General features: G+C 40.1%; 1 protein-coding gene across 5 annotated transcripts; it reads left to right on the top strand.

Annotated features, from left to right (window-relative positions):
* Window positions 1-43455: 43455 nt before the first annotated feature.
* On the top strand, window positions 43456-143522 carry LOC127569814 (collagen alpha-1(VIII) chain-like). 5 transcript variants are annotated; one of them, XM_052014744.1, is made up of 7 exons: window positions 43456-43529; window positions 95312-95447; window positions 115374-115486; window positions 124676-124780; window positions 126683-126753; window positions 133227-133536; window positions 140894-143522. In XM_052014744.1, exons 5-7 carry the CDS (start codon window positions 126736-126738, stop codon window positions 142825-142827), a joined length of 2262 nt encoding a protein of 753 aa, XP_051870704.1. In that variant the 5' UTR covers window positions 43456-43529; window positions 95312-95447; window positions 115374-115486; window positions 124676-124780; window positions 126683-126735; the 3' UTR covers window positions 142828-143522. The 5 variants fall into 5 exon arrangements, with proteins under 5 accessions (XP_051870704.1, XP_051870705.1, XP_051870708.1 ...); XM_052014745.1 differs by lacking the exon at window positions 115374-115486; XM_052014748.1 differs by lacking the exon at window positions 126683-126753 and having other exon boundaries at window positions 43496-43529; window positions 133329-133536.
* The last annotated feature ends 657 nt before the right edge of the window (window positions 143523-144179 follow it).

The raw sequence follows: 144179 nt of genomic DNA, 5'->3' as shown, positions 1-144179 counted from the left end.
CTCCTAATTTTTTCCAAGTTTAAACATGATAAAATTTGAGAGAACCATTGAAAAGTAGTAGGGGGTATTGGATCCTTCCATTTAAGCAAAATGGATTGTTTGGCCATTAATGTGACAAAGGCAATCATATGGTAAACGGAAGCAGATAAATGGCCAGACTCTATCATTGGTAGTCCAAAAATTGCAGTGATAGGGTGAGGTTGTAAATCAATATTCAATACAGTTGAGGTAATATTAAAAATGTCTTTCCAATATTTTTCCAAAAGAGGACAAGACAAAAACATATGTGTCAGAGAAGCCACATCCAATTTACATCTGTCACATATAGGATTTATATGGTGATAAAAACGGGCTAGCTTATCCTTTGACATATGGGTCCTGTGCAAACTGTATCAAAGAGTATCTGGCACACATTGAAGATGTATCAACTAATTGAAGAATTTTCTTCCATGTCTCTGTAGGTATAGATGTCTGGAGTTCACTTTCCCATTCATTCTTAATTTTGTCCAGTGATTCTGGACATATTTTCATAATTAAATCATAGATTATTGCTATCAAGCCCTTCTGATAAGGATTAAGACCTAAAATTTTTTCCGTAATTTCAGTTTTATATGGTGTTGGAAAAGAGGGTATAGTAGCTTTTAAAAAATTTCTAATCTGCAAATATCGAAAAAAGTGTGATCTAGACAAACTGTATATATTAGACAATTGTTCAAAAGATGAAAAACAGTTATCAATGAATAGATCACGAAACCATATTATTCCCTTCCTTTTCCATATAGAAAAAGCTGAGTCAATTCTGGATGGTTGAAAGAAAAAATTAGATTGAATAGGACTTGACAAGTTAAATTTATACAATCCAAAAAATTTACGAAATTGAAACCATATTCATATTGTATGTTTAACTATCGGGTTAATCATATGTTTACTTAATTTGGTAAATGCAAAAGGGAGTGAGGCTCCTAAAATAGAAACTAATGAAAATCCGTGTTCTGATTGATGCTCAAGATGTACCCATTTGGGACATTGAATTACATCTGAATCTTGTATCCAAAAAAATTAAATATCTGATATTAATTGCCCAATAGTATAATCTAAAGTTAGGGAGGGCCATACCCCCATCCTTTTTTAGTTTTTGTAAGTATTTTTGACTTAACCTTGGGTTTTTATTCTGCCAAATATATGAAAGAATTTTAGAATCAATAGTGTCAAAAAAAGATTCAGGACAAAAGTTGGAATCGCTTGAAATAAATATAAAAATTTTGGTAAAATATTCATCTTAACCGCATTAATTCGGCCTACCAATGATCAAGACAGTGGGGACCATTTAGTAAATAATTGTTTAATATGGTCAATTAAAGGCAGTAAATTAACTTTAAAAAGTCCTTATGTTTCTTAGTAATTTTAACATCTAAGTACATAAAATAGTCAGTTACTAATCTAAAAGGTAATTGCCTATAAATTGGGGTTTGCATACTTAATGGAAAAAGTTCACTCTTATTAAGACTTAATCTATAGCCAGAAAAAAGACTGAATTGATCTAGTAGTGATAGTGCTGCAGGGATAGATTCCTCCAGATTAGAAATATAATGTAACAGGTCATCTCTGTAAAGAGATATCTTATGAATCTTCTGTCTGCAAGTAATACCACATATATTTGAAGAATCCCAGAGTGCAATAGCCAAGGGTTCCAAAGTAATATTAAATAATAAAGGACTTAAAGGGCAACCTTGTCTAGTACCTCAAGAAAGCCTAAACAATGGGGATCTTTGATTATTAGTAAGTATTGAAGCCATAGGTGTATAATAGATCAGTTTGATCGCTGATATAAATTTAGGGCTAAAATTAAATTTTTGAAGTGTATTGAATAGATATTCCCATTCGACTCTGTCGAACGCCTTTTCAGCATCTAGTGAGACAACACATTCTGGAATTTGGGATGAAGGGGTATATATAACATTCATTAATCTCCTAATATTATAATGTAAATAACGATTCTGAATGAATCCTGTCTGGTCTTCAGAGATAATTTGTGGAAGAAGGACCTGGTGCCAATTTCTGTGCTGTACAACTCTATAGCACAATGAGAACTGAGAAAGAAAGAAAACAAATTAGTTTAAATATTCCCAGTTTTTAGCATCTGCAGTTTTTTGACTTCCAAGTTGGGCATTTCTGAATCAGAGTTCTTTCTTCAAGAACTTAGATTTATTAACACTATAATGCCTTTTGGCAAAATATTCCTTGTGTTCACTTCTTAATGGAGGAAGCAAAATCTTTTTAGTTAATTAAATAACCATTGGAAGAAGTTAGGTTTCTGAGTTAGCATGGTAACATAGAATTATGAAAGAAAACATATGTTTTCATTCCTTGTAATCAGATAGCTTTCAACTGTTATATAATTAAATACCTTACAATGTTGTATCATTGGAGCAAGCATTAACATGCACTGGATCAAGATACATGGTACAATCAGCACTAAGAAGCATCATTATATATCCTTATATATGGGGGATGTGTTACTGACAGAACTGTTCTGTCAGGAACTTGGCATGAACCCCTGCCCTTCCCGCTGGCACCCCCATAAAAATGAAAGTACTAAAGTCGCCTCATCACTATGTGGAGTGAGCCACCAAAGTAATGCACAATGGCTGTTTGCGAAGGCTGGTGTTGGGTGAACATAAGAAATAAGAGCAGGAGTAGACATCTGGCCCATCGAGCCTGGCCAACCTATCTGCCTTTTCCCCATAATTCCCCTACTATGCAAAAATCTATCTAATTGTGTCTTAAATATATTTAATGAGGTAGCCTCTGCTGCTTGACTGAGCAGAGAATTCCATAGATTCACTACTCTCTGGGATAAGCAGTTCCTCCTCATCTCCGACTTAAATCTACTCCCCCAAATCTTGAGGCTATGTCCCCTAGTTCTAGTCTCTCCTACCAGTGGAAACAACCTTCCTGCCTCTATCTTATCTCTTTCATAATTTTATGTGTTTCTATAAGATCCCCTCTCATTCTTCTGAATTCCAGAGAGTATAGTCCCAGGAGAGTATAGTCCCAGGAGACTCAATCTCTCCTCATAGGCTAACCCCCTCATCTCCAGAATCAACCTGGTGAACGTCCTCTGCACTACCTCCTAAGCCAATGCATCTTTCTTCAAGTAAGGAGACCAGAACTGCACGCAATACTCCACATCTGGCCTCACCAGTACCCTGTACAGTTGCAGCACAATCTTCCTGCCCTCAAGTTCAATCCCTCTAGCTATGAAGGCCAACATTCCATTTGCCTTCTTGATAACCTGTTGCACCTGCAAACCAGCCTTTTGTGATTCCCTCTGCACAGCAGCATGCTGCAATCTTTCACCATTTAAATAATAATCTGATCTATTTTTCCTTCCAAAGTGGATGACCTCGTATTTACCAACATTGTACTCATCTGCCAGACCCTTGCCCACTCATTTAACCTATCTATATCTCTCTGCAGACTCCCTGCATCTTCTGCACAATTTGCTTTTCCTCTCAGTTTAGTGTCATCAGAAAACCTAGATACACTGCACGCTGTAGCCTCTTCCAAATCATTCATGTATATGCTGAACAGTAGCGGGCCCAGCACTGACCCCTGTGGCACCCTGCTCATCACTGATTGCCAACCAGAGAAACATCCATTTATTAGTTAACCAATCCTCTATCTATGCTAATACATTACCCCCAACTCCATGCATCCTTATCTTGTGGATAAATCTTTTATGTGGCACCTTACCGAATGCCATCCAAGTATATAACATCCACCTGTTCCCCTCTATCCACTGCGCTCACTATATCCTGAAAGAACTCTAGTAAGTTTATCAAACACGACCTGCCCTTCCCAAATCCATGTTGTGTCTGCCTGATGGAACCACTTCTATCCAGATATCTAGCTATTTCTTCCTTAATGATAGCTTCAAGCATTTTCCCGACTACAGACGTTAAGCTAACTGCCTTTTGCCTACATCCTTTTTTAAACAGTGGCGTGACATTCACTGTCTTCCAAGAGTCCAGAGAATTTCGGTAAATTATCACAAACGCCTCTATTATAACTTCTGCCATAAACAAGGACCAGGGGACTTGTTTACCCTCAGGCCCACTAGTTTGCTCATCACTACCTCTTTAGTGACATCAATTGTATCGAGGTCCTCACCTCCCATTGCATCCATAACATCTCTCTTTGGCGCGTTAGACATGTCCTCCACGTGAAGACTGACACAAAATAGTCGTACAAGGCCTTGGCCATTTCCACGTTACCCGATGTTTACTCCCCCTTCTCATCTTCCAAGGGACTTACATTCATTTTAGCCACCCTTTTGCGCTTAATATAATTATAAAAACTTTTACTATCTGTTTTTATATCTTGTGCTAGTTTACTTTCATAATCTATCTTCCCTTTCCTTATTGTTTGCTCAGTGGTTCTTTGTTGCTTTTTAAAGTTTTCCCAATCTTCCAGCTTCCCACAACTCTTGGTGACTTTGTATGCATGAGTTTTAAGCTTGATGGTTTTATTTCCTTAGTTATCCAAGGCTGGCTCTCCCCACCCTTGCCATCCTTGCTTTTAACTGGAATATACTTTTGTTGAGCACCATGAAAAATGTCTTTGAAAGTCTTCCGCTGTTCCTTAACTGTCCCACCATATAGCCTGTGTTTCTAATCTATGCTAGCTAAGTCCTCCCTCATCCCATCGTAGTCTCCCTTGTTTAGGCATAATACACTGGTTTTAGATCAAACTATCACACCCTCCATTTGTATGAGAAAGGGCGGCTGGGCTGGGGCAAACTGTGTGGCCACTCAACATTGAGATGTGGGGCACAAGGTTGCATCCTGGCTAATACAATCAGTGGAGGCCATTGCTAGGGCCTAGCTTCAGCTGTTTCAATATATTGACAGATCACCTGCATCCTACATTCTCTCTCATCACCTGTTGGACTTGATGGCAGCTCTCTTTGTCTGCACTACTCTTGTTTTCATGGAGAATTCCCTGGGTGGGGTAAGCTGTGATTTTCATGTGCATCATCCAGATGCCTTTGCCTGAAATAATATTCCTACATAAAGATCAGCCACCCAGTGTAAGATATCTTTATTAGTCACATGTACAGCGAAACACACAGTGAAATGCACCTTTTGCGTAGACTGTTCTGGGGGCAGCCCGCAAGTGTCGCCATGCTTCCGATGTCAACATAGCATGCCCACAACTTCCTAACCCGTAAGTCTTTGGAATGTGGGAGGAGACCCATGCAGACACGGGGAGAACGTACAAACTCCTTACAGATAGCGGCTGCAATTGAACCCGGGTCGCTGGCACTGTAATGGTGTTACGCTAACCGCTACGCTACCGTGCCTGGGTGGATTGCAAACTGCTGGCCTCCAGTGAAAGAGACTGCCATGGCCTGGCAGATCAAATAGCTATTGGCTGAAAGGTTTAGCATTCCTGGGAACTCGCTGGAGTCCTCTATACCAGAGCCCCAGCACCTATGTGCAAGCTCACCATCAGGATGTTGTTGGTTGATCATCTTATGCCCAGTGATTTACTTTGTGCAGACCCCTACTTTTTGGTTTTACAATAAATGAAGTGACCGTAAGTAAGCTTGCAGTTGTGAGTGTCAGATACAATGATGGTCTGTCTTCATCTTTGTCATCTTGAGTTATTGTTTGACCTTCAAGTAGATTTGTTGGTTATCCAAAGGAGAGGACACAAGGACAGAATTATAGTGCGGGAAGTGGAAAGAGAAAATGAGAGGTGCAAGCTTGAGCTATCTGCAACATGTTATCAGAAATACTATAGAGGGAAGTGTGTTATTACAGAGGGGGTTTGAGCTTTGAACACACTGTCATCTTCAACTTCAATTGATGGCCACAGAATCTACAAGGACTGCTCCTGTTGTGGTCAGCACTCCCTCCTCCAGGGGAAAGGATTTTGTAGTCACTTATGTTACTTGGAGACACAAGAGACTGCAGATGCTGGAATCTGGAGCAACAGATAATCTGCTGGAAGAACTCAACCGGTCAAGCAGCATCTGTGGGAGGAAAGGAACAGTTGACGTTTCAGGTCAAAACCCTGCATCAGGACTGGGAGAGGAGGGGCAAGATGGCCAGCATAAAGAGACAAAGGGGAGCGGTGAGAAAGGATTCTGAGGCAATTGGTGGACTGAGGAGGGGTGTAAGGTGACAGGCAGGTAGTGCCAGGTAGGGGAGGTGAGCAGGGCTGGAGTTGGAAGAAAGTGAAGGTGAATAATAGATGGAGGCAGATAAAAAGAGAGGGGACAAAAACAGATGGAGCAAGGTGTGGGGAGGGGAGTGTGAAGAAAGGAGACAGCTGCCGGAGGGAGATAAGCAGCAACACAAAGCACTGCCAGTGCTCAATCCTGAAAGTAAAGGAGGTGAGAATGGGAGCCATTAGGGGAGAGGCGAACAACAGTTGGAACCAGATTGAGAAGGGGGGGGAGGTGTGTGGGGATGGGAGTGGTTTGAACCTGTCGCTGAAGTGGGTGGATAGAACCAGGAGGGGGAAGGAGACAAAGATAGACGAAGGGGGGCTCGGGGAGGGTGGGAAGGGGGACAAAAATGGGAGGACCAGAGGATCAGAAGGTGGGTGGGGTGAAAGAGGTTACCTAAAATTGGAAAACTCGATATTCATGCCATTGGAGGAACACTACCTTATATTCCATGTGGAATATAAGGTAGTGTTCCTCCAGTTTGCACTGGGTTTCATCCTGGCAGTTGAGAAGGCCAAGGGTGGACAGGTCATCGTGAGAATGGGAAGGGGAGTTGAAATGATCTGCAGCTGGGAGCTTGGGATGGCCATTGTGGACACTGTCTCTCAACTCCATCCCCTACTTGGCACTACCTGCCTGTCATCTTACTCCCTTCCTCAGTCCACCAATCGCCTTGGAATCCTTTCTTGCCACTCCCCTTCACCTCTTTATGCTGGCCATCTCACCTCTCCACTCTTGGTCCTGATGCAGGGTTTGAACCTAGAATGTTGAGAATTCCTTTCCTCCCACAGATGCTGCTTGAACCACTGAGTTCTTCCAGCAGATTGTTTGCTGCACTTGTGTTACTTGATGGGTTGTTGCTGCCAGCTCTGCTTTAGTGCACCTTTGCTTACTATTGTGTATCACACAATGCCATGCTTGAATAGCCAGCAGTGGGTACCAGTCATGAGATTTGTGTGTAAGGCTTTCAGTAGTGATAACTACCTCAAGTTAATGTGGTGGAGCATAAGAATGTCAGTTTCCAGCCCTGACAGAGTTTATTAGTGGGTGAGTGAATATCCATAATGCAGAAAGCAGTGTGCAAGTTGAGTGGTGCAATTGATGAGACATGACACATTCACTGACCTTAATCATTTATTGGGTAACTATATAATTGTCCTTGGGCTGTGCTCCTTTATTGGCCTCTCAATTGTCTTCTACTGACATTGAAGCATGTTCCAGGAGAGCCTCTTGGCCCCTAGAGGAAAAGGACCTCTCTTCTCCTCTCTCTCTCTTCTACGAGACCTCCATTCTTATTTGGATATCCAGCTTGTTTGTCCTAAAATGATATATATTACCATATCCAGCCATAGTGTACTTCCCTTTAAGGGTACAGTCAGGTTTTAATCAATGTTGGCTTATGTGACCTAATAATAGCTACTCAGCAAATTGAGCCTATGAAGATATGCGAAGGCAGAAGGTTACTGATCTGAAATGTTAATTGTGCTTCTCTTTCCACAGATGCTGCCTGAATTGCTGAGTGCTTCCAGCACTTTCTAGTTTTGTTTCAGTTTCCCAACGTCTACAGTATTTTACTTTTGAACTAATGTATATATCTTGGCAAGAGTATGATTTTTTTTCATATATTTGCCAACATACATGAAAAATAAATTTCAGAGAAATCTAAACTAAGTGAACAATGTTGTATTTTGAATTAACCTGAAGAGGGTGCTATTTCTGCTTTTATTGGTGAAGTTTTATTCGTACTGTGATGATCATCAAATTCAAGGCTAAGTTTCCATTCTGATTGATTGCATCTTCAGGTGTCATTCCTTCTGTGTTATTTCTGGCAAACTTATTAATATAATTTGTTCTAAATTTGTATTTGCTATTTATTTTGGTTGGAACACTAACTGATTTTAACCAATTGCCATCGATGTATAGCAAGAACATAAGAAACAGATGAAATAAGCTATTCGGCCCCCCATGCACGCTCCCTCACTCAATAAGATCAGAGCACTAAAAATAGATTATGGAGGCAAAAAGACTTCAATAGAAATCCATATCCTAAAAATTCAATCATGTTGTGCTTATTTTCCAGAAGATACATGGAGCATTAATAGCTTTACCTGAGTTGTTATTCCTCCTCTCAGTCCTAAACAACTTACCCCTTATTCTCAAACTGTGCCAACTGGTCTTAGATTCTGTAGGCAGGGGAAGTATCCTCCCTGCATCCATTTTGTCTGAGTCCTGTAAGAATTTTAAAAGTTTCAATGAAAACACCTTTCATTCTTTTAAACTCCAGAGATTTGAGGCCTTCATGTCTTTCATGCTCCACATGGTCATCTTCAAATCAACTGAAATAGTTCCATTCCTTTAGTGTTCAGCTGGTTTACAGTGATGAGCAGCACATTAGAAAGTTTTTTTTCCTAAGTTCCTGGCAAAAATCATGTTTCTTTCATATTGCAATTGTCTTCTGTATTAGCTTCCTTCTAACCAGCATATCAAGATAGAGACAAGCCATTGTGTGTTGAGTACGTAAACCATGGGACCACCAGAAATGCCGTCAACAAATAAATGATCAGGGCCATCCCTGAGTGGGTATCCAGACCCATGGTTACCTGGTGCATATTTCATATCTTGGCCACACTTGCTGCTCTGGATAAGAACAGAGTGCAGAATGTAGGAAGTAAGGAAGGTGCAAGAGAGCAGCATTCTTACCTTGCAAATCTGATAATGCCATTGAACTGAGCTCTGAATTTTCCCACAAAATTTGGAGGTATTTCCTGGAGGATATGTTATCCCCTGGAAGAAACAGAATCACTGTCCTTCTTTACATTGCTTGGCTCAGGAGGTTCTGAATGCCCAGGGAAAATCTAACAGGCACTTCTTTCTTGACAAGTATTTAGAGTCATAGAGTCATACAGCATGGCCCAACTTGTCTATGCCAACGGTATTGCCCAGCCAGCTAGTCCCATCTGCCTGCTTTTGGCCCACAGCCCTTTAAACCTCTCCTATCCATTTACTTAGCTACATGGCTTTTAAATGTTGCTAATGTGCCCACCTCAACCACTGTTTCTGGCAGCTGTGTTGCCATTCCTCATGCTCCAGATTTCAGCATTTGCATTCTCTTGTGTCTCTGCTGTACATTCATAACTGGTACCGTGGAATGTGTACACTATTTCACAGTGACTAACTGCAGCAGATTAGCAAAAGGTCAAAATCAGGTGCCACAAAGCATTTACATATTTCATGGGCACATATCTCATATTTTGTAGCTTGAATTTACACTATACATTTCTAGTATATTACATTATTATTGTGTTTACATTTTAATCTAAAAGAAAATAATATTAAGTTGCATTAAATGTTGATCTGCTAATGTGGCATAGAACAGTACAGCACAGGAACAGGCCCTTCACCTATGATATTGTGCTGAACTAATTAAGGTAATAACACTTAATCCCTTCTGCCTGCACATGATCCATATTCCTCCATTCTTTGCATATTTATGTGCCTTTCTAAGAGCTTCTTAAACACCTCCATTGTATCTGCCTCCACCACCATCCCTGGCAGTGCATTCCAGGCACCCACTACGCTCTGTGTAAAATAAAACCTGACTTATACATCTCCTTTGAATTTTCCTCCTCTCACCTTAAATGCACGCCCTCTCATACTTGACCCTGGGAAAAATATACTGGGTGTCTATCTATGCCCCTCATAAATTTATAAACTTCTATCAGGTCTCCCCTCAGCCTCCACCACCCCAGAGAAAACAACCCAAGTTTGTCCAACCTCTCCCTATAGCACATACCCTCTAATTCAGGCAGTATCCTGCTAAAGCCCTTCTGCACCCTCCCCACAGCCTCCACATCTTTCCTATAACGGGGCGACCAGAAATGAATGCAATACTCCAGATGCAGTCTAAGCAGAGTTTTAGAAAGATGCAACATAACTTCTTGACTCTTGAACTCAGTGCCTCGACTAATAAAAGGAAGCATGCCATATGCCTTCTTTCCCATCCTATGACTTGTGCAGCCACTTTCAGGGAGAAACCAAGGATCCTCCTTTTCTGATGTCTGTCCTTTTTTTGAAATTGCGATGTGGCGGAAGAAGCTTAAAACGAACTTAGTTTTCATATCCAGATGATGCTAACTGAGCCAAGGACCAGGTATACTTTGTGTCTGGCTCCACAGCCTTACAACAGCCATAACTAGCATATCTAACATGATTTATTAAAACCTCTGCTGAGTGAGAGAAACATATAATTAGCCCTGTAATGAATGGTACTGTTAGATATGCCAGTTATAGCCATTGTAAATCTATACAATTGATATATGAAATACTTTTTTCAATATCTCTTCCTTAGATATTGTTTGTTTTATGAGATCCAACCGTGGTCCTTCTGTGGTGGACTGAACCATCAACTCACGCTGAACACCAGGACAAAGAAGAAGTCAGCATATGATCTTTGAAATTTAGTGAAGCAGTGAATTATAGCACTTCTGACATCAAAATAAAAATTAGAAAGAATAATTCTACCTTGGATTTATATTTGAGAGAGAAATTGCATGCTCATTCCCCTAAAATTCAAGATATTCCTTGGGTAAAAGGCAGGTGTCTAAGGGTTTGGTATGGTGGATGGTGTATCCTTGCCCAGCAGTTGAACTGAGTTACCTCACACTTCTTTATTGAATGGGTTTAGATAAGATATCTTTATTAGTCACATGTACATTGAAACACACAGTGAAATGCATCTTTTGCGCAGAGTGTTCTGGGGGCAGCCCACAAGTGTCGCCATGCTTCTGGTGCCAACATAGCATGCACACAACTTCCTAACCTGTACGTCTTTGAAATGTGGGAGGAAACTGAAGCACCCAGAGGAAACCCATGCAGACACGGGGGGAAGGTACAAACTCCTTACAGACAGTGGAATTGAAGGTTGCCGGCGCTTTATTCCATTAACATTCATAATCTTGCAGGATCTATTTACAGTTTGAAATGAAGGACAGAGTATGTCTTTGCTTAAAATGCAGGCCTTCAAAGGGAGGAGAATAGGAGCCATACACACTTACATTGCAGGCACAAGAGTTTACAGATGCTGGAATCTGGAGCAAAAAACAAGCTGCTGAAGGAACTCAGTGAGTCAGGCAGCATCTGTGGAGGGAAATGGACAACGACATTTTGGGTTAAGACCCTTCATCTGGACTGGTTCCAGCTAGCAACTGATGACTAGCTAGCAACAACATAAAGAACTTCTGGCCAGCTGCAATGTACAGGTCACTGCATTCCATCTGTTGGCATCTGTGCATTGCAATGCAGAAGAACAGAACCTGCCTGAGATCAGATGTGAATACCACTGACCTTTTGCTCTGCTCTGATACTCACTATTATGCCTGGGAGCATTCCATAACTTACTGAGCTAAGGGACTGGATAGAATTTGTATCTGGCCCCACTGCTTTACACCAGCCATAATTGGCATATCTAGCACTGTCCCACACATTAACAGGGTAAATAAAGGCATTTGGTTTGCATTTCTTATTTTATTTAATATTAATATTTTAATTAACATCAGTTAAATATGTTATTAAGGGAATTTTTTATTTTTTGACATTTTTTAGGAATAATTTAGAACATAGAACAGTACAGCACAGGAACAGGCCCTTTGGCCCATGATATTGTGCCAAACTAATTAAGCTAATGACACTGAATCCCTTCTGCCTGTACGTGGTCCATATCCCTCCATTCTCTGCTTATACAAGTACCAATCTAAGAGCTTAAATGTGTCTATCATATGTGCCTCCAGCACCACCCCTCACAGCGGATTCCAGACACCCACCATTCTCTGTGCAAAAAAACTTGCCCCACATCTCCTTAGAACTTTTCCCCTCACCTTAAATGCATGCTTTCTAGTATTGGATATTTCAACCCTGGGAAAAAGATACTGACTGTCTACTCTATCTGTGCCCCTCATAAATTTATAAACTTCTATCAGGTCACCCCTCAGCCTCTGCTGCTCCAAAACAACCCTAGTTTGTCCAACCTCTCCTTATAGCACATGCCCTCTAATCGAGGTAGCATCCTGGTAAACCTCTTCTGAACCCTCTCCATGGCCTCCACATCCTTCCTATAATGGGGTGACCAGAGTTGAATGTAATACTCCAGATGTGGCCTAAGCAGAGTGTTATATTGCTGCAACATAACTTCCTGACTTTTGAACTCAGTTCCTCAACTAATAAAGGCAAGCATGCCGTACACTTTTTTTAACACACTATCAACTTATGCAGCCACTTTCAGGGAACTTTGGACTCGAACCCCAAGATCCCTCTGTACATCAGCATTGTTAAGCGTCCTGCCATTAACTGTGTATTTTCCCTTTACATTTGATCTCCCAAAGTGCAATACCTCACACTTGACCAGATTAAACTCCATCTGCCATTTCTCTGCCATATCTGCAACTGATCTATATCCTGTTGTATCCTTTGGCAACCATCTACACTATCCACAATACCACCAACATTTGTGTCATCTGCAAACTTACTAACCCACCATGTCTACATCCAAGTCACTTATATGCAGTATATCACAAACAGCAGAAGTCCCAGTATGGATCCCTGTGGAACTACTCATGGACCTCCAGCCAAAATAAGACGCATCAACCACTACCCTCTGTCTTCTATGGACAAGACAATTCTGAATCCAAATGGCCAAGTCACCGTAGATCCCATGCATCTTAATTTTCTGGATTTTTAAAGTACTTATATTTTTTTGAAAGTAACCTTTAGGATCGAGGATAACTTGCTTACACTCAGTTCTGTATATTCTGAGGTGTTACAGATTAGGTTACTATTGGTGAATGTCCCTTTAAGATAGTTTAAGATAGAGCACAGTGGTGTGTGTGTGTGTGTGTGTGTGTGTGTGTGTGTGTGTGTGTGTGTGTGTGTGTGTGTGTGTGTGTGTGTGTGTGTGTGTGTGTGTGTGGGGCGTGATGACAACAACAGAAGATAAGGACGTAATGACGTTTTTGGAGCAGACAGTTGGAGTCAGTCGAAGAGAGAGAGAGAGAGAGAGAGAGAGAGAGAGAGAGGGAGAGAGGGAGAGAGGGAGAGAGGGAGAGAGAGAGAGAGAGAGATCGAGAGAGACCAGCCTGCTGGTCTCTGTATCGATGAATGAAAAACCATAACTGTATCTGTCACTACAATCCATTTATGGATTTTTGGAATAATCCAGTGGAGTCCACTTTGTCGTTAACCTGTAGAAGGAAACAGGTATTTGTGTGGACGGCCACGTCTCGAATGCCTTTCGGGGTGGCAGATGCTTCGGAAGAAAGCAGTGGAGTAGTCACTGCTGAGTAGAAACTGAGGTGTCATATGGGTTCCATCGTGGAACATTTGGATTTTGTAATGTCTCTATTTTCTCTCTACGTTTTGTCTTCAGTCAATGGCGGTTGTTGAAGAAACCTTTGCTCACAATTCACCTTACGGTCTGCTGAACTGAACTTTGAGAACTATTCCTGGACTTGGAGTTTGGGAATTTGCCACACACACACTTCGAGTTTAGTTTTTGGGGTTAATGTTTAAGATCTAACATTTTTGCTTCTAACATACTAACATTTTTACTTTTATTTTTCTTATTATCATAAGTAGTTATTAATAAAATAGTTTTTAACACTTATACATGACTCAGTGTGTTTCTTTTGTTGCTGGTATGTAACAGAGGTGACGGATGATGCCAAAGCAGGATCTGCTGTTCTTGCTTCATCTGGTGTGAGAGGTGATTGAGAGACAGGTCAGTACCTAATATCGTGGGTGGTTCACTCTTTCCGCCATTTTCGCTTGGCTTCTGTGGTCCCATCAAAGAGGCTGGAAGTTCTTAGAGCCTTCCTGGATGCTCCTCCATTCTGAATGGTCACAAGCCTGGGATATCCATGAATCAATGAGGACGTTGCATTTTCCCCCTACCATTGGAAGTATCTTTCCATAACAGAGCTCAGAATAGAGCACCTGTTTAGGAATTTGATGTTTGGCATGCTAAAGATGTGGTTTGCCCATTGGAGTTAGCTGAGTGTATTAGAGCCTTGATAATGGGTATGTTGGCATAGTGGAGGATGCAAGTGTTAGTTCATGTATTCTGCCAGTTAATCTTGAGGATTTCACAGAGACATCATTGGTGAAACCTCTTCAATGCTTTGAAGTGCCTGCTCTAGGTAGCCCATAACTCCAAAGCATACAGGATAGTAGGTGATAGATGTTTTGATTGTAACTACCACAGAGGAGGAAAATTTCTGAATTCTCAGAGATATTTTGGAGGCTGTATACTGTTAACCTACAGAAGGGAAGAAAGAAGTAGCTTTTCTGGACTTGTAAGTGATGCAAACAATCTACCACCATTCAGGGACAAGGATGAGACCAGTGTTCAGGCTAGAAAACCTGATAATGTCTCTGAACTTTGGTCCTTCAGGCATGGTCCAATATTTTCGATCTTCTTGTTGGACCTCTGCTGGATACCATTCCATCCACTGTTGAAGAAGCATAAAGCAATGTGGTGAAAAAGGGAACAACAGAATGTGTAAAATCTCTGCAAGAGGAATCTCTTGGTGAGCCCCTCTTGATGCACTACAACACCACTCATCACTGATAGTTCTGTTTGATGCCTCCATTTATGGAGCTGAAGAAGTGAAAAGCCACATTATGGACGATGGCTAAGAAAGGCTCATTTATTTTGTATTTGCCACACTAACAAAGAGTGAGAAGGACAAGGCTTAGATTGGAAATGAGGCATTGATGATTGTACTTTAGGTTACAAAATTCCTTCAGATTCTATCACAGATGGTCCAAATTGTCCACAAATTAGGGCTGTATCACATGGGGTCATAGTGTGGTTACACCCAAAGGACTACAAGACAAAATAATGGAGGAACCTTCAGAACATCTGGGCATTGTTAATATGAAGACACTAACTCATAGTTTTGTTGGTTGGCTTGATATAAAACAAGTTTCTGAGAGAGGCAGCCAACAAGTGCACAGTCTGCCAAAAATGCAGATCACAGCCACTAAGGCACCTTTCCATGTGGATGTGGCTTACAAGCCTATTCCAGCATGTTCCTGTTGCTTTTTGTGAGGGTGGTATGGATAACTTCCTGGTGTTAGTGGACAGCCGTTCAAAATAGATTGAGGTAAAGCATTCAAGGTCATGCAATACCACTGAAAGACACTCTAATCCACTTTCATGATACATAGCCTTCCCAAGGAGACTGTTTCAGCTAATACCCTGCAATTGCAGTCACTTCAATTTGAACATTTTGTAAATTAAATGAGGCCAATTGCTTCACTTCTCATTATCATCCGCCCTCAAATGGAGAAGTTGAAAGATGAATGGATACACTGTGAGAGGCATTGTAAGGCTGTTCAAGTATCACTATGAAGGATTGACCCAGGAATGTTCTCATTTGGCCACAGAACTGCTGATGCAGAGAGGGCTTAGGAAAAATCTCAGCCTTGTTTATCTGAATCTGAAGGGAACAAATAAGAAAGGCAGTTGAACAAAACAAACATTACACAACATACTAGAAATAAATTCAAATTACACGATAGGATTGTGTGCTGAGATGTCCAAGCATGTTGGAGATGAGAAAGTAGGATATTGGAGAAATTGTGTGGACAGGTGGTTCCAAAATTTATCTCGTAAGAGTTCATAAGAGGTTCAGCAAGTTTCATTTGGACTGTTTAATCTCAGTGTAAGATCGCAATAGTGAGGAAGATTGTGCATTTTAATATACCCCTGAGGTGAGTTTCACAATAGTTGAATAAAAGTAAGCACAGAACATGGCTGAAGAAAGTCAAGATGTGATATCTTCAGTAAATCAAGAGATGAATGCTACACCAACATTGGTTGAATTTACAAGCAACATCAAAACAGTCAAAGAGAATTCAAACCCCAATAAACTTGTAAGTCTGTAAATGTTGTTAAACTAGTTTGCTGGATTTTTCATTTAGAAGACAGAAGTAATCAGTTTGACAGCGCTATGTAGCTTATTTGGTCATGAGGGCATTGTTATGTACAGGTGTGCAGTTCAAGAAGAACCTGGAATAAATCAGATGCAACCTCTTGAGCTCTAGAGCAACACACACAAAATGCTGGAGGAACTCAGCAGATCAGGCAGCATCTATGGAGGGAAATGAATAATTGATGTTTCGGGCCAAGACCCTTCATCAGGACTGGAAAGAAAGAGGGCAGAAGCCAGAATAAAAGGGTGGGGGAGGGGGAGGAGCGCGAGCTAGTGGGTGATAGGTGAATCCAGGTAAGGGGGGAAGTAGGTAGGTAGGGGAGGGGGGAAAGTGGGAATGATGTGAGAAGCTGGGAGGTGATAGGTGGAAGAGGAGAGGACAGTGGACCATGGAATAAAACAAAGGAGGTGGGGAACCAGAGAGAGGAAGGTGTGAGTGATGGGCAGGTCATGAGGGCAGGGAAGGGAAAGAGAAGGGGTAAAGGGGCCAAAGGGAAAACAAAGGTGGGGGGGAGGGGAACAGAGGGGAGTCGTTACCAGAAGTTTGAGAAATCGATGTTGATGCCGTCAGGTTAGAGACTCCCAAGACGGAATATGAGGTGTTGTTCCTCGAATCTGCATCTTGCCTCAACTTGGCAGTAGAGTATGCCATTCCCATTCCCACACTGATATGTCTATCCATGGCCTCCTCTATTCCCACAACCCCCTGTTCCCCCCTCCCCTTGTTTTCCTTTATCCCTCTGGCCCCTTTACCCCTTCTCTTCCCCCCCCCCCCCGACTCTCATGACCTGCCCATCAGCCACAACTTCCTCCCTCTGGTTCCCCATCTCCTTCCCTTTATTCCACGGTCCACTGTCCTCTCCTATCAGATTCCATCTTCTTCAGCCTGTTACCTCTTCCACCTATCACCTCCCAGCTTCTCACGTCATTCCCACTTTCCCCCTCCCCCACCTACCTACCATCTCCCTCTCACCTGGATTCACCTATCACCTGCCAGCTCGTGCTCCTCCCCCCTTCCCCCCACCACACACACCTTTTTATTCTCCGGTCCTCTTTCTTTCCAGTCTTGAAGAAGGGTCTCAGCTCGAAATGTCAACTGTTTGTTTCCCTCAGTAGATGCTGCCTGATCTGCTGAGTTCCTCCAGCATTTTGTGTGCGTTTGCTCCAGATTTCCAGCATCTCAGTTACTCTTGTGTCTTCTTGAGCTCTAGTGCAGTTTTCTCTCAAGGCTAATATGCAGTTACAACAAGTAATCAAGAAAACTGAAAGAATCTTATTGCTTAAAGAAGGGGAATTAAGTATAAAAGTAGGCATGTTATGCCTTGGTTACATATAGCTGAGACCACATCTGGAATACTGTGTACAGTTTTGGTCTCCTTATGTAAGGAGGGATGTAATTGCCTTGGAAGCAGTTCAGGGCATATTAAAGGGGTTTGGACAAGCTGGGCTGCATCAGCTGGAGTTTTGAAGAGTGATAGGAGATTTGATCGAAGTGTTATAAGGTCCTGAAGGATCTTGCTATGATGTAGATGGAGAGGATGTTTCCTCCTGTGGGAGAATCTAGAATTAGTGGTAACTGTTTAAAAATAGGGGGTCATCCATTTCAGACAGAGAGGAGGCAATTTTATTCTCTCAGGGTATTGTGTCTTCCACAAAAGATGGTGGAAGCAGAGTCTTTGAATATTTTTAAAGCAGTGGCATGTAGATTCTTGAAGAGGTTGCTGAGGGTATTTGGGAATGTGCAGCTGAGTTTATAGTCAGATCAGTCATGATCTTATTGAATGGTGGAGCAGGTTAGAGTGTGTTTGTATGTATGTATAATCTCTGTGCTTTCCTTGTATGGCACTGCACAGTCTGCATATTCCTGTACCAGTAAACTACAATTATACAACATAATAGTAGATGGTTCCAGGATATTGACCCATCAATGATGAAAGCTTGGCTTAAATTGTCAGGCAGCATTATGTATGATTTGGAAGGGAACTTGTAGGTGGAGGTTTTCTTGCACCTGTTGCCCTTATGCTTTCAAGTGGTGGAGATTTGTGGGTTTAGAAGGTACAAAGTGCATTATTTAAAAAAAAATGCACTCCAACTACTTGCCAACCACAGCTGTTACACAGCACCTTCCAAACCCACAACCACTTTCATCAAGAAGGAGATGTATGGGAACACCACTGCTTTCAAGTGTCTCTCCAAGTTACATACTTGGTATATAGTCAAACTCACTGTACACAAACATTCCCACAGCATGCAGAATATACTTTATCTGATTATCTGATCATCACCATTCCTTTAGTGTCACCAGGTCAATTTATATCTTTGAATTCCCTTGTTACCTTCACTAGAAATTGTTCAGTGGTTCAAGAAGTTGTCTCATCACCACCCCTCAAGGTCATTGGGGATGAGCAATAATTGGTGACTTTGCCAATTATGTGCGCGAGCCTTAAAGGGGAAAAAAAGTGCTGTTGAGGAAGTCTTCCAAGTTGCTGTGGTGCGAATGTAGATGACACACAAAACAACCACATTGTTCCGGTGGTGGATTGAATTAATATTTGCCAGGGCATCAAGCAAGCAGGCCATTTTATCTTTAATGACGTTGAACTTCATAACTGTTGTTGGAGCTGCACTTACCCTGGCCAGTAGAGAGCATTCCATCACAGCCCAGACTTGTACCTTCTTTTGGGTAGTCAGGAGGTGAGTCACTTGCTACCAGATACCCACAATCTGACTGACTCTTGTAGCCACAGTATTTTTCTGACTGTTGCAGTTGAGTATCTAATCAATGGTAATCCCCGGGGTACTGACGGTAGGGTGTTTGGTGATGGTATTATAATTGGAATGATGCTGTCTCTTCAGAAAGGTTCCTCTGCTCTTCCTGCTTTGGCAAAGACTTAACATTTTCAGCATATCCCACCTTGTGTGTTGCTGCCAATCCCATGTGCATTGTCTGGTTGCTGACAACAGAATATAGGTATTATACATGCAGGGGCACAAGTTTATTTTCACAATCAACAGTCTGTTCATGTGCACTCTAACATGGAAGATTATTCCTTTCTCAGTAATGATCAGATAAAGTATGTTTTGTGTGCTATGGGAATGTTTGCATGCAGTGGCTTTGACTACATTGTAGATTATTTGCCTTTTTTAGAATCAAGGCATTGAAAATCTGGTTTTAGTAACATTTTTTTCTCAGGTCTCGGACAGCAGAAAAGTAAATATTACAAAGAAAACAATGAGTTTTCTGTTGATGGAGACCGGAACTAATGCAGAACAGAACCCATGGCACCTTCCCTCCCGAACCTCCTCACTCCTTGTGCCTCCCCCTCTTGCAAGAATTGGCTGGTTGACAAGGCAAGTGCATTACACTGGATTAAGCAAAGCGGTAATCAAAGAATAGGTTTCAGCAAAGCAGAATACAATAGGAAATCTTTCCTCACAATTGTCAACGTGTTAGATTCAGTGATGGAGAGTTAGTTAACCAAGGTTCTCCATAAAAGAGAGCACTCAAGTTTAAATATCATTGCCATCTTTAAGGTAAATAACACTGCTGACCATCAGTCTATTTGTCAAAGCCAAGAGCAGTGTAAATTTGTGAACTATTTTGGCAAAATAGCTTGACATTATTTGAAAATATGCAGGAAATCTGTGAGACATTGCCCTGGTTTCCATAAGTATTCAATTTTTATTAACAATAAAAGAACATAAGGAGACAATAAAGTGCATATTTGGGAACATTAATAAGAATAAACAATTTTATTAGGTACAATAATGACCTACTTTATACTAGATCATCCTCCATACAGATATGAGATGGCATAATACTCCATCAATGTATCTAGACAGTGAGTTAGCATTACAAACCTTTTATGGACAGGCCAGCACCTATCTTGAGTGGTGCTGATGGCTTAATTGAAATACAGTTTGGCTTCACATATGTATGAATATGCCTATCTAGTTCTATTCTGTCATCTACATTAATATATCAACAGTTTTATTTCCGAAATATTATTGGACACAAGAGTTATTAGATCTTACATGTAATAACTCTAATTACTTCGTGAGCTCTTCTGCAAACCCACCTCTAAATGGAATTAATGAATTAGTAAACAGATTGATTTTAATTGAAAGTAAGAATCAATGGGAAGGATGGGCCAAGCAATCACCTCCCTTTTGCACTTGTATAAAACTTTGGTTTGGCCACATTTGGGGAATTGTATGCAGTTCTAGTTGCCACATTATAGGAAGGTATAGGGAGGTTTTGGTGAGGCTGCAAAAGAGATCCACTAGGATTTTGCCTGATTACAGAGGATTAGCTATAAGGAGACATTGGACAAGCTTGGATTGTTTTCTCTAGAGCTTCGGAGGCTGAGGGGCAAATTGATAGAAGTACATAAAATTATGAGAGGCATAGATAGGGTAGCTAGCCAGAGTCATTTCCTAGGGTGGAAATGTCAAGTACTAGAGGGCATAAATTTATGTTAGAGGCAGAAAGTTTAAAGGACATGTGCAAGGGAATTTTATCTTACACAGAGAGTGGTAGATGCCTGTAACGCACTTCCAGGGGAGGTGGTGAAAGCAGATATGATAGCAACATATAAGAGGCATTTAGATAGGCACATGAACAGGCAAGGAATGGAGATCACAAGGTCACAAGATCACAAGACGAGGGAGCAGAAGCAGGCCATTCGGCCCATCGAGTCTGCTCCAAGGAAAAGGGAAAAAAAGAAATGGGGCATTTGGGGGGGGGGAAGAGAAAAAAAACCTATTCTAATCCCAATTTCTGGCCATATCCCCATATCCCTTGATACCCCTACTATTTAGATATCTATGGAGAGATAAAGAACATGAGTAGGCAGATGGGATTCATTTAAATTGGTATCATGGTCAGCACAAACATTGTGGGCCAAAGGGCCTGTCCTGAGCTGTACCATTCTATATTCTATGTTCTATTTGTATGTCATCAAATAACTGTCAATCCAAAAACGGACAAGCTGTCTTTTGTCATGGCATAATCTCTGGGAGGTCCCCTGAACCCTGTTCAATCCAGGAATGCGGAGGTCTTTCTTTCTGCCTGATTTTTTTTTTGACTTTGCAAGAAGTAATAGTATAAGTTGGCAAACTGTACCAGGAAGTTTGCCATGGGAGGTTAGGGGTCAGGATAGAGCTACTGGTCATCAGCACCTGTAGATAAATGAATATCCAGCTGGATAGGTTAGAGACGGCTGGAAGGACCAGTGCTCACTACATACCTTCAGGTCTGAGTAATAAAGTCACCTTCTTCACAAGAGCAGGAAGGCAACTTTTTCTCTTCATCTCTCTCAATACCTACCAGGAAACACTCATTTCACCCCCTCTTCCATTTCTCATCCCTCCTTTCTATTACATATCCCAAATATAAGATGGTGCTGCAATATCTTCTCATCCTAAGCATACTGATCTCTTCCATATTCATCACTCCACTTCTACCATATTCCATTTTTCAAAATCTCAGCTTCACATTCATTACCTCTTGAATTCAATTCATTATTGCTTCCAGTCATTCTCAATGGATGCATACAGAGAAGCATTACATATCATGAGAGTATAAAGTAATAAGAATATAATCTCCCCTTGGAGTGAATAAGCAATTCCCACCTTCTCTTCCTGCAGAAAGAAATAGTGCTGTGAAAAAGGGCGAGTCCTCCATATTATAGTCCTCACTCAATTGGAGCAAGAAGCCATGAAATTAATGATCCAGTTGAATCCATTGTTGAGGCAGAGGAAGCCACCTTTCTGAATCAGGTGTCTGCATATTATTGATAACCTTCATTCACCTCAGTGAATCCCATATTGAACCAATATGACAACTTCAAGCTGTATTCTGAAACATAGTTGACAATTCTCAGGTTGTTGGTGCTATACAACCCCTTCTTTTTCTATTTCCTCCACTCTCTTCTCAGAGATTAGACATTTGTGCATTAACAGTAAGTATTGGAAACACTCGGCAGGTCAGGCAGAATCTGCAGTTTTCTTTTTATTTCTATTTATTGTTGTGCATTACGTAGTCTCAAACAGCAACACACAGAATGGCATACTGGATGGATTACTCAAGTGAGTTAGAGGAATGAGTAAACTGCAGCAAGCCCTGAAAGCTGACCACACCTCAAGAGATAACTCCTTGCAGGACAGGCTGCTCTCCCATTTCGGCAGAGCAGGGAAGAGATGAAATTTTGTATGTTATCATTTGTATTGTAGAGAGCCCCCAAACCTACAAGATATCTGAACCATTGTTTGAAGAGCCACATAGTATATCGGATTATGATCCTGGTGGTACTAAGGTCTTATTATATCTGTGGATTAGAAGAGTATGTATCAGACTTGGTAGATAACACCCATGCCGCTGAATCAAATAGTTGTGGGTTCAAGTCAGACTCCAGAGGCTTGAGCACAAAAATTGTGGTAGACATGTGAATGCAGTATTGGGAATTGCTTCACTGCTGATGTTGGTGTCTTTAGGGTGAAACATTAAAATTGGTCTTAGAGGGGTGGATGTAAAAGATCCTAAGCTAATATTTTATAATAAAGAGGGGAATGATCCTCACTGTCCTGGGCAATATTTATCTCTCACTCACTATTACTAAACCAAATTACTAATCCAATTTTGCATTGGGATCTTCCTGTGTGCAAAATAGCTGCAGCATTTTCTCAACTAAAACAGTGATCAAAAATGCTTTGTTGGTTGGCTGCATAGCATCCTGATATATCCTAAAAGGTGTTGCACAAATGTTAGTCTTTAATTTTTCATGTCAGCAGCCATGGATCTAAGAGATGAACATCAAGAGATGAACATCAAGAAATTGCAGATGCTGAAAATCTGAAATAAAAAATGCTGTAAACACTCAGCAACTCAGAAAATGCTGAAAACACGAGAGGAACATATTTTACATTTAAGGTTAAAGACCCTTTGTCAGAACCTTGGAAGAGAGAAAACATGTTGCCTCAGCAACAAGACAGGGGGCAGTGTACATGCACCTGTTTAGATCAATGGTGCTGAGGTTGAGAGGGTTCAGAGCTTCAAGTTCCTGGGAGTGAACATCACCAACAGCCTGTCCTGGTCAAATCACATAGATGCCACGGCCAAGAAAGCTCACCAGCACCTCTACTTCCTCAGGAGGCTAAAGAAATTTGGTTTGACCCCTTTGACTCTCACCAACTTTTACCGATGCACCATAGAAAACATCCTATCTGGATGCATCACGGCTTGGTAGGGCAACTGCTCTGCCCAAGACCACAAGAAGCTGCAGAGAGTTGTGGACACCGCCCAGCGCATCACAGACACCACCCTCCCCTCTTTGGACTCTGTCTTTACCTCTCGTTATCTTAGTGAAGCAGCCAGCATAATCAAAGACACCACCCACCCGGGACATTCTCTCTTCTCTCCTCTTCCATCGGGTAGAAGATACAGGAGCCTGCGGGCACGTACCACCAGACTTAAGGACAGCTACTACCCCACTGTGATAAGACTATTGAACGGTTCCCTTATACAATGAGATGGACTTTGACCTCACGATCTACCTTGTTGTGACCTTACACCTTATTGGACTGCACTTTCCCTGTAGCTGTGACACTTTGCTCTACTGTTATTGTTTTTACCTGTACTACCTCAATGGACTCTGTACTAATTCAATGTAACTGCACTGTGTAATGAATTGACCTGCACGATCGGTTTGTAAGACAAGCTTTTCACTGTACCTCGGTACAAGTGATGATAATGAACCAATACCAATACCAATACAAATACAGGTCTCCCACATAAATTCCAGGAGGTTGGGTAGGAGTGTGGCAGTGGGGTGCAGTGGAGGAAGAATGGGGAACAAAACAGCAACAGGCAGAATGATTGCACTTCCTGTGCAGTCTGGAGAAGAATTCCAACATGGCCAATAAACACTTCGCCTGAATTGTTGCATGTGGCCGCTCAGATATTCTGAAAGAGCATTGTTGACATAAAATCAGGGATGAGAAAAGAAGCCTTTGAAAAAATCGCTGAAAATGGGAAAACATGATTTTAAGAAAATTATCCAATAAAATAAAGAAAAAAGTGAGGTAAAAGGGAGATAGAAAATTAATAACAAGTGATAAGTTAATTCATTCTAATTTTGCAAGTTTACATAAGAATGAGATCTTTACAATATCCATGTTTCTTCTCAAATATGGTAGGATTCTGTTCAGCAGACTTAGCAAAGGACAGAAACAAGATTGTATAGAGAAGATGCAGTGGATTAATTTCAGGGCTTAATTTTTAAAAAAATTTTATTTACAGTGTGGTAACAGGCCCTTCCGGCCCAACGAGTCTGCGCCGCCCATTTTAAACCCCCAAATTAACCTACCCGTACGTCTTTAGAATGTGGGAGGAAACCGGAGCACCTGGAGGAAACCCACGCAGACACGGGAGAACGCACAAACTCCTTACAGACAGTGACGGGAATCGAACCCCGATCGCTAGCGCTGTAATAGCGTTGTGCTAACTGCTATGCTACTGTGCCGCCCCCAAAATAGTGGTTGGACCAATGCAAAAGGTCTATAAATTGGAACACCTGGAGGTTTAGTTAGTTGAAGATGCAGTGCATTAGCTCTTTGATCTCTATTGCTGAGAGAGGAGTGCATTTTGATTGGGAAAATACATTATGAGTAGAGGATTGGTTAGACAGAAAAGAGAGTAGGAATAAAATGGTCTTTTTTTCAGGTTGCTATAGTGTCATATGGATCACTTGGGGACCCTTTGCGATTTACAGGATTAAAGCATACAGTGTACCAAGTCCAAAAATGCTGATGCTATGCAGAAGAGTGTGCGTGCAGAGGATGCAAAAGACTGTAGAGCGGTTACATTGGTGGAAGCTTACATTGTGGATATTTACTGCCATATTTTCCATATTGCAATAGTGACTACACTTCAAAGGGCTGTTAAGAGCTTGAGGGCATTCAGTGGTTATGCATCAGTACTATAAAATTGCAAGTCTATTAATATTTATTAACTGACAAATTATTGGGTGTGATTGTCATAGGCTGGTACTCTGTATGAATCCAAACCTGCTTGCTTTTTTATTAGCTGCCATTGGCTCACGTTGGAAAGTATAATTCTTTATCATGACTAGATGAAAAGAGGGAGCATGTACTGTATTTGAAGCTTCTTTTTGCTGGTGGCTTTGGTCCTCCTCCCACATCCGCTTAGAATTTCTGAGTTGCTTTTGATTTCATTCCTCTGCTAATTTCTTATATTTTCTGTTCCTGACACTGATTTTGTTAATATTTTGTGCCTTTAAGAATTCATTTTTACAATCAATATATGTGGAAGACTATTTATTGGTCATTAAAACACCATGAACATTGCTTGCCCCCCACCCAGTCCAACGTCCAAATGTCTCATTTTCAATTACAATATTTCTGTTGTTTGCAGGAAAGGATACAAGTTAATTTGTGATGAGTTTATACCTTCGGGTTAAACCTAGAATTTTTATTTTAGCAGTAGGAACCATACTCAAGGATTCTACGTAGCTACAAACTGGCTGATCCTCCAACTTGAGCTTATTCACTTCAGATGACACAACAACTAATCATATCAGGAGTAATGTAATTGCCACTGAAGTTAAGAGTTGAGGTTACTGCAAGAAGGACCATTTTATTTGTAGGATGTACATTTATTCAATGCCCTTCATTGATTGAAACTATCCTAAAGAAAGTGTCTTTATGCCATCTGCTTATTAAGTGAGTAAGAATTTAAAATAATTGAAGTTTTCTTATTTAATATTACAAAAACTCCACAATTATACTTTAAAGGAATTATACTTTTCACCAGTTTGCATACACTGGCCTTTTTTTTCACACTTGCAGAAAACTATATTAGAAGGACTTCTTCGTGGAGCCTGGAAGATTTCCATTTCCTGTGCAAAGTTATACTCTGTCGATGTCAGCCAACACAGCTCTTCCAAAGCACGTCTGCTAACCAGCTCTGAAGACAGACTACTTAGTCTGTTTTCACAGCAACTAAGGGCTGTCTTTCATTTTTTATTGAAGAAGTTCCAGGCGAGTTGTTGGTATATCTAAGTTAATTTTTTTGCATATGTTGGGTGATGTAGCAACAGGATGCAGTTAGAGGTGACAGTAGTCAGGGCAGATGTCTCAGGAGGTTGATCCCATTGGATACTGAGAACATAAATGGGCCAGCAAATTATGAAAGAAGTCTTCCAAGTAATGATATTAAATAAATAAAAATCTTACAACATGGAAAACATCTATATTTTCTCACTTAGCATTCAAAGTACTTGCATATGGAGTTCCCCTTTCCTTTAAGGCCATTGTTGTCTGCTTATTGAGGTTTAAATTATGTGTATTGAGAAATATTGCCCTTGATTTCTAGTGACACTATTAATGTAATGAAAATAAGGTTGCATATGAATCAAGTGAAAATAATCCTGTAAAAAAAACAGATTACTACCTTTTAATCTATTTTTTAATCAAGCTCCTGAGAATAAGAAACTCTTCTCAACACCATGTGAATCAGTGAGTAATGCTGATTTGGCACTAGGACCACCATCTTGAGCTTCCAGTGCAGAATACACATCAACAAGCATGGATGACCCTACCACAGTACTATTAAAAGAGATTATTGATTGCTGGATTATTCATTTTGATCTCTGCTGCAAATGTTTTTTTTGCATTTTGAGTTATCAATAGTTCCCATATGCACTTCCTTGGATTCTTTTAGGTCTACAGTGTTTGTGAAATTCTGGATCTGTTCAGGATACATCCACTCCTCCTCTGTAGAATCATCCACTTAGAAAACTATCCTTCAATTGTCAGAGGAATTTGTAATATGAGAGATGCGTATGAATTATTTGCAAAGTTATGGCACGTGACACACGCAGTTCATATGAAAATCATTTTCTCTTTCATCTTTTAGATCACCTGGCGTGTCTAATTGGTGGCAGACTCACTTCGGGTTAATGTGACTTCAAGATAGGTCTGAAGACTTAAATTCAAGAAGCAATTGAACTTTCTGTGGAGAACTGTCTTGGTGTCTGAGCTAGGTAAGTGTTTGCTGTTGATGATTCCTTTGGCTCAGCACTATAAGACGAATAGATAGGCATACCACTGGAAGCTGGGAATCTTCTGACCTGTCTGCCAACAACTGTGCAAGCCAATGTTGTGAAGTGTAGGTTGGCCAGATAGCATAAAACTTACCATGATTGGTATCTGAGTACATTCAACATTACTTCCTGTGCAGACTGATTCTTCTATCTGATGGCCTGAAGAAATTAAACATCTGCAAAACAGCTAGTGGAACAAGTCAAGGACAGTGGACTAGTAGACACAACAAATGTCTTTGTTTTTGCCATGTGGTGGAAGAAGTGGAGGCTGTCATTTTGTGAGACTATTCTTGTGACTACCATTTTGTGAACTGGCTTCCTGAACTAACTTTTGCTGGATTAAAGTAATCGAAAGTAGATATAACAAGGCCGTACCAATGATCTGCTAAATCACAGATCATTTCCAAATAAGAAGTTATTTGTAGGATGCTCTTTGATAAGGTAGAAAAATCAATGCAGGCTTATCAGACAAATAGTCTGTGTCCATGAACTGAAATAACCTGAGCCCAGTGTCTGACCTGAACTGGTTGTAACTGGCTTGAAATAGCCTGATTCAGGGAAAAGCAAAGGAATGACATCAGAGGCATGTCCTTATTTGGGAGAAGAGCAATGAGGTAATGCTACCTCTTGGGCCAGAGCCAATGAAAAGTGGATCCAAGCTAGCCCAATAAGTCAGAACCAATGGAATCAAAGTATAATGGTTTAGAACTGGTAAGGAAAGAGAATAATAATGAAGGTTTTTGGATGTGTAACGAGCGAGAACTCTGAAGGCTAACTATGACAAAGAAGACCTCCATGCCTGGTACAGGGAGAAGAAGGATTGATTGTTTGACCAATGGGAGATTCCCTATTTTGGTGTTGTAAGTGGGAGAAACAGTTTGGGTGAGCACTGGTACTAAAGGAACAATAGCATTTAGGAATTGTTGACCTAGGGTCAACATAACTTATGTGGAAATTTATATCGATACAGTAAAGTTGATCCAATAAAGTTGTGAGTAGTTTGACTTAATTAGGATTTGTCTGTTCATTTACCAAACCTAAGTTGTCAACCAAGGTAAGGGTCATTATATCATAGAAACATAGAATGGTTATGACACAGAAGGAGGCCTATGGTGTCCACACAAGCTGTCTACCAAAGCAACTCACTAATTCCACACCGGCCACCCTCCATCCCCCTCTCAGTAGCTTGGCAAATTATTTCTCACTTTATTTTTATCCATTTCCTTCTTAAAGGCCACAATGGAACCTGTCTCGACCACATCTGCAAGCAGTGAAGTTCAAATTCCAACCACATGGTGCATAAAAGATATTTTCTCTGTACTTCATACTTAATTCTCTTCCTCTCTCTCCCATTGTTTTATACCTGTGACCTCAAGTCCTTGATGCCCCCAACAATAGGAACAGTCTTCCACTATCCACTCTGTTCACACCCCATATTGTTTTGTATTCTTCCACGTATCTCCTCTCATTCTGCTCTTCTATAAGAAAACAGATCTAGTCTCTCTAATCTATCCTCATAACAATACTTCCCTCGATCCAGGAACCATTCTTGTAAATCTTTCCTGAACCCTTTCTGATCTCTTCACGTCTTCCTATTATGTAGCAAGCAGAATTGAACACAATACTCCAGGTGTGCTTTGAGATCAGTTCTAATCTGCTTTAAATTCTTTGGAAGTAGGATATATTGGTTTGGTGGAGAACTATCACTGGGCAGTTAATGGGCAATGATGAATGTGACCAATATGGCTTTATAAGTAGCTTAGATTGGAGAAGCTTCAGAAGTACTAATGTGTAACATAACATTGTGAGTCAGGTGAGTGAAAGATAAACAATGACACTCCATGATCTTTAACAACTGAATATCATGCATTTTTTTATTTAACAACACACTAGATAATGATACACAATATAATAGTTCCTAACTATTCAAATGTAGAACAAAATAAATCAATGTGCTGTCCTATAAAAAAAAGAAGGCTCTGATTTTGCTATCTCTGGAATGGATTTATTCTTAACTCCTCATGAAAGGAAAGAAGGATATTTCTCCAAATTTATTCACTCATCTAAAAGACATGCTTCTTTTCAGGTTAAATGCATCTGGCCACTTTCCCTACATGGTCTATCCTAAGTAAAGAAAAAGCACTTAAAGATTCCAGAGGAGCCCTGCAGTGATATATTTTACTTTGTTCCCATGTGTGGCCTGCAACTAGTGATTTATGTGTGCTTGTCAATAGTGATTTCTGGGATGTCATGTGACCCCAGATCATCGCTTGGCGATCTCTCTAAAGTCAATTGTAAGCAATGAGTTGCTACATTTATGCAGTTTTGTAAGAAGGAATGGTGTGCATTTACATAGCATTTTCACAATCTCAGGGAGTTCCATGGCACAGAATGGATCAATACTTGGACCAAATACAGTCATCAGTTTTCTTTATGTGCCACCCTTCCCCCAGCTATGTACATAAGCACAAATCCATCATGAGGTGTCAAAGATCAGAACTTTCCCTTCAGCTAAATCTTTGGATCACCATTGTTCAGGATAAATGAAAGTAAACCTCCTGTAGATGCTGTTAAGTTCTTATCATGAATACATGATGCCCGTTATTACAGAAATCGCCTGTGCCGAAATGGTTGTATCTCATCAACCATATGGCAGCAGAAGGACATGTGATCACATTAATTACTAATTAATAATAACAAACCATGATTGGGACAATAAATTCTTCACATGCCCAAAGCGAATTCAGTTGCTCTGTTTTCACCTCTTTTGATTTAAGTAGATTGTCGGGTGTTATCTGCGATTTTGATTTTTCTGATACTTCAGTCAAATTGAGTTTTGTTTGCTTCCTTCTGGATTTCTACACATACCTAACCATATAAAAATAAATCTTGTGCACTTGGAAATCCATGACAAATCATAAGGGAAACGTTTGACTCTGCAGTTCACTCTCTTTGTTTATGTATGGCTTTCCAATCTGGGGGAAAGGTTCCTCCCTGGAAATTGGATGGAGTAGTGCCATGTTTCTAATTGCTACATGGTTCAATTTTAGTGAGAAAACATTTGCAATATAAAATCATGGACTTACTGCAAGTTCTATGAAGTCTGTGATTTTTGTTCTGCATTCTCTGAGTGTCTGACAGACTCATACATGAATGAGCCTGGATATATGGAATAGTATCCAGCTGCATGTAACACACACCTGGATACCACCTTTGGATCTTGGATCATGCATGTATGACCAATGGATAGAACCAGTCATATCTAAAAGCAGACTTTAACACTGTTTCTGAAGTTATTTACAGAGGGTTTGCATGAGCAGATCTGGCGCTGGGAACTCAGTGTAAGTAGGGCCCCTTTAAGTAACATCCTCATCTGTAGTGATGGCTCTCCCTTGCGTTCCTTCACCATCTCTGGGCATGATCATCATCCATCCCAACTCTCACTCCTTACCTACACTACCTCCCGTCAATCACCATTCTGCTGCATAACAACCATCCCTCCACAACACACAAGATGCTGGAGGAACTCAGCAGATCAGGTGGCATTTATGGAGAGAAATGGCCAATCGACATTTCGGGTTGAAACCCTTCATCTGGACTGAAAGAGAGAGGGGAGATAGCCAGTATGAAAAGCTGAAGAGAAGGGGTGGAACAAGAACTAGCAAGCAATAGGTGGATCCAGGTGAGGAGGGGTGATAGGCAGATGGAGGATCAGAGAGTGGAAGTAGCAACAGAAGTTGGGAAATGATAGGTGGAGGTGAAAAAGTGCTGAAAATCTAATAGGAGAGGAAGGTGGAGCATGGAATCAAGTGAGGGAGGAGGGGAGGGCAGATGGGCACAGTGGGGGAGGGGAATCAGTGGGAGGAGTGTGTGGGTTATGGGCAGATGCATTGCATGGAGGAGGAGAAAGAAACAGGATGATAGGGGCTGGGCTAAATGTGGAAAGAACTGGGTAGATTAGGAGGAGAGAGAAAAGGGACGGAGGAGGAGCAGTTTACCAGAAGTTGGAGAGTTCAATTTTTATGCTGTCAGGTTATAGACTACCCAGGCAGAACACGAGATGCTCTAACCATCCCTCCACTCACTATCCAACTGCCAACCTATTGCCTGATAGCCATGTCCCTCCCCACAGCTAGCTTACTGGTGATTTTCCCATCACCGATCTCCAACAACCAATCCGATCATCCGCAATGTTCCTTTCCGATCTTCCAATTCCCAGTGCCTGACCCTCTTGCCAATAGCCTCTTGACCCTTTCTCCACCGCCAGTTTCCTCCATGCTGTAACCCAGACCTAGAAGCATGTTACCGTGTGTTACTGAAATTTTGAGAGCTGATCTTTTGAACAAAATGTTTGTTGGCCTGTAAGTACTCTCCTAATAACAAACCTTTTACGTGTCCCTCACTTTCTGGGTTTCTAGATGGTTAAATGTGTAGGATTGGATAACATAAAAATATCAAAGAGGACACTTTCTCTGTGGCTCTTGGCCATAAAGTGAGCATTATAACTGTCCTCGTTACTAGTTAAAGAGTATAATGGGGAAAAGAATCAGTGCTGTTCCCAATTCCTATTTGCTGTCTATTGAGACCTGCAGCACATCATGACGGTACAGCGTTGAGCTCTATTATGAAGCTGCTGTTAGTTCATCAGCTGATTACTATTCATTGTCTACGATAAGTAATTGGAAGTTATTACTTAGGCAAGATTTATTAACTGTGGAGCTCTGACTTGCAACAATCAGTTTTTTCAGGAAAGGAAGAGGAAAAAAAGGAACAAAGTCAACTTCAATTCATAAAGGCTTTTTGATTTGCTTTAGGGCTAGATCTATAATCATTTCACTGTCCTTCATCCAAGAATGACCTGAAGGTGTACACAAGGTTGAGAATGTCTCAATATGTGGTGACATGGAGACTTTAGGGATAGTTAATCATTAGCTCCCTCATTTTTTTTTATATCACAGGAGAGTGAGAAAGCTGCTTTCCTACACGTTGGTTACTTTATATGGAGTGGATCCTGAGGAATGCATCCTTGGAGTAAACACACCAGTTTGCACAAGGCGACTGCCCTCCAGACACTTTCTTCTTTTACAGTGCCTAGTACTTTAACACACCCAATCCTGCAAGTGACCACCCAAATCAGCATTGACTACTTGAAAACATTGTCAGGAACAGAAGAGACTTATTGTCACATTCCTTTCCTGTTACTTTTAAAACTGTCTGTTGCTGCTCCCCATTCAATGTGGGGAATTTTCTGCTTCAGGGACCATAGACTTCAGGATCTTCCAAGAGTACTTTATGTTGAATTTACATCTGTTTATTATTAGTGTTGTGCATGTAAAGTTTCCACTGTCCATCCAATATGAGCTCCATAATGTAGGGACAATTCTGCATGACTGAATCAATATAAATGCTCAAATAATCCGTGCCAAAAGTGTTCATTGAGGGATAGATATTGACAAGTTTAACCATCTCTCCTGCTCTACTTCAGTAGGAAAATGAGACATTCAACCTGAACAGGCAGACAGATTCATGATTTAACGTCAAATTGAACCTTCAACATTGCAGCCATGACTCCCTCAAGAAGTTCACAAATTATTTGCTCAAGTGTTTTGAGCAGTGCTTCTGATGCATCAAAAAAATGCTATCACCAGGCCAAACCAACAAACCATCTCACATAAATTCTGAACCCATTTATTTTTGCACTTGTGTACTAATTTGCAGGAGCTTGATAGCTTGGGGTCACAAATGCCAACACTTAGATCAGAAAATCTTCGATCTACACATGTAGCAAGATATTCCAGAAACTGGATAAAATAGTGCTCTACTGAAGTCAACTATGCTTATTGATCCAACAATGAACATGTGGTTAATTTTCCTATACCTCCTACACCAGAGGAAGTGTGGAAAATGTGGCCTTGGTGGAGGCCTATTCCCTACCACAGTTTTGCTCTTGCAAATTGGAGCAGAAATACATTTCCAAGTATTGCACCAGTAGAAATGCCTGCAGTTTTGATGTCTCCTTGTTGGGGGTTTAAGGAACTTTATTATGGAAGATTCAAAATACCATAAAACAAAGCAAAATCCTGTTTACTCTTTTACAGGTTATATGAATTTATTAAACTCTTGCAATAGTTGACTACTGATAATTTATTTATGGTCCACAGTGATGAATCGAACAAAAGTGTAAGTTGACCAAACCTGACACTGTCCTTGTGTCAGATTCACAAATAGTAAGACCTTCAGGAATCTAATTTTAAAACAAGAGTTACTAAAAACTGCAAATTATACAAAGTTACTTGATCTCATTGGAGAAAAGAGTAAAAACTACAAATAAATAATTGAAAGAGGTTAATTTGTTTATGTGACTGAATATGCAGAATAATTTTTGATGCTTGGCAGTGTAGAATTGATCACTGGTCATACTTTGGCTTCAAAATAATTGGATTTTCGTAAACTAATATTATGCTTAATCAAAACCCCCACTATCAGAATTAATTATGCACCTTCCCAACAATTCTGCAGAAACTTTGCATAAGGAATCACACCGTAGCACAGCCCATTAACACCAATCTGGCATAAATCAACCTCACAGTCTGAGAAATTTCTGGTTATTTGTTTTGTACTTGTCTTCATTCCTGTGCTGTATGGTACACATCAAGCCAGACATTTGACAACTGTCAATTATCTGCCATTATGCACCAGAGGAGCTCCCATCCTCTATGGTGCATGCAAAGAGTTTCACTGTGTAATCTTATTTTCTATCTGTGCAGAGATTATGTGTAGGACCACTGCCACTTCTCCATGAGTGAGGCTGGAAGAGCCTGTTTAATTTACATAAACTTTAACAAATAGATAAGATAAAATTGTTCCATAGAATGTTGCAGCTTTCATTTAACCACCACAAAGACCGCAGGCAGAGAGAAAGAACACTTAACTCTTGATTCTTTCTTTAATCTTTTTAAACTTTTCTGAATTATGAATAGAACTAGAGTTGATGGGGACACATCTAAAGAAGAATATTTAGAAGAGGAAGAATTGCATGAAGATAAGGGGGAAGCAGAATGACCAGGAATCTAGGAGCAGCTGATAAAGTAGCATTTTCAGCAGCCTCCTCGATCTCCCTACCAGCAATACTGGTTCTTGCTACACTTTCACCATTGTCATGGCCTCCACAATTTAGAAATCTGAAGCCATTCAGGCAACCTCTCTATCAATGACTTCCTGCCAATGCAGATTCAGAATCTACCATGATCCACACTGATTGCGGTGGTTAATGTGGTGGCTCATCACCATCTTCTCAAGGTGCAATTAGAGGTGGGCAATAAATGCTGGCCTTACCAGCTCCACGTGTATCCCAAAAATGAATAAAAAGAATCATAATATTACAAACAAAAGTTTAAAATTTATTTAAAGTTTGATTTGAGCTTTATAACTCATATCTTTGTGCACATTTTGTCATTCAAAAAGTCAGCACATGCAGAATAATTTACTATTTTTAAGATCTGCTTTTCCAATCAGTTCTTCCCAGCTTGTGGAAGGCTGCTGTTATGTATGAAGAGACCTTCAAGGAGCTTTTTACTCATGACTCCTGAATGCACAAGCCTCTTTAGGGTCCTGAAACATATCTGTCATACATAATATTGTATTGTTCCTTTAATTCTGTCACACTTTAGGGATTGTTCATGCTTCAAAAGATGCAACACTATTTGGCGACAGAAAGTGTTAGGAGGCTGTTGGAACTGAAGCAACTATTAGGATGCCTGCTGGCTCAGAAAACTGTCTCATAAAAAGTGTACTTCTGTTGATAATTTATGCTACTGGCTATTTTCAGTTTCCTAGCAAGTCATTAAGGGAGTCAGAGAGTCAGAAGTACTGGTTAGTTAAATGTTGAAGCTTAGATGGCATGCCTAAATTGGAATATCAAATGCCAGACGTGATCCCTCATAGCTGAGAAAGTAAGTGGGCAAGCGCTGAGAAACTGCAATGGTACAACAAGGTAGAACAAATAAAGCTGCCCAAGCCACTGGATTTCCTGCCAAAAGAGTGGAGATAGTGGAAGGAAGATGTTCATCACATAAATTGAGCTGGTTATGGCAGATCTATCAGAGCAGATGAAAGTAAATATGTTCTTGTATCTCATTGGACACAAGTGAAGAGAGCTGTACCACACCCTGAAGTCTCCAAATGGGACTTTGGGGAATGTATTGGGTACATTAAAGGCACAGTGCAACCTCCTGAGCAATGTAACTGCTAACATTTACTGCTTCTTTACATACAACTATAACATCCGTTGTAACATTCTTAACGGAACTAAGATTGTAAGCAGAAGATGGTATTTTCACAGATATGGCCATTTGCTCATTAGAGATCAGATCGTTTGTTGGATCTGAGAGCCAGTGGGAGGGAACAGCTACTATGAGAGACAGAGTTAACTCTAAGAACGTACATACAGATACTCAAAGCTGCAGAGCTAGCCACAGATAACTAGAAATGATGGATGGCCAACAGAAAAAAAGTGTATGCAAAAAAAGACAAAAGGCACTAGAGAGTGAGAACTGCCAAGATTGCTTTGCTTTTGCGAGAATCATGGATGCAACATGAGTGGCTAAGAAAGAAATTCCCTGCACTTGGAAAGACTGCACATAATGTAGATTGGAAAACTATTTTTATAAATAGCGCATAAGGTAGAGGACATTACATGTCAGTGGAGTGGAAGAGGTGAACTGTGAACAGGGACAAAAGGAGGGTCGAATTCAGAGTGGTGACAGAAAACAATGTACCCGATGCCAAACAAAGTGAATTTTGTGAAAGCGCCACCCATTGTGTGTCTCTAGTCCAAGATGTTGGTGCAACTTGACTCTGGAGCAGCACGTAACATCTCCCCCCCCAAATCAATACAGTTGAAATCAACTAGTCATGTACCAGTGATGTACAAGAACATTACACCCGAAGAATCAAAGAGAAATTATGTGGATTTCATTGTGCTACTCCAGAAAGTTATCACATCTATACCTTGAAGCAGCACTGTGCAACACATAATTAATAAATGTTCCCAGGAGAAGGTTGTGAAGATTGACTCAAAATAAACACTTCAGCCACACAACTCACAGATCAATATGGAGATGAATTTTGTAGAACAAGGAAATTAGAAGGCAAATGTTATCTATTCCTGTAAGAGAGGAAGCAGCCAGTTGTACACCTTCCAAGGCATGTTCCAGTGTCTCTCAAAGTGAAGGTGCCCCAGTAGATGCACCTAGTCTATGGATACTGTTTGGGATGTGTCAAGAAATCCAGAAGCAAGCTGAAAATCAGCTAAAACTCAAGGGTCTTTTAATGGAACATTGAAGAGCAGACAGTACCCTATTAAGAGCATAGAAGATGTTTTGCCATATCTGAGTAGAGCTAAACTTTGAGTGTGTTGGATACTAAAAAAAAGTTTATGATAAGAAGAGCTCATACGTAACTCATTTCAATACTGGAGAGGGTGCAGAGGAGATTTACCAGGGTGTGGGCTGGGATGAATTGTTTCACTTATAAGGAGGCACTGGGGAGGCTGGGTTTATTTTCCTTGGAATGGGAGGCTGGAGTTGGGGGGGAGGTAGAGGGAGGCAGGGACCTGATAGAGATGAGGGACATAGACAGGGTAGATTGTAGGAAACTTTTTCCCTCAGCAGAAATATCTAAAACTAGTGGGCATAGGTTTAGGGAAGGGGTAAGCAATTTGGAAGGAATTTGAAGAATTTTTTTCACCCACGGAATGTTTGGAATGTGGAACGTGCTGCCTGAATGGGTTACGGAAGCAATTACTCTCACAACATCTAGGAAGTATTTAGACAAGCTCTCAAATCATCGAGGCATAAAAGGTTACAGACCAGATGCTGATAAATGGGATTAGTATGGTATTTGCTTTATTATTGTCACATGTACTGAGATACAGTGGAAAAACTTTGTTTTGCATGCCGTCATACAGATCATAAGTGCATTGAGATAATACAAGGGAAAAGCAATAACAGAAGGGAGGAATATGGCGTTATAGTTACAGATACAAAGAAAGTGCAGCACAGGTAGACAATAAGGTGCAAGGGCCATGATGAAGTAGATTGTGAGGTCAAGATTTCATCTTTTTCACACAAGAGGTCGGTTCAATAGTCCATGGAGGGGAGGCTGGTTTTTGTGATGGACTGAGATGTGTCCGCAACTCTCTGCAATTTCTTATAGTCTTGTATCCGGATAGGATGTTTTCTATCGTGCATCTATAGAAATTGCAGAGTGTCAACAGGGATATTCTGAATTTTCTTGGCTTTCTGAGGACATGGAGGCACTGGTGTGCTTTCTGGTCATAGCATCCACGCGGGTGGACCAGGTCAAGCTACTGGTGATGTTTACTCCTAGGAACTTGAAGTTCTCAACCATCTTCACCTCAGCATCATTGATACTATATATGCAGGGGTGTGTGCTTTGCCCTACTTCTTGAAGTCAATGACCAGCTCTTTTGTTTTACTGACATTGAGGAAGAAGTTGTTCTCATGACGCCATGCCACTAGGCTCTCTATCTCCTTCTCGTTGTTATCCAGCCCACTACGGTGGTGTCATCTGTGAACTTGTAGATGGAATTAGAACAGAATCTGGGCACACGTTTGATACCATGACTCAGTTAGAACCAGTTCAAAAAGTACATACAAACAGGCAGCTGTTTGAATGTTTTTTTGTTTTTCCTTTCATCTTTAAGTATTAAGGGAGGATATGACATTTGTATCAAATTTAATATTCTGTGGACATTATTCTTTTCATACCTCACCCCTTTATGGATTTTGTGATTAACTGCTTAGAGTGTTGCATGTATGGTATTGATATTTTCCCCCTTAATATTATTGTCATTTCTTTTTTCCTATTCATCCACATGAAGTTTTGATTTAAAATGAGATATTCAGATCAGGCTGTTGTATGGTCTTTAGCAGTTCCTAGTGGATGACAATTATTATGCCTTCTCCCATTGAATTTAAATCAATTCAAAACTCTGATAAAAATATAAAAACTCTCCTTAAACTTAATAAAACAAGTTTTTGATAATCCCAGCAATTTGCATCTTGGCAGAACTTTAGTCATTTGTAATGTTTGGCTCTCAGGACTGCTTCCAAATCCGGTGGAGAATGTATTCTATTTCAGAAAAATTAATATTTAAATCCAAGTATTGAAACAATTGTAAAGGAAGCGTTCTTGCACACAGAGAAGTTGCATAAGCCATACAATAATGTTTTGACGCCTTCACATAAAATATGCAGGCTGGAGCACTTCCACAGGCATGTGGGGATAAAATAGCTGGAGGCAGTAGGATATTCAGCAAAATTCTGATAATCCATCATCTATTTCCAAATCCTAATTTCAACTTTGTTGTGTCAATATCAGTTCCAATTCATTCTCAATCACGCTCTTCATGTGGTTAGGCATCTGGCTCACCTGATGATATTTCCCAAGGTCTCAGGTTCCCACACTTCCCTGTATCTAATCAGGGCCCCCATTCCCCACACATCGTTTAACCTCACCGGGCCCTTTGTTCCCATGCTTCCTTTCACTGGGGCCCCGATTTTTCGTGCACCCTTTAAACTCACTGGGTTCACTGGAAAATGTATTTTACTTTTAACATAATTAAATATACTTTAATATATCTTCCATTTAACATAAAATAAAATGAATGAAAATTGTGTTGGGGTATTAATAGGAATAACATTGAACAGTCTGAAAAATATGCTAGTGTGGTACCATCAAAGTCTGGAGAGTCTGGATTATCGGAGTTTTACTGTGCAGAGTTTGGTTAAGAGGTTTTTAAGGAGCATGAGACGAAATAATTGAAGGAGCTGATGGAAAGTTAGGTGGCCCAGGTAGCTGAATGCAACAGGAAGGTTAAGAAATGAAAAACAGAAAATGTTACAAATGGAATTATAACCTGGAGGAGGTTACAGAAATATGTAAAGCCATGAAGAGAGTTAAAAGTGCAGATGAGAATTTTAAATTAGAGGGGCCCTATGTAGCTAGGTGAAGATGGTAGTGAAGGGTGAAAGGGATATTGTATGGATAGGATATGAAGAGCATAGTTTAAAATAAGCTAGAATTGATATTGACACAATAAAGTCAAATTCAGGAGAGATTTTAACAATTCAAAACCATCTGCTTCATGCAACCATTTCAAGTTTGAATTATTCCTTTGGGCTCGTAAGTGTGATTTGTAATTTTATCATAATTTCATCACCAATTTCAATGCAAGTCCCAATATTTTGTTGTGCAGCAATCAAAAAGGGTCATCAGTCCTTAGAGGCTCATTTCCCACACAACTACACATTGCAGCTGCCATAACGGAGACAGAGGCTGGCAGAGAGAAGGAGGCAGATCTCTCTGATCCTGTGGTGAGCAGCATATTAGGAAGCACAACAGAGATCTACCACAGTGCATGAAAAGATCAATTGATGAGGAAATTAAGAGTCAACGTGACCTTTACCTCCATGGATAGAGCAGCCAGACGTGAGAGCTTGTCTAAAGTTCTTTCCGCAGAATGTCACGAATCTCAGTGATGACAGGCTTGGAAAACTTAAGCTCATGAATGCATTGTTCATCAGAGAGATTAAGACAGGATGTGACGTCTCTGAAGATTTTCTGGGAGTGAACTTTTTGGTCATGGGCATGTCTTTGCGTCCTGCTGCAAAGCTCCTGGCCCACCCAAAGTGACCCATTGTAATGGCGCTGGCAGTAATGGACATTTGCCAGCAGTGTCACTAATGAGGCACTCGCCAAATGTTTAACTCCAGCTAAATGCTGGAGAAAACGTGCTGTTATTTTGAGCATATGCTGTGCACTTTGGAAGGTCCTAGAGCAGCTTCCAAAGTTCTGAATTTGCTCAGTCTGGTCCCCCGATGTCAACAGAGTGTCCCTTTAAAGAATGAGAGAAACAACAAGCTGGCATCATTAGCCACTTGTTGCAGGAGACTGTTCCATGACAATTATTGTTTGGAATTTTGAGCTCCAATTCATGTCAGTGTGGGTGGAAATGTATGGAGTGGGACTAATGGCACCATTAGGTGAACAACTGACGATGAGAAAAGATCAGGTGTGCTAACATAGATCACATAGTGCGCTGCCCAGTTCAATTTCGTGATTGCCGCATTTTCACTGGGAATTTACCTCCAGTATGATATGTTCCAGGTAAAATTTAGTTTTACATAGTTAGTCTCCAAACAACAGGTACTACATGATTCTTCTTCTTGACTTAGGTGTTACTAGTCACCTCAGTAACTCCCTGCCAATGTTTAGATCCACTTCAGTGAAGGGTCAGCCAAAATCAAAATGAAAGTTGAGTTTATTGTCATATGCATAAGTACATGTATGCACAAGTGCAATGAAAAACTTCCTTGCAGCAGCATCACAGGAACATAGCACCAGATAAGCAACATTCACAAGAAAAATATAAATACAATTCCACATATTTCAATGTATACAAAAATAAGGGAAAAATCTGTTTTTATGCTGAATAAAATTTTATAGAACTTATGAATTTGAATTCTATTAGGGTTTGATTACAAATGTCTGCAACACCATAGGAATAACAGTATTGCATTGCAACATTTCTTTAAACTAAAATTGTTTCTTCTTAAAGCTTCTTGACTGATTAGCAGGCCTCTAAGTCAGAGCTACAGAGGGGGTTTGTGGATGCACTCAAATTTATTCCTCCCACTGGATGGGTTGTGCCGGAATGACTTGGCTCTCCTCTGCTGCTGGAGATTAACCTGGCTTCAGGTACTGTCTAGCATGCGTCAATGCAGGTTGTTAGACTAGGTTAGAGGACAATTAAGAGTTAAACGCATTGATGTCAGATTGGAGCTACAATGAGACCAGATCAAATATAGAGAGCATGTTTCCTTCCCAAATGAAACAACTTGGATTTTGCTGACACCAGCTTTTTAGTTCCAGTTTTTTGGAAATGAATTTGAATTTGAATCTTCAAACTGCCACAATGGGATTTCAACTTACCTTCTCTGGATCATTTGGGTTGCTATTCCAGTGCTATCATCACTGGACTATTAGATGTATAGTTTCTGAGTTTTTCTCTTCATGATGATCTGAATCACAGAAATTTTCTCTGTAACTGGGTGTGGATTTTACATGCAACAGGATGGAAATGTCAAGATGGAGTAATTGAGCTCTCTGTGCATCTAACTTATATCTTCTAAATCAAAGTTGTTTCAAATTGCTGGAAGATCATCAACTCAATAGGAGAAAAAAACAAACTGCTGGAGGACTTCTGTGGACCAAAGTTCAAAGTAGAGTTTATTGTCATGTGCACAAGTACACGTATGCACAAGTGCAATGAAAAGCTTACTTGCGGCATCTGTGGAGGCAGTCCTGATGCAGGGTCTTGTCCTAAAACGTCGATTGTCCCTCTGCCTCCACAGATGCTGTCTGATCTGTTGAGTTCCTCCAGCAGTCTGTTTTTTGATCCAGATTACAACATCTGCAGCTTCTCGACATGAACACTACTTCATTATTCCTTTTTTTTTTGCACTATATTTATTTTGTAATTTATAGTAATCTTATGTCTTTGCACTGTACTGCTGCCGCAAAACAACACATTTCATGTTGTATAAGTCAGTGATAATAAACCTGATTCTGATTCTGTATCTCTATCAACTCAGTGGAAGTTGGTATTCCCAAATGGTGCCTGTCTTGCAACTGAATGCTGCAGACAGGTACACTCCAAAGTGCAGGGCTTATTGCTTACAATATGTCAACATGCATGGCCACACTGAAACTTGATGCAGCCACCACAAATGGTCTTTAAGGAAAGACCACAGTCTTGGGACCTCCTACACTGGACATTCAGGGGCTTGGCCCTGTGTAATAATCTCTCAAATTTGTTATTAACAGAATTTTTGCAACTGAAAAATTTATGATATGTTGACATTTTGTAAGCAAATATTATATGCTTTATATATATCCCATTTTCATAACTACATTTTTGTATAAAAAGGAAAGAAATTAGACTGGTTAACTAACCTTGGACTGCTCTTAGGATTGTTATTCCAAGTCAGCCATATGAAAGAAGACATGTGTTCCCTTACATACTCACATACATACAGGCATACATGTCCATACACACACGTATATTCAAGTGCATGTTTTATCCACACTTCCAATACACTCCTACACATTCACATGGCTTCTCTCAAATATATGCATATATATGCATATTCATCTTAAAGGGTAGCTTGCTCTGGTTTCATTGGTTGGCAAGAAAAAAAATCATCTCCAGTTATATCTGAAGATGTTAGACAATATAAACAAATTGTGTGGTTTAAAAACCTGTAAAAGGAATTAAATGAATTAAGAACTAATCGTCAAGTGGTTTCATAACCTTAGATATTCTTAGGTAATGAATTGTACTGAATTTGGAAATAATTAACCTTGTAACCTGAAGGACATTAAAATATATATTTAGCATTAGTTGTCGATATCTAGTTGAAGTATGTTTTGTCCGTCATATGTTACATGCAATTAAATTAACTAGTTACTTCAGTGACAGATTGTTGTACAAGTGCATCAAGCATTGTTGCAAATTCAATTTTCAGCCCACGAGCTTAACATACTCTCTATGCTTTCGTTTTTTTCTCAGTCGCATTTTATTTCCATCATTTTTTTTCAAAACACTGTGCTTTTCTTTTTGACCTACAACTTATGCAAGCAAGCAGAAGTTGCAGCTGCTTCCTGAAATGAGAGTTGTCAAGAGGGAAAAAAGCGGCTGCTTTGAATTGGCTGCGGCAAATGGTAGGAGGGCGCAGAAAGAAATCGACTGAATTAGAAGTAAAGTGTTTCTAAACCAATCATCAACTTGAATGATTTAATGTGGCGTTAAGTAGAAACGTTGCTTTTCAGCGTTTGCTACTTTCCTAAGTAACACCCCGCCCCCATACATTCCCTTTACTCCTTTCATCCCTTGGAAAGGCACAAGTCCTGTCTCCAGTCTGCCTGTCAGACTACCCGCCTGCCTTGTCGATTGCCCACCTCCCGATGGCGAGCAGCTCCTCCCATTTACACATATAAGCCAAGTACGTTGCTGGCAGGGGCCGTGCAGAGCATTTTCTCAGTCCGGTGTCGTAGTGAGCCAGTGAACATCTTTCCTCGCATCACGCATAGCCCAAGGTAAGAGTTCTGCTGCAACCAAACACTGCTGTTTAAGTTGCTAAGTATGTGGCCGCCAGCTATTCAAACCACGTCGGTTTTATTCAAAGTCTCTGTGACTCTCGTGGTTTTATTTGCTGCTTTAGCTGACAAATATGAAAAGGTGGGTGAACCAAGGGCAGCAGGTACAATCATTTACTTACAGTTGTGCCTTCTGCTTGCAGTGGAAGACTTCACACTCAGGAAATCAGGGGGAAATAAAACTATATAGTAGTACACTCTAGTCAAACTACTCACCATTGAAGGACTTGTTTTGTGAAAATTACTCTTTCTTAAAAATCATTAGTCCAATTGGGATCATAGTCTTCTGGGACACTAATGCCCTGACAAGTCAGGGTGCAGAGATATAGGAGTGAAGGTGAGAAATTCTGACAACAAGTATTACTACTAGTGACAAAATAATAAACAAGGAAACTGGAATTTACCCTCCTTTTGGAAGCAAGTTACTAACAGAAAAGCAAATGTTAATATTATGCACCTGAAAACTTTTCAAAATTGCATTTTGAAGTAGATTTCTGCTATAGTCAGTGAATTCCCATGCATAACAGTATTTTTCAGTTAGATGTGGATACCTCAATCAGATGTTTGAGTGTCTTCTTACCGTCTGCTAGGTTTAGCTTTATTTAATCGTCATGCTTACCTGGCACAGGCTCTGGCCAAAAGAGATGCAGCTACTCAAACTGGATATTTAGTACTTGAGCGAAAGGCTAAAGAGTCCAGCCAGTGCGGTGCCTTGCATTCTTCAATTAACCTTATGATGTTCATTCCTAAAACCTCCTTTCCCCACCCCCTTCCTTTCTTCATGAGTGCTTCAACAAAGGCCTTTTATGAAGGTGCAGAATTTGAAACTTTGGTGTGGTCTCCCTTCTGCTGCATTTCTTTGGGGAAAAATCAATTTCCTCAGGAATTTTGCAGCTAAGTCATAACATCTGCAATGTGTGAACTCATTCTTTCACATGTGAAATTAGAGATCACAGAAACAAGGTGAAAAACTGAAACATAGATTAAGTTTAAAGTCTTCACTTCGCTTGCCAACCCTCCAGGATTGTTTCAAGCAGTCTCCAGGAATTGAAGATTAATTTAAGGGATACTTGTCCTGGCAACCCTAAAGAAAAATCTTCCTGTTCTTGGAAGGAAAGGTTCTTTTCTTGTTTCATTTACTTTTAACACATACATTTCTTGAGTATATAAACACTGAGATGTAAAAAGTAGCTTCTATATATTCAAGAATCACCCAATCAGGTTAAAAAAAAAAGTATCCTCCAAATGGTGTGCTTCTATACATTCAAGAATCACCGAATCAGGTTAAAAAAAAAAGTCTATCCTCCAAATGGTGTGCAAAACCAATGTTCTGAGAAGGTGGTTATGTTGGATAATCAGGATATAAGTGGTGGGATCCTTAGAAGCTGGAGGGTTAAATTATGTTACTTTTCATCCAACCTGATGATCCTAGGCTTTCTTGAGGTATTTGAATCTGCCAGTGACCAAATATAGATTCTTCTTTTGGTTCCTACTAACCTGGGTATACCTGTAGGATGTGTTGTATACAAAAACAAAATACTTCAGAACTGTCAGAAATCTGAAATGGAACCAGAAACAACTAAGGATGCTTAGGCAGCACTGGTGGAGATAGAAAATGTTAACATTTCAGATCAATAAACTTTCATTGGAACTGGTCATCAACCTTAAGTATTAACAATGTTTCTTTCTCCACAGAAGATATTGTGAAATATGTTTCCTACTAACCTAACATTACCCAGGCTAGATGTTTCCTCACTTGCTGCCACAGGTACTCTTCTGACTTAGCCTGATCATTTCAATGTAACCACTGTTAGTGCCATTCCATGGCAGGCACTGCACTGTAGTGAGGTTGGATTTGTCCCAGGCACATTTTTGATCTCCATTTAGAGGACTGTGTTATGGGAAATAAACCCTCTATTGATTTGAATGAGAACTGATGAATATTACATTAACTTTTCTGTCTGGACACCTGAAATCAAAAGCTTGGTCCAGTGAAAGCTCTTTATAAAAAGAAAATTGTAATTGATATAACTTGTTTCACTATGAACTTAATTTACACTATTCTTTAAAATGCAAAGCATAACACAGTCATCTTGTTTGGATAGCATAAATTCTTGCTTGGAAAGTGTGATAGTCCATGAGTAGTTCCAGCAATTTCATTTATAATTTTTTTATAAACTGATGATTCAAAGTGAATGGCGGCATCCAGTGACAGATTTTCTTCACACATTCTTCTTGTAGTTAAAGTGATTCAAGAACAGGTAATAAATACTAATCTATCCTGTTTGCACTCAAATGGTTGTTAAAAAAATTATGCGACACGGGTTGTACAAAAAGTAGTGCACAATTGCTACAGAAAATGGTGATTGTGACCATGCTGCAGTCTTTTCTTCCCCACAATGTAAAAGGCATTTTATTTTAAAAGGCAAGTTTGGTTGTTGGCCACCAGAGGGATGGAGGGAGCTGGTTAGCTGCCCATTCTGGTGGTAAAAAGCCACGAATTTGAGGCTGCGGCCTTGTTTAAGTTTGCCAGGTAAATTACAGTGCCGCATGCAGTCAGCTAGAGCACTGAAACTGCGGCTCCAAGTTTGTGGTGCATGACATCTTGACTTGCATTTCTTTGGAGCCTATGGAAATGGCAGAGCATTAAATTCTGGAGGTCCCTTCATGAATCATGTAGGCTCTGAGCAGTGACTACATAAGAAGGCAAGCAGGATCCAATTTACAGAATTGGAGCATAATTTCTGTATAAAGAGTTGGCCTAGTTCCTAGAGTAGGCAGACGCTATGCATTCCCTCTGGTAAGCCCCTGTTAAAATGGAGCTAGCTGCATTACCACAGTTCATGGAGTGGCAAAGCCAACATCCCCATATTGAGGTGGTTATCACTCCATTAATGCCAAATGAGAACACTCAAAATGGACCCCATAAAGCCACTGCAATGTAATAAACAGTGAGTCATTTTTTTTTACAAAGATGTAATTGACAGTATACTGCTTTCAGAAATATATAGGAAAGAACCCAATGATTCAAATAGATTATCATTATGATTAAGTGATCTGAGAAACATTAAAAAAATCAATGAATTACAATAATTAAGACATTCTGATTTACTCCCCTGACACACCTTGCATTACCATGCACAGGGCAGGCACGGTATTGTAGTGGTTAGTGTAAAGCTTTACAGTGCCAGAGACCAGGGTTCAATTCTGGCCACTGTCTGTAAGGAATTTGTATGTTCTCCCCATGTCTGCGTGGGTTTCCTCCGGGTGCTCTGGTTTCCTCCCACATTCCAAAAGACATACAGGTTAGGAAGTTGGCGCTGGAAGCGTGGTGACACTTGCGGGCTGCCCCCAGAACACTACACAAAAGATGCATTTCACTGTGTTTCAATGTATCAGTGACTAATAAAGATACCTTAATCTTATTGTATGTGTGTATTTAGGGTCAAGTTTAGAAAGAATAGTGCTAAATAAATTTACAAGATAAGACAATTTCTTAACACGTCTGAGAATATTCATGAGAATGTGTTGCTTCTGCCAGGAATATACAGATTTTGTAATGCAAAACCAAATTCATCTGAGCCAGGCTAACTTCAATTTTACTTTGGAATTATTCTAATTTAGTTTGATTCAGTACAATCAATATCCGCCCTGATGCAGGGTTTAGACCCAAAATATCAACAATTCCTTTCTTCCTGCAGATGCTGCTTGACCTATTGCTCCAAATTCCAGTATCTGCAGTCTCTTGTGTGTCTGCAGTCATTAAGTATATATGCTTTTATTGGTCAGGTGCAGAAGAAGTACACTTGATCCCTTGGAGGTATAGTGAAAACAGAGCACATCAAAATCCACAGTGATTCTGAGAAGGCTGCAATACCTTTTTGTATTAAAAGAAATCTTCATACTGAGGGACAGCATTTTGCCAGAATCCTTGTGGTTTAGTCTTCTGTAGCATGAAAAATGTCTCTCAAGACACTGTTTATCTCTGCCTCGGAGGGATTGCTGTTGCATTGTTGAGTTTTAGCTGTAATTTACTTGATGTGAAAGGATCTTGCATCTTTTTTAAAGTGGTGCTCTGTCTTTTAGCCATTTTAGAGAAAAGAGCTTAATGGTCGTGTTACCATTCTTACTGATAATCCATGGACAGAACAGAATGTTCATTTGAGTTTTCATTATGGTATGTTTAGTTGGGGGGGGGGAGTAGGTGGTGGAACAAAAGTATCCAGTAAGGTGGTCTGATGCAGGAGGTACATATTATATCCTTGGTGGAGTACTGAAAACAGTGCTCCACACATCTGAATCCCTGGTGGCCCAGGATGATCCTGCCTACCATCCACACATCAGCCTCAATTCAACTTTAGTGCAAGCAATTCAAATATTTGGACTTTAGATTTATTCACACAAGCATTCAAATGCTCATCCCAAGGCTTGAGTATACACTGACCACTATTGCTCCTTTCTGTAGTCCCATCTTGTTTCAGCATGTTTCCTGCTCTCACTATTCCTTTGGCTCCTTCATTTGGCATGATTCATTTTTTTCCTATTGAGACTGTTGTTGAGGAATGCTAGATGTTTTTATTTTCTTCATTTTACATCACTTGGCAGACTCGGCACTTTTCACTTGCATTCACTAGCTAGTCACTGGATTAGTATTGAGTTAACGCTCCAGCTACTGTGTCCAGACTAATTAACAAATTGCCTGTCTAAGGCATAAAAACTGTCCAAAATTATTGTCTTACACTCTGACAAAGTAGATGCAACCTCACATGCATGAGTAGTTGTTAATGATTTATGAAAAGTATGAGCATTGCTGGTACATTCTTTTCTCTGTTACGGAAGGATATTCCCTCAGCTCGCACTCAAACTGTACAATTGCTGGAGGCTAACACTTCACGCACATGTGTGCTAAACAGTAAGAGCAGTATGCAATAGACAGAGCAAAGCAATCCCACATTGAACGGATATATCAAGGCTCTGCATTCCTGCCATATCGTGAATGGTGGTTGGCAATTGAACAGCTAATGAGATAGGGAATGCTTCAAGAAGATTTCTATTCTCAAGCCTGGCACATGATTGACAAAGAAAAGATTCTAACATTTGCAGCCATGTTCAGCCAAAAAAGCCATATACAAATAAATGATTTGGGAGCAGGAGTGGACCACTCAGCCCTTCAAGCCAGCTCTGCCATTTAACTAGATATGGTTGATCTGACTAGAATCTATGCTCCATCCATCCACAGTAACCTTTCATTCCCTTGCTTTTATTAAGAACCTATCTATCTCTGCCTTAAAATATTTAGAGATTCATTGCACTTTGAGGAAGAGAGTTCCAAAGCCTCTCAACCCCCTGAGTGGAGTCATCTCATCTTGTCTCAACCCCTAGTTCAAAATCGTTTCCATGTGAGAAAACATCCACCCCATCAAGATTCCTCAGGATCTTGTATCAGTTAAATCATCACCTTTGATTCTTCTAAACTCCACTGGATGCAAGCTTAGCCTATCCAACCTTTACTCATGAGACAGTCCATCCATTCTGGCTATCAATCCTCTTTGAATTTTTTTCCAATGCATTGACATCCCTTCCTTAAATAAGGAGACCGACTGGTACACAGTATTCCAGATGTGGTCTCACCATAACTAAAGTATAACCACCCTAATTTTGTATCAAGTTTCCCTAGCAATATACAATAACACACTGAGCCTGCTCAGGTTGCTCCTGAGATCACTTTCACCTCCTCCTCCCCCAACTCCCCACCGATCAACTTTCAGCCAATTTTATTCACTCCATGTGATATCAATAAGTGGTTGAAAGATTGGATACAGCACAGGCTTTGGGATTAGACAACACTCTGATTGTATTGCTTAAGACCCATCCTCGAGCTAGAACTGAAAAGTAGAAAATTGCCCAAGGATGTTCTTTTCATGAGACTATCCAAGCAGTATATTCTCATTGTCAGCACAATGCTACAAGTGCCATTTAATCATCCATAATCTGCTCATCAATGCCCAGGTTGTGATTCATCAAGATCACTTGGCTCCAAACTCCTTTATAACTCTGGTCCAAAATGGGGGGGGGGGGGGAGAGTTAAATTCCAGAGATGAGGTAAGAGTGACCTCCCTGGGTGTACATGCAGCATCTAATTGTGTGGCATCAGGTGTCCTGGTTCTCCACTGCCTGATAACATATCTTGTACAAAAGAAGACTCTTATAGTTCTTGGGGTTTGATCATCCCAGACTCCGGGCATCATTATAGGAGTTCCTCCTGGCCCCAACCATCTTCAGCTGTCTTGCCAATGATTTCATCATCTGCAGCTCTTTGTTGCCTTTGGTATTATTTTTACCCTTCTGTCTGCCACTCAATCATCCCTCCTCACTTGGATCCATCTATTGCTTGCCAGCTCTTGCCACACCCCTCATCTTCATCTCTTTATACTAGCCATCACCCCTCTACTCTTCAAGTCCAGATGAAGGGTCTTAACGGAAATGTTGACTGTCCATTTCCCTAATGCTGCTTGACCTGCTGAGTTCCTCCAGCAGTTTGTTCTTTGCTCCAGATTCCAGCGTCTGCATTCTCTTGTGTCTTCTTGAATAAAGATCTTGCATTCAGCAAGGTCCAGATAAAATTCAAACATGGGCTGACGTAAGAAATTTTCATGCCACACTATCACCAGGAACTGACTATCTTCTACATGACAGGGACTGACTATTTGTCCTTAACATTCAATAGCAAAACCATCATCAACATCCTGAGTGTTAGAAACTTAACTGAATTAATCACATAAAGACTCTGACCACTAAAGCAAGTAGAGATTGTGTATCTAGTGGTGAATAGCTCCTTTCCTAATTCTCCAAGTCTTCCTACCATCTCCAAGTCTTGAGAGCATAGAAGACTCTCCATCTGCCTGGATGAGTGCAACTTCAACAAGACTCAAAACTATGAAGTCAGCTGACTTCAATCATACTACATCCACCACAAACATTCATTCCCTTCACAGTGACTGCAGTGTATGCCATATACAAAATGCAATGCAGTTACTCACTGTGGCTATTCCAACAGCACCACGCCCTTCCACACTCCCCCCCCCCCCCCCCCCCCCCCAAATCTACAAGCTCTTATTGTCAAGGAGGACAAGGTGCATGGGATAGGCACTACCTGTAGGTTCCCTTCTAAATTGCACATTATCCTGATTTGGAACTATATCACCATTCCTCCTTCCTTTTTGGATCTAAATCCTCTAAGTTCCTACCCAACAACAGTAGGGCCAAGAAAGCAGCTGTTGAAGAATGTGGCTTACCACCACCTTCTCAAGGGCACTTGGGGATGGACAATAAATGTTGGCTTTGCCAGCAGTGCCATATCCTGAACCCTTGGCACTGAAATGTTCAAAACTAGACTTTTGCCCCTCTGTTTGACTATAGTACACTATGCTGAAATACCGAAGTTTCACATCAGATGATTGAAGATTGTGTTAGGCACGTCAAGAATAAACATTTGAAGTTTTAATACATGTCTCTTGGGACTATTAGAAATTTTAAGTTCTCTACAACTGAGTTAGAACATAAACTAGAATCAATGATGCATGTGCTATCTATGGAAGTGGATACCACTTCAAAGACCTGCCTTCCATCTTAAAATCAGAAATGGAAATATTCACTGATAATTATACAATATTTAGTTCCACTTGCAACTCCTGGAATAATGATCTGGCATTCTTGAAAGGGCAGAAATAAACTTTGTTTAAAAGGAATTATTCATAAAGGAAAATGAATCAAGAGAGGGTAGGAATTATGTTAAATCTTATTAAAAGGCGAATCAATTGGGCTTCTGTTTTTATATTTACTTCATTTAAAACATATTAATAACAAGCATAAAACATGTAATACACACAGCTTATCTTGAGTAACTACAATGATTTCATCGAATACAATGGGAAATATTTCTTGACTTCAGTCAGTATAAGATGCATAGCAATGTTCAGTAAATCTGTTTTAATGAAATTATTCACTCTATGAAACCAACAATTTCATTAGAAATAGCAGGTGAACTATTTACAAAGGTAGGTGCAAATATTGGAGTATAAACCAATGTTGGCAGGAAATAAAATGTTTTTATCATTAGTATTTAAGTTTTAAAATACTTTAAAAATTGCTGGTGTGTGTAGTCACTTTGACAACACAACTCAAAAAAATCTGAATGCAGATTTTGCCAAGTTTGACATACTGTAACCTCTAGGGAAGATTATTTAACCATCCATGTTATTTTTCTTTTAATCTTGTTACTTTATTGAGCAGTGCTTTCAGGAATCTCTGGATTTAAATATTTTTGATATGAAAACGTAGAGATATCCAGCATGGAATCTGAATACTATCTTATTGCCATGTTTTTAATAATTCTGGTCTGTTAAGTATTTAAACTGGCAGTTCCAAAAGTAGGTCAAACTGACTAAATTCTTACTAAAATTGGCCAATAAAAGATGGTAGTGGATTGGAAATTGGCATTGGAGTAGATACCATTGTCACTCTTGCTAACGGTTCATGCTAAGAATTACTATTAAATCAAATCCCAAATCTTAATTGTATACGGCCATTTTAGATTTATCTGCAAGTTCCTTAAATTGGATAATTTTGCAATGGTGTTATTTTCATCCTTTAAAGAAAACAAGCATGTGTGGCTACATGTTTGTGTTGTGTTCATATCTTTTTGCTTGCTATGCTTGTTTCTGCATATAGGCAAGTCTGCACATTTGAAGATGTTCAGAGAGCAGAAAAGGAAAGAAATTAAAACAAATAAGGGGTAATGTTTACACACTAAACTAACAGGCCTTGCAGAACTCCAGACTTGCAGCAACTAATTTTAAATTCCAACAGTCATAAAATGTTTATTCTCTATTAGTTTTGTTTACTGTAGATTGTTATCTAATTTCCATAATGAAATTTACAATTTGCCTCAGCCAATAGTAATAACATATCTTTAAGTTATTATGATTTCTATTTCCCATGCTTCAAATATGCAGCTACTCCCAAATAATTTTACAGTCTGTGTAAATCTGGCTTCTTTTCATACATTTTACGGTAAATGTGAAAGCTCTTCAATTTGCTCCAAAGTATACTTTGCCACAATATTCTTCATGTAAGGTATTTAAGATTTAACCAGTCCCCACTTTTTATCAATTGCAATTGGCATTGATTACCTATGCTTTCAAAATATGTGATAAATAGCCCTTATTTGCACAACACTTAATTGCTCTTCACACCACAACATTAATCTAATCTGATCTAATCTAATTTTGACCGATGATGTTTCTGTCATAACTACTTCTGTATGTGAACTCCACTTAACAGTAATAGGCACCACCTATGCTGCAGGGTCATATTCTTTGATATCAGGCCACACTACTGCAGGAGAAACTAGTTTAATGTGAATTAAAAATGCTTCTTTTAAACTAAATGTTGCTTTCAGAGACTTGGGAGGAAATGATGGAAGATAAATCAGCAACATATTATTAACGCTACCTTTCAATTGAGATGAAATCTCTCAGTACTAAAGCCAGAGATTCCAGTTCAGCTTCTGCGACTGCCAATTCCACCTTTCACTCTCTCACTTCCTAAATTTTCATACACATAACTCAACATTCTATGTCTAATATTGTATCTGCAGTATTTGACTTCCTTGTGCCTCCCTTATCTGAAACTCTGAACTTACCTCCTAGTCTAAGTTCCTGAGTCTCTTGATTATGATTGAACAAATTATGTTGGAATGTTTTCATCATATTTCATTCCTCCACAACCACAATGTAGGTGTTAATGCAAGTTTGCTGTATGTTGGTACCCAGCATTTTTGAGTCCTGTCACCATGTGTATGTATTCTTGAGGATTGCCATTGTCCTTCCATGTATGATTATACTGCATGTATCTTGACCCTGTAACACATCTCATTTGCAGAGAGGGGAAGAGCCACTTGCTTCTCTGACCACAGGGAGATTTATCATGCAAGTGGGTCTTCCCCTTCCCTGCTGGAGGCAAGTTTTCTGGGGGCAACAATCACCAAGGCATGAGCTGCCTAAGTTGCATTGCTACGGAGAGTAGTATTATATTTCTTTACAGGTGGCCACCTATAACAATATGGTGGGAAATCCATTTGATGCAACACCACTGAAGGTCCATAAATCTCGTATTGGATTTGTCAACTTTGCAAAGCAGGGTTGAACCAGGCAACTGAGGAAAGCAGGATTGAATGAGGAAGTTTGAATGAGGAAGTTATCAGTCTGACTAGCTAGAAGCAGCAGCAGTGGCAACAGGCAGACTCAATCAATAGTAACATCCAAGCCTCAAAAGCAATAGGGAGCAAATGCTTGGCTGTTAATTTTCAGCAAGACAATCGTGGTTGAGGGAAGGAGGAGGATGCCCACAGCAGGAGAACCACAGACTTTCCTTCTGGTACCCAAATAAGCACTGCCAGAGAAATATTCCTCTTGACTTGCAAAGAAACTGGTAAAATAGTTTTTTAAAAAAATCCCTCACTTTGTTGGGCCTCTTCTGGCATTGGCTCTGGTTCCCAGCAGGTCTGGCAGGGGAGGAAAGGCACAATTATTCTCGTGCTCAGGCTTCTGGTTAATACAACAGATCAAACCCCAAAGCCTAATTGAAGGGGACCTTCCTTGCCATCTGCAAGTTAAAATTGAAATTGGGAGGGGTCGGGGGGGGGGGTGGCGAGCGGGATGGTGGAGGGGTCACATTAGTTGCATGGTGTTTCCATTACTGGCCTGTGTAAACTTTCTACTTAATTGCAGAGTACAATATTCAATGTTATAACCAAGATAAAATTAGAATATAGGGATAAAATATAAAAGTAGTTTATAGTAGAAATGGAGCCAGTTAAATTGCTGATCTCATGTTTACTTACATTTCCCTTAAATCTGTTAGAAAACAACTTTTCATTAAGTAACAGGTTACAAGGTTACAGTCCTATAAAATGGTGAACCCATTCATAATCTGGCAGCAACTGCAACAAGGAAAAGGTAGTAAAGAAGGGCTTGCAGAACACTCTTTAGCCAGAATTAATAACAAATGGTATTTTCACATTGATTTTGTGAATCAGCAGCAAAACAAGATCAAATATAAAAGTATGATAGGAAATTCCATGAAAGATAAATTTCAGAATAACTTTGTGATTGTAATATCTTGGCAATAAAATGGATGTAAAGGTTTGCTGGTAGAACCATCATCACAAGTTTCAAGCATTCAATAAGCCTTTGTGCTGTGAGTGGGAAATGACTTTTTTTTTAATAATCATTTATGGGATTATGGGCATTGTTGGTAAAAACAATTAGTGCCCCAGTAAAGATAGTGCTGAGCTGCCTTCTTGGACTAGTAAATGGTAGAGTTGTTCTCATCTTTGGAAGTGTTTCTGTCATGGCGGAGATGATGCCATTTGGATTATTAGTGCAGTTTTATTGCTGAGATGTTGTCCCAGGTTTTGTAATAAGATTAGTGGTGAAATAATCTGCAATTACTCTTATTTATGAGTAAATTGGACAGCAACTTCTAGCAATGTGCATGTGCAGTAAAAGATGGAAATTGAAGCTGGTGTTTGAAACTTACTATAGCAGCATCTTGCCAAGTGACTTAGCATTCAGATATGTGGAACAGCAGACTTACCTGATTGATACCCACAGAATATGCCAGAAAAGTTAAGCTTGCCCATTCATATGTAAGTGAATGTTTAAGATGGGCATTAATTATTGTCTTTAGCACTGAAAAATTACAAATGTGGTATCTCATTTTTTTAACATTTTAATTATATTGGAGATTCAAATTAAAAGTGCAAGTTAGGATATTTAATCTATCTGCTTTGGACAATGTGATACCAGAACTTATGGACAAGGTTCCACACAGTGCTAAACAAACAACATGGAGTTTTTCTTCCAGGATGTGCAAATTTTTTTTTTAAGAGTAATTCCAAAGCTGGTAGCAAGCTGAATTGACTACATGACCAGTGAAGTGCTGTAGCCAAATATTGGGTGTATTATGTGGTTGTTGTAGAACCTGGCCAAGGGGATGGGGTGCTGATGTGGAGAGGATGGGAGGGGTTTTAGAGTGGGTACAGCGTGGTTGGGGGAGAGTCAAGTTTGCTTCTGGGTACGTAACAGAAGTCGTGGTGAGGGTATACTGGAGTTTTAGAGAGTGAAGAGAGCTGATGCAGAAACTGACATGGAAATGTCAGCGAGTATCAGGTTGGTAATAGGTTAAAGATTGTGGGGTTGCATGATAGAAATAGGATATTGTGATCCGGGAAAATTACAATTAAATGTTGAGTCTAGTCCTTTCCTGCAAGCAGTTCTACAAAAGCACCTAGTTATCCTTCCTTGCCTTGTTTTTTTGATTTGTACAAGAGCTGTGAATATCCTTGGCAAGGCCAGCAGTGACTGCTACTTGAGAAAGTGGTGGTGAACTCTTTGTAGTATTTTCTTGCCTTCTGGATTTTCAAGGCCTGTTAAATCCAGTCAAAGTAGGATTTTTTAAAAAAAACAGGAACAGTTCCAGTAGAAGCATGCAGACTCCTTAAAAGACTTCAGTAACCAATCCACCTGCTGATAGAGGACTAGTCCCATAGCTCTTGGCCCACCAGCTCCATGAGAATCAGAAATAGGCAGATGCCTGATGAGGATTTTTAATATTTCTATCTCACCCTAACCCACTTTACTTAAAAAGGCTCTGGCGAGTTACAGAAAGGGTTCTTCAAATGGGTTAATAAGGAAACACAGTCCAAGAAACAATTGAATAGCACTTGTTTTCAGGTGCTATGTGATCCAGTTTTGATTATATCGAGGTAGCTCATGCAGGTGATCCTTTCCTGGTGAAACTGAGCCAGCTGCAAAATTGGAGTGCCTGAAGTTTTCACCCATTCTGCCATAAATTGGTTGTTACATGGTGGTTTCTGTTGCATTGTGAAACCTAAATAGAACTAGGAGCACATTGTGGTAGTTTGTTGCTGCTTTCACTTTCTAAAGTGATGCTCTGCTGACATTTGGCAGGGTGGGATTTACTTTGTGCAGTTTCAGAATGGACTGCAGGCTGCTCAGACAGTTCCAGGGTCCACAGAGTGCACTAAGAGTAACAGTGGGTACTTTTATTAGCTGTTCATTTCAGGAGTGCCTAGGAAGTGATGCTGCTGGCATTGCTCTATTACTGAGATGTTATTATGGATACAGATGCCCATTCAGGGTAGGTCAGAAACCTCTGGGCAGAAGAGAAGGGCAGCCTATCAGCAAAGAGTCTACTTTCAGAGGACCTTCTCCAATACCACATACTACCTAGACTTCCCAGAACCATGGCATTCACCATGAGGAAATACTACTAATAATCCATAACAAGCTTTACATTGTGAAAGAAGGCATCTTTCCTGTTGGTGAAAAGGTCTGGATTTGATCCTTGATAGGACTTGGGTCAGGCAATGTCTGCCTGCCCTCATGGAATCCAGTAGTGCTGACAAATCCCAGTGCCTGAGGTGCCAGCTGCTCCTCACTGAAATCAAAGTAGGTGAAGTCATTTCTTAAAAAATAGTGATTGAGTGACCTCTCTGATGCTGTGGTGAGCAGCAAATTGGGAGACAACGGAGATCTGCTGCAGGCACGTGAAAAGATCATGTGGCAAGGAAGTTGTGAATCAATATGACTTTGACTACCATGGAGAGAGCAGCCTAGGCATGAGAGTATGGATAAATGTGGAAGTGATCTCCCTCTCCGTTTGTAGGCTGATGAGGGGTCAGTTGATGCACAAAGTTGGGTGAGATCCTGCTGGGAATCATGCAGGTCCTATTTTAGTGTTTGTTTCTGGTTGTAAACTGCATTAACTCCAATTTAAATTGGATTTTAGCCAGTTGGGTGATTGTATTTTGCATTGGGCATTAGCATTAAACTCAGCCATGTTTTAACACATTAAAAATGGATGCAATCCAATTTCTAGGCAACAGTTACTTTCTTTGTTCAGTCAGTGGCCTAATCCCCTACAGAGAGAACCACTTTGTTTTGGCACTTTGATAACTGCAGGTTCCAGTATAAAAACCAACAGATCATCTGTGGGCAAGTGTGAGTGCAATAAATGCCAAACAATGTTTGTTCATGGCTATCTGCTAAACTCTGATTATTTTTAAAACAAATGTCAGAACAATCACTTCAAAAATTAATGTTTTTCAACAGTTTACTGGTTTGGCTTCAAACTTGATTCCTGCATGTGAGAATTATTCAATTGGCACAATAGTGATGTGATAATTAATGCATTAAATATGTCATGACAGAACAAAAGTAAAACTGTACTTTTCGTTGTAACTCAAATAAGCAATTTAAACCTACTGATTCTGTGTCTTTTTGGGGTAACTGACTAGAAAATCAACTGGAGCAGACTCATAAATGCCATGGCTTCTAGATGAGGTCAGATCCCAGCCAGATCAAAGTAATTGATTTATATCCTGTCTCCTTAAAGGCTCTTTAGTACCTATAAGCATGAGTCAGGACCATGATGGAATGCATTCCACTCTCCTACGTTATTATGCAGCTGCAATAACACTCAGAAGCTGAAAAAAAACATCCAGGGGAAAAAGTATTCTGCATGATCAGCACCCCATCCACTAATGTAAGCACGTGCCTCACATTGTGCTATATCCACTGAATGCACTACAGCAACTTGGCATTGTTTCTTTAGCAACACCTCCCATGTGTTGAGGAGTGTCCTTGACGGTTCAGTCTTCCATTAGAAAGCCAGCTTCCAGTTGACCAGCAAGGGCCTGTACAGCACAGGACTGCTCAGTGTAATTGTCAGGCCATGCCGCTAGTGTCATCTATCATGGGAGGAGATTACCAGATGGGCAGAGAAAACAATTAGTGAATGTGCTCAATGCTTGCTTGAGGAAGTGCAGCACTGCCACTGATTCCTGGGAATTTCACCTTATGACTGATCAGAGTGGAGAAAGAACATTCAGTATGATATTAAGTACCTCTAAGGGTAGGCATCAGGAACATGCAGAAGCACAAGTGGCAGAAGGAGTTCACCACTTCTCAAACTACCTACGTTCCCATCCCGTCAGCCACCTCCTGCCCCTCTGTGGAGGAGTCTGCAGTTCTCGCGTTGGCCTCATTAGCCGCCACAGAACCCTCAAAACTGGAGTGGAAGCAAATGATTCTTAATCCCCAGGGGCTGCTTAAAACCGGTACAATCTGACTCTGGGCTTATTGACTGTCACACCTATGAGGGAGATTTAATATTTGTGAATCCCTCTGATATTCAAAAATATTCAGAGATTTAAGAAAAAACTAAATAATTAAAACTAAAATTAAAAATGAAATAAAATTTATTTACAAGTTTGAAAAGATAAAAAAGAATTAAAGCACTAGGAAGAAAAAAAACAATTAAGTACATTTTAAGTCAGGTGAATTATCTTGAACTCAACCCTTCTCTCTGCTTAAAGACAAATTGCTGGAGGAACTCAGCAGGTCAAGCAGCATCTGTGGAGGCACAGCTGGAGGAACTGCTCAACCCATTGAGTTCCTCCAGCAGTTTGTTCTTCGCTGCAGATCCAAGCATCTGCAGTGTCTTGTCTCTCTTCTCCCTGCAGCTGTTTCTTCCCATTGAAATGAATGGGCCTGCTGGAATTGTGCCATCCAGGTTCAGCTGACAGATTTCCTTACCAGAGTGCCAGGATATTGGCATATGTTTGTTTCCATGTTGGACTCCACAGGAAGTGCAAGGTAGACTGCAGTTGTCCTGGGATTGTTGATGAGCCAAGTAGATGTTTGGGATTTATTTGTTGGCACAGGAACCCTAAACTTCCATTCACTTACATAGGTAGAAGTTGATGGGTTCCAGCAGGATTGTGGGCTTTGAATTGAAGATGCTATGTATACATTCTACATCCCACCTGCAACCTCAAGAAATCTCTTCATTTTTTTTCCTCCCCATCCTCTCATGCCAGTAAAATGGGCTTCTCCCTTTCCCTACAAAACTTCAACCCAACTGACTCAGCATGGCTGCATGTTCTTTGAATTGGAAACTGTTAAGTCAGAAGAGGCATGTTAAAACTTTGTTGCATTGTGTGCCCGTGCCAGTCTTGTGCATAACCCCTCCATACAGCAATATTTTATCACGCATGAGACTCAAGACATCATATAAAGGTAGGGATGGTAATCAGGTTGGTTATAGATCGGCAGGGGATGTGAGTAGATTGAGAAAATGCAGTTGGAGGGTCGGGTCTGGTACAGGATGGGACCATGCATTGATGAATTGGACCTCGAGTCAGGGCATTATGGATGGGACGTCAAAGGTTGGCAGTACAATTAAGAAAGGATGAGGTGGGTTGGTGAATAATAATCAGGCTGAGTTCAGATGGGTTACTTGGAGAAGTGATTGAGATAGGCTCTGGTTGAGGGCCATGGGGAGGGGGTCTGAGTGAAAGTGACAGAAAGAGTGGGAGGTGGGAGCAAACAAATTAAGAAAACTGTTAAAAGCAGTATTTACCTGAGAGAAGGTTGACATCTTGGAGTTAATAGCCATAAGTCATGAAGAAGTAAGTCTCCACTGTTGATAAAGCCTGTTTCTGTGGGGTTGCCCTACACATTTAGGGTGTTAGGATGCACAGATTGATTTTTGTGGAAATGTGTCACAATATCTGTTGCACACCATTTATGTCATAACATATCTGGCAAAACCTATGGATGTATGTCATACACATAGAAGATCTGAAACAAATTTGGGAAGTGGATGACCCAGGTCCAAAAGGCCCAATCATGATTAGTGATTAGTTTTGGATTAAATTCCTTTGTGTAGCTTACCAAAGTAATTCTGTGCAAAATAATTCCTCATCCTATTCTCTATACTGCACTTTAGCCTGAAATTTTATTTCTCAATGCTGACATTTTGCAAATTAGCTGCTTTTAGTTATTATTTAGACAGGACTTCAAAACCAAACAAATGCTCAGTAACAGCTTTGTGTGCGAGGCTAATTGTGACTAGCCAGCTTTATTCTGGTGTTAAAGACCAATACACAAACTTTTGCTCAATTAAGAATTCTTACAGATTAAGTAGAATTAGTAAAATCCTGATTAATGTGAAACTAATTTCACAAGGAATGTTATACTTGCATCAGTCTAGTGCGTTAATCAGGATTTCTGCATACCCAACATAAAATAAAAAGTAGATGTACCTTACAGGCTTTAAAACGTGAGTATAAGCATTGCTTTTCAGGGTCACTTAATACACAATAGTGGATAATGCCAGTGCACTGGTATAACAACTTTCTCCTATTACTTTGGAACATAAGGTGGACAGGAATGCACTGGATTGCTTCAGTATCATGTAAGCTATCCACTCCAGTGCTCTCTGACTAGGAGAAATAAGACTGCCCTGACATTGGATCTGGGACCTCATTTAGGTGGGCTGCCAGTACCTGTCGCACCTCATGGTCTGCTTGCCCGTTTCAGATGAGGTACTTGGCCCAAGTTCTTCAGTGGCACGGAGGAATGTGGGAGAGGTGCTGACTGCAGCTCTCGGGAGTGCTGTGAAATGGTGAAGAGCACTCCTGCTGCTGCATGAATTTTTTTAAAAAAAAGCATTGTCAATTCTCAGACCACAACCGCACCCAGAAAATGCTGACGGAAGCAGGTTTGATACCAAAGGGTAGCAAAGTTTCTGAGAGGAATTTGCTTTGGCTGGGTATTTTAAAGCAGGATTAAGACTATTTATTGGGTTGAAAAGGCCTAATGTTGCTTCACAGAAGATACAGCTGCTTCTGTGTTCTGACTGTGGGTTTAGCAGGTCATCAAGTAATAATCATAACTCAGCAAGATTGCGTATAATTCCTTTGACCCACACACAAACAGCATGTTGCCATTCTTGCTTGCTTTCTTATGAAATGGCAAATTAAACTGAGATAAGTAGCACCCAATAAATGTCAGGAACTGCAGCATCAACAAAATATTTTAAAATTTCAAGTTCAGTTCAAAGTTTTCTCTTTTAGGGATCCCACATTATCTTAATAGTCTGGGGAATTAACTGATTTCTGACTTGCATTGCACATACATTCAGGTCTCTTTGCAAATACATTAACAGAGGAGCAGAAAAATCAATAGAATCCATTGCAAACTGGATTGAAATCCAGAAGATAAAAGACTGGAGATGCTGGAATCACAAACAAAAAAACAGAACACTGGAAGAACTCAGTGAATTGAGCAGCATTTTCCAGTTTTACAAAGCTGGTCATCAGCTCTGTTGCAACTGGAGAAACTAAAGTTACATTGAGATTAGACAGTTAAGGAGACCAAGGCCTGGGAAATATTTATAGTGGAGAAAAGAAAGCTCAAAAGAGAACTTAAGACTCTGGAAGGTATATAAAATTGTTTGACATTGCCACAAACTGTATAACGAGGCAACATGGATGCTGCTCGGCAGCCGAAAGAGGAATTTAAATTTAACTACCATACATTGAATGTGTCGACCAGATGCCCAAGAAGAAAGCACAACTACAAAGCATAGGTTTGATCTGGTGAAAAAGGCATAGAGGTTGTAAGAGATAGCAATAACTTCCATTGTTATAGTGCTCCCTACATTCATCTTAAAGCACTTTACAGGAATGCGAACAATAACAAGCAAGAGGCAGATGGTGAAATTGTACCAATCGTGTGCTTCCAGCTAAAGACACAGAGGATCAGAGAATTGAGTCTAAAATGGGCAGATTGCACTGATGGCTAGCAGAAGTAGGCCATTCAGCCCCTCATGCCTGCTCAGTATGATCATGGCTGATTTTTTTTTTGTTCCACTGTGCCATTTTCCTGTCCTAACCCCATATCCTATGATTCCCTTAATAACTAAAATTCTGTCTATCTTTATCTTGAAAATGCTCAGCCACTTGGCCTCTACAGCTGCCTTGGGTAGTGAATTCTGCGGATTTGCCATCCTCTGGGAGAAGAACTTTCTTCTCATCTCTTCCTGAATGGCTATTGCCCTATTTTAAGATTCTGACCCCAGCTAGGGAAACATCAACTAGGCACCTGCCCTCTTAAGTACTTTGTCATTTATTATTCCTCTAAACTTGAGAATACAGGACCAGTCAGCTCAACCTCTCCTTGTACAACAAATCCACCACCCTAGGAATAAATCTTGTGAACCCTTGCTGTGCTCTCTCTATCGAAAGAGTATCCATCCTTAGGAAGGGATACTGTCACGAACCAGCAACAAAAGAAACACACTGAGCATGATTTAGTGTTAAAAACTATTTTATTAATCACTACTTATGATAATACGTAAAATAAAAGTAAAAAAAAATGTTAGTATGTTAGAATTCAAGAATGTTAAACCTCGAACGTTAACCCCAAAACTAAACTCGTCGTGTGTGTGTGTGACAAAGTCCAAAACTCCCAGTTCCTGAATGGTTCTTAAAGTTCAGTTCCGCAAGCCATAAGGTGAAACATGAGCAAGGGCTTCTTCAACAACCACCGTTGTCTGAAGATAAGATGTAGATGTAGAAAAACATAGAGAGAGTACATACGAACTCCAAATGTTCCACAATGGAACCCAAACGACACTTCAGTGTTTACTCGGTAGTGACTTCCTCATCCCGAAAAGCATCCGAACCGTGGTCGTCCACACACAATACCTGTTTCCTTCTACAGGTCAGCAACAAAGTGAACTCCACCGGATTACTTCCAACTTCCATACATGGATTTCAGTGGCAAACACAGTTATTGTTTCTCATCCATCGATAGAGAAAACAAGCAGGCTGGTGTCTCTCTCCCTTCTCTCTCTCTCTTTCTTCTTCTTCTGACTTCTTCAACAACGTCATTACGTCCTTTATCTTCTATTGACGTAAGCACGCCCCACACACACATACACACACACTCTCTATCTTAAAGGGACTTTCACTGAGTCCATAACACCTCCCACCTAAAAAAAAAATTTTCCCAAGAAAATTTTAACCGCGCATAGAGTTAGTAATGTTAATAATTATCACGCTACACAACTACAGACTATCAGATTAGTACAGATACATGTTTCCCATTTAACATCGGGAAAGACAATCAGCAATCACATTATCTTTGCCTTTAATGTGAGTTATCATGAGATCAAACTCTTGCAAAATTAAACTCCAGTTTAACAGCCTTCTGTTCTTGTTTTTTGACTCGGCTCAGAAACACCAATGGGTTATGATCTGTATACACAGTCAATGGTTGCTGAGCGGTGCAAACATATACACTGAAATGTTGCAAGGCTAAAACAAGCGACAGTAATTCTTTCTCTATGGTGGAATAATTCTTTTGATGCTCATTAAATTTCTTTGAAAAGTAAGCTACAGGATGGTCAATATCATCAAGGTCACCCTTCTGCAACAACACAGCTCCTGCAGCTTCATCACTGGCATCTACTGCTAATGAAAATGGCTTTTCAAAGTCAGGTGTTCTGAGCACAGGATGGTAGCATAAAATGGCTTTCAGCTTCTCAAATGCTTCTTGACAAGAATCTGTCCAAACAAACTTTACTCCCTTCTTCTGAAGATTAGTTAGGGGAAGAGCAATATCAGCAAAATTTTTACAAAATTTTCGATAATATCCAACCATTCCCAAAAATCTTCTAACAGTCCTTGTACCTGTGGGAATAGGGAACTCAGATATTGCTTGAACTTTTGCCTGAACAGGAGCTTGCTTGCCTTGACCTACAACATAACCAAGATACGTCACAGTGGCATGGCCAAATTCACTTTTAGCCAAGTTAACTGTAAGGTTAGCCTTGGAAAGTCTTTCAAACAACCTTTCTAACGCAGAGATGTGATCTTCCCAAGTATCATTCCCAGTCACTAAGTCGTCAATGTAGGCATCTGTATGTTTTAACCCATGAATCACTGAATTAATCATTCTTTGAAATGTTGCCGGAGCATTTTTCATTCCAAATGGCAAAACATTGTATTCATACAATCCAGAAGGGGTTACAAAGGCTGAAATCTCCCTTCCTCTATCTGTTAATGGAACACACCAGTACCCTTTTAATAGGTCAATCTTTGTAAGAAATTTTGCCTTTCCCACTCTGTCTATGCAATCATCCACCCTAGGAATAGGGTAAGCATCTGACTTTGTTACAGCATTCACTTTCCTGTAATCTGTGCAAAATCTAACAGTTCCATCAGGTTTAGGTACAATAACACAGGGCGAACTCCAATTTGAAGTAGAATGTCTAATAATATCATTTTCCAACATGTATTTGATTTCCTGATCAACAAGTTTACTTTCTTCCACATTCATTCGATATGGGTGTTGTTTGATTGGTTTTGCATCCCCAACATCAACATCATGGGTAATTATCGATGTTCTGTTTGGAACATCTGGGAACAGATTTTTAAATTTTAAATTAATTCTCTCATCTGTTTGTTTTTGTGAAACTTGTAAAATGGTCCAACTTCGTTTCAAGGTTCTCCATGATATTTTGGTTTTTCAGTTTCGATGGAACAATATTTGGTCTAAATTGGCCTTCCTCAACATCAACATCAGGCATTCTAGAAACAACCTTTACACCATCCACCAAGGCCACAACTGAATCCCTCTCATAATAAGGTTTTAGCATGTTTACATGACAGAGTTGTGTTTTCTTGCGTCTATCTGGTGTTTTGATTATATATGTTAGATCAGTCACTCGAGATTCAATAACATAGGGTCCAGAAAAACGAGCTTGCAAGGGATTATTTTGGCTAGGGAAAAATACCAACACCTTTTGCCCCACTGCGAATGTCCTAGGCCGAGCACGTCTATCAAAATATGTCTTCATTCTTATCTGGCTTGTTTTCAGATTCTCTCTCGCTAGCTGGCAGACTCTCTCCAACCGAGTTTTAAATTTTTGGACATAGTCCAACAGACTCAAATGAACTTCCTCATTAATCCATTGCTCTCTTAACAACTCCAAAGGTCCTCTCACCCTATGTCCAAATACAAGCTCAAACGGACTAAATCCGATTGACTCCTGGATCGATTCTCTAACGGCAAACAAAAGTAAATGGATACCTTCGTCCCAATCCTTGGTGTTTTCAAAGCAATAAGTCTTCAGCATATTTTTGAGAGTAGAATGAAATCTCTCCAGAGCTCCTTGAGATTCTGGGTGATATGCAGATGATACAATCTGCTTTGCTCCCAGCTCATAGACTATTTGTTGAAAATTTTTGACATAAAATTACTACCTTGATCAGATTGGATTTCTTTTGGCAAACCAAACAAGGTAAAAAATTTTACAAGAGCCTTTGACACCGTCTTGGCCTTAATATTTCTAAGGGGTATTGCCTCTGGAAATCTAGAAGTGGCACACATGATGGTTAACAAATACTGATTTCCAGTCTTAGACTTTGGTAATGGGCCAACACAGTCCACAATCACCTTCGAAAAGGGTTCACCAAAAGCAGGAATTGGTTTCAAAGGAGCCACAGGGGGTTTTTGATTTGGTTACCTACCATCTGACATGTGTGGCAGGTTCGACAAAACATCACCACATCTTTTCTCAAACCAGGCCAATAGAATTGTTTCAAGATCTTCCCTACAGTTTTATTCACACCAAAATGACCACCCAAAGGCATACTATGGGCCAGGTTTAAAATCTCATCCCTATAAACTTTTGGAACAACAACCTGATGAATAACTTCCCATTCCTCATTAACAGGAACATGAGGAGGTCTCCATTTCCTCATTAACACTCCATTTTGACATAGTATCCAGTTGGCACTTTTTCAATCTCCTCACATGAGAGAGCTTTTTCTTTCAATTCTGTCAATTCAGGGTCCTTTGTCTGTTCCACCATAAAATCCTTCCTTGACAAAGACAAATCTTTAAATTCAGGCTCACTGTAAGGATGTTGATCCTCCAGTGAAGACAGAAAAGTCTCAGATAAGGCATCAAAATTTTCTTCCTGTTTAGGACTGTCACAAGGAACCACATCAGACTGCACCGACTGTCTGTCTTGGCTAATTCTCTAGCTCTAGCTCGAGTCACCGCACATGATGGGTAAACATCTGAATCATCCTCAGACTCATCAATCCTTGGTTTGGTTGTTAACCGTACCACAGGATCACTTTCTCCATTTGCAAGGTCATTTCCCAATAACAAAGAAACTCCTTCCACTGCAAACTAGGTCTTATCCTATCTCGACTGGTCCTTCTACGAACTTTGACTTTAAAATCACCCTGTGAAAAGGGACAGACATGGTCTCACCTGTAACGCCTCGTACTAGATTTACTTCCACCAGTGTCACTTTCTTCACCAAATTTAAAACACTGTCCAGCAAGAGAGATTGACTAGCCCCAGTATCTCTAAGAATTTTCACTGGCACCTGGGGTGACTCATCATTCAGTGAAACAAAACCCTCTGATACATACGAACGGAATTCCTTTCTCACCTCCTCCAACTTTCCGCTTTTTCCCTCTTGCAAGGACTGATCTTTAACAGCATCTCCTAAACCTTTTTGATTTTTAATTGCCTGAAAGCAAGCATTGGGCCCAGCTTCCTTCTTTTTCTTCAAAAGGGCACAATTAGATATCACGTGGCCAGGTTTCCTACAGTAATAACAAGTACGCTCAACAGGTTTCTCCAGCCCTGGCTTCTTTTCATCTTTTCCTTTTGATTACCTCCCAATTTAATCTCTGGTTTACTGGATTGTCTTTGTAACTCTTTTGAAAGGTTTTAGGTTGTCCCATTTGGATTTATGGGTTAAAGCATAATCATCTGCCAACCTAGCAGTTTCTGTAAAGTTTCCACTGCCTTTCATTTAAATATGTTGTTAATTCAGCTGGAAACACATCTTTTAAGTCTTCCACCAGTATCAATTCTGTCAATTTATCGTAATCCCCATCTACATTTTTAGCCAGGCACCATCGTTCAAAACATATTCTCTTTCCATTGGCAAATTCCATATAAGTCTGATCTGCAGATTTCCTCAAGTCTCTGAATTTTTGTCTATAAGCCTCAGGGACCAATTCATAGGCCTTCAATATAGCTTGTTTTACCTTGGTATAATCAGCTGCATCCTCAACAGACAAAGCAGAATAAGCTTTTTGAGCTTTACCTTTAATCACACTCTGTACCATAAGAGCCCATCCTTTCCTTGGCCAGTTTGAACTCACAGCAACCTTTTCAAAATGTTGGAAATACTGATCAACCTGATCTTCTTCAAACGGAGGGACTAATCGAACCTCCCTGCTGGCTGAAAAACCATCATCAGAATCAGATTCCGAACTCCTACGCTTCATTTGTAACTCATGCTGCCTCTGTTTTTCCTTCTCCTCTGCCTCAAACTTTAACCGAATTAGTTCCCGTTCCGCCTCTAACTTCATCCGAGTTATCTCTCGTTCGGCCTCTAATTTCTTTTGTTCGGCCTCTAATCTCTTTTGCTCTCGTTCAGCTTCTAATTTATTTTGTTCTCGTTCAGCCTCTATCTTTGCCAGCTGCACCTGTGCCTCAGAAATTGCTATTTCACTGCCAGGAAACTGTTTTACCACTTCCTTCTCAAACACCTTCTTTTCCACATAATGGCCAGCTATCAATCTCTGAATATCTGCCTTTCTCATAGACTGCTTTACTTCTGTAAGGTTTAGCCTTGTAGCAATCTTTATCAAATCATCCTTTTTCGCCACCTCCAATCCCTTTTGGGTTGGTGACTCCAAAAATGCCTTAATATCCATTGCTGCTGGTTTCCACACACACAAGCCAATTAAAAAAAAGAATTTATCAGACCTCCCTCAAAAATCTTTGGATTGAATCCCGAACAAATCTCGTCAATCTGGGGTACAATCCCAGACGACACTCGTTAACCTTGGGAACGATCCCGGACGAGCCCCCAATTTTGTCACGAACCAGCAACAAAAGAAACACACTGAGCATGATTTAGTGTTAAAAACTATTTTATTAATCACTACTTATGATAATACGTAAAATAAAAGTAAAAAAAAATGTTAGTATGTTAGAATTCAAGAATGTTAAACCTCGAACGTTAACCCCAAAACTAAACTCGTCGTGTGTGTGTGTGACAAAGTCCAAAACTCCCAGTTCCTGAATGGTTCTTAAAGTTCAGTTCCGCAAGCCATAAGGTGAAACATGAGCAAGGGCTTCTTCAACAACCACCGTTGTCTGAAGATAAGATGTAGATGTAGAAAAACATAGAGAGAGTACATACGAACTCCAAATGTTCCACAATGGAACCCAAACGACACTTCAGTGTTTACTCGGTAGTGACTTCCTCATCCCGAAAAGCATCCGAACCGTGGTCGTCCACACACAAATACCTGTTTCCTTCTACAGGTCAGCAACAAAGTGAACTCCACCGGATTACTTCCAACTTCCATACATGGATTTCAGTGGCAAACACAGTTATTGTTTCTCATCCATCGATAGAGAAAACAAGCAGGCTGGTGTCTCTCTCCCTTCTCTCTCTCTCTTTCTTCTTCTTCTGACTTCTTCAACAACGTCATTACGTCCTTTATCTTCTATTGACGTAAGCACGCCCCACACACACATACACACACACTCTCTATCTTAAAGGGACTTTCACTGAGTCCATAACAATACCAAACTGTACACAATATTCCAATTATGGCCTTGCAGGAGCATGTGAAACAGTGTCTAGCTCTAGTGAGAATGCCAGTGCATTCCTTGCCTCTGAGTCTGTGCAGTGCATCTGTACTCTCTCTACACTCCAAACTGTGCTGAATCCACCAGCTTTTCTGTAAGGTACTGAACTGTGGGGCCAGATATCATCCTCTCATTCTCAGTTTTGCACTAGCTATGACAGCTGGCACAGCCCCATTCATTTGAAAAGGGCAGTGCAGCTTTTAATTAAGGTAATTTTCAATTACATTATTATTATCTAATATTAATGTTCTTTAGAAATTTGCAAAAGATAAATGTTTTTAAATCAATGTTTTTATAAAAATGTGTAAGGTTAATAATTTAAATATTTTTGTTCATCATAGTCATTTAGAAGTGGTGGAAAAGGCCGCCTAACTGCACAAGTTGCCAAAAAGCTGTCAGCTCCGTCCACAGACAGAGCCTTGGTTTGTTGCTTGAGGCTGTACACCAGTCCACGTTGAGGAATTGCTGCAGCACTCTGACCTCCAGTACAATGGGAGCCTCGTGGTGGCAAAACATAAGTGCACCGTGAACACCCCGTGGGGGATGAGTAAAAGGAGCAGGCAGGCTTGAGCATGCTCTGGCATATAGATGTAAGAGAAAAGAATGCCGATATGCTGGAAACTCAAAATCAATCCAGGAGATACTGGAAAAGCTCTGCAGATCAGACAGTATCTGTGTAGAGAGAAACAGTTATTTTTCAGATCCATGACCTTTCATCAGGATCTGTTCACTTCGTCAACCTGAAATGTTAATTCTGTTTCTCTCTCGCACTTGAGCTCTTGCTCTCTCTATAGATGCTGCCTGACTTACTGTGAATTTACAGCATTTCCAGTTTTAATTAAGACTGTTGTGGCCCTTTCTCTGACTCAAATTTACTGTAAGAAATCTTCACTGCAGGTCTCATACAATCATGCCATCACTCCTAAATTATAATGCAGTTATGAGCTAGGAAGAGCTTACAATTCCTATTTTCCTGATTTTCTTGCACAAAGAATACTTAAAAGAATGTTTCAGTAATTTTCTAAAATTAGATTTATATGTTGTAATTTGTATTTAAAAATAAAACATTTAGCTTAACATGATATTAACTTAAGATGTTCTGAAAGTTGTTAAATTGCTGTAATCAAGGTGGATTCCATTCCTGATAACATTTCACTTTTGTGCTCTGGGTAACATTCTAAAATAAAACTACACTTTTTTCATGAGTTGTATTTATTAAAAAACAACTCTTATTTTTATATTGTGCCTTTCACATACCAAAGGTTTTTAGAGCCAGCAAAGTAATTCTAAAGCACAGTCAACATGTAATGCAGGAAATCTAGCAGACAATTTGCACAAAGCAAGTTCTCAAAAACAGTAATGTGATAATGACCAAACAATCCATTTTTGTGATGTTGGTTTGAGGATGAGTACTTGCTAAGATGTGGGGTTATCCCTGGTTTTGGGGTGAGCAATCCTTTGCAAAACATAGCATTTTTCCTCTCGGTATACTGTGCCCTAACAAATCAGGTATAATGAGGATAAATGCAAAATAACATGCTCTGCTAATACAGAGAATCCTCCTCATTGTGGATTGAGAGACATTGTGGGGAAAACAATGGTCCATTTCTTCTTGAGGAAATAAAGTTCGATATTATTGTCCATCAATGTAAGAAAAAAATATTCCAAGCAGAGTAAATATTTTCACCTATTAAAAATGAGGACATGGTTAAAATTTTGATCAATATTTATACCTTAATTCATTGTAATGATGTTGGTTAAATGATCATTATCACAATGCTGTTTGTGGGAGATTGTGTGATAATAGACTGGTTTGTATACAACAGGGACCACAATGGAAAAATTTCTCCATTAGCTGTAAAGAGCTCAGAGGCATCTCAAGATGCTAAATAAGTGCAAGTCTTTTTTTTAAATCTGCTTTCCCTGATCCTGGTATGTTTTACACAATTTCTTTTAACTAAACACCAATGCTTCATGTGTTGTCATATCAGGTGTTCCCACTATGTTTTGTGCAACACAAATTTCAACTAACGTTTTTGGCCCCAAGGTCAGTACAACCTTCCTTCACAAGTAGCTGATTTATCTACCTCCCTTTTATTCTTATGGAATTCAAGTGGATAAAAGAGCAAAGGATATCTATTAAAGTTTCAGGTTGGATGCCAAAATCACATAATCAATGGTTCTTCAGTTTGTATATATCTTCAGACAAAATATTGTTTCATTCTTTGTAGGTAGTGCAAATCTTGTTTTTTTTTAAATTTGATTTAAACAAGTGGGAATGTTAAATACAAATAGGTCAGTTTAAAGTATGTTTGATCACCTAATAGTTGATAGATTTAATAATCAGACAGAATGTACATATTATGAGCTAGTAGAAATTTGACTAAATCTTAAATCGTTTTCCTAATACAGTGAAAACTGGGAGAAAATTTAATTCATCTAATATTTTATAATCATTGTGTTCAAAGAGCACTCTTTTACACCACAGTGAAGTTCTTATTTCCTTATTCCTCAGACACTCTTCAGGTAAGAATCTCAATCTGGGGCTAATTTGATTGGAATTGAGTACAGATTCACATTGTGGTATAGGAATTGAAGGTATAACTTCATATTTGAATCTTACAACTAGCAGACTGGAATTCCGTTCTGCTCAGCAGTCTGGACTGGGCATTAACACACTTTTATAATAAATGTATCATCCACTACCCTGCGAAGTTCTATTCATTTATAAATTTAAGAACCATTTTGAACTTTTACTAAGATTCAGATCACAAAAACATGAATGCTACCCAGATTTCAATGAGATTATTTTGTTAATTAAAATGAGGTCCATTTCCTGAAATTTAAACAACTGATCTATTGGATATTCCCATGTGAACATTTCTGAAAATATTAAATTTTCGTATATGACACATTGCTTTCATTATAGCTACTTTATAAACCCTCTTTACCATGACTACACTCACCGTGCCTGCCCCACGCCAGTAATTTAAATAGTAGAGTTTACATGAGTAAGTATTTTTATGGGTGTTTTTTTTTTAACTGGACTTTAGTTCATTTTAAGGTAAGGAATGGCAGGACTGCAGAATTTCATGTGATGCAGTTGAAGGGATCAGTACTAGGAAATAGGATCAGTATTGAACAATAAGGCTTTTTTTTCTCTCTTGCTCTGATGTCATTTATAAAGTAAAATGTGGCAGGAATAAGTATTCAGTATTTAATCTAAAAGTTGAGAGAGGAAAAAAATAGCAGAAAAAAATTATTTGCATTTTTATGGATAAATTATTTTCAAGTAGTTTACTTGTACTCTACATAACCATCTGGATTCTCCAGAGTGCTCTGGAGTGTAATGTTCTATATTAAAGCAGCTCAATGTTTTCTGCATGTTCCTTGCACTAAAATAGAAGTATACAATGTTGTACTGTGTCTTGGCTTGTAGCATAAGATTAAGCACTGGGAAAATGAGATGGGCAATACTTAGATCTGTTTTTCACCCCTCTACCCTATGCACTGTCATTTAGGAATAAAAAAAATCATTAGTTTATCAGAGGTAGATTTCAGATGAGCTCCTTTACAAGCCTAGCAATGACCACACAAAAAGCCCTGGTATCAGGCTGTGTACACAGGTTTGGAGCTGAATCGCAGTGAAGTGATAGGGGTTAGTCGTTGGCGGCAGATGTTGGAGGAGGGATGATTGGTAGAAGTGAATTTGGGGACTGCAACTTTTGTTCCACAGCGAGGTATTCAGAATGATTATGCTCTAGAAAGCCATTCAGCCATTGAGCATGCTAGCTCCCAAAAGAGCAATCTATTCAGTCTCAATCTCCCCATAGCAGTGTACATTATTCTTTTCAAGAACCTGATCAAGTTACAAATATTACCATTCCCTGGGTTAAAAAAAAAGTTTTCCTCATTATACACCTTTTATCCTTTGCCCCAGTGGTTAAATCTTTGTTCCCTGGTTTGTGATCCATTGGCTAATGGGTACAGCTGCACATTATGCACACAACTAAACCATTAGTAATGGTTGTACTTTTCCAGTAAATCTCCACTTAATGTTCTTTGTGCCAAGAACAAACCTAGCCCTATCAGTCCATCCTTGTACCTGAAAACCCTCATTCCTGAATCCTTTCTAGTAAACTTCTTCTGTACCCTCCCTAAGATTTTCGCATCTTTCCTAAAGTATGGATATCTGAATATGGATATGTTACAGTTGTGATCAAAGTAGTATTTACCAAGATTAAACATTATTGATTTTGTATTCTGCCTCTTGTTATAGAGTCCATGATCCCACATGCTTTGCTAAATGTGCCCTTCCATTTTCAAGGACTTGTATACATATATGCCCAGATCCCTCTGTTCCTGCATATCTTCTAGAGCAGTGCCATTTAGTTGATATTGTCTCTCCTCCTTCTTTCTGCCAAAGTGTATCATCTCGCACTTCCCTGTGTTAAAAGCCATCTGCCATTTGTCTTCCCTCTCTGTCAGCCTATGTACAATCTCTTGAAAAACAGATGTTAGAAACCTTAAACAAAATAGAAAATACTGGAAATACCAAGACAGTAACTATGGAGACAGAAGCAGAATTGGTATTTCAGGATGATGACTTTTATTCTTAAGTGATGAAATGAGCATGATCAGCATTTTCTGTTTTTATATCTGCTTGAATTCTATTACTGTCATTCACATTGTTAACCACACTTCTAAGTATGTGTGCAAAGAGGATGCAGAAAAGTCTCAGGGATATGGACAGGCCAGATGAACTATAATATGGATAAAAGTGAGGTAGAAAAATAGAAAGTCAGAGTATTTTATAAATACTGATTATGTTCAGGGGTACACAAATCACTGAAAGTTAAGAAGTAGGTTCAGCAAACAAGTAGGGAGGCAAACCATGCGTTGCAAGAAAATTTGAGTACAACAGTTGTTCCAATGGGATAAAGCCCTGGTGAGACTATATCTGGAACATTGTGAACAGATCTGGCCTCACTTCCTAAGGAAGGATGTACTTGCATTGAAGGAGTGCAGCAGAGGTTCACCAGATTGATTATTGGGATGGCATGTTTGATGAATGAAGAGAGATTACACAGAATAATCCTGTGTCTCTCACTTTTCTACATTCATGAGAGTAATCTCATTTAAATGTACAAAATTCTCAAGGCTTGACAGGTTAAATACAGAGTTGATGTTTTACTGCCTGAATTGTTCAGGGGCACAGGGTCAAGATAAGGGATTGGCCGTTCAGAACAATGATTAGTACAGGAAAAAGATGCTGAGGTCAAAGATCTTTTAGATCACTAGTAACATGATAAGTTCACATTGCCTGAAAACCTTGAATTTAACTAAAATCAATGAAAAGAGGCAAGTCCATTTATGAAGTCTGTCATTCATAGAATTATATTGTGAATGGTATGCAATAGGTATTATTCTTTTTCAGTGATGAATCATACACTTTTAATGTTAGCTGATGGCTTCATTGCCTTCCCATCTAGTAGTCAGTTCTCATAATTCTCTAAATGTTTAAAGTAGATTGTCCTTTCAGCTGCATGTGCTGGCTCTATCTCCGCTATGGTGAGGCCTACATGTTGTACTAGATCCAAAAGATCCTAAGTTCAATAAATTTTATTTTTATTGAGGAATGATACTTTGTTAGTTCAGTGAGATAACCAATGTTGAAACTTGTTTGAGGCTCTGAGTTGTGGATTGGGAGCTGTAATCAGACGTGAAGGATGATCAAGTAAGCAATTAGTTTGATAAATGAGAGAAATTTGTTCAAATTGAGATGGTGACATTAGTGGTGGTCTTTGGAGTGAACATGTTATATTAATTCCTATTGGGCAGACCTTTTTATCTTGTTCACAAACCATTAACCCTTGTTAGCAGTTTTTGAACCTAAGTCAACAATACCATCAATGGCTGCACAGAATGCAAAGGTGGGTCATTCTCCTGATCTGAATACACAATCGTGTTTAGAATAACATGCAATTGTAGATGCTTTGTCAATGTTACCATATGAGAATTGAGGCAGAGTGTATGCAAGCATAATTCTCACATTGAAAATAGTGATGACTTTCCAGTCACAGCAATGGAGATCGCCAAGAAGATTCAAATACATTGTTCTGAGCAGGTATTCAGAGAATGGACTGAATCAAAGAAAGATCCAGATGAAAGCATGAGACTATTCCCTCAGTAATTCACTTGGGAGTCACAGTGCAAAATTGTGTTAAATGGGGACACTGATGTGAGTTTTGAGAAGGTGGATTCTAGAAGAGCTTCTCACTGAACAGCTTGGTAATGTGAACATGCAGGCAGATGCCAGAAATTCTGTTTATTAAGCTGGGTTAGATAGAGACTTTGATATGTAGGCACAGTTGGTAGCGTGACACTGTTACAGCGCCAGCAACCCGGCTTCAATTCCAGCCACTTCCTGTAAGGAGTTTGTACCTTCTCCCCGTGTCTGTGTGGGTTTCCTCTGGGTGCTCCAGTTTCCTCCCACATTCCCAAGATGTACGGGTTAGGAAGTTGTGGGTATGCTATGTTGGCGCCAGAAGCGTGGCAACACTTGTGGGCTCCCCCCAGAACACTCGATGCAAAAGGTGCAATGCACTGTGTTTTGATTGTATATGTGACTAATAAAGATATCTATCTATCTATGAGCTTGCAGACAAGTGCACCATCTATCAAAATTGCAGAGGCAAGCAAGCAAAGACATTTTACAGAAGTAGGAATGGTCAAAAATCTTTCCACAGTTTACACTGTTAATTGATGTGAGGAGGGGATTGATAGTTTTCACAGATCATCACTCAAAATGGATTAAGGTGAAATGTACTGGGTACTGTGCTATAAAGGAGTGCAGTATTGAAGAAATGATATTTATATTCTTATGTCCCAGCTTATCAAAAGACCAAGTCTTGGATAATGGTGTTTAGTACAAAGATTTCTTCTGGAAATAGGAAACGTACATAGACCATCTAATTATTGACTAGATTATATTTCTATGAAATGTTTTGGGATTTGAGCTATATTTTGGGTGCTATATAAATGACATTGACACAATATATTAAAGCTACACTTGATGCATCATTCATTACTTAAAATATCAGGCAATGTGTGGAAGTACACAGGTAAACCATGTTGCAATTTTAAAATTAAGGACATTGTCATTGCAAGAGAAGTGAATCAGGTGTACACTACCCCATTCTTTGAATCTGCAGTAAAGGAGAATAGTAGATCCAATCACACTGCATCAGGTTTCAGAAAGACCCGACGAAAGAAGTTCCTATCCTGTAACTGGTTGCAATATTTATAAAAAGGCAGGAAAATGAGGCTTTCAAAGGTAGATTCCTGACAGCAGTATCTTACAGTCTATCTGTCCTTCATCTGCAATATGAGATACTTTCCTTTTAACTACTGAAAGCGAGACAGCTAAGTGCACTGTCTTTGTGAACATACTTAAGAAGCTTTACAAGGTATGCTGAACACTTTCAGGTCTTTGTAATCATATTTCATTTACAATCCTTGCCTCCACACAACTTTATTCAGCTGTGGAGTGCTAGTGGCTGTGAAACAAATGTCAGGTTTTAACTGAGGGCTAGCAGTCACATATATAACTGCTCTTTACATTGATCCCATGGCAAGTGAAAATGTGCAACAATGTTTTCAACTCTAACAAATTATTCAATTTCCCTGTTTAAAACCACAAGACTAAAACCATTAAAATCCTGAGCACGTACCTTGAGTTTAGTTGTGTGGAGTTCTGCACAGGAACATGCTGCTGGATCCTGGAGCTGTGCCTGTAATTGTTAACAGCTGGGTGTTTCTCCAAAGAGGGGAAGGGCAAATGAAAGTGTCAGTCAGCTCAGGACACATTTACACACTTCCCTGTATCTGGTGGCAATAAATTAAACATGGAAAATTACTGTTGTTTTTCCCTCCCTCCCTATGGGCCTGATGATGTTGAAAATTGGGCATGTCCTTCAATTTCCTTTTCCCCACATTATGACAAAATTTAATGGAACAAATTTATTTATTTGATAAAGAAATAATTGTCTATTGAATGTATCATTTTAAAATTGTTAAAAACCTTGCACATTCCGTTTTAGTAAGGAATCTGAAATAAAAATACATGTAACTTCTGACTTCTCCCTTGTTCTCAAGTGGCTCTTCATTAGTTCCCCTGGATAAAATCAGTTGCTATTGTATAAATCCACTGACTATTTATCCTTTACTGAAACACTGAAAGCAAAACAGTGCATAATGCAGATATGTGTTGTACCATGCGGTAATATTTCTGGTCCATGTCTTTTATTTTCCATTTTATTTTTTAAAATCTTGATTCTTACATAGTTCACTAGCAGAACTCTGAACTTAATTCCAAAATTTCCTGCTATGTACAGAAATTCATTGAAGTAGAGCATTACAGATCCTAGCAACTTTCTGAATGAAATAGATTCTACTTGTCTCTCCTCAATGTCTTCTTCCAAAAATCATGACCTCTGGTCATTGACCCAATTACCAAAGAGAATAGTTTCTTTATATCTACTCTACAAGACCCTCTCAATGCTTTGAAAGTCTCCATCTGGGCACCTTAACCTTCGCAGTTTCAAGTAAACAATCCTAACTATTCTAACCTTGAAATGAAGTGCCTTCAGATTTGATAACATTCCTGTATATGACTTTTGAACACTTTGAAAGACCTTTACATCTTTTTTAGAGTGGCATGAAGAATATTCCAGCTGAAACCTCATCAGTCATTTAAAGTTATTCCTTGATCTCTTTCTTTTGATATTCTTTACGTAGGTCTCTATTCATCCACACTCTTCAAAATCATACCAACTGTCATCCCATATTAATCATCCTAAAGTGCTTCACTTCAGTTTTCCTCAATGAATGTCATTGCCATCTCCTTTGCTCATCCTGAAGTCTGCATTTAAGTTCATTACTGTGTCCATCACCAAACATTATAATGCTGCTCCCTTTACCCGAGCCTGGGTCATTTATTAAAACTAAGTCATGGAACTAAAACTGGCCCTTGGAGAACCCCACTGCAAAATACCTGGTAGTTTGTAAAAGATCATTCCCCACTGACCTGCTGCCTTTCACTGCACCAGTTCCCCATCCATAGCACCACTTTCCCCTTAATTCCAGTCATCCTTTTTATTAATACGCCTCTTGTGTCCTAAATCTGCATCTTCGCTGCTATGGAGATCAACCTTCTGTATCTGCATCAAAGAATTCTATCAAAATTAGTCAGGTATGTTTTGTTTTCCTTATTAACCTATGCCTTAATAACGAACTCTAATAACTTCCCTGCCAGCAGTGACAGGCCTGATAGAAATTAGTTTGTGCTCTGTCTTTGCTTGAATGTTTGTAGCCTGCTCATCCACTGGTGCCATTGCTGTACTCAATGAGCATTAAAAGCTTGTGACCTATACAATTCTATTAGTAATTTTACTTATTTCTTTCAGAAACCTAGGCTCATCATCAGTATTGGTCACCTGGGGTAACTAACCACTTTTCAGTAATGTTGATTACATTTGTACACTTTTTATTGCTATAATGTACATAATCTTGAACCCTTTCACCATAACTTTTACACCATCTGCTTCTTTGGTTATACACAGCACTTGTTGTATACCACAGCCACGTACTCCACTTCAATTGAACCTTTCCCTTTTGATTCTTTAAGAGGCCCAATTACTTCACAACCAACTTACTACACTTAACATGATCATAAAGTATTATAGGTTTCAACTTAATACTGCCTGCCTGGTATCTCATATTAACTTTTACTGTTCCTTCTTGGGCATTCTAAAATCCTCTTGGCTGTCAACTGAATTTTCCTGATCTCTTCTGTTTTATTTTGGCTTTTATTTTCTTTACTGTTCGGGATGCATTTTCTTGGCTGCTCTATCCTTTCTCTGACTTCCTTTATACCTGACTTTTCCTTCTCTTAGGTTTTAACTTAATGTTCTTCGATGCTGCTTTACAGAGAAATTGTTTTCGCCTTTTCCCATCTTGTTTCTGTATCAGTCACTAATACTTCAGTGAATTCCACAGCCTCACAAGAAGTTTTTTTGCTCTCTGTTCTAAATCTCTGGCATTTAATCTTATGCCAATGACACCTCATTCTGGATCCTTTTGATTATTGGAAGCAGTCAGCTTTTTTTTCCTAGTTGGATGCTTTCATTATCACAAACTCTGTTCTTCTTGACTTTTTATTTAACTAAATTCAGTTTAGGATTTCCATGCTCTAATCTTTCAATTTCTTGATGTCAACCTATTTTATTGTGTTGTTGACCTGAAAAAGAAATTTAATGTTGTACCTTTTCAAGAGACTTTGTCCGCTGGTAGCACAGAATTCTAAGCCAACCATCTGGTACTTGGGTTGCCAGGGAAATCCTCTAGTAGGTGAGGAATGTTTTATGCCTGGGTCTTGTAGTTTGCACTATGTGTTTCACATCTGCTTTCTGAGCTCCGTCTTGATCTTTATTTCCAATTGATGAGAGTGCACAGCCTTTCTATTGCCTCAGGTTCATGGTTATTAAATTCTTTTCTGTGCAATCCTACATTTTTGAGTGAAATGTCCTGGTTCAGGCCAAGCAGACAATGAATGGAAAGTCTGAGTGGAAACACTGAATGCAAATATGTAGACAGGAAACTGTTGGGCTCTTGTAAGCATTTTTTTTTCTATTGCATACTTAACCCACAAGAATCTGCTTTTTGATTCCTCCTGCCAACAGAAACAGCTGACCATCCAGTTAGGTCACAAGAACTCAATATAAATCACAGACAATGCTGCTGGCTTTCTCTGAAATGCAACTCCAGTCCCAGCAGTACTACTGTTCTCTATTATCAGAACTCAACATTTTACAGGTCCTGACTGCTGGGACTGGAAATTCAAACCAAATACAATCCCACAGTAGTGACCCTTTTTCAATTTCTCGAGATCCCACTAGCACCCCAAATATTTTTTGCAAGTAAGTTCTTTTTTCCTCATATGAATGGGTTTCAGTATCAGTGTGCACCTCAATTTACTTAGGATGACCCTCACTCCATTCATTGAGCAAGTTTACAGTCACGTAACTGAAACCTAATGATACCATCATCCCTTTCCTAGGTAATTCCAATGTAAAGTTTCCAGGCAGGATACTCTTGGTTCTCTTCCCAGCACAAATGCTGTCTCTTGCAAATAAAGGGCACTTGTGAAATTGCCAGTGACAAGTGATTTGAGGTAGAAGCAAAGACTGAGAGACTCAAAGTAGTGGTGTATCAGATGAAAAGGATGAAAGATAGATCAAGCAAGTCCAGTAGGTAGGGCAGGACAAAGGGTGTGGAAGGTCTGATGGGCTAAACTGCATTTACTTTAATGCAAGAAGTCTCACAGTTAATCACATGAACTTGGAGCATGGATTAGCAGATTGGATTGTGATATTATAGCTATTATGTAAACAAGGTTGTGGGATGGGTAAGGCTGGCAGCTCAATATTCTGGGACACTGATACTTCTGGCATGACAGAGGTGGAAAGGGAGTTGCACTATTGATTAGGGATAATATCATTGCTGTACTTAACTCAATGTCCAGTGAGGCCACATTGGTAGAACTTAGAAATAAAAAAGGGGTGGGGGTGGGGGGGGGGAGAATCACCTGGAAAGGATGAGATGAGAGGATAGCCAGTAGTTACTGAGCATTAGAGGAGAATATCTGTGTAGCACTGAAGGGCCTGTTCCTGTGCTGTACTAGTCTATATTCCATAACAATAGCATTATAATAGTAGGTGATTTTAACTTGCTTACTATTAACTGGGACTGTCTTAGTGCTAAAGGATTAATGGGGCAAAATTTGTTTAGTGTGTTCAGGAATGTTTTCTGAAGCAATATGTAGATGGCCCTACTAAAGAGGGGGCAACATTCAACCTTTTCTTAGAAAATGACACTGGAGAAGTGGCTGAAGGGTCAGTGGGAGAGTACTTTGAGACAAGTGACCATTATTCTATCAGTTTCAAGATAGTTATGGAAAAAGATAGGACTGGTCCTCTGGTTAAAGTCCTAAATTGGAGGAAGGCCAATGTTGATTGGAAGAGGTTGTTTGTGGGTAAAGGGATGTTTGGCAGGTGGGAGGCTTTTAAAAGTAAGAAAAGAAGGAGGCAGGGCCAACATCTTCCTGTAAGAGTGAAGGGCAAGACTGGCAAGATTAGGGAACTATGGTTGAAGAGGGATATTGAGGATCTGGTCAGGATCAAGGAGGCATATATCAGGTATAGGCAGCTGGGATCAAGCGAGTACCTTGAAGAGGCCATGAGATATTCAAAAAGATTCTGTAGTATATTGAGAGTAAAAGGTTAGCTAGGGAGAGAGTGGGTCTCCTTAAGGATCAATGTGTGGAACCTTGGGACATAGACGAGGACTCAAATGAATACTTCTCATCTGTATTTATTGTGGAGGGGGACATGGAAGCGAGTAAATTCAGGGAAGTGGATAATGATATCCTGGAACATATCAACATTATGAAGGAGGCATTGTAGGTCCTGTAATGCATAAAGGTGGGTAAGTCTCTGGGGCTTGATCAGGTGTATTCTAGGATGTTATGGGAAGCAAGGAAGGAGATTGCTGGGGCCCTGGCATAGATTTTTGTAACTTTGTTAGTCACAGATGAGGGGCTTGAAGACTAGGGGATAGCTAATATTGTACCTTTTTTTTAAGAAGGGCAGCAGGGATAAGCCAGGGAACTACAGGTTAGTGGGATTTATATCAGTGGTGGGAAGGTTATTGGAAAGGATCTTGAAAGATGGATTTTATTTGTGCAAGGCAAGAACTGATTAAGGATAGTCAGCAGGGCTTTGTGTGTGGGAAATCATGTCTCTCAAATTTGAGTTTTTTTTTTGAAGAAGTGACCAAAAGGATTGATGAGGGCAGGGCAGTAGATATCTACGTAGACCTTAGCAAGGCCTTTGATAAGATCCCGTCTGGTAAGCTGGTCCAGAAGCTTAAAACACATGGGATCTGTGAGCTAGCCACTGGATACAAAATTGGCTTGGTGGTAGGAAGCGGAGGGTGGTATTGGAGGATTATGTTTCAGATTGGAGGCCTGTGACCAGTAGTGTGCTACAGGGATTGGCGTTGAGTCCTCCTGTTTGTTATATATAATAATGATTTGGATGAGAATGTTGATGGCATGATGAATAAATTTGGAGGTAACACTAAAAATGATGGTCTGGTGGGCATTGAAGAAGGTTGTCTAAGGTTACAACAGGATATTGATCAACTGGGAAAATGGTCAAAGGAATGGCAAATGGAATTTAACTTGGACAGGTGTGAAGTGATGCATTTTGGGAAATTAAACCAGGTAGGGACATACACAGTGAATGGCGGGGCCTTGGGGGTGCTGTTGAACAGAGAAGCCAAGGAGTACAAGTACATATTTCCCTCAGAGGCAACATGAGTAGACAGGGTAGTGAAGAAGGCTTATGGCATGCTTGCCTTCATCAGCCAAGGCATTAAGTACAAGCATTGGGATGCTATCTTATAGTTGTACAAAACATTGGTTAGACTGTACTTGGAGTATTGTGTGCAGTTCTGGTCACCATACTGCAGGAGAGATGTGAGGGTGCAGAAAAGATTCACAAGGATGTTGCTTGGATTAGAGTGCTTGAGTTATGAGGAGAGAGTGGATAGGCTGGGTCTGTCCTCCCTGGGGGAAAAAGGAGGCTTAAAAGTGACGTGACAGATAACATTACAAGACAGGGTAGATAACCAGAGTCTGTTTCTTTTGGTTGTGGTGCCTAAAACTAAAGGGCATAGGTTTAAGGTGAGAGAGAGAGGAGGTTTACAAGAGATCTGAGGGACAAATTTTCAACACCGAGTAGATTGTATCTGAAATGAGCTCCCAGAGGAGGTGGAGACCTGAACAGTAATCACGTTTAAGAGAAATTTGGACAGGGTACTTGAATGAGCAAGGTACAGAGGAATACAGAATTAATGCAGGCAAGTGGGATTGGTATAGAAAGGCATGATGGTTGGCAATTTTTTTTTGCTGTATGGCTCTTACTCTGAGACACAAGTGGCAGAAAAAACAGGAACAAGATGAAGGAAGAGAGTCAGCCTAAGGTCAAAATGTGATAGAGCATTGTAGGATGTCTATTTTAGATTGAGGGTTAGCCATTGACTCCATAATTCTACCCAGTTGAAAATAATTTATTATAATGGACTACAATCTTTTGATCCTGAAATAAAATTGGAAGTGAATGAGTGCTTGATGCTTTCTTTAAGTTGGATGTATTTTCCTCTTCATTGTAAAATGAGCAGATGAAAGACTTTCTATTTCGATGGTTCCTAAAATCTTTTACAATCATGCAATTTTTGTTAAGGTGAATTCTCCACCAATGGTCTGCAAAGTGGCTAATATTACAAATGTAGTATAGAACAGGGAGAAAAACCAGACTATGCTGGTATTTGTACTCTATGAAAGTTTCCTCTGGCTCTGTCTACCTCATCTCAGCTTTTCAGCATATGTTTGTAATTTCTTTTTATACACTGTTTGTGGGTGATGCTGATGAGGCTGGTATTTATTGGACATCAGTAATTGCTCTTGAGAAGGTGCTGGTGAGCCACCTTTATGAAGTGTGAAGCCCTTCTGGTGAAGGCCCTTCCTCAGTACTGCTACTAGTGAGTTCAGGATTTAAACCCAGCGATGAGGTAAGAGCGGTGTTATTTCCAAGGAAGAATGGTGAGTGACTTGGAAGGAAACCTGCATGTCTGATGTTCCCATGCACCTGCTGCCCTTCTTGGAGATAGAGGCTAGAAGTTTGGGAGGTGCTGTCAGTGCTTCTCTTTTGTTCAATTGGTTCTTTCTTGAAGGCACTTGAGCTACTTGTTCTTTTATTGTATTCGCATGTTCTGTACTCTAACAACTCCTTAATTAAGGAAACTTCTCATTTCTCTACTGGATTTATTGCTCCTTTAAATAAAGGTGTTACGATCCATGATCAGGAAAGCCACCCTGCCTGCTGCTGCTGATTGGACAAGAAACCTGAAAGTAGTGATGAGGTGGCTGCATTAAAAGGCACAGCTTGATCTGCAAAACATACATTTAGGTTTCTTATTTAATATCAGACTAACAGAATCCCCTCCCCAGTCCCAGCCCTACTGCCACACCACTTCCCAGTTAGCAAAAATCAGTTTCAGGAGTGGGAGGGAGTATGATCATATTCTGTGATTGCCCTAATTTCTACCAAGCACAGAGCTGGAATTAAGGACCAGAAAAGTGAACTTGGAGATCAATTGCCAAAATAAATTAGAAAACACTTAAAATATGTTTATGAATTAAGGCTGTTTGAATGTGAATTTTGGAATGAGTTGACTAGCATCCTCGGTATTAAAATATGGATGACTGAGAGATTTTTGACTGGATCAGATACTTTTCCTTGGAAGAACAGATGTCTGGTATACCTGGATGATAGCAGCTTTTGAGAATCAAAACAAAAACGCAGGTGCTGGAAATCCAAAACAAAAGCAACAGCACTCAGCAGGTCAGGCAGCTTCTGTGGAAAAAGAAATGGAAGCAACGTTTTGAGTTGAAGCATTTGGGAAAGATCCAGTTGGAGATGCTCGAGGTACCTGCTTGTGAAAGTAACTGGGGTGCTGTAGGGATTTTGAGATTTGATAAAAGAAAATCGCATCTGGCACTGCTGTCTTCCTCAATGTACCCTTCATTTTTTTGTTGTTTGGAATTATCTCTTGGCTGGCTTTTGGGTTACCATTTTAATATCTTTTCTCAGTTAAGTTCCAAGTTTTGTTTAATTGTACTCATTTGAAGCAACTTGGAACATCAGGTACCTTACTACTTCAAAGACATTAATGCATATTCTTGAGTAGTGTTTAATGGAGTCATACAGCACAGAAACAGGCCCTTTGGCCCATCTAGTCCATGCTTACCTGATCTTCTGCCAAGTCCCATCTACCTGCACCTGGACCATATCCCTTCAAACCCCTCCCATCCATGCACCTATCCAAACTTCTCTTAAATGTCATAATTGAACCCGCATCTACCATTTCCGCTAGCAGCTCGTTCCACTCTCTGCCCTGTCACATTAAAGTTTCTCTTCAGGAACTTCTTTTGAGGCGCTTGTAAGTAGTGAGTTAAACCCCGACATCTTCAATTAGAGCCTAATTCTGGTGGATTGATAGTTCTTGCAAACCCCAAACACCAAGCTATAAGAGCAGTCCAAGTTATGAAAGTTGGATAAATTGGTTTATTATTGCCACATGTACCATGGTACAGTGAAAACTTTGTTTTGCGTGCCATCCATGCAGACAATTTCATCACATCAGTGCATTGAGGTAGTAACAAGGGAAAACAATAACAGAATGCAGAATAAAATGTTACAGTTACAGAGAAAGTGCAGTGCAGGTAGACAATAAGGTGCAAGGCCATAACGAGGTAGATTGTGAGGTCAAGAGTCCATCTTATCATACTGGGGACCATTCAATAGTTTTATAATAGCAGGATAGAAGCTATAAAAATTGGTGAGGGTCAAAGCAGACCTGTCAAATTTCTTTAGCCTCTTAGCAGAAAATACAATCCTTTCTAAATAGTGGCTTATTACTGTGGACTGGTAGGCTTACATCTGTAACAGTAACATCAGTGAAAAATAAATTGTGGCACGATTACAGAAAATGTATTGGTACAGAGCAAAAAGTCTGTGCTAAGTTCAGAAATGATAAACTTGAGTTAGAAATATGTGCAGTGACTTTCCTTCAGGTGCATCTTGGACTGCTAAGGTCCAGTATGGCAGCTAAGACATTTGCATACATTCCCAACTAGAAGTATACCCCCTTGACAAGAGGACAGATGCTAATATTAAGGGAGGTTTAGACTTCATCATTTAGGCACAGGGAAAGAACTGTGTGATCCCTATGTGGACAAGAATAATCTTGTAATTTGATAATGAGCACAAAGGCTTTATTATTTAAACACATGATATAAACTTTATGTAATTCTTGTGTTGTATTGTGTTATTTAAGAGTCACATTGTGATAATTATTATATTAGAATAGCTGTTAATTGACAAGATAAATAAGGCCTGGAATATGTGAGTAGAATTTGGTTCTGTCTCGTAAGGTAATTCGGTAAGTATGGGACTGCAGGCCTGGACTGAATTTTCACCTAGTTTGATATTTGAAGTGAAAATCAAGAAGGCGCTTGGGACAGAAGTGATAATCGTTTCCAGTGGAATTTCTGTGAACTTTATGAACCTGTTTCTTCTCACTGTGGAACCAAGAAATTCAAGAACAGGAAGTCTTGTGTCAAAACAGTCTGAAGAGCCTCAGATGTGTGAGGTGGAGGTTGTGGAAAATATTGAAAGGGTATTTGTACTGTGAATCCAGAGAAGGAGTGCCAGAAAATACCTCATAGGGAGTGATGAAGGGTGTGGAGGGGGTTACTTGAATAACCTTGGATCTGGAGTTGGCAGAGGGCTTGGAAAGTATAGATGGGGTGCTACAGACAGAAGGTGCAAGTATGCCTAAAAGGGTGACAATAACACTTCAGCTGGGGAGAGGTGTGCATACTTGAAAGATCCATGAAAGGAAAGTCATAAAATATCAAGATGCTGAGATGAGAGAGGATAATACTTAGATGGCGATGGGGGAGAAACCAAGAATGCCTGTTTAGGACAGATACCTTGGGGAATGGGAGTTTCAGAAAGGCAACAGGAATATCTGGTAAGGACTGAAAGTATCTGGAGGAAAGATCCAAAATTTGTGCAGCAGCAAACATAAGGTTGGTCATGGCTAGAATTAACTCCTGCCTGAGCAAGGACCTGGACCCACTGCAATTTGTCTACTGCCACAAAAGGTCTACAGCGGATGCAATCTCACTGGCTCTCCACTCAACTTTGGAGCACCTAGACAACAGCAAAACATGCATCGGGCTGCAGTTTATCGATTACAGTTCAACACCATCATCCCCTCGGTACTAATCAATAAGCTTCAAAACCTGGGCCTCTGTACCTCCCTCTGCAACTGGATCCTCGACTTCCTTATCAGGAGACCTCAGTCAGTGTGAATCAGTAGCAGCATCTCCTCCTTGCTGACGATCAACACAGGCGCACCTCAAGGATACGTGCTTAGTCCACTGCTCTACTCTCTCTGCATTCATGACTGTGTGGCTAGGCACAGCTCAAACACCTTCTATAAATTCACTGATAACACCACTGTTGTTGGCAGATGGCGATGAGGAGGCGTACAAGAGTGAGATTAGATTGGTTGGTTGACTGGTGTTGCAACAACAACCTTGCACTCAACGTCAGCAAGACCAAGGAATTGATTGTGGACTTCATGAAGGGGAAGTCGGGAGAACACATACCAGTCTTCATTGAGGGGAGGAGCTTCAAGTTCCTGGGTGTCAACATCTGAGGATCTATCCTGGGCCCAACACATTGATGCAATCCAAAAGAAGGCATGCCAGTGGCCCTGCTTTGGTGACATACTAAATCTCAAACTCCTAACAAAGACTTTTGCAAATTTCTACAGATGTATGGAGGAGAGCATTCTGACTGGTTGCATCACCACCTGGTATGGAGAGTCCAATGTGCAGGATTGAAAGAGGCTTCAGAGGGATGTAGACCCAGCCTGTTCCATCACAGGCACAACCCTCCCCACCACTGAGAACATCTTCAAGAGGTGGTGCCTCAAGAAAGTGGCATCCATCATTAAGAACCCTTTCCACCCAGGACATGCCCTCTTCACGTTACTACCTTTGGGGAGGAGGTACAGGAGCCTGAAGACCCACACTCAATGTTTCAGGAACAGCTTCTTCCCCTCTGCGATCAGATTTCTGAACAGTCCATGAATGCTACCTCGTTATTCCTCTTTTGCATTATTTATTTATTTCTGTGGCTTATAATTTTATGTCTGTGTCTTGCACTGTACTACCACAAAACAAATTTCATGACATACTGTATGTTAGTGATAATAAATCTGATTCTGATAAGGGCAATGGCCATAATACAAGGATTGCTGGCAGATTGAAGGGTCTGCTTGTTAAGTGATTTTCAAAATGGCACAAATAAGAACCTCAGACATCTGGACAGCAGCTACTTAAATGAGCAGTGCATAGAGGAATATGGAATTATTGCAGGCAAGTGGGATTAGTACAAATTGGCATAGACACGGTGGGTTTGGCACCTGGTTTGGTGGTAATGGTGGAGTGAGAGATATGCCAGGCCATGAGGTTACAGATTATGATGATGTATATTCTTCCTGCTGGTCCACAGCTCCTCATGGATGCTCAGTTTTGAGCTGCCAATTCTGTTCTGACTCCATCCCATTAAGATTGTTGTGCCTTCACAATACAATGGACACTTTCACTCATTTCTAAGAAAAAAAACTTACTAGTCTGAGCCTTGAAAGCTCTAATTGTTCTATGGGTGTTTGGGAAAACAATTCTGGGTTTATACTAAACTCTGAAAGTAATGCTTCTTGATTTCCCTTCTTAATGGCCCAGTTCTAATTTTAATGCCTTGTTTTTCACCCTGCCACCAGTAGTCCAGCCTTTCAGAGAAAATAGTTTCTCTGAATCCACTCTTCAAAAGAAAAATCCTTCTAGTGCTTTAACTACCCCATCTTTCAATTTAACTTGCAGGCTCCAGGACATGTAGACATCTAGTCCACATAAATAAAGTATCCTACCTAGTAGGATAGCAGATTGGCAATGATTGGGAGTCGAATGCTACTTTTACCTGACGAGGGAGCACAGGTGGGTTTCCTGTCAGAACAAAACTGCTGGGAACCAGATCCAGCAATGGCTTGCATTTCTATGGTTCTTTTTAATGTAAAATTTCTCAGTGCTTCAAAAGAGTATTATTGCACATAATAACATTGTACATAATAGCATTTAACATTGAGCCACACAAAGAAATATTAAGGTTGGCCAAAGAGGTAAGTTTTAAGAAGAGAATTAGAGAAGTGTGAGGTTTAAGAAGAGCGTTTCAGAGTTTAGGGCCTCAGCATTGAAACTGGACTGCACGTGGTAAAGCTAATGTAAGTCAGTGAGAAGTGATGTGTGAATGGAACTTCCTCTGAGATGACAAATCCTATTGTTTTTCTTGTGGACCAGGAGAAGGGAGAGTGGGGAAAGCTTGGGCCTCCTCTGCTTTGGGCTTTTCTTCTCTCAGCTCTCATTCCCCACCTTGAGTCTTCCAATCTAATTGCCTTTAACAGGACCCATTTCAATTCCCCACCAACACCCACTAGCCTACGAGCTCCTTAAGTTCTCTCCTTCACTCCCAGATGTCCTGACTGCATGCTGGCCACTCCTGTTGATGAGTGAAAACCAAGCTCTGGGTTCCATATTCTGAAAATGCTTTTGATAGGGTTGATATGTCCCGTGGTGGGAATGTCACACGCTGAAGGACATAGGTTTAAGGTGAGAGGGGGATCTGCAAGGCAAGTTTTGTTTTATTCACACAGGAAAGTGAAAGGTGCCTGGAATGTGCTGCCGGTGGAGGTGGGTAGAAGCAGATATGATAACAGCATTTAGTTAGAAAGATGAAGAGGCAGGGAACAGAGGGATACAGACTATGTGCAGGCAGATGAGATTAGTTTAGGTTGGCTTTGTGGTTAGCCCACAGACGTGGTGGGCTGAAAGCCTTGTCCTGTGTTCTGTTTGTTAGATCTATCCATAATATATGATTATTAACTGAAGGGAAACAAACTCCAGCTTTATCCCTGCCCTTCATGCCATTTGGGAAGGGAACAATGCCTGCAGGCATTTAAAATCTTGTTTGGGTTTTGACTGTGACTTTCATGTTGGGTAGCATCTTAACTTGTAATAAGAGATGCAATTAAAACTTCAAATATAGAAGTCTTATAGTGTCATCTGGATCAACACGTCTCTGTCCAGCTAGACCTACCAGCAAAACCTGGCAGAATTAATGTGCAGAAATCACAGGAGATTCTACTTTTAAAAAGGGGTTCTCATATTCAGATCCTTTGCATTAAAGTATCAGGGACCCTACCACAAATTGCAAACCAGTGGAGCCAAGTTGGCCAAGTCCCTATGATTGGGAGGCCCAGGGGCTCAAACAGACATATTTAAAATGTCCCTGTATCCAGGATTCATCCTCTCGGTTAAAAGAGGGCATCTCACTTTAATGTTATAAATTTGCAGTCAAGGGGAAATATACAATAGCAAACAAGCAATAAAGGAACATACACTTTAAAATAAGTATGGATAATCAATAGTATCTGGCTGTCAGCAACGTAAAATTTCTCTTTTAATGATAAACAGGAGAAAGTCTGTTTCATTCTGTAATTGATGGTGCAAGAACAAAATGGACAGTTGTAGAATTTTTGTCACAAGATTCTTGAAGTGCAAATTTTCAATTATTCGTCAAATAATGAATCAAATGGAGTTACACACATGAAATGCTGGAGGAACTCAGCAGGTCAGGCAGCATCTATGGATGGAAATGAACAGTCGATGTTTCAGACCAAGACCCTTCATCAGGACTGGAAAGCAAGAGGGCAGAAGCCAGAATAAAAGGGTGGGGGAGCAGCATGAGCTGGCAGGTGATGGGTGAATACAGATTTGGGGGCAGGGGGAGGAGAAGGTAGGTAGGGGAGGAGGGGGAAGTGGGAATGATGAGAGGCTGGGAAATTGATAGGTGGAAGAGGCAAAGGGTTGATCAAGATGGAATCTGATAGGAGAGGACAGTGGACCATGGAATAAAGGGAAGGAGGTGGGGAACCAGAGGGAGGAAGGTGTGGGTGATGGCAGTTCATGAGGGAAGGGGTAAAGGGGCCAGAGGGATAAGGGAAATCCGAAGGGGGGGGGGGGAATGGGGGAGTGGTTACCGAAAGTTAGAGAAGTTGCTGTTGATGTCATCAAGTTGGAGACTACCAAGATGGAACACGAGGTGTTGTTCCTCTGGTCTGCGTTTTAGCCTCAACTTGGATGGTGCCTGATCTGTTGGAGCATCTTTGCTCCTCCTGCTGGAACAGCCAGGATCTCCCAGTGGCCAGCCATTTTAATTCCACTTCCCATTCCCAAACTGTCATCTCTGTCCATAGCCTCCTCTACTAACAAGTTGAGGCTAAACGCAGATTAGAGGAACGACACCTCAGATTCCATCTTGGTAGCCTCCAACCTGACGGCATCAACATCGATTTCTCTAACTTCCAGTAATCACTCCCCGTTTCTTCCCTGTGCCCCCCCTTCAGTTTTCCCTCTGTCCCCTCTACCCCTTCTCTTTCCCTTCCCCGCCCTCAGGACCTGCCCCTCACCCACACCTTCCTCCCTCTGGTTCCCCACCTCCTTCCCTTTATTCCATGATCTACTGACCTCCCTTATCAGATTCCATCTTGTTCAGCCCTTTTGCCTCTTCCACCTGTCACCTCCAGCTTCTTACATCATTGCCACTTTCCTCTTTCTCTCCCCCCCCCCCCCCCCCCCACCTACCTACCTTTCCCTCTCACCTGGATCCACTGATCACCTGCCAGCTCATGCGCCTAACAGCCCCCCCCCCACCCCAACAACCCTTTTATTCTGGCTTCTTTCCAGTCCTGATGAAGGGTCTCGACCCTCCATAGATGCCGACTGACCTCCTGAGTTTTTCCAGCATTTTGTGTGTGTTGCTCCAGATTTCCAGCATCTGCAGTCTCTCTTGTGACTTAATCAAATGGAGTTGATCTTCTACTCACTAACAAGCATGGGCAGAATAACAATTCAATGAGATGTCTATTAGGAACATAGTAGCCTGCTCTACCAATAATCAAAATGGCTGAACTTCTTCGTCAGCACCATTTTCTTACACCATACCTATATCCCTTGATGTGTTTTATCTAGAAATGAATTTATTTTTTGAACAAACAGTGGCTGATCCTCCATATCTCTCCAAGATAGAGAATTCCAGATTCACCATCTCCTGAGTGTCCTAATCAGCTTTCCCTTAACTTTGAGATTGTGATCCCTGTCTCTAGACTCTTCAGCCAGGGGAAACCTCCTCACTGCATCCAGTCTGTCAAGCCCTGTAATAATTTTATAAGTTTCCATGAGATCTCCTCTCATTCTTCTTAACTTCAGACAATAGGGTCCCAGTTTACTTGTTCTCTTCAAACGGCAATCCAGTCATCCTGGAGCAAAGGCATATGGGATAATGGCACTAGCCATGGTCTTATTCCATACACAAGAAAATGGGAGCAGGAGTACACCACCTGGCCCCTCAAGCCTGCCCTGCCATTCCATATGATCATGGCTGATCTATGCTAGCATCAACTCTTCAATGCCAGTTCTCCATAACCCATATTTCCTCAATTTTTCAAATATTTATCTATCTTCATCTTAAATTTAATGATCTGGCCTCCATCACACTCGGGGACAGATAATTCCAGACTACCCTCTGAGAGTAGGAATTTCTATGCAATTTTAAATGACCGACCTCTTGTCTTGTAACTTTTTCCCCTTGTTCATGATTCTCCCTCTAGCGAAAACATCTCAACCTCTATCCTGTCAAGCCATCTTTAGAATCTTGTGTTGAATAAGGTCATCCCCTCATTCTACTGAAATCCAAGAATACAGACCTAAACTCTCTCTCCTCTCTTGCTAGCACAACCCTCTCATCCCAGGAATTAGCCTGCTTAATCCCCTTTGGACTACCTCCAATGCTACAATTTTTTTAGGTAAGGGGACCAAGACTGCACAATATCCTAGGTGTGGCATCATCAGTACCCTGTAGAACTGTAACAAAACCTCCCCATTCTTAAACCCTAATCCCTTTGCAATAAAGGCCAAAATGCTGTTGCTGCCATAAATGCACGTTGGACCTGCCTGCTAACTTTGTGTGGTTCATATACAAGAATACCTAGAGGCCTCTGAACTTCACTCATTTGCAGTCTCTCTCCACTTAGACAATAATCTGCCTTGTTGCTTCCTCTTACTGAAGTGCGAAACCTTACACTTCCCACGTTAAACTCCATTTAGCTAGATTAACTCCATCACTCAATCTATCTGTATCCCATGGCTGAATCTCAATGTCCTCATCACACTGTACCATTCCACATACTTTTGTATCATCAGCAAACTTGTCAATTTTGCACTTTGTTCCCTCTTCCAAGTTATTAATATAAATGGTAAACAATTGAGGGCCATGAACTGCTCCCTGAGGTACTCCACTAGTTGTATCCTTCCAGCCTGAAAAGGAGCCACCTTCCCACTTTTGTTTTCTGTGTGACTGCCAGGTTTCAATCCATGCCAACACACTTCTAATCCCTTGGGCTCTTAATTTATACTCCAGCCTCTTGTGTGGCACACAGATGTCCCCTCTGTCAAAGCTCCCTGTCATATCCTCAAATAATTTGAGCAGAGCAGACACCAGGTGCCAAATGGTCAATTCCTACTTTCATGTCTAATGTTCAATTGGTTCACATAGGACACTTCACAAGGCATCTTTGAAACTCACTGGACATGGTTCGCACATGAAGTGCTCAGATGTACTCAAACTAGCAAAGAGAGCTTTCTGTAGAATTTAATTACAGATCGTGGGTGCCTCAGTATCTTTCCCCCCGCCCCCCCCCCCCCCCCAAAGAGATTGACCCCCTCCTTCAGCCAAGGGGTTGTGCCCAAAAGAACCTCCTCTCCTGCCTGGGTGATTTCCTTCCTATTCTGTCTTTGTTCATGAGGTGAGAGAGGGATCATTTGGTGAATCTCAAAGGAGCTTTTTTTCTCGCTCTGGAACAGCCATAATATACTGTAATGCAGAGTGTGTCCTTAAAAGGAAATGCCTTCTCTGATTGCTGAATAGCTAAGTGGAGGCAGCTGAAATAAAATGAGTGTACTTGTGGAACCCACATAGTTTAACATAGCCTTTTGAATGAACACACTAATGCTGATGGACACTTGTTTGCAGATAATCATGTTTTCTTTTTGGGAGCTTTAATATAAGTGCTACTGTTACACTCGTTGAAGTTTTAGCAAACCAACAAAGGAGAATTCTATCTTTCAAGTTTGCAGGGATAGCAGGAGCAATGCCCCTGAGTCCAGAGTGTGAAGGACTTTCGTATTTCCTTCTTTTGAATGAAAAATTGCAGAAAGAAACCCAAAACCGTGCCTTAATTTAAAAGTCAGATCAGTAAGGGACCAACATTTATGATGTAAAGAAATGAATACTTTTATTTAAATTAAAATTCTAAGCTAAAACTGTTAGTTAGTGCACAGGTACAAATAAGAAAACAATCAGGTTGAAAGCCTGGATTTTATTTAAGGTGTTTGGAATGCAAAAATGAGATCATGATGCATTAGTTGTAGAGAACTTTGGTCAGATCCTTCTTTGAGTACTCGGTTCAGTTTTGGACACCAAGCTTCAAAAATGAGGGAGGGAATAGGTTTCAGGAAGGTAAATATGCAATAGGATTGATGGATATCCTCTGTGGATTAGTGTAGGCTTGATGGGTGAAGTGGCCTCTACTGTTGTAAAGGTGTATATAAATTGAAAAAAGAAATACTGGCCTTGGAAGGGATACCAGAATGATACCTGGACTATAAGTTAAGTTAATGCGAGCAGTACCAAGAACTTACTTTGTCTTCCCATAAGCTTAGAAGGTTGATGGGCGATTCATTTGAGGGGGAATTAGAGATTTCATAGGGTAATATATTTGCTCTGGGTGAGGGAGTCCAAAACAAAAGGATATAATGGAGCTGGGCCATTTAAGAGTAAATTAAAGTTGTGGAAGTCTAGTACTCAATCAGTCAGATTGCTCTCAATACTGGTGAAATGTTGGAGATTTAAATGGTTAATATTTTGTTTGGTTAGGGTATGGGGGAGATAGAGTAAGGACAGGGAAATGTGGTTAAGGTGTTATCTAAATGAACATTCAGGCTAAAGAGAATGAACAGCCTGCTATTGTTCCTATATTCTTTGATAAATTAGGGTTAAAAAGCTAGCTGTGCCACTGCAAAGGGTTGAAAGGCACAAAAACTGTTATCTATGAGGCAAGCAGAAAATTGAGATGAGAGGTTTGGCTTTAAGTTTGACTTTGGCATATTTACAGGAGACCTGGCAGAATTTTGACTTCTCTTTATTTTTTCAGATCTACCACCCTGATATTTAAATCATCAAAAAACCAAAGTACTTGATTCATTGGACCTAAACTCTATAATTCATCTCCAGCAGCACCAGCCAAAGGAATTAGAGGAGTGGAACCCAAAGGGTCATAGGAAGGACAAGTAAGTAAACAAGAATTAAGTTCACAAAGAAACCAATGCAGGAACATGGTGTGGGTAAAGAACTGTTTATCTCCTTGAGTATGTGAGGGCTAAAGGGTACAGCAAACAGCAGACCAAACATTACATTTTACTTGAAAAAGAATGGTTTCAATTACTCGTTTTTAATGCAATGTTTACTTTTGTTATTTTTTCCTATTATTTTTAATTGAGTTAATACACAGGTTCTACTTACAAAGGATCTAAAATTTGGCAGGATATATCTGATATTGCAGCAATTTTCAGGAAAAAAGAAACCCACATTTATTTAGTGTTTGTTGCAATCTTGAAGCATCCTAAAGCCCTTTACGGACAATTAAATAATTTTGAAATGTAGTTATTTGTTGCCATGAAGGTTTGGTGGTAGATACTGTATTTCTGCTGGTGATGGTGGAGAAATTGGCTCTTTCTATGTCCCTTTTTCAGCCAGAAACAATTTGGAGTCATAGAGCAATACACCACAGATACAGGCCCGATGGCCCAATGAGTCCATGCTGACCATGGTGCCCACCAGCAGGTCCTAATTTCCTGTGATCAGCCCAAATCCCTCTAAGCCCTGCCCCTGCATGAACCTATGCATTTGCCCCAAGAATGCCTGAAAAATATTTAAATGTTCTGGTGGCTGGCTTAAAGAGGCATTGGGTTGTCTGTGAATGACTGATGCTTTTTTTTAGGTACTTCTACCAGGAACTGGGTAGTATTAAACTGCTGCACTCGTGTTTTGCACAGTTTACTGCAGCCTAGTCAGTGGTCACCAGTGAACAGAAACAACAGAAAATGCAGGAGTTTTACATTGCAGTAGTTTTACACTGAGAGGTGGGGCTGGAATAGATAGAACAATATCTGTGATGAGGTGAGGTTAGGTTTCATTGTTTAGTGGGAATAGTTAGAAGGTGGAAATCCCAAAATTGGAAAATTTAGCAGATTAATGCCAGCTATTTTGCCATTTGCCTGCAAAATACATGCCATCAAATGAATGGATAAATTCATAGCAAGTAAATTTTAATCCAGATAAATGTTGGATCCTTTATTGTGAACGTGAGAAGGATAGAACTGATGCCCCAGAACTGAATGGCAGCAATAATAGTGCATTAATGGGGTGGTGTGGGACCAGCCAATGAACATTCCATTCAGGAGCCTGCAGCCATAAAATTCAGAATCGCAAGTGGCCCCAGGCCTCGCATGCTATTGAACATGACCTGTATGCTTAAAGCTACACCTTTGCAGCCACATAAAGGAAGTCGGGTAAATCTGAGGCTGATGCATTCTTGTGAACCCAAGGTATTAAGTGATATGGAAAATGAATGGACATTTGAGGAGAGATCACATTAACCATGATCTCGTTAAATGGAAGAACAGGGTCTTTACTTAATCCTGTAGCAATGTAATTCCAGAAATGAGTAGTTTTTTAATCTACATTCCCATGAATAAATGAGTAGAAATGAGAAATTAGTAGTTTTTTAATCTACATCCCCATGAATAAACTCCAAGGATCTCAAACTGGGTATGGGAACATAGTGGTTAAGTTACTCAATTGGTATCCAGAGGCCTAGATTACTGATCCTGCTACGACAGCTCCGGAACTTAAATAATAAGTTAAAAAGCTAGAATCACTAATGGTGACCATGAAACCACTGGATTTTTCAAGAAAAGAAAACATCTGGTTCACTAATATTACTAGTGCCCAGAATATTAAGTGACAAAACAGACCTAGCCTGAACTGAGCATTAAGTGGCAGGGATATACCTTTAACAATGTGCTAATGCAGGAGATGGCTACTTAATGCCTTCCCTGATCCTCATTCTGAAGTTTTCAATGACCACCAATTAACATGGACATTCACCTATCGTCTTCCCCAGTTTCAATGGGTCAGAATGTCCCACACCCAGTGATTGGTTTCAATAGCCTTACAGTATCAGATGAAGTTAAGTTGTGAACAGGTTCACATACCACCAGGCTCAAAGACAGCTTCTATCCTGCTGTTATAAGACTATTGAATGGTTCCCTTATACAATGAGATGGACTCTTGATTGCATAATCTACCTTGTTATGACCTTGCACTTTATTGTCTACCTGCAGTGCACTTCCTCTGTGGCTGTGACACTTTACTCTGTATTCTGTTATGGTTTTTACCTCAATGCACTGTGTAATGAATTGATCTGTACGAACGGTATGCAAGGTAAGATTTTCACTGTACCTTGGTACAAGTGACAATAATAAACCAATACCAATAATACCGTACAACACAGAAACAGATCCTTTAGCCCACAATGTTCATTCTTAGGAACAAATACCCATCTTCCAGCAGGGAAGGAAATTTGTAGTCCTCGTGCAATCTGTAACTTGAGACCCACATAATAAGATTCACTCTGAAATGGCCTAGCAAGCAATTAGGAAATAAGTGCTGGCCCAGTTGGTGACATCCAGATAGAAAATCAGTAAACTTGCAGTTGCTGCAAATGCTACCAGACTCAACCCAATATAGTATTGTACTTCTATATTATTACTTATTAAACTATCAGTAGCTGATAGCTTTTTTTCCATTTTTCTGGTTTATTTGGGTATCAAAGTGGAATCGTAGAAGGCGACCAAAAAAAAACAAAATAGAAAATTTGGGATGATGGAGGCATTTTGCATCTGGATATTGGGTCGTGAGAGAGAGTAACATCTGTGCTCTAGCTAAATAAACTATCGTTACTTAATTTGGCTCCCTTATCTCAATGATAGAATTAGAGTTACATTTTTATGAGTCGACAGCTCTCCAGCTGGGATAAAGGAGCTGTCTTAAGCCATGTAAATGGGTGGAAGACCAAGGCTTAGAAATTGATCACGTACAAAGCAGGAGGTACATCCCAGCAGTAGCAGTGGAACTTGCCAAAGGGAGGTGAAAGAAATTGTCCTTCGTGTATTGTCGGGATCCAACCCAGATCCTGGATGCACTAATCATGCCCTAGGCTGTGTCAAGGGAAAATGTTGACCAGCAAGGATGCCAACAATAATTATGGTGAGTTGATGAGCCAGAGAGTGACATACAAGTTGAGAGAGGGAAAGATTTTTACACAGAAAGTGGTAGGTGCCTGCAATAGGCTGCCAGGGGTAGTGGAGAAAGCAGATATAATAGTGATGTTTAAGAGGCTTTTAGATAGACACATGAATATGGAGGGATAGGGACCATGGACAGGCAGAGGAGATTTAGGTTAATTTATATTGGTTTATTAATGTCACATGTACTGAGGTACAGTGGAAAAACCTTGTTTTGCATGCCATCAATAAAGATCATTTCATTACAACAGTGCATTGAAGTAGTAAAAGGGAAAATAATAGTAGAATGCAGAATAAAGTACAGTGCAGTGCAGGCAGACAATAAGGTGCAAGGCCATAATGAAGTAGCTTATGAGGTCAATAGTCCATCTTATCATAATAGGGAACCATTCAATAGTCTTATAACAGCTGGATAGAAACTGACCTTGAGCCTGGTGGTATGTGCTTTCAGGCTTCTGTATCTTCTGCCCAATGGGACAGGGGAGAAGAGACAATGTCTCGGGTGTGTGGGGTCTTTGATTATGTTGGTTGCTTTACCAAAGCTGCAAGAAGTATAGAGAGAGTCCATAGAGGGGAGGCTGGTTTCTGTGATGTGCTGAGACTGTGTCCACAGCTCTCTGTAGTTTCTTATGGTCACAGGCAGAGCAGTTGACATACCAAGCTGAGATGCATCTGGAAAGGATGTTTTCTATGATGTATCAATAAAAATTGGTGAGGGTCAAATGGGACATGCTGAATTTCCTTAGCCTCCTGAGGAAGTGGAGGCACTGGTGCACTTTCTTGGTTGTGGCACCTACATAGTTGGACAGGCTATTGGTGATGTTCACTCCTTGGAACTCAAAGCTTTCAACCCTCTTGACCTCAGCACTGTTGATGTTAACAGGAGCATGGACACAGCCCCCCTTCCTGAAGTCAATGACCAGCTCTTTTGTTTTGCTGACATTGAGGGAAAGGTTGCTGTCATGACACCATGTCACTACGTTCTTTATCTCCTTCCTGTACCTCGATTCATCGTTATGAGATTCGGCCCACTATGGCAGTGTCATCTGTAAACTTATAGATGGAGTTAGAGCAGAGTCTAGCCACACAGTTGTGTGTGTACAGGGAGTAGAGTAGGGGGCTGAGGATGCAGCCTTGTGGGGCACCAGTGTTGAGGATAATCGTGTCGGAGGTGTTGCTGCCTATCCTCACTGTGTGCTGTTGGTCAGGATGTCAAGGATCCTGTTGCAAAGGGAGGTGTTGAGCCCAAGGCCTAGGAATTTGGAGATGAATTTGCTTGGAATTATAGTATTTATGGCATTGTGTTCATGGGCCAAAGGACCTGTTCCTGTGCTGTACTGTTCTATGTACTATATGCTGTGACTGGCAGTTGAAACATGGAGCCAGGACAAGAACCCTGTTCAATAGTCATGGAAGTCAGTTTTACCCAAATGTGAAATCTTATCATTGGACTGACTTAACAGTTTAGCATGCAATTGTCTTCTGACGTGGACTGAGCTACAAAGCGTGGAGCCTAAACAATGACGTCCAATTGCGCCAAATACTTTGTATCATTGGTGTAATTTCTATATATGCAAAACGTCACATTTTACCCCTAAGTGTCCTTATTTTCCTTGCAAGATGTAAGTGGCACAATCCACTTTTGGACTTACTTCAGTTTGGAGCCACCTGATTTTAATATCATTTATAATAAATGCATGGGTCTGAACCTCACAGCCAAAAGGTAAGACACAGCAGAGTGCAAAACAGTGAATATTAAGGGCAGGAAGTTAGTTGGGAGATAAATTGTGACTCTCATTTGCAAATGGACATTGGATAATGTGCACAACTGTTAACTGTAGATACTTAACTGGCAGGTCATGTCACACAGACTGTGCATTGTCAAAAGTGAGTGTGTCTTTTGTTTGATGTGCTTGAAACATAAACAAAGGTAACCCAGGTCTCCAAGGGTAAGCTGAGCCATAGATTTTCAAAAGGACTTGTTTTAATTTGATTCAAAAGTGGCAATTTGTAAAATAGAAACCATCAAAAGAGTGTGCTGAAATTTCATTCCAAGTTGTTAAGGGTTCTTGAATTCTTCCCACAGAACCTAGGAGAACATTGTGTTTGTGGGAGTCTGAGAATTTTTTTCTGGCAGCTGTGTGACTGATGTTCAATCCAAGAATTTAATGTCTGAGGTTGGATTCATTTGAGAAGGCTTCAAATAAAAATCTTATGAACAATGTAAATGAGGTCACTCAACTCCTAGAGAAAAATACCAACAAGAATGGAGTGAGGGCTCTTGCCTTACTATTTCTTGTGACTCTGAGCAAACATTTATTACCCACAATGACAAATATTATGCACTGTCTCTTCTTCAGAAGGCAAGTACATTATTAACACTTTAAGACAAAACCTCTAATGGTCTTTATGGAAGCTATGGTTTGCAAGCACATCAGATATCACAGACCTTTTTCCCCAAACCTCGTACTTTCATCAGATTCAATAATTCTGAATAGTTCAATTTTATTCTTTGCAATGTGTGCTAGGTCGTCAAATGTTTATTGAAGTGCAAAGTAGAATGAATCGCATGTTCTTATCATATAATTTTTATTGATCTATTGATTACTTTCTTGTAATGAAGGTAAACTGGAAATAAATTGTGGAGATTGAGAACAATTGCACAACAACCTAAACTGAAAGAAAATATGAAATGGTCCAAAGAGAGCTTGCAGAAGCAAAGAATTTTATAGTGCATTAATGAAAATAAAGTACAGAGAAATTAAGATAAGCTGTTAAATAAAGCCTGAGGGATCATTAAGATATTGAATATGTTTGGTCAAACTTTCTTAAATGAATTATTTTAAATTTCTTGTTCTCTATTCCCCAACAAAACTCAAAAATAAGTCTCACTAGGCCTGAATTATACATTACTGTGCATTCAGTTTGACTTTCTGATGTGCATTTTCTGTCTTGTCTTAGTGAACTTTGAATATATTTTCTCTTTACTTGCATTCAAATTGAACGTGATGTACAAGATATGTTAAAAAGACTTTTTTTATTCTATATTGTGCAGGATGCAAAATTCTAATGGGAATAAGAAAAGCAAGATTCTTTTTATGTGTATGTAACAGCTTGTCACAGTATTCAGACCTTGGCTTCCTGTGTCTCATGTTTGATTTCAATTCCTTTCCCATGCACTATATGATCCATTTTCAAGAGTGATGGTTTACAGGGTTTTAGAATGGCTTCCTTGCCAATTTATGTTGGCACTGTGAAAATATGTCTCAAAGACAAAGGTTTTAATCATAATTAAACAAAGCCAAGTGAAAAATGTTGAAGGTTACGAAGCCAGCATAACTGAACCACTTATTTAAAAAAAAAATTTCCCATTTGCTAGGATGATGTATGTCTGTTGTCTGTGTAATACAAAGAGCTGAATGCAGAGTCCCCCAAATACTCCTTGTGATTTGTGAGAAGAGCTCAATGTTTGGTAAATCTTTAAATATGACACCAACAGAAGTTACAGTATATTTTATCACTCTGGGTTGCCATGATATGCCACATACTTTAGATTTATAGTGCTGCTTGTCTATGAAGTCAGTTCTCTTCTGCATTGACCACATACATTGAAGGAAGCAGAAAACGGTAAATCATGATTTCCTATTTACAAAAATATAGTAATGTGTTGGGCAGATGGTGCCAGTTTACTGTGAGTACCAGGTTTGTGGCACAACAGCACAAACATTGGAGAGGGCAAGGTCTGTGCCACCTTCCCTGCAAAGCAGCACATTTCTGAATAAATCATGCTACAATGACTCCTTTTTAGCACCGACTCCATTAACACTCTTTTTCCTGGGAGTGCCTCCTGAGCATTTAGCAAGGTACCAGTATATGTGCAATGCTTTGGGCCTGAGATGAACTGATGAAGTTTCAGCATAGGACCCAGATTGAAACAGTCAGTAAGACACCTTTTGCAGCAAACTAGAATATCTATGTCAATGCCCTTTCAAAAGATGCTGCCAATTGTGCCACCTTTGAAAGAACCAGGCTAGAGATTTATTTCACAAACTTTTTTTTTGTGTATCCATGGTAAGTATGTGTTACAGAAGTACAAAGAAATCTTAGAGAACCCTTAAAGAACTCAACCTGGAAAACATTATTCACTTGGGCAAAAGCCAATAGCAACACAGCAACATAACCATGTTCAAAAGGTTTTATTTAGTATTTCACGCCAGATGCAAAATCCTCCAGTTTTTGCGTAAGTTGTTAAGGATATGATGATTATAGCCCATCACATAAAATAACTGGAGTGAATAAAAAGGAATGGAAAGTGAAAAATAACCCAAAAGCAATGATTTTTAGTCAAATTTATCAGGCTTCTTCTTGTGGGCTTATTTTGCACTGATGGAGATTTTAAAATGATAGAGAGTTTGAGAACGAGTATGCAGAGTTTATAGATCTCAAAATCATTCCAAGAACACAGGAAAATAGGAGCAAGAGTAGGCCACCAGGTCCCTCAAGCCTACCCTGCCATTCCATATGATCACGGTTGATTTATGCTGCCCTCGACTCCCCTTCTGTGTCAGTTCCCCATAGCCCTTAATTCCTCAATCTTTCAAATATTTATCTACCTTCACCTTAAATATATCTAATGATCTGGGCTCGGGCAGAGAATTCCAGAGATTCACTACCCTCAGAAGAAATTTCTATGCAATTTTAAATTACCAACCCCTTGTATTGTAACTGCATCCCCTTGTTCATGACTCTCCTCTCTAGTGAAAACATCTCAACATCTATCCTGTCAAGCCACCTTAGAATCTTATGTTTGAATAAGGTCACCCCTCATTCTTCAAAACTCCAAGAATACAGACACAAACTATCTCATCTCTCTTGCTAGGACCACCCTCTCATCCCAGGAATTAGCCTGCTTAATCTCCTTTGGACTGCCTCCAATGCTACAATTTTTTTTTAAGGTAAGGGGTTCAAAACTATGCATAGTATTCTAGGTGTGGCCTCAACAACAACCTATACAACTGTATCAAAACCTCCCCAATTTTAAACTCCAACCCTTTGCATTAAAGGCCAAAATGCCATTTGCCTCTTTAACTACTTGTTGGACTTGCCTGTTAACTTTTTGTGATTCGTGCACTAGAACACCTTGATCCCTTTGAACGCATCTGCTGTCTCTTTCCAATTCAATAATAACCTGCCGTTTGATTCCTCTTGCTGAGATGCATGATGTCATGCTTTACTGCATTAAACTCCATGAGCCAGGTTTGTGCCTGATCACTCAATTTATCTCTTTCCTGTTGCAGAATCACAAAGTCCTCATCACAACATACCTGTCCACTGACTTTCACATCACCAGCAAATCCATAAATCTCATTTTGTTCCCTCTTCCAGGTCATTAATGTAAATTCTAAATAATTGAGGGCCAGGAACAGACTCCTGTGTTACTCCAAATGATAAATCACTCCAGCCTGAAAAAGACCGTTTATTCCAACTCATTGTTTTCTATGTGATAACCAGTTTTCAATCCATGCTAACACTTTTTTAACACCTTGGGCTCTTAATTTATGCACCAGCCTCATTTGTGGCACCTTGATAAATGCCTTTTGAAAATCTAAATATATTCCATATCGGAATCAGATTTATTATCACTGACTTATGTGAAATTTGTAGTTTTGTGGCAGCAGTACAGTGCAAAGGCATAAAATTACTATAAACTACAAAAATAAATCAATAGTGCAAATAAAAGGAATAATGAAATAGTGTTCATGGACCATTCAGAAATCTGATGGCAGAGGGGAAGAAACTGTTCCTGAATTGTTGAATGTGGGTCTTCAGGCTCCTGTACCTCTTCCCCGATGATAGTAATGAGAAGAGGGCATGTCCCAGATGGGAAGGGTCCTTAGTGATGGATGCCGCCACCTTGAGATGCTGCCTCTTGAAGATGTCCTCAATGGTGGGGAGGGTTGTGCTCCTGATGGAGCTGGCTGACTCTGCAACCCTCTGCAGCCTCTTGCGATCCTGTGCACTGGGCCTCTGTACCAGGCTGTGATACAACCAATTAGAATGTTCTCCACCGTACATCTATGGAAATATGCAAGAGTCTTTAGTGACGTACTGAATCTTCCCAAACTCCTAAGGATGTTGAGCCGTTGGCGTGCCTTCTTCGTGATTGCATCAATGTGTTGGACCCAGGATAGATCCTCTGAGATGTTGATGAGCAGGAACTTGAAGCTGGTCATCCTTTCCACCACTGACCCTCGATGATGACTGGCGTGTGTTCTCCTGACTTCCCCTTCCTGAAATCCACAATCAGTTCCTTGGTCTTGCTGACATTGAGTGTGAGGTTGTTATTGTGACACCACTCAACCAGCAAATTTGTAAATCTTTTCTTCTGTTCCCTCTTTGGGAACTCTCTCTCCTGTACACCACATCACTGTCTGAGATTCAGCCAACAACAGTGGTGTCATCAGCGAATTTATAGATGGTGTTTGGGTTATGCTTAGCCTACTGCTCTACACTCGTGACTGTGTGGCTAAGTACACATCCTTTGGGTTCTCCTCTATCAACTCTCCCTGTCACATCAAAGAATTTGAGGAAATTTGTCAAACATAATTTAAATTTTGTAAAACCAGGATTTGGTTATATTCAACTTTCTTAAATGATTGATTATTTTCTCTTTGAATATTGACTCGAGTATCTTGCCAACAATAGATATGAAACTAACTGGCCTGTAGTTCCCTACCTTCTGTCTCTTTTTAAATGAAAGTCTCCATACTAGTTGAGAAACAATTCTGCACTTTAACAACCTCTATTGTCAACTTCCCTTGTAGTAAGCCTAATATATAGGAAAATCATTCACTTGGCATGATACTCCAAAGTAATTCCTGTCATAAGTAAGCAAGATCCAAATCTAAATGGTAGTACTAAATGTATAGATGTTGTAGATGTGTCTTATTTTTTTTGAGGACCCATCAAGAGTGAAAACAAGAGTTTACAAGTATGACAACCTCACAGCAATAATGATGGAAAAATTCAAGGAACCCATCAGGAGGAAGATCAATGATTCAGAATCTGTCATATGTCTTGTGGCCTCTGTGCAAATATCCTGCCGTCACTGTGTACAGAGGATCCAAATAGAAAATCCTGAAGTGCACTCCTGCTGTAACCACATCTAGCCATATTTAATGATCAGGTTTTTTTTTGGTAAAATTCTATTGCAGTGTGCAAAAGTGATATGCTGTATGATAGAATTTGTAGGCCTCTTTTAGTCTTCTATATTTCTTTGTTGTGTTTTGTTTCAGGATAGAAGATTTTATTTGTTAACATTCTACATTTATTAATATCAAACATCCCTGGAGTTGCAATACAAATATATTTGAACATTTTTCCTTCTGACTTGAGTTAAGAGTAATATTTCAGCTTTCTATCAAGTCATAAGAGAATAGGAAATAGGGAAGTGAGTGGAGGGCTGGCATTGATGGGCTTATAACCAACAGAGACTGTATGGGTCAATTGGTCTCCTATGCTGTAAGGGAATCAGTGATTTTTGTATTTAACCCTTCTGTTCCTCTGGTTAGGATCTAAATTTAATGTCCAGCCATTTAAGTAGGACACGTGTATTAACCCAGTGTAGATTTGAACCTGATAAAAGCAGGAAACCAGATTCGTCCAGAACAACTGAGCTTTCATACTGTTTAACCCTTGATTGACACTTGTCTATATATCACCATAAGAATAGTTTTAGCTACTGGTGAAGAATGGGCAAGTGGCTGGAAGTGTAGCTGTGTGTATTAGAACATAGAACAGTACAGCACAGCACAGTAGGGGCCCTTCAGCCCACAATGTTGTGCCGACCTATATAAACCTTACCCCCATTCAATCTATCTCCCTCTCCATCTCCCATAAACCTCTTTTTTCTTTCATCCACGTGCCTATCTAATAGTCTCTTAAATACCCTATCGTATCAGCCATAACCACTACCCCTGGCAGTGCATTCCAGGCACCCACCACTCTCTGTGGATAAAAATACTTACCTCTGACATCTCCCCTGAACTTTCCTCCATGAACCTTAAAGGGTGACCTTTAGTATTGGCCATTACCGCCCTGGGGAAAAGATGCCGGTTGTCCACTCTGTCTATGCCTCTGATGATCTTATATACCTCAATCAAGTCTCTTCTCATCCTCCATCACTCCAAAGAGAAAAGCCCTAACTCTCTCAACCTCTCCTCATAAGACGTGCTCTCCAATCCAGGCAGCATCCTTGTAGATCTCCTCTGCGCCTTCTCTAAAGTTTCTACATCCTTCCTATAATGTGGTGACCAGAACTGAACACAACATTCCAGGTCTAACCAGAGCCTTAGAGCTGCAACATTTATCTCTCAGCTCTTGAACTCAATCCCCCGGCTAATCAAGGCCAGCACACAATACGCTTTCTTAACCACCCTATCAACTTGTGCAGCAATTTTGAAGGATCTGTGTACTTGGATCCTAAGATCTCTCTGCTCCTCCACACTGTTAAGAATCCTTCCACTAATCGTGTACTCTGCCTTCAAGTTCATTCTTCCAAAGTGTATCACTTCAACTTCTCCAGATTGAACTCTATCTGTCACTTATCCGCCCAGCTCTGCAACCTGCCTAACTCCTGTTGCAACCTACGACAACCTTCAGCACTATCTACTACACCACCAACCTTTGTCATCTGCAAACTTACCAACCCATCCTTCCACCTCTTCATCCAAGTCATTTATAAAAATCACAAGGAGCAGGGGTCCCAGGACAGATCCCTGCGGAATACCACTGGTCACTGACCTCCAGGTTGAATACTCCCCTTCTACAAACACCCTCTGCTTTCTGTGGGCAAGCCAATTCCAAATCCACACAACCAATTTTACATGAATCCCATACTTCATGACACCCTGAATGAGCCCATCATGGGGAACCTTATCAAACACCTTGCTAAAATCCATATATACCACATCCACCACACTACTTCATCAATTTGTCTTGTCACTTCCTCAGAAAACTCTATTAGGCTCGTGAGGCATGACCTGCCCTTCATAAAGCCATATTGACTATCCCTAATAAGACTATGCTTCTCCAAATGCTCAAATCCTATCCCTATGAATTCTCTCCAATAGTTGGCCCACCACTGATGTAAGACACACTAGTCTATGGTTCCTGGGATTATCCATTTTACCTTTCTTGAACGATGGAACAATGTTTGCCATCCTTCAATCCTCTGGTACCCTGTGACCAGGGAGGACTCAAAGATCATTGTTAATGCTCTAGCAATCTCTTCCCTTGCTTCCCATACTAACCAGGAGTATATCTTCTCTGACCCCGGGGATTTACTTATCCTTTTTAGTAGCTCCAACACTGCTTTTTTCTTAACCTCAACATGCTCCAACACATTTGCCAGTTCTACGCTAACCTCCCCTTCATCTAAGTCCCTCTCAGTGAATACTGAAACCAAGTATTCATTTAGGACTTCCCCTTTTTCCTGTGCATCCAGACATACATTTTCCTCCCCTATCCCTGAGCAGTCCTACACTCACCTTAGTCATCCTCTTATTCCTTATGTATGTGTAGAACACCTTAGGGTTTTCCTTAAACCTACTTTCCAAGGCCGCCTTATGTCCCCTTCCAAAGCTCCTTCCTGGCTACCTTATAAATCCCAAGAGCCCGGTCTGATTTTTTTTTTGTTTCCTAAACCTTAAATATGCTTCCTTCTTCCTCTTGACTAAACCTTCCACCTCTCTTGTTATTCATGGTTCCTTCACCTGACTATCCTTTCCTTGTCTCAGCAGGACAAACTTATCTAGAACCCCATGTAAGTGGTCCCTAAACCTCCACATTTCTGCAGCACATTTACCAAAGAACATCTGTTCCTAGTTTACATTCCCAAGTTCCTGCCTAATACTATCATTATTTACCCTCCCCCCAGTTAAATACTTTCCCATGATGTCTGGTCCTATCTTTGTCCATAGCTATGCTAAAGGTCAGGGAGTTGTGGTCACTATCCCTGAAATGCTTGCCCACCGAGAGGTCTGTCACCTGACCAGGTTCATTGCCTAGTACCAGATCCAGCTTGGCCTCTCCTCTAGTTGGCCTGTCCACACAGTGTGTCAGGAATCCTTCCTGTACACACCTATATTAAAAAAAATTCTTCCCCATCTAAACCTTTTGCACTTAGTAGGTGCCAATCAATATTAAGGAAGTTGAAGTCTCCCATGACAACAACCCTGTTATTTTTGCTCCTTTCCAAAATCTGCCTACCTATCTGCTTCTCAGTGTCCCGGTGGCTAGTTGGGGGGCCTATAGAATACTCTCAACAGAGTGATTGCTCCCTTCCTGTTTCTGACTTCCACCCACACTGACTTAATAGACGATCCTTCAATGATGTCCTCCCTTCCCACAGCTATGATACTATCCCTGATTAGCAATGCCAGCCCCCCACTCCTTCTGCCTCCCTCCCTTTCCCTTTTGAAACATCTAAATCCTGGAACCTCAAGCAGCCACTCCTGCCCTTGCGACAGGAAAGTCTCTGTAATGGCCGCAATATCGTAATTCCATGTACTGATCCATGCTCTAAGTTCATCACCCTTATTCTTAACACTTCTCACATTAAGGTAAACACGTTTCAACCCATCTAACTGACTGCATTTATGCCCTATCCCCTGCCTATCCTTCGTCACATTTTCTGTACACATCGCATCTACTTCTACACCAACCGATCCATCAATTAATCTAACATTCCAGTTACCATCCCCCTGCCAACCTAGTTTAAGCCCTCCCCAACAGCTCTAGCAAACCTGCCACAAGGACATTGGTCCCTCTCCAGTTCGGTGTAACCTGTCCCTTTTGTACCAGTCATACATACCCCAGCAAAGGTCCCAAAGATCCACAAATCTGAACCCCTGTCCCCTGCACCAACTCTTCAGCCACGCATTAGTCTGCCATATCGTCCTATTCTTTCTCTCCCTGGTGTCTGGCACAGGCAGCAATCCAGAGATTACTACCCTAGAGGTCCTGCTTTTTAGCTTCCTTCCTAACTCCCAATACTTGTTCTTCAGGACCTCATCCCTTACGACATACCCATGTTGGTGCCAACGTGCACACGACTTCTGGCTGCTCCCCCTCCCCCTTAACAATACTGTGCATCCGATCCAAGATGTAAGATGTCCCTGACCCTAGTACCTGGGAGGCAACATACCATCCAGGAGTCTCGTCCTTGTCCACAGAACCTCCTGTCTGTTCCCCTAACCAACGAATCCCCTATCACTATTGCACTCCTCTTCCTCCTGTTTTTCTCTCTCTTCTCCCCCCCCCCCCCACTTCCTTTCTGAGCTACAGAGCCAGTCTCCACACCAGAGACCCAACTGCTGTGGCTCTCCAGCAGTGATTCATCCCACCCCCCCCAACAGCATCCAAAACGATATACTTGTTATCAAGGGAGACGGTTACTGGGGTATCCTGTACTGACTGCCTATTCCTTTTACCTCGCCTAATGGTCACCCAGCTACCTACATCCCGCACCCTAGATGTAACCACCTCCTGGTAACTCCTATCTCTCATCTCCTCCGCTTCCCAAATGATCTGGAGTTCATCCAGCTGCAGCTCCAGCTCCCTAACGTGGTCTGTAAGGAGCTACAGCTGGATGCACTTCCTGCAGGTGTAGTCCTCAGGGACACTGGAGGTCTCTCTGACTTCCCACATTCCTACAGGAGGAGCAGACTTCTGACTGCCATTCCCACTGTTCTATACAAAGAAAATAACAGCGAAAGAAGGAGAACCTACCAGAAGCCTCTGCTCACCTACTCCGCCTCTTCATACTAAAGCCTCATGAGCCAAAGCCTCAGCTCCCCACTCCAACAACAGTGGCTCCGCTTGACCCTAACTTCTTTTTATTGGCAGCTGCCGCCTAATTATCCAATTAGCTAATCAACAGGCTTATCGACTCACCGCAGCAACAGGAACAACAACAGGCCTATCATTTTAAACTGCTTCCTGCTCTCGTTCTCGCTCTTGTTCTCAAGGTACTTGCCACGGCAACTAGACTTCCCACTCCCCTACTCGTACTACTCACCACAGCAACAAGAACAACAACAGGCCTACCTTTTTAAACTGCTTCCCGCTCTCGTATTCTTCTTGTTCTGAAACAAACCAGGGAGTACCAAATAGCCCATATCACAGCCCTCTAGTTTTTGAAGGGCAGGTCAGAGCTTACAGGGGAAAAGAATCCAGGGTGTGACCTTCAAATGGCAGAGATGCCACAAGACAAAGTGCATCTACCCCTCCTGACTCCACTATATAATATTAAGCTCTTCTAAGGACCACTGCGTACTCTACTTGCATGTTATTTGAAAAGGCAGTTGTAAATTGACCTGTAGGTAACTGGTAAAATCTAGAAGGGTTGTGGGGAAACAAAATGGGATTAGTGTACAAGGATGCTTGAAGGTCAGCATGGTCTTGTTGGGTCAAAGGGCCTAATTCCATGTTGTACTCCTCTGATTCTATGAGTTAAATCATAGATTCAGTGAAGCCTCCATCTCATTCCAGCAGATGCCTGGATCACTCATGTGAAAGCAAAAAGGCAGCACTTAATGTTGGAGCAGTTCATTTAAGTACAATTTGGGACCACTATCTTCTTGCTCCCGTCATAATCTGAAAACACTAAATTTGACTATATGTCGCAGTAGCCCTGTACGAACATGTATTGTGTAGTGCAACTGTCCTACCATATCCAAATTGGTGAAATTTGTTAAAGAATTAATTTTAAACTATATTTGAATTTGAAAGAAAATTACTTTCTCATGTGGTTTTCCCATATAATTACAGTAGGTTAAAGATGTGTAACTGTGTTTACCACTCTGCTTTTTATATCTGTAATTAAAATGTATCTACTTGAATTTGCACTGTATATTAATTTAGTTAAAACATTTTTAACCTTTTTTTTATATTAAAAAAATGCAGTCAAGAACATTCCCTTTAGCAATTTGCAATCAAATGCCACTTTCAATACAGATAATTTTTTGATCTTCAAGACTTCATCATGTGCCTTATATCCACTAACTGATGAAAATAAATTCACATTTGAGAGGCTCAGAGAATTTGTACTAAAATGTTACAGTGTGCAAGTGGTTGATATTCTAGGTTTACATTAACATTAATGTACAAGCCTTGACTTGAAATTGCAGCAAGTGACAGCATACAACCACTTAGAGTTCATATACAATTTCTTGATCTGCTTTTAATGGATCAATTTAAAAGATTAATTCCTTTGTTAAGATACTGTATCAGACAGATATTAATCTGAAGACATTAACATCTTAGCAAAATTTTAACAGCATCACTTCAGGGCTTAGTCCAATGTGATCTCATCTTCTGACAAAGTGTACACTAGTCGAAGATTATTTGTGCATATTTTTCAGTAATGCTGATCCATTATTGTCATGAAGTTTTCTGAACAATACGTCTTAACAGCAAAGTTTCAGAATACTTGTCTTTAGAGATGCAACAACAGAATTCAATATTTATACAACTGAAGACTTAAGTGATGCCTTTGAGTTTCTATTTTGTTTGGCCTGGAGCTTTGCTTTGGCATCATTGGTTATTGGAAGGCTAGACTGCAATTGTTGATGTAGTTGGAACAATACATCAGGAGAGCTGGATTCTGCAAAGGTACAGTCTGTTATGATTGGAAGCTAGCATTGTCTTAGCTGTTGAAAAATCTTTAATGTTGTGAAAGGACATCTGCTTTGTATAATCAGTTTACCTTTTATCATTAATCACTACCACAAGGAATAGTTAAGGTGAATAGCACAAATGCATTTAAGGGTATGATAGATAAACACATGTACTTTCTGTTGATGTGATTGGATGAAGGAGGGTGGAAGCTGTGATCAGTATATACCAGTTGGGTCAAACAGCCCCTTTCTGATGAAGCATTTCAGATGTTCACCATTAACTGTTTCTCTCCTCACAGAAGCTGCCTGACCTGCTGAGTTTTTCTGGCATTTTCTGTTTTTATTTCAGATTTTCAGCATCTGCAGTTTTTCTGTTTTTCAGCCCTCTTAGGTGTTTACATTTTATGTACTTTGTTATACAGCCACAACCCCATAGTGAGATAAATGGGACTCATTTTAATTGTGGTAGAGTCTATAAAGCTAATTTATTGATATAGATGATTTCAATTGCATGAAATTAATTTTAGCAGGATCCAATTATGAACCCTTTAACACCAATATTGATTGGAAATATATATCCATAGATCTATAATCCTACCAGATTATGGCTATAAAATTTAATATCATACAGTAGGGTCTTTGATTTTGATTTGGGTGTAGTCTGTAGATAGTAACCTAGATTCATGGGGACAGGTACCATTACAGTAAATTGTTCTGTAAATATTTAAATTTTGGTGACGTGGGCTGTAATGACATGAATGATGATAAAATCTCAGGTCTTTGGTAAAATTTCAACTCGTTCCTTGATCTTCTTCAAGAAATTAAACAACAACTCTGCCCCCTCCAGCACTACAACCTGTGAGTGGCTCTAAGTTGAAAGACCTAACACCATCTTTCCAAGATAGTGGAGATGGGTAGTAAATGTAACCCAGATTGTACAAGATCCATGCTTTCCTTTAAATAAAGATCCATGGCAAAGAATTCCTTTGTGCCTGGTTTTAAACATTGATGCAATATGTAATAAAGGGAGAACTATTTGAAAAATGCTTCTCCTAATGTCATATTTACCTTTTTTCAGTGTTATCCATGCTGCATAAAGCACAGAAATGGACCCTTCAGCCCACAATGTATCTGCTGACCAAGTTCCTACCTATACTAATTCCATTTACCAGCATGATCTGTAGTCCACACTGCTTTGGTGATTCAAGTGCTCGTGCAGATACTTCTTAAAGTTGTGGGAGCACCTGCCTCCACCAACTTCTCAGTTTCCAGATCTCAACCACCTGGATGAAAAAGTTCTTTCTTGGATCCCCTCTATACCTCTTACTCCTCACCTTAAACCTATACCATCTGTCTTAGACACCTCAGCCATGGTGAAGAGTTTCCTACTTTCAACCCTACCTATGTTTCCTATAATTTTGTATACCTCCGTCAGATCCTCCCCTCAGCCTCTTCTGCTCCAAGGGATACAAATCCTATCCAAATTTGCCTCATTACTGAAATGTTCCACCCCAGGCAAGATCCCAGTGAATCTCCTATGTACCCTCTCCAGTGCAATTATAGCCGCCTTGTAGTGTGGCCAGAATGGCACACAATACTCCAGCTGTGGCCTAACCATAGTTTTACAAAGTTGTACTTAGAAATGTGATTCAGGTACAATGTGTTATGGTTACACACCTGACATAGATCGAATCTAGTCTTGTCTCACCATAAACTAATGATCTGGTAGATGATATTTCAAAACTAACTGATACGTTTATTTTCATTTTTTCTTCTACAGCAAAAAATAGGTCAAAGAGTTGGTGGGTTGCAGAAACTTCCATGAATCAATAATTTGTTCGATTAGATATTTAGATGGAATTTAAAGATAAAAATCAGTCTGCAGTGTGCTGTTGATTAGTGAAAGCTCATTTGGGTAAAAATGTTATGCCTGGAACAAGATTTTGCAGTGTCAGAATTTGTGAAATGTCCAATTTGTAAAATCTCCAGCTCAACAACTTATTCTTCCAGCAAATCAATGCAATAGAAAACAAAACATGTGCTTTTGATGAGAGTGAGTGTTCTTAGTTGCACAGCTATCTGTTAGTGAGTCGTAGCTTTATTCAATGTCCAAGATCATTTGGGAACACTGTGTGCCTTTTTATGTATTGTTTTTGGACAAGAAAGTTTTACAAGGCAAGTGATTGTGAATGATTGATTGAGTACATTGAACCTGTATTCTTGGATCAGATTTTTCTTCATAAGATTTTGGCTGTTCATTCCAATAAACAGTAATCAGTTATAACCAACAAGTGGATAACCTCAAGTGGATAACATCAAGTTATAACTGAGTCAGTGCTTCCTGTGTTTCTTCTAGGTAAACAATAGTGATACCAAATCTTTGCTTTTTGGTCAACAGAAATTCACTGTTTGCTTCTAAATGTCAGTGTCCCATACCTATCAGATTATTCACATAAAACCTAACGGTCTACAATATCAGTATGTTGGTTAACCCTGAGCAAAACCTCACTAAAACATCGTCATCATCATTACCTTTTACTTTCACATCCAGATGTCACTCAACTCCACCTTTGCTCATACTTGACTTCATAATCACTGAATCTTCTATCAAATACTTCATGGTCAATTCTCCAAACCTACCCACTTAATGTACTTCAGAGTTCCAACTCATCCAGAATTCATTCATCTGCATCTATTCCTCTTATTTACACAACCTATTCTCTCTGATTTTTTTTTTTGCTGACTCTCCATTCTGCAATGCTATTACAAATCTTTCTCTGAGTTTTCTTCTGGTCCTCTGCAGCCTGACCTCCAGGCTTGCCTTGTTCACCCACAGAGGATCTATATGTCATCGTTCTCTTGGTTCCAGCTTTTGTAACACTGCTTAACATTATTGCTGCTAACAAACATTTCTTTCTGCTACAGCTCTCCCCATCTTCATCATCAAGATCTAGCTTTGCTACTTTGCAAACCTTAACGTTATGCTCGGTAACTTTTCTATCAACAGTTGCTTAATATCAGAATTTACCACTAACCACATGCCCACCTCCATCTACAGAGTTATCTCTACAATAAAGATTGTTGCTATAAGTTTTCTTTTAACCTTTTTAGCCACTTGTAGATGTGTATTAGTTTGATTTGTTCTTATTCTTCATCCTTCTGCTAACAGGAAGGATTAACTTTGACTTCAGATGGCTCAATAGCAATCATTAATACTCCAATGCAATCTGGATACTTTAGTAGGGAGGACAAATTCAGTCATGACATTGCGTTTTATCCAAGGTAGGTGACTTCATTTTCATAACTTCCTTCATCTTGATAGCCATATCAGTTCATTATGGTCTTATGATACCAATGAAAAATTCTCACTGCTATGTTCTTTGGTACATTTTTAGGATTTTTTTTTCTATTCCGGAGTTATATCAGCATCAGATGCTTTAAGGTAGCGTAGCGGTTAGCACGACGCTATTACAGCGCCAGCGATCAGGGTTCGATTCCCATCGCTGTCTGTAAGGAGTTTGTACGTTCTCCCATGTCTGCGTGGGTTTCCTCCGGGTGCTCCGGTTTCCTCCCACATTCCAAAGACGTACAGGTAGGTTAATTTGGGTTTAAAATGGGTGGCGTGGACTCGTTGGGCTGGAAGGGCCTGTTACCACGCTGTAAATAAAATTTTAAAAAAACTGATGAAGTCTATAATGTACTTTTGCTTTTTAAATTATATTAGATTCTGAACTGAAAAGCTTTAGATAAGAAAACAGTTTTCAAATTCAGAATTGGATTATACTTTAGAAGAATACCTAACAATGCATGCAAAATTAATTAGATTTAAACCCAAGCCTCAGATGTAAAAAGTGAACAACATAACTAATATGGCACTCAAGCTCGATCATGTCCTGTTTATTCTAATTCTAAGTTGCTTCACGAGATGGCACGGTATTAAGGCAAAGAAGTAATAGTTAGGTGGAGTGACCAAAAGATCAGTCAAATAAGACGATATCAAGGATTGTCTAGATAGAGTTATACAACACTGAAAGGGGCCCTTCAGCCCAACTCATCTGTGCTGATCAAGGTGTCTTCTTGAGCTAGTCCTATTTGCCTAAATTTGGCCCATATCTCTCTACACTTTTCCTATACATTTACCTGTCCAAGTGTCTTTTAAATGTTGTAATTGTACCTGCCTTTGCCACTTCCTCTGGCAGCTCGTTCCGTATATAAGATTTCTTTATTAGTCACATGTACATTGAAACATACAGTGAAATGCATTTTTGCATAGAGTGATCTGGGGGCAGCCCGCAAGTGTCGCCACGCTTCCGGTGCCAACATAGCATGCCCACAACTTCCTAACCTGTACGTCTTTGGAATGTGGGAGGAAACTGGAGCACCTGGAGGAAACCCACGTAAACACGGGGAGAATGTACAAATCCTTACAGACAGTGGCTGAAATTGAACCTGGGTCGCAGGTGCTGTAATAACGTTTCGCTAACCGCTACACTACCGTGCCTGCCACCACCACCTGTGTGAAAATCTCAACCCTCAGGTCCTCTTTAAATCTTCCCCCTCTCACCTTAAACCCATGCCTGATAGTTTTAGACTCGACTACCATGGGAAAAAGACTGGCAATCCATCTTATTTAAGCCATTCGCCTCAACAATAGCCAAACAATATACTTGTTACTGACAGTAATGTCCACAAAAGAATTTTGCACTCCCTGTCTATCTCCTCTAGCTTTCGTGGTGGTCTCTCAGTTACCTGTTGCCTGCACCTTAGGTGTGACCAGCTCACTGAAGCTCCTGTCTGTGATGGATGCTCCTAAGCAAGTCCAACTGCAGCTCTAGTTGCTCAGTCAGGACCTGCAATTAGACACACTTCACACAGGAGTATAGTCACCAGGGACACTGGAAGTTTCCCTGATTACCATATTCTGCAGGAGTATATGACTGCCCTGACTGTCGTCCCTAAACCACCAAGACTACAGAGGAAAGTAGAAGATCTTACCACTGCACAGCCTCCATACTTGAAGCCCCTTGAGGCAAAGCCTCAGGGCTTGCATCTCAACCTTAACTTGCACAGGAGGTTGGACAAGATCATACTCTTGCCTCACATTTTCTTTGCTCTCAGTGTACTGGACCCAATAACAAAATTGGATAAATGCAGGGAAAAATTTACCAGGCTGTTTGGAAAGAGCGGGATGAATTGATTTGCTCTTTCAAAGTGCTGGCACAGATATGAATGACCAACTGAACTCCTTCACTGCTGTATTTTTCTATGATTCGGTGCTGGGTTTAGCTTTGTACCGCTCCTTTTTCTTTTGGTGCAGTTAAAAACTATACAACATTCCACAAATGCAAGTACTCAAATGTGAAAGCTGCTCCAAACTACATACCAAAAGTAAATTTTGAGGTTATCCTCTGAACAACATAGAAAGGTTTTCACTTTTGTGGAGAGCAAACCTATTTCCTTTTGGTTTAGTCTTTGAAACACTTGGCGGCAGTGGACTAGAAATATATTGGCATCCAAAGGGACGTGTTACTCCATTACTGCATGCTGCAACAATAGCTTTGGTCAAGGCCTGTCACCTAAAGATTTATTGGTGTTCATTTCCCAATAACACAGAGGTATAGAAATTAACCAAAAAGGCTACTGGACTGAAGTACAAAGGGGTATGATTCTGTATACGCCAGGTATACAATACCCTGGCTGGACCACTCCTGGAATACTGAGAGTAGTTCTGGGCACTGTACATTTGGTAGGATTTATTGGCCTTGGAGGAGGTGCAGTGTAGATTTACTAAGATGATATCTATACCCAGAAAGTGGACATTATTATTGTTAGTCTGCTAAATGGTTCTGCATATAACACTGACAGCTCAATAAAAAAGTGCAAATTTCAGACACTTTTGCTGCAAGAAATTGTTATCATGATTTGCCCCCTTCCTTTAAGAGAATTGAAACCTGACTTGCATATTTTAGTCAATAACTGCTGTTGCATCATTTGCACATTCATCAGGTGAAAATGGGTCAGCACGTTTAAAGAGATCTCTCCATGATGTCCAGGGAGATGATCGAGAATGGTGGGGGATGTATTGAAGAAATTGTGGAGAAAAACAGGTGGGACGGGGAAGAGGTAACAGCACATGTTGTCTCCCAGCAGAGAACTCTTGCAACTATGGATCAAACACAGTGGCATCCTCTGGTTAAGGGTGGCACAAGGATCTAGCAATCGTAGTGGCCATTGGGTCCATAGATCAGGGGTTTATTGGAATAAACTTACTAATTCACAGAGCCCTTCATCTTTACACATGGCTACTGACACTAATATTTTTTTCTTAATAAAAATTAAAGGCATACTTTTATACATATAAAATGCTATCCTGTGGGGTGCTTATTTTAATTCATGCACAATTCAGCATGATGTACTTATTATTATGAGTTCTTTACAACAGTCGTAACTCATGACCTTTAGATCTAATTTCTGCTGTTAAGTGACTGAAACAAGCCATGCATGTTGATGATGTAATTGCATTCACAACATATGACAGGGAAAAGAAAGGTGCATCGGAGTGAATTGCAAAAGCATGTGCCTGGTCCATTTTCCTGATGGGCAGGACTTCATCAGGAAATGTGTGCAAAATTTCAAAATGGACATTATACTCTTCCTATGATTACATGTAAAATAAAACCATCTCACATGGGTCCAATTTCTCAGCCACGAATTCAACATTTTACATTATGAGAAAAGATTACACAGGCTAAGGTTGTATTTACTGGAATTTCAAAGTGATTTAATCAAAGTTTACTGGATATTAGGAGTGACCTATAGTGTTTGTACAGACAAACTAGTTTGCTCATTGGGCCAAACTAGGATCAGAAAAATAGCGCAAAAAATTAGAACCAGCCACTTTGCAAAGGTATGTTGGGAATATTCCTGAGCAAACAGCCACTGATGCTCAGTCTCTTGCTAATTTAAAATGGTGATTGATAGATTTTTGTTAACAAAAGTTACAAAGGAACTATGGAGAATAGGCAGGAATATTGAGTTGGGTCACAGATCAGTCATGATCTCATTAATTGGCAGAACAGGCTCAAGGGAATAAATGTTTTCCACCTGTTCTTTTGAAATGTCTGCATATTTTGGGAGAGACTATTTGGATAGATACTTGTTTTCATTTATTGGCTGGTAAAATCAGCAATTGAAGTGAAGAATTTTAGGAAAGGATTTGATATATGTACATGATAAAAAGGAAAAATAGCAGTTGGCTTAGTTATGTCTAATACAGCTTTGTTTCCATTTCTTCAATAATCAAACGTAAGGAATTGGAATAAGATAATGAGCACTGCTGGAGACCTTTGGCCAAGCTGTTTCTATGAAGTAGACTGTTTTTAATCACTAGAGAGGAACACTGGCAAGATCCAATTCTGAATAACATACTTTTTTCGTGACCCCATAAGGTTGATGAAAATACTAAATTACTGAGACCTTGGCACCCTCCTGCCATGTGGGGAGGACCTGGGCATGTGCCTTCATTTGCTCAGTTAGGGCCTTCAACCCTGGAAACACACGGACAGCTCCCCAGTGAAAAGAAATAGAGACCTAGCTGTTGAAATGGTTTAGGCTTTGCAATGGTAACATCAGGCAAGCTGCCATATCTTCCCATCTATTGTGTGCAGAAAAACTGCTCAAAATGATAATATTATCCTACCAAATCTCTGAAACTTTTTTCCAATCTACTGAACCTTTCTTCCAATCTACTGCATTGAATTGAGTGCTCATGATGTGGTCTCCTCTTCCAAATGTTCCACATTTCAGAGCAACTCTGTTCAGCCTTTAGTTTACTTGCACCATCTGTGCTAGTTTCCATCTTTAGGATTTTGCTAACAAAACTGCAAAGTGTACTACATTTTCAAGTTGATATTTATAAGAACAATAAAAAAAAACCCTGAATTTTCTAAAAATCAACCTAATTAAGTACCGTATACTGAAAAACAGGAACCCATTCTAATCAATAGCTTAAAATATTGCATTCTTTTGAAATATGTTATTAGCAAATGAATCAATGAATATCTAGTCTGTTCAATTACATTGAATATTTGCATAAATTATTCATTTTAGAAGGTTTAAATGTGACAATTATAGCTGTCCACTATAGGAGTTTACCTATCCATTTACTTCCTATTTTGTCAAATCTTATTTAAGTGCCTGCAGTGAACAGTTGTCAAGAATTGTTCAGATTAAGTGCAACAGCGTGTAAGCAAAATGGGGTGAATTTTGAGTGGTCATAAAGAGAAGGTAATATGTAATTAGCTGCTTGGATCTTAGTTCAATGGAGGTTAAACCATCAGACAAAGTGAGAATGATTCTGAGTGACTCAATTTTACTTGCAGAACTTGCAAATTCTTGTATTTTCAACTTTGTGAAAGCATTCAGCAAGTGAGCTTCAGTGAGAAGGACATGCCATATAAATAATGTGATGGTTTTAGGCTTTAGATTCAGCTACAGCTACCGGACACAACACCTTTGTTAGTGCATCATGTACACAATTCCTATTCATTCTGTTAAGATATTGATGTTTTTCAAAGGAACATGAGTAGCTCATGAATTAGTGTGATTTGAGGCTTTAAAACTTTGGGGGACCCTGTTGTGGAAACAAACTGAAACTTTTTTTGTTTGGCTATGCTCTGTGGGAACATTATAAATTGGTTGGCAAGGAGAGTATCAGTGACCTGTTTGATGCAGACCTGGATTGCAGATGACTGCATCAGGGATGTCACCTGATGCAGTCTGGAAGGAGCCAGTCTGAAAATACTGAAGGCTGCAATTTCTTTCATTGGCAGAGAGAAGTTGATTCACTGGCACAATGGGTTGTAGATCTTGCTGTAAGAGGATACACACTAGTCAGTGAAATGGTGGCTAAGTTACTGGAGAGCAGGACTGTTCAAATTCCACCCAGCAGCTGTGGAATTTAAATTCAAACTAATAATCTGGAATGTAAAAAAAACCTGATCATTAGTAACGACCACAAAACTGCTGGATTTTCCGGAAAAACCACTCTGCTTCACTAATCCCCTCTGGAAATTTGCCATTCTTAACCATTCTTGTCTCTAATATGACTCCATCTCCGACATGTGTTTGATTCTTCACTGGCCAAGCAAGCTACTCGGTTCAAGGGTAGTTAGGGATGAGAGTAAGTGCTGGTCTCGCCATTGATGCCCATCTTGAATAATGAATGAATAAAAAGAGTCTCCATAGAATTACAACTTGTGACTCACCTTCTTAAATAACTGGAAATGGAAAAATCAGTGGACCAATGCACAAAGTAGACTAGGAACACTAGGGACAGAATAAGGAATGAGGCTTCCAAACATCTATGGACAGGCTAATGTAAGTCATAAGACATTATGAAGAGGGTAAAGACTCTTTAAATTAGCCTATGCTGATAAGCTTTTTAAATATATTTCTATGCAGTTTATGAACAGGATAAACAGACCCCCAAGCAACTCAGAGGCACCATGGACAATGAGGCGAGTTTGACATCATCTGTAGACCCTAGGGACAGGATAAAAATAATTTCCACATCCTTTAGGCCCTATGGACAAGGTGGTACATTTGATGTATCTATAGACCCTAAGGGCAAGGTAAAGACACTTCCAAGCATCCTATGGACTCTTAGAATAGTGTAAGGAGGCTTCAAAACACCCTATAGCTCAACTCTTTAGGGTAAGCTCAGTGTTATAGATTAGGTTACTATTGGTGAATGTCCCTTTAAGACATAGTACAGAAGTATGTGTTTGTGTGTGTGTGTGGCGTGATGATGACAACAACAGGAGATAAGGATGTGATGATGTTTTTGGAGCAGTCAGTCAGAGGAGAGAGAGAGAGAGACACCAGCCTGCTGGTCTCTGTATTGATGGATGAAAAACAATAACTGTGTCTGTCACTACAATTCACGTATGGATTTTTGGAATAATCCGGTGGAGTCCACTTTGTTGTTAACCTGTAGAAGGAAACAGGTATTTGTGTGGACAGCCACGTCTCGGATGCCTTTCGGGGTGGCAGATACTTCAGAACAAAGGAATGGAGATCATCAGTGATTGAGGTGTCATATGAGTTCTCAAGCGGAACATTTGGATTTTGTAATTACTCTCTATTTTCTCTCTACATTTCCTCTTCAGTCAACGGTGGTTTTGCAGAAGCCTTTGCTGACATTTCATCTTATGGCTTGCTGAACTGAACTTTGAGAACTATTCCTGGACTTGGAGTTTGGGAATTTGCCACACACACACTTCGAGTTTAGTTTTTGGGGGTTAATGTTTAAAGTCCAACTTTTTTTTACTTTTACTTTTATTTTTCTTATTATTATATGTAGTTATTAATAAAATAGTTTTTAACACTTGGTGTGTTTCTTTTGTTGCTGGTACGTGACGCTCAGTTCCTAGCAACTTTTCTCATTTGTAATCTTACCCAAACATTGGTCCCTTAGGTTTTCTGTTCTGCAGCCTCTCCTAACCGAGGCTGACTCTCATCATGAACACTTTTTGAAGTAATTCTTATCTGGCAGTGTGAACAATTTGTATGAAACAACTTCACAATCTTAAGAAATTCAGCTGGTTAATTTTAAAGGTTTGGCAATTCACAGCCTAATAAAGTAGCAGTAGACAAGTGTTGTGGTTGGGTAGGTGGTCTAGATTCCTTTCTTGGAGCTGTCTGAGTTCAAAATCTCAGCCTCTGTACTAGAACAAACACATAAACCATCCCTGGGACAGGCCTATAAAAACAAAGCTGCCATCCGTGTCTCCCCGTTACCACATAGCTGTTTGTTTGCTTTGGCCTTCATTGCCTTGGATCAAACAATTGGGTTTTAAAATACAAGGACTAAAATCACAGCAAAAAGGTATTAAAACCAAGAGATCTTGCATACCGATCTGTCCACAGAGGAAGCTGCATATTATGCTTGTTCAGAAGCAGACAGTGCTGGCTTGCTGCTTTAGTATGGAATTTTTGCTGGAAATATTTATTCTGGATGTACTTTGAAGCATTAAGGTAATGATGATTGCACTAATTCTTGAAGGTGTTACTTTTAGGGGAGTAATATTTATTTAATATGACAGCTAGTGAAATTTTCTAGCTGATTCTTAATGTTTCATACCATAAATCATAATTGATTTTTATGCATGCTTTACATAACTGTAAAGACAACTGAATCACAGAATGGTTACAGCACAGAGCAGGTTATTTGGTCCATCGAGTCCATACTAGCTCTGTGCAAGAGCAAATCATCTTGTCCCACTCTTTATCCTCTCTCCATAGTCCTGCTAATTGCTTGCTTTCAGATATTTAGCCAACTCTTTTATAAATGCTGTATTTGAACTGCCTCTACTGCTTTCTCTCACAGTGCACTTCAAACCTGAGCATTCCTCAAGTCCCTCATTCCAATTCCCCCGGTTCTTGATCCCTCTGCTAGTGTGAAGTTTCTCTTTTATCAGTCTTTACCCTTTATGATCCCCACTACCTCTATCAGATCCTCTTGCAATCTCTTAGCTCCAAGCAGAACAACCCCAGCTTTTCCACTTTATCCCACATAAGTCTCTCATCCCTGGAGTTATTTTAGTAAAGCTCTTCTGCACCAAAGTCTTCACATCTAGAGTGTGGCACCTATAATTGGGCGCAACACTACAATTGCAGCTGAAGCAGTGTTTTACAAAGATTCATCAAGATCTCCTTGTTTTTGTATTCCATATCTCTGTTTATAAAACCCAGACTTCCAAATCCATGGTTGCCCTCTTCCAAAATTCCATATACTCTAAAACTGTTCTTGCAGATCACGAGGTTAGGAGATGATCTCATTGAGACATATAAAATGCTTGCTTATTCTGAGTTTTATTAGCAGTACAGATGGTTTGATAGCCATGTTTCAAATTTTAATTGAAAACGTTTAGAACAAATTCTCTGGACACTGCAGTGCTTGTTGAATTGTTACCAACTTAAAACGTACTTCACAGTAGGAAAAGAAACAAAAAGTAATGAATATATGGAAATTCAACAATGTCTTTGTTATACAAGAAACTGTCATAATGAATATTTAAATCAAATCAGTGGACAGTCAATCTACAAAAATCTCTATGGTATATCTAAATTGATGAAGAAATCTCATCTATTTAACCTCCTTAGTAAAAACAAAATTCACAAAAAAATCTTATTTTAAAAGTTGGATTGATGCAGAAGTATGAGTACAAATTCCCGTTAGCTTCCTGTGAATTTCAACGGAGTTCATACCTTCCCTCTAAGTATGTCCCATTGAAGTCTTTGACTCTGACTATTTCTTGAAACCATGGCACCCTCTAGTGTAAAGATGACAGCTCCTGAATTATCAATTTTTAGTAGTAAATACAAGTTATACCTATTATCTTGATCTGTCAGCTGGACAATGAAAAATTGTAATTTCACAGCTTTTCATGATATTTGTTTATTCTTCAGGTTGGATCGGAAGTGCTGAGAATCCTTTATGTCTGATCCTCTGCTTTCACTCTTGACACTACTGGCAGTTATAACAGAGTGCTGCTGATTGTAGCCCCCTGCCAGGTAAGAAAAATAACATTCAATGGAAGTGGAAATATTCTCTTTTCTTGTATGGAGCTTTGGGAATAGTTTGCAGGGGGGCTGTTTTAAGCAAGATGTCAGTATGTTATTCCTTTTGAAACTGGAGACCATGGTTGGATTTTGACCTTTGGCTCACATGAGATGTGAAAATGCTGAACCTTTCAACCCCGAAGTCAATCTATTTCCAACCTGTCCATCTGGTTTTAACAGGGGTGGGATGAGATGGAGGAAGCCTACTTCTAGGTGAAGGCTGGTCATTTCAAATTATGACATGGTTGCTTCTGTCTTAAACAGTAACAATTCCACTTAAACCTCACAAAATCCAGCAGCAAAAGGGAGCTGAGCAATGTGAGGTCCAGGAGGGAACTGCTTTTCCATTCGTATGCTGGATCCAGCATTTCTTTTGATTTGATATTTGGCAACCAGGAGAACTTTGCATTTCTATAAGCGGTGCAGTGTTTATTTGTTAACTTCACCCAAGATGCTAGAGATGTTCCATGCCTTATCCTAAAGATGGTATCTCTAACAGTTTAGCTCCTTGCACTATCGTACTGAGATTTCAGGTGATGCATTATGCAATTAGGCTAACAGTTCAGGTGGTGAAACCAGAACACATTTGTGCAGCGAATTAATTGCCACATAGGATACTGGCACAGCATAGGAACAGGCCCTTTGGTCCACGATGTTAGTTTGCAGGTATTACATATTGTAGTGCAAATGACAAACCAGCTGCCTTATTCTTGCAAGTTAACCAAAAGGATTGCAATCAGATTTCACCTCTGAAAAATTTAGACTGCTCCTTAATGGGATTCCTTAATTAGCCCTTTTTGTTCTCTGGTTCAGAGCTTAAGATGTCTTCATCATTGTACCATCAACTCTATTCCAGAAGTAGACCAGCAATGTTCAATTTCTAACTGTGGAAACAATGATTGAAAAGATATATTCATCTAATTTTAGTCAGAATAGCAAAACATTGCCAGTTGTCTGGAGACTCTTGACTTCTGTTGAGCAGACTTTTCGGCGAGATATGTTGGCTTTGCTGGAATTCTGGCCTGCTAGACCAGTTGTGCAGATGACTCCCAGCAGGTAGCACTTTAAGAACGAGTCCAAGATCAAATATAAAAAGAATGTTTCAAAACCCATGTCCTAAGTCTGTCAGTACGTCCTGGGATGTGTATGAATATTTTTGTTTTTATCACAACTCCCAAGAAATGCTGTTGAGAGGAACACTAATAATGTACACTGTAGAACTTAACCTTAACCAAAAGCAGATAAACTAACTGGGGTATAAACAAATAGACTATAATGAGCACCTCTTCATTGGGCTTAAAAGTGGGCCAGAAAAAACCTGCTCACTGATTGGTGTTTGGGTGGGTAACAAGATAAACATGCTCTGTGATGAACGTTCCCTGTTTTTATATTAATATTTGTGTTCAAACAGTAGAAAATATCTATTGGTAAAAATGAACAGTGGAAGAGTGATGCAATGATATCGTGGTTTGCAATCCATTTCCCATTTTTAATGCCTTGTGAGGTGGCTTTATCTCCCAACTTGTTTTATTTTTCTGATTCAGGCTGGTGTTTGTTTCATGGCTTTGATCAAATGCCAGTATCCTTGTAAGAGCCCAGGTAGTAGATTTAACTAGGCTACTGTTGTTGCTGCTTTCACACCCGAATCCAAGCCTGACCCACCTGACACCCATAGTCTTCCAACGCAGGAACTGGTTAACAAAAGGTTTCATTGGGAACAACCTTACAAATAAAAGCTAAGTTCTCCATTCCCAATTAGGACAAAGAATCCAAAATGTGAGATTTGGAACAGACAGCTTGAGATAATTGCTGATTTTGTTTTTGTTTACACACTGACATGTTTATATGAACAAGAAAAAGTGTCAAGATTGAGGTCAGCCTTCTTCATTTTATAACCTGTACCATCAATGAATAGAAGTGAAAAGGTAAGAAAACATAAGTGTTTCTTGATTTTCTATTTCTTAGAAAGTGAAATTAGGAGAATTTGCAGAGGAATGAAAAATTCTTTACTGTCTAGAACACAGGAAATATCTGGAAAATGTAATATTCTTTAAGTAGAGTACTCCAAAGCTTCGTATTTGGGCAAATGAACTGGAATCGGTCTGTGCCGGATAGATGTCACAGGATAAGTTGTTTCCATCCATAAAGTGATACACTTGGCAGCTGGGGAGCCAGGTCCCATGGATACTGAGAGTAGATAGAAAAGTATCTATGAGTATAAAAACAGCATTTGAGACCATGTTTAACTACTTAAAATGGATTTGGGCATACAAAACAAAGAGCTTAATGGATTTTTTTTTAAGAAGTAGCACATTTATTGTGGAATGAAGTGTACTTTCTGATGTATTCAGTTGCTGGACTAACTACAAAATTACTGAACCTAGAACCAACTTACCTTCCCCCATGGACAGCCTCCCCTAAGTTGTTAATCTGAGACATGTTGACTTTAATTCTATTTCAATCTATATGTTGTAATAAGGAATTTAAAATGGCACCTGATTTCCTATAATCCAAAAGCAACATATTGTAGATGCTGGAAATCTGAAACAACCAAAAAAGGCCGTGACTACTCCACAGGTCAGGCAGCATCTGTGGAGAAAGAAAAACAGAGTTAATGCTTCAGGTTGATGACTGGTGAAAAGTTATCGATCTGAATGTTCACTCTAATTGTCTGTGCCTCGATAGATATACAAATTATTAGAGTAGGGATAAATGTATCTTTATGAAACACTATTTATTTTACTTCAGCAATTATTAGTCATCCTTACCCATCTACATTAATTCCATTTGCTTGCACTAGCTCTGTATCCTTCTGTACCTTGCCTATTTAAGTTTCTGTCTAAATGTCTCTTAAATGTAGCAATTGTATCTGACTCCTCCACTCCGTGTAGTAAAAAAAATTCCCTCAAATTCCCTTTAAAACTCCTTTCCCTCACCTTAAGCCTATGCCCTTTTGATTTTGATACCCCTACCAAGAAAAAGGGATTCTGATTATCAACCCTATCTCTGTCTCGTATTTTATTTATCTCTGTCAGATCACCTCACCCTCAGCCTCCTTTGCTTGAGGGAAACAAACCCAGCCTATCTAAGTAGCAGTCCAGCCTATCTAATCTCTGCCTGTAACCAAAGTACTCCAATGCAGGCACATCCTTCCTATAGTATGGTGACCAAAATGACACGTAATACTCTAAGTGCAGTCTAAACAGTGTTTTGTAAAGTTGCAACATAATAACCCAACTTTTATATTCTATGCCATAACCCATGAAGGCAAGCATACCATATTCCTCCTTCACCACCCTATCTACCTGTATTGCCACTTTTGGTGATCTATGGTCTTGAATCCCAAGGCCCCCTTGTTCATCAACATTCCTTGGAACCCTACCATTTACTGTATATATACTACCCCTATTTGACTTCCCAAAATGCATCACCTTAAACTTGTCAGGATTAAATTCCATCTTCCAAAGTCCCACCCAACTTTCCATCTAATCTATATCCCGCTGTAACAACAGAAAATGTATCTTGCAATGCATCAATAGGACTGGGGTTAATGCCTACTGGAACAAATAAAGGCAAAACATTTTCCAAGAATGGTGGAGCCCTAGGGAGTACTGAGGAACAGAGAGACCTTGGTGTACTAGTCCAAGAATCCTTGAAGGTGGCAGTATGGATGGATGGGGAGGTGATGGTGGCACATGGGATGTTTGCCTTCATTAGCTGGAGCATAGAATACAAGTGTAGGAAGGACTTGAACAACATTATAAAGCATTGTTTAGGCTACAACTAGAATACTGTTTGCATTTCTTGCCTCCATACTTTAGGAAGGACATGATTGAACTGGAGAAGGTGCAAAAGAGATTCACCAAGGTATTGCCTGGACTGGAATGGTTTAGTTATGAGGAGAGACAGGATAGGCTGAATCTGTTTTCTTTGGAGCAGAGGAGGCTGAGGGAGGTGTACAAAGTTATGAGAAGCATAAATGGGGTAGATATTAAAGAACTTTTCTTCATGGAGAGATATGCAAGACCAGAGGATATAGATTTTAGGTGATGTGTAAGAGGGTTGAGGGCATTTGAGGAAGAATATTTTTACCCAGGTGGTGGTTACAATCTGGAAATGTACTGCTGAGGTACTCTCACAACATTTAACAAGCATCTGAACAAGAACCTGGATTGCCAAAGTGTAGTACGCTGTGGACCAGGTGCTAGTAAATGGATTAGTATGTTTTGGTACCAAATGGTCAGCATAGACATGGTGGGCCATGGGATTTTGTTTTTGTGCTGTGTGGCTCTATATTTGAGAGACAGATAACATTATTTGAAAAAACTAATGCCCCAGAAAGTAAAATGAGAAGTTCTCTGTCAACAATTTGCAGTACAGTTATGACTACTATATACAGTACACGCTCTTTTAAAAATGTACAATTCCTCCGTAAATGATGCAGAGGAAATCATCCCATGGCAAAAAAAACAATGGAAAATAACTGGATGTCAATGCTTCCCTCATCAGATACTGACTCTGCAATCAGTGAGTTTATTGGCCTGGATTTTATATAAAGTGCAGTTAAGTCTGGAAATTCGCAAGTTGCACTGGGAATTGCCATGTTTTCTACAGGTTATGCAATAACAGTAGCTCTCTGAAATGGAAATTGCTCTATCAGTACATGGGCATGATGTTGTGGAATGTGCACACTAATTACCTACTAAAATAGACAAGGTTAGGGCTGATGCATTCAAATGATGGTAGTTGGAGATATTCAGTGGTAGGCAAAGGATGTGGATAGATTGTTTTAAGAGAATATACTGGGTAGCTTGTTGACCCTGAAGGAAACACTCTTGCTCCTCCAGGCCCCCAAGAAGTGATGACTCTTACCTCATGGATCCAGTTCTTCTCCTTTCCTTGTACCCAACTGGTGTCCCAAGGTGTGGAAAACCCAGCTGACACGAGTTTAAAAACATACTGTCAAAACAAAGACAGGCAATTTCACTATGATATAATCATTCCACTTCTTGAGAGCTGCTTGATTGTCCTACCTCTGCCAAAGTCTGAAGGTCTATTTAGGGTCTTTGTTCCTTTTGTCAAATTTTTCAGCTTCTTACACAAATCGCCCATTTCAGGGAGTTAAGAACTAGCTCTGGGTCTTGTTCTTCAATCCAATTCAAGAGTCTCTGTTGCTTTTCCTATGGACATTTGCCATTGATTAGCTGTAGAGGGCAACACTGGATCAGGTATCCAGTGACAACTGTTAGTCTAGTGCCATTCCTTTGCTGCTGATCATTTTATTTTTATTCTATAAACAATATGAAATTAACCAAGTAATGCCAGAGATTTCAAACTCTCGCATTATTGAATAATCATCTAGATCAATTTGTTCTACCTCTGATGACCTTAAATTTTCTATAATTTGTGGAGGTGGGGAAAAATGATACAAAGCGCAATGCCTGAATGGACTTAAAAAGCGATCATTGACAAAAAATCTTCTTCTGGATTGATTTGACTATGTTTAATGAAACCTTCCTGCGTGAATCAAAGCAATAGAATTGGGAAACAGCTTTTTCTTGGCAAATAGCAACTGTGACTGTGTAATCTGGCCAGCATCACTGTAAATTCCATTTGCGGGAACTGGTTCTAGTTAAGATTTTCAGATAGTCCTGCAATTTTTAAAAAAATTGTACAGAGGTGGTTTTTAGCTGTGAATTGTTTTCTTCAATTTTTACAGCTTTCTCCAATGCAGACTTGTAAATGCAAAAACAATGCAAGAAAAATCAATAGAGAACAATTTGAAATGAAAGGGGAGGTGTTAACATCCATTGAGATCCCCATTTTGGCCACCATTAAAATTTTTTAAATTGCCTGCTTAAAGTATAATGGTGTCTGACTGTAGCAGTTTAAAAATCTGGATATTAATACGGTGGTGGATAACCTTGGGAAGGTTAGTAAGAAAGTGATCTGAAATTCAGGTTTAGATAGAAAGATTGAATGTAAAGCATACATTCTGTGAAAAACCAAATGTAAAGTAAGAAAGTTCAGCAGGAGCTTGTGAAATGGTTGGAAGACCTGGTCTAAATAATCATATTGGGATTTCATCCCAAAATATATACTGTGCCTTGGATTGTCCAATCTTCCTTACTCTTCTGCTGTAGATGCACTGTTCTAGTGCAACATCACATTGAATGTTAGTCATGTCCTTCACTTAGGATTAGTTTAGAGCACTAGTTGACTTAATAGTTAAAGTGCAATGCTATTTAATGGATAATTTCCTTGTACCTTTTGTAAAAGTAGGTTCAAACTAACCATTGTGTTTCACTATTTAAATAATTGAGAAAGAGGATTTTGGCTCGAGCACCAGATATTGTAGATATGATGCACATTGTCATGTAGTGATTGAATAATATCTATGGTATTTCCACAAGACCCTAATCACTGAGGTGTTGGGAGATAAATGTGCCAAGCAGGGGACAAGACAGATTCACAAAGGGAGTCTTAGCTGTCAAAGACTACAGCATACATGCCAGAGGCCAGCTGCAGAGCACCATTAGGCTTATTTATGCCTGTATTTGGACATATCCCTCTCAACCCCTCCTATCATGGAGTAAGATGCTAGAACCAACTTCATTATACCTTCCAAATGAAATATTTAGTCAAACCATTAAAATAGCCATTTCAGGTCCACGTAATTTAAGACATATTATCATCGTCTGCTTGACAGCTGGCAATGACTTTATTACCTCACAATGCTCAAGTTATTTTGTGATGAACCTCTAAACTGGGAGTAGTGCTCTTCAACGTGACTGATTATTTGGAAGTTCCTCAGCCAAATGCTTTTCAGAGTTTGTTTGACTTTTCACCTCATAGTTATTTGGAACTCATAAATTATGTCAAGTTGTTATAACAATACATTGATCCAGTTCCTGATCAAAATGTGTTTAAAGAAAATAGGAAGGTGCTGGCTGGACAACTTATGGGCGGTGCAGCTCATGTTGAATGTCCTTTGGATACAAGTAAAATGGAGTTTTACAATGGTAGATTTGCTGTTAGTATTAATAGGCAGGATACTGCAAACTCCATGAGAAGATGCATTGTAATTGGAAGAAAACCATGAAACATTAGAAGTTGCTGAGTGCTCAAGTCTTATGCTGATGCCAAGGAAAGGCTTTCTAGATGAAAGTTAATGAATAGAAATTTGGAGGACAAGTTATGAGAAAACAACACCAACATGTTTACCTTTAACATGATTACATGGCAGTAATGATGTGTCAATAATACTGGTAATTTGGATGTGGGCACAATGGGCCAACTGTCCCCTTTCTGTGGCAAAATTACTGTCGTTCCATAATGCAGCAGCTTGCTGTACTGAGTGACACTATCCAAACACTTGCTCACATCAGAAAGGTACAAGATGGTCAGACAATATCAGCAGTTTCAATCTCTGGAGCTTTCCTAGATATCAATACCAAATTTTCTTAATTGATCTTGAAAGTGTTCCAGTGGAATTGGTCTTTGGATTGTGCATTACTTGGTATACTGAAGCCCCAGAAACTCTACCTGGCCTCATAGTAACCATTCTGGGTACAGACACATGAATATTTTAAACACTTGTTTGAACATACAATCAGGAGCAGAAGTAGGCCATTCCTGCTTGTTCTGTCATTCGATAAGATCATGGTTGTTCAGATTGCAGCCTTAAATCTCCGTTCCTGCCTACCCCCAGTAACCAGTCACCACATTGTTATCAAGAACATACCTACCTCCATTGCCTATCGAGGAAAGGAGTTCAAGACTCAGTATCCTCAGCGATATAAAAATTGCCTCATCTATTTTAAACAGGTGACCCCATTTGAATATTGACCACATAGTTCTAGATTCTCCCATAAAAGAAAACATTCTTTACATAACCGCCCTGTCAAGATCCCTCAGCATCTTTAATGCTTCGATCAAGTTGCCTCTCATTCTTCTAAATACTAGCCTACTGTCCATAACGCAACACACTCGTTTCAGATATCAGTCAAATAAACGTTTTCTAATCTGCTTCTAATGCATATACCTCCTTCCTTAAATATGGAGACTAATGCTTTACACCATACTCCAGATGTGGTTGTACCAATACCCTATGTAACCAAAGCATAACCTCCCTATGTTTGAACTTTCCTGTCCTGAATTGATGAGTTTAAATAGTTTTTTTTTAAAAAAATGGTAGGTCACTTACAGGTTCTTGAATACGACAGAACAATGTTCTCTGTTAGAGAAAAGCGATAGAAAGGAAGTAGAGGAGGTCAGTCCCCACCATGTAAGTGGGATGTTTTGTCAAATACTACTTCACATTAACCATCACACAGGCAAAGAGAGGTACAAGAACTATTAAAAAATGCGTGAAACTTTCTCATATGCTTTGTTTCAGATCATGGCTGTGCCTCTCCTCCACCTACGGTTTCTGTCAATGATGATCCATTTATTTCTGGTTGGAATTGTTCATGGGGGTGGTTACTATCCAATAAAGCAGGGTCCACAGCAGATGCCACAAGTGCAAGTCCAAGTCCCGCACATGGTACGAGTTGGCAAAGAGGGACCTCATATGCGACACCTGGGCAAAGAGGTGCCACACTTACCAGTGTATGGAAAGGATTTGCCATATACCTCCCACTATGGAAAAGATGTTCCACAAATGCATGTCTTTGGAAAAAATGTGATGCCTCAGAAGGAAGCAAAAGGTAAGAATATTAAATTGAGGATTAAAGTCAATATTTCATTTTTGTGTGATGGGCAGCAGGACATTCTGGATTCAGTCTCTGATTTACCCAGTGACAGAAGGTAATGTTTACTGTAAAAGTAATTGTCAATAAAACTAGTAACAGAATGTGTTGGGAATACTCAGCAGATGAGGCAGCATCTGTTGAGAAGAAAAACTGAGTTAAGGTGGATGAGCTTGTATAAGAACTGGCCCAGTTCTAACAAACACAAAAGGCTAATTATTTGGAATTGTAGAATTCAGTATTGAAACTGCAAAAGAGCAGCAATATGCCTTAACATAATATGAGGTGCTGCTCCTTGAGCTTGTGTCTGGCTTCATTGGAAGAGTGTAGAAGGCCAAAAGACAGGTCAGAATAGTAGGGTGGAGAATTAAAGTGGCAGGCATACAGAAAGCTCAGGATTGCCCTCGGAGACCGAATGAAAGTATTTTGCAAAGGTGTCACCTAACCTGCATTTGATTTCTCCCACTTGGAAGAGACCACATTTTGAGCTGATTATTTTAGAATCCTTTCTTTTCCACAGCCTACTCATTTGTAAAAAAACTAATCTAAAATACTTAAGTACTCTATTAAACTCTTCTTGTCCCTCCCACTCTTTATTTTATATACATGTACTAAATTCCTACTATTTTTTCTATTGGCTGTAAATCTTTTGCCTTATTTCTTGTTAGACTTCATAATCTTCTCTTTTGGTTCTGTTACATTATCTATAATCAAGTCATAAACATCAGTGTAATACAAAGCTGAATTTTATCATGTGAGATGAAAAAGTACTCTATTAAATTACAACAGCAACCACTGTAAAGCACTTTGGTACATTGAGGTGCAAGGTTTTTCTAGTTTTATTCATTTATTTATCAGTAATTTAAAGTACCTACTTATTTCTCCTCAGAATCCATTTGCACATCAACACATTTCATTACAAACTCAAGGAGTAGTTGTGTTTCTCTTCCCAAAAATGTGGCCTGACCTGCTCAGTATTTCCAGAATTTTGTTTTTATTTTGGATGTCCAGCAACTGCAGATTTGGTACCTTTTTCACTTCAGTGAAGCTTGTCCTTGCTCAGTGCCCTTGTTTTCAATTTCTTTATTAATCTGTGATAGATTCTAACTACTTTGTGGTCACTAGTTTAATTATTATGCTGCTGTTGTGCCAAATTATTTGACCAATTTAGTCTCCCAGATTTAAACCAAGCAATGCTGCATTTCTTTATGGAAACGCAGCAATCTATAAAATAGTTTTAAGTAAGAAATTAAATGATAAGATAGATACAGAATTGAGGTTTGCCAAAGTTCGAACATGCTCAATAGGTCGGATGAGGGGAAAATGCATTCCCTGGCTGGGGGCTCTCGAGCAGGGGTCACAGTCAATGGATACGGGATAAGACATTTTAAACGAGGTGAGAAGAAATTTCTTCAGTCAGAGGATGGTGAAACAGAAATTCCCTCCACAGATGGTTGTGGAGGCCAAGTCATGAAGTAGATTTAAGAAGAGAGAGAGAGGGAGATTTCTAGATGCAAAAGGCATAGAAGTGTGGCATTGAGATAGAGGATCATCCATGATCAGATTGAATGGTGGGGCAGGTTTGAAGAGCCAAATAGCAACTCCTGCTCCTATTTTTCTGTTTCTAGGGCATCTAGAATCGGGGGTCAGATCAGAAACTCAAAATAAAGTGTCAGGCATTCAGGCCAAAGTTGAGACAAAGTTCTTTACCCAGAGGGTAGTGAATCTTTGGAATTCTCAACCCAAATGGCCATGGATTCTCAGGTACAGAATATATACAAGAAAGAAATCAACAGATTTTTGGATGTTAAAGGAACTAAGGGATTTGCAGGAAAGCAGCAACTAAGGGAACAGGTCATCTATGATCTTACTGAGAGGTGGAGTAAGCAACAAGGGCCAAATGGCCTACTCCTTCCTGCAAAAATTGAGGATGTGCCAAGCGGCAGTTTCATTTTGAACCACCAACTGCAGGATACAGTCCAATGGATGTTTCTAACAGAATGGTTATCTTTTTGTGAGAACGAAGAGAAAATCTCTGGATCTATCAAGTTTGTCGAACTCAATCCTGGCTACACATCATTGAATTAAGTCAGTATTATGACACACATCTCATTCCATAGACATCCAAGATCCATAGCCGTGTATTAATGCCCAGTTAGTGTTGAAAATAAATAGTAAACATATGAAAGGCATAGGAAAATGATAGGCAAATCATACATAATGTCATTTAAACCAGACTGCAGCTGAACAGGCAATGCATCAAGCAATCTGTACTCAAAAAAAGAACAAAGTGAATGGGGGAAAAAGAGGCAAAATGTGCATGTGCTGTTTTAATCTGTGGTGAAAATATGAAGTTGGAAGTGAAAGCGCCAATAAAGATACTAGCACTAAATTAAAATTAGGGAGGTAATTGGGTTTTTTATTTGTTAGTCAAAAGGATATGTTCAGGCTCAGTGAACAAGTGCTCCATAGAAGTACAATGTTAAATGAATATTTGACAGACAGAGTCAACAATCTATCTTTTAATTACTTAAGCAGATCACCATCCTCCTGGAAGTTAAATATATAATATACTGAGGTGCAGTATACCAGTGTAATTTACAATGACATGGTAAAAATAATCTGCCATTCCACTGTTGAAGTCCTGCAGCATTCCTGCAGGGCCACAAAAATTCTCACCAGCATTAAAGTAATAGAAAGTGAAGTCAGAGTTCAACACTGGAGGCAAGGGCATTTTACTCAAATCGCTTTCTTCAGAAAAGAGCATTTCAATTCTGTCCTAATGTAACCATCACACTGATGATACCAAAAGGTTCAGATAAGAGGGAAAACATTAAAAATTAGGAAACTGGAATTTAAGGATGAAATTCATTAGGAACTTATTTACATCTTAGCTCACTACCGCGAACTGAATTACCAGCAAAGGCCTTGCTGGAATAGGATCATGGTGCAGAGCCATTGTATGACATGCAACCCCTCGGATTTGGTTCACCAAATTGGGCTGGTGGTGGATGCTGATGCTTGTGGCTGGCTGGCCAAAGTACTGGTGCCAGGGAGTGAAATGCTATTGAACATCAGGGGCTGGGCATATCAAGTGGTCAGTCAAGGGCTGGAGTGAAATCAATAGCTTGGAGTGTTGGTACCTCAGGTGGGAGTGGGAACGACAAGTTAAATATGGAAGTTATCTTTGAGACAACATTCACTAACTTCCTTGGAAAAAGTCCTGTGGAATTTTAGGAATGTGAAGTAGTCCAGAAACAGTCGCTATTAAAATTTCACTTGAGAGAAGTCTATTTTCAAATCACATAGCATTGAAATAAACAAAGTGTGTGGTATAATTTCTAAGCCCTTTGATACACCTTCTTCAACAGGAAACTAAATATTCTTATAGAGTGAAAAGATTTAGAGAAAGAAAAATTTAAGATTTACTAAAGAATTGCTTTCCTACCTTCAAACATTTTAATTTTGCAGGAAATCAAACTAGGACTTAAAATAATAAAACAAGAATACAAGGTGCAGCTTGAAGATCAACAGTAACAGCAGTGTCTGGGAATGCATGATTTCAGATTTAATGTTAAGATATAATTCTTAGAACTACAGATTAGTAACAAATGGATCATTCCTAGGTTTTGTATCATTTGCCTTCCTGCTAATGCAAATAGTAATGTACAGAATTAAATAAAGGTTAATAAAGGGTGATGAAGGCTTTATGACTTAAAATTCAGAAGTTGTTGTTACCAGCAGATCGTCAAAACCATGTTATAACTGTCTCTGCTTTGTATTCTTGGCCACAAAATACCTTTAACAGATAATTAGAACATAGACCAGTACAGCACAATATAGGCCCTTCAGCCCACAATGTTGTGCTGACCCTTAAACCTCACCTAAGACTATCTAACCCCTTCCTCCCACATATCCCTCAATTTTAAATTCCTCCATATGCTTATCTAGTAATCTCTTGAATTTGACCAATGTACCTGCCTCCACCACTGCCCCAGGCAGCGAATTCCATGCCCCCCACCACTCACTGGGTAAAAAACCTTCCTCTAATATCTCCCTTGAAATTCCTACCCATTACTTTAAAGCCATGCCCTCTTGTATTGAGCATTGGTGCCCTGGGAAAGAGGTGCTGGCTGTCCACTCTCAATTCCTCTCAATATTTTATACACCTCTATCATTGTTTCCTCTCATCCTCCTCCTCTCCAAAAAGTAAAGCCTTAGTCTCTCCTCATAATGCATACTCTCTAAACCAGGCAGCATCCTGGTAAATCTCCTCCGCACCCTTTCCAACACTTCCACATCCTTCCTATAATGAGGTCACCAGAACTGGACACAGTACTCTAAGGGTGGTCTAACCAGCGTTTTATAGAGCTGCATCATTACCTCGCAGCTCTTAAACCCGATCCCACGACTTATGAAAGCTAACATCCCATAAGCTTTCTTAACTACCCTATCCACCTGTGAGGCAACTTTCAGGGATCTGTAGATATGGACCCCTAGATCCCTCTGTTCCTCCACACTACCCAGAATGCTGCCATTAACTTTGTACTGCGCCTTGGAGTTTGTCCTTCCAAAGTGTACCACCTCACACTTCTTTGGATTGAACTCCATCTGCCACTTGTCAGCCCAGCTCTGCATCCTATCAATGTCCCTCTGCAATCTTTGACAATCCTCTACACTATCCGCAACACCACCAACCTTTGTGTCGTCTACAAACTTGCCAACCCACCCTTCTACCCCCTCATCCAAGTCATTAAAAAAAATCACAAAAAGCAGAGGTCCCAGAACCGATCCTTGTGGGACACCGCTAGTCACAGCCCTTCAATCTGAATGCACTCCCTCCACCACAACCCTCTGCTTTCTGCAGGCAAGCCAATTCTGAATCCACATGGCCAAGCTTCCCTGGATCCCATGCCCTCTGACCTTCTGAAGAAGCCTACCATGTGGAACCTTGTCAAGTGCCTTATTAAAATCCACATAGACCATATCTACTGCACTACCCTCATCAATCTGTCTGGTCACCTCTTCAAAGAACACTATCAGGCTTCTGAGACGTGATCTGCGCTTCACAAAGCCATGCTGGCTGTCCCTGATCAGACCATGATCCTCCAAATGCCCATAGATCCTATCTCTAGGAATCCTTTCCAACAGCTTGCCCACCACAGACATAAGGCTCACTAGTCTATAATTCCCTGGGCTATCCCTACTACCTTTTTTGAATAAGGGGACAACATTTGCCACCCTCCAATCCTCCGGTACCATTCCTGTGGACAATGAGGGCTCAAAGATCCTAGCCAAAGGTTCAGCAATCTCCTCCCTCACCTCACGGAGCATCCTGAGGAATGTTCCATCAGGCCCCTGGGACTTAGCTGTCCTAATATTTTCTAACAGCTCCAACACATCCTCTCTCTCTTGATATCAACATGCTCTAGAACATTACCCTTACCAACACTGTCCTCAGCGTCATCAAGGCCCCTCTCCTTGGTGAATACTGAAGAGAAATATTAATTGAGGACCTCACCCATTTTCACAGCTTCCAGGCACATCTTCCCACCTTTATCCCTAATCGGTCCTACCTTTACTCCAGTCATCTTTCTGCTCTTCACATAATTGAAAAAAAAATGCCTTGGGGTTTTCCTTAACCATACTCGCCAAGGCCTTTTTCATGTCCCCTTCTTGCTCTCCTCAGCCCCTTCTTAAGTTCCTTCCTTGCTACACTATATTCCTCAAGAGACCCATCTGATCCTCGCTGCCTAAACCTTATGTATGCTGCCTTCTTACTCCTAACTAGATGTTCCACCTCACATGGTTCCTTCACCCTGCCATTCTTTCCCTGCCGCACCGGTACAAATTTATCGCTAACATCCTCCAAGAGATCCCTGAACAACGACCACATCTCCATAGCACATTTCCCTTCAAAAATGTCATCCCAATTCATCCCAAAACAAGGACAACCAAATTATTTTGAAAGCTAGCAAAAACCAGATGAAAGTTCAGATTCAGGTAAAATAATGAAAAGTAAAATGGGCAGAAAGCTGCTTTTTTACTAAGAAAATAAATTTCTAGAGCAAGATACAGGTTATGGAAATTTCATTCTACAACAGGTTACCTAGTCTCAACAGTTATAAGATCAAAAGGTGTTAAACTTGAACTCATTCTGAAAGCTGCAGGCAGGATCCTGGTCATCATTCCGTTGCCATGAGTGTAGGATTTGAACTGCTTCTAAGATGCATAGTCAACCTGTATATCATATGGTTCTTTAGGAGACTAAAAAAAACAAACATCTTTCATATCCTCAGAACAATCTAACATTTCACACAATCAACAAACTGCATTTGAAGGGTATACACAAACAAGGCAGCTGATTTGAACAGAAGTCTCAAGCACAAAAATGATAAATCAATTAATTTCCAAGTACGATTGGTTGAATATTTGCTGGGACACTGGGAAGTTTCCAAACTGTTCATTGAACAGTGCAAAGGGATTCCTAAGTCTTCATATCAGTACCACAAAATGAAATGATGAAAGCATTTGAATCAAGGTATTCTGAGTTCAGTATATTTAATTCATCAGAACTGACAGACTGAGTCACACTTTAAAGTTTTATTTGAAAGAAGATATCTCATAAAATGACAGCCTGGATTACAAACTCAGAAACCTGGCTTCCAATCACAATCTGTTACACTAGCCTGTATAAAATTGTACTTCAACATTGAACTGTGAAGCAGATTTATTTCCTGAATTTTACAGAAATGTTACAACAGACATGTGGCTACATTTCAACACTCACTCCACTCCAAAAATACTACTACAGATTTCATGGTCGACATTGTAGTGAAAGGCACTACATAAATTTCTCTCTCTCTCTCTCTGTAATAAGTGCACTGTCAAATTCTTTCACCTTTCTTTGATCCCTTTCATCCACCTTGTCTGTCGTGTTCGGTTTCCTTACACTATTTCAAACATTGCTATTTCTAGTTAATTGTTTGCCTCCATCATGTTTCATTTTCTGCTTGGGGATCTCCCCTTTAAGGAAACAGGACTGAATGGGTTGCTATCCCATAGGGCTTCAATCAATCATTTCCAGCACCACACTTCAAATGAGTCAATCCTCTTCCTCTGGCTAAAAGTTACAAATGCAAATTGTTGTTTTGATTTTAAATGATGCAAATTTCAATTAATGGTTTCCTTTGGTGAAATTACAATGTTCTGCCTGAACTTAAATGAGAGTATGAAAATCAATATTCTCAATTTAAATCTATTGTCTACATGGTTGACAGAAGTAAATACATTTTTAATTATTTTTCTTCTCTAGAACTGATACCAACATTTCCAAGTGCAATGAAAGGTGAAAGAGGTCCAGTAGGAGAGCCTGGTGCAAGAGGACCAATAGGACCACCTGGGCCACCAGGATTACCAGGTCGAGGTCTTCAAGGACCAGCAGGAGCACCAGGTCTTCCGGGCCAACCAGGTCTTCCAAGTGTTGGGAAGCCTGGGATGCCAGGAATAGCAGGTAAACCAGGAAGAATGGGGTTACCAGGCCACAAGGGTGATATGGGACCTAAGGGAGAGCATGGGCCCATGGGACCACCAGGACCACAAGGGGCACGAGGTCCTCCAGGTCTTCCTGGATTAGGAAAGCCAGGTAGACCAGGATTACCAGGAAAACAAGGACTAAGAGGAGAACCTGGACAGAAAGGAATGCCAGGTATGCCAGGTCCAACAGGACCCAAAGGACAACAAGGAATTGGCGTACCTGGTTTACCAGGCTTGAAGGGGCCACCTGGATTACCTGGGCAACCAGGTCCTGCAGGACTTCCAGGCATCTCAAAAGCAGGTTTAAATGGTCTCCCTGGAGCTCCAGGAGCACCTGGTAAAATGGGATTCCCAGGTGAGCCAGGACCTCAAGGTTTTCCAGGACAACAGGGTGTTCAAGGACCACCTGGAAAGCCAGGTGTGGGAAAGCCAGGTCTAGATGGAATTCCTGGTCAACATGGATTCCCAGGGGGCAAAGGTGAAAAAGGACTCCCAGGTTTGCCAGGGCCACCAGGTATGCCAGGTGTAGCAAAGCCGGGGTTTCCTGGACCGAAAGGTGAACGTGGTCACAGTGGACCTCCAGGAACACAGGGACCAAAAGGTGCTCCTGGAGATGTTGGTGCTCCTGGAATTCCTGGTCCACAAGGTGAACAGGGATCACCTGGGCTCCCAGGACAAATTGGACCACCGGGGGGCTTGGGTTTCCCAGGACTGAAGGGAGATCATGGGCCAACTGGCCCTCAAGGTCCTCAAGGCCCAAAAGGGGAAACTGGTCTGCAGGGAATGCCAGGTGCACCAGGATATCCTGGTGAAGCAGGCCAGCCAGGGCTAAGGGGTTTGCCCGGACCAATAGGACCAAAAGGAGAGCAAGGACACATAGGTCCAACTGGTTTACCCGGACCGCAAGGAGCACCAGGATTAAAAGGAGAGCCTGGGTTTAATGGGGAGAAAGGCATCCAAGGTCCTATTGGAATACCTGGTATTGCTGGTCCAGGAGGTCCAATAGGCCCTCCAGGTCCTCCAGGACCAAAAGGAGATAGAGGATTACCAGGGCCTCCTGGGTTACCTGGTATAGGAAAACCTGGAATTCCAGGACATATAGGACCAACTGGAAAACCTGGCCCAGAAGGTCTTCATGGAATAACTGGGCCACCTGGCCCTCCTGGACCCCCTGGCCCTCCTGGCCCACCATCTGTTCAACCAGAAATACGACAGTTTCAACTTCCAGATATGGGTCCAGGAATTGACGGCGTAAAGACACCACAAGGATACATTAGTCAACCAAGTAAAAAAGGGATGCCTATAGGAATTAAACCAGAGATGCCTGCATTCACAGCTAAACTTACAGTACCTTTCCCACCAGTAGGATCTCCTGTCAAATTTGATAAAATCCTATACAATGGCAGACAAAGTTACAATCCACAAACTGGTGTTTTTACATGCGAAATACCTGGAGTTTATTACTTTTCATATCACATTCATTGTAAAGGTGCTAATGTGTGGGTAGCATTATATAAAAATAATGAGCCTCAAATGTATACTTACGATGAATACAAGAAAGGGATTCTTGATCAGGCTTCTGGGAGCTCAGTTCTTGAACTAACACATGGAGACAGAGTCTGGATGCAACTCCCATCTGAACAAGCAGCAGGACTTTATTCAGGCCCATATGTGCATTCCTCTTTCTCGGGATTTCTACTGTATCCAATGTAAAAAAAACATACACATGTAAAGCTTTTGAAGTACAACCTTTGTTACCCTATGGAAGCTACAGTTTTACCACAAAAGGCAATGCCTTAAATTTGCTGAATGATTAAGTCTTTCTTTCTTTAATGAAGGCTACTGTTAAGTTTATCCAAAGAAAGAGTAGACCACATCTGTTTTACATGTTATAATTGCACATTAAGGGCCTGGAGACTTAATAGTACTCCAAGAACCAGCAGTCATCTCAAAAAAGTTTCCTTGTTCTTAAAATTCATAAAGAGTTCTAAGTGTAAGATTCCAAGGACCTCTGCATTGGTTCTACATTGCACAATTGAAACTAATTTTCCCCAATCAATATCAAAATTGTAAAAAGCGGAGAGAATGCAAATATTAAGCTCTGAATGCTATATAATCCATTCGGCCAAAGTTTAAATTGAGATAAGTTTTCAAATCAATGTGAGGAGTGTGCTTTGCATTTGTTTTTATATTATACCTAAGCCAGGTGTACTTGATAGTGTTACTGGGTGCAACATGGAAAATGTTTAATTTCCCAGAAATAATCATGCCTCTTTATAAGAGCAAATACACAAAAATAATTGCTTAAGGAAACATGCTTGAACAATGTAGCCCTCCCTGTCTGTGAAAGAGGGAAAAGGGATCAAAGATTATTTCTAATAAATAAAATATGATCAACTATGAACAAATTATGGAGGTATCTACTTCACCTTGGGGAGGGTGGAGAATTAATAGGAGTTTACCAGATAACAGGAGCTTACCATAAAGATTCAACACCTCAGTTTAAAAAAAGCAACTGAAGTAACATGGATGCTGATGGAAACGAAATGAAATGAACAACAGTTAATGTAAAACATCAAGAAATTGAATTTTTCTCTGAGGAGCAGGAAGATGAAGGATTATGTATCATTTCTTGTAGCTTTAAACCTTCTGTTCATTCACTCATTTTTAAGTGAAATACAGTGCTGGTACTAATTATAATGTACAGTTGGGCAAGTGCACACTTCTTTATCTCAACAGTCCAGAAAACATCACTTTGGCACATTGTGTTTGTGTTAACTTGTTGCTATAACAATGCCAAAATCAAAATGCCTTTCCTGTGGTCTCCATAGCTTTGTACCTTTGAGTTGTTTATCCATTTTAGCCTCAGATCACCACTTGGGGACTGGCTTTTCCATCACTGAGGGAACATGGTAATATTGCACCTATAAAGTTAGGAAAAAAAGATGTCAGCACACACATGATCATGTGTCATGTAATGGGCTTCATTCAAACAACAATGTACAAAACAAACTCCAGCACTGGATACATAAATCAGGCTATACCACCATTTTTATTTAAATATG

This window comes from Pristis pectinata, chromosome 4 (assembly GCF_009764475.1).
Source record: "Pristis pectinata isolate sPriPec2 chromosome 4, sPriPec2.1.pri, whole genome shotgun sequence".
NCBI classification, from domain to species: Eukaryota; Metazoa; Chordata; class Chondrichthyes; order Rhinopristiformes; family Pristidae; genus Pristis; species Pristis pectinata.
Note: the sequence above shows the minus strand (reverse complement) of the source record. Positions and strands in the feature narration are given on the sequence as shown.

Coding starts and splice junctions, on each gene's coding strand:
- LOC127569814 (XM_052014745.1), top strand. Junction 133,537..140,893: donor GCCTCAGAAGGAAGCAAAAG/GTAAGAATATTA, acceptor TTTCTTCTCTAG/AACTGATACCAACATTTCCA.